The 144,179-nt window shown below is 47.7% G+C and overlaps 1 protein-coding gene and 1 long non-coding RNA gene across 2 annotated transcripts; both read left to right on the top strand.

Moving 5' to 3' along the window:
• Positions 1-22,599: 22,599 nt before the first annotated feature.
• Positions 22,600-63,335, top strand: LOC105487598 (thrombospondin 2). Its single transcript, XM_011751086.2, has 22 exons — positions 22,600-22,846; positions 26,048-26,121; positions 27,563-28,119; positions 30,540-30,624; positions 34,309-34,505; positions 35,599-35,739; positions 36,500-36,596; positions 38,397-38,567; positions 38,846-39,022; positions 42,591-42,764; positions 45,351-45,478; positions 45,553-45,705; positions 46,175-46,393; positions 48,918-49,025; positions 50,279-50,438; positions 52,407-52,525; positions 53,394-53,628; positions 55,339-55,566; positions 56,502-56,773; positions 57,440-57,537; positions 58,668-58,807; positions 61,586-63,335. The coding sequence occupies exons 2-22, from the start codon at positions 26,070-26,072 to the stop codon at positions 61,591-61,593; spliced, it is 3,519 nt and encodes a 1,172-aa protein (XP_011749388.1). The 5' UTR covers positions 22,600-22,846; positions 26,048-26,069; the 3' UTR covers positions 61,594-63,335.
• Positions 63,336-98,050: 34,715 nt separating this feature from the next.
• LOC139363107 (uncharacterized) lies at positions 98,051-104,086 on the top strand. Its single transcript, XR_011623008.1, has 3 exons — positions 98,051-98,107; positions 99,920-100,038; positions 103,721-104,086. It is a non-coding gene; the product is annotated as an uncharacterized lncRNA (long non-coding RNA).
• The last annotated feature ends 40,093 nt before the right edge of the window (positions 104,087-144,179 follow it).

Below are 144,179 nucleotides of genomic sequence, written 5' to 3' on the forward strand. Positions count from 1 at the left end.
GAGTAAAATACCTTATAAATGTTTAAATGGCCTAACAGGTTGCAGAAATGTACCTGAAGTTTTCACTGGATTTCCAGGATTATGGGTTTGACAAACCAGACATTGGTCATAACTACTTTAGCAACTGAGAACGGTCACCACCCACAAATATATCTGTACCTACATAGATATAGATCTATGTAATTTGGATTAGTTCATCTTTTCCATGATGAGTCATGGAGTGCAGAACTTTTAATAATGGAAAGTTTAAAAACTCAGCAAGGACTGGGCAGCTGCCCAGGCTCTCCATTAGTCCATGCTTAACATTGAATTTATATCTTCTTAAAGACAAATTTTCTTTCTCCAATTTAGGTGCTGTAATAGGCCATTGTTGCATTGCTGCAAAGAAATATCTAGGACTGGGTAATTTTTTTATAAAAGAGGTTTAATGGCTCACAGTTCAGGAGGCTGTACAGGAAGCATAGTGCCAGCATCTTATTCTGGGGAGGCCTCAGGAAGCTTACAGTCATGGCTGAAGGCAAGTGGGGAACAGGTGGTGGGAGACGACCAAGAGGAGGGGGATGTGCTACACACTTTTAAATGACCAGGTCTCATGAGAACTCACTTGCTATGATGTGGACAGCACCATGACATGAGGGTCCACTCTCATGACCCAAAAGTGTCCCACAAGGTCCCACCTCCAACATTGGGGATTACATTTCAACATGTGATTTTGGTGGGGACATATATTCAAACTATATTGTTCTGCCCCTGGGGCCCCTGAATCTCATGTTCTTCTCACATTGAAAAATAAAATCATGCCTTGCTAATAGTCCATTAAAGTCTTAACATATTACAGCATTAATTCAAAAGTCTTAAGTCCCAAGTTCTAGTCCAAGGTCTCATCCAGAGATGAGTCCCTTCCACCTATGAATGTGTAAAATTAAACAAGTTATTTACTCTCAAGATACACAGACATATAGGCATTTAGTAAACATTCCCATTCCTAAATGGATAAATCAGCCAAAAAAGAGGGACGATAGGCCCCATGCAAGTTCTGAAACCCAGCAGGGCAGTCATTAAATCTTAAAGCTCCAAATTAATCTCCTTTGACTCCATGTCTCACATCCAGGGCATGTTGGTACAAGGAATGGGCTCCCAAGGCCATGGAAAGGAATGGGCTTCCAAGGCCAAGTCCCTGTGCCTTTGTAGGGTTCAGCCCCTGCAGCTTCTCTCACAGGTTGTTGAGTGCCTGTGGCTTTTCCATGCCCAGCATGCAAGTTGCTGGTGGATCTACCTTTCTGGGGTCTAGAGGGCAGTGGCCCCTTTCCCACAGCTCCACTAGGCAGTGCCCCAGTGAGAATTCTGTGTGGGGACTCCAACCCCACGTATCCCCCCTGCACTCTCCTAATTGGGGGTTCTCTGTGAGGCTCTGCCCCTGCAGCAGTCTTCTTCCTGGACACCCGGGATTTTATATACATCCTTTGAAATCTAGGCTGAGAATGCCAAGCCTGATTTACTCTTGCACTCTGTGCACTTACGTGCTGAACACCACGTGGAAGCTTCCAAGGCTTATAGCTTGTTCCATCTGAAGATGAGAACTGAGCTGTATCTGGGCCCCTTTAAGCTGAGGCTGGAGCTGGAGTGGCTGGGATGTGAAGAGCAGCTTCCTGTGGGGATGCATGGCGGTGGCTCCCTGGGACCTTGAAACCAATCAGTCATCCTAGGCCTCAGGGCCTGTGATAGGAGGCACTGCCTGAGAGATCTCTAAAATGTCACAGAGGCCTTTATTCCATTGTCTCGGCTCCTTTTTAGTTATGCAAATATATCTAGCAAGTGGTTGCCCCATAGTTTGCTTGAATTCCTCTCTTTACAAAGCTTTTTTTTTTTTTTTTCTCTGACATATGATCAGGCTACAAATTTTCCAAATATTTATACTCTACTTCCATTTTATTTTTATTTTTATTTATTTATTATTATTATTTTTGAGACAGAGTCTTGCTCTGTCACCCAGGCTGGAGTGCAGTGGTGTGATCTTGGCTCACCGCAAGCTCTGCCTCCCAGGTTCACCCCATTCTCCTGCCTCAGCCTCACGAGCAGCTGGGACTATAGGCGTCCGCCACCACGCCTGGCTAATTTTTTGTATTTTTAGTAGAGACAGGGTTTCACTATGCTAGCCAGGATGGTCTTGATCTCCTGACCTTGTTATCCACCCGCCTTGGCCTCCCAAAGTGCTGAGATTACAGGCATGAGCCACCGCGCCCAGCTGCTCTGCTTCCATTTTAAATGTAAGTTCCTGCTTCAGGTCATTTCTTTGTTCCTGCATAGGCTTAGGCTGTAGAAGGCATAGCGTGTTCTGAGATCAGGCTATTAGAAGCAGCCAGGCCATATCTTGAAAGCTTTGCTACTTAGAAATTTCCTCCACCAGATACCCTAGGTCATCACTCTCAAGTTCAAACTTCCACAGATCCTTGGACATGAACAGAATGTAACCAGGTTCTTTGCTAGAGAATAACAAGGGTGATCCTTGCTCTAGTTCACAATACGTTCCTCACTTCCATCTGAGGCCTCATCAGACTGGCCTTCATTGTCCATATCACTATCACCACTTTGATCACAGCAATTTAGTCAGTCTCTAAGAAATTTCAAACTGTCTCTCATCTTCCTGTCTCCTTCCGAGCACTCCAAACTCTTCCAATTTCTTCCAGTTCCAAAGCTCCTTCCACATTTTCAGGTATCTTTATAGCAATGCCCCACTCCTCAGCACCAATTTTCCATGTTAGGCACTTCTTGCATTGCTAAAGAAATATGCGAGACTGGGTAATTACAAGAAAAGAAGTTTAATTGGCTCATGGTTCTTCAGGCTGTATAGGAAGTATAGCACCAGCATCTGCTTCTGGGATGGTCTCAGAAAGTTTACCGTCATGGTAGAAGCCTTTGGGGGAGCAGGGGTTTCACATGGTAGGAGCAGGAGCAAGGGGTGGGGGAGGTGCTACACACTTAAATGACCAGATCTCGTGAGACTCACTATGGTGAGGAAAGCATCAAGCCGTGAAGAATCTGCCCCCATGACCCAAACACCTCCCACAAGGCCCCACCTCCAACACTGGCAATTAGATTTCAACATGAGATTTGGGCGGGGACAAATTGCCAAACTGTGTCAGGTGCATAGTGCTGTTTATTTAATGAGTTGTCTTACGTAATTTGACTTGGACCATGGAAGTCATTCAAATTGCATATCTTAACAATTTCAGTACTGGCTGATGTAGCATAAAAATCTAGCAAACTATTTCCTTGGTATTTAATTACTTTTTGTCCTGCTTGGGTTAATAGTTTTATAAACCAGTCACTCTTTTCATTAGAGTTCTGGGAATTAGAAATTCTTACCCAGTCTAAGCAATTATGAGTCTAAAGTAAGTTATCAGAAACTTGTATTTAAGAGTGCTTGTTAACATCCTTTCCATCCTTTCCATGAATTCCTTTGAATCTTACTTGCTAAAGAGCTTTCAGAAAATGCATCAGAATTAAGCAATTAACTGTGAAGAAGACTTAATATGGTCATAGTTAAAAATGCAGCTGACAAAAAAATCGGGTGATTTCTGTGGCCTGTAATAATCATAATTGTGACTAATAATATCTGCACAACATATCAGAATTTTAGGAATCTCCTATAATTTTGGGACACATATTAACATATCCATAAAACATATAATTTTTTGTGTGTATTGATCTGGTGCCCTAAAACCTTGCTAAACTCATTATTTTCAGTAGGCTTTTTTGGATAGGTTATTAGATTTTCTACATAGATGATCATGGTGTCTTCAAATAAAGACACAGTTTTACTTCTACCTTTCCAACCTGGATGTTCTTTTTTTCTTGCCTGTTTCACTGGCTAAAACTTCCAGCATGATGTTGAATAGAACTGATAGGAGCAGACATTTATGTCTGGTTCCGCACATAAACGTTCTGCATTTATATCTTTGTTTTGCCAACCAACCAAAGTTCTATTTGGGTGTATGCTATATCTTCAATGCATGTACTTAACCTTGTAAACATATGAAGCACTGTTATAAAAACTGTTTTAATGTCATTTTATGCTCATTCTAAAATCTGTGTTAATTCTGGGGCAGTTTCACTGGACTGAATTTTCTTCTCATTTTACATTCTGTATTCCAACATCATTGCATACTTGGTAATCTATGATTAGAAAACAAGATATTGTGAGTTTTGCAATGTGGAATGCTGGATTTTTTTAACCTCTATACATATTCTTGTATTTTATTTTAGGGTTCATCTAAACTAAGAACAATTTAAGCTTTTCAGGATTAAACTTAGAATTAATCCTTTCAGGATTAAACTTAGAATTCAGACTTTTATTACCAAGTATTATATTAGATAGAAGATTTTTATAGGTTCCCCTTTTCACACTGAGAAAGTTCCCCATATTTTTGGTTTCTTTCTAGCTGACAGACTTTCTTTGAGTGCAAGTCTGCTGGTGTTGAATCCTTTCCACTTTTGCATGTCTGAAAAAGTCTGTGATTTGCTTTTGTTTTTGAAAAATATTTTTGCTGGGTATAGAATTCTAGGCTGAAATGTTTTTAAAAAATTCTCCGTGCTTTCAAGATGGGATTCTATTGTCTTCTTATTTACTTTGATAGTTTCGTAGAGAAAAGTCTTGTCTTAGCTTTGTTCTTTCGTACAGGATGCATTTTTTCTCTGATTCCTTTTAAGATTTTCTCTTTACCACTCATTGTAGACAATTCAGTTATTATGTACGTTGGTGTAGTTTTCTTAATTTTACTTATGGTTAGGGTTGATTCAGCTTCATCAATATGTTGCATAATGCTCAACAAACTGTGGACATTTTTTGCATTATTGTTTTCTTGTCCCCTTTCTTTTGCAACTCCAATGACATGTATATGTCTGCTTGAAGTTGTCCTGTAGCTTGTTAATGCTCTGTTTATTTTTCTTAAATGCTTTGTTCTCCCTGTGTTTTCTTATGGATAGTGGCTGTTGCTAGGTTTCTAAGTTCACTAAACTTTCTGCAATGTCTAATCTACACACATGTATTTTTCGTCTTACACATTGTAGTTTTCATCTCTAGAAGTTCTATTTGGGTGTATGCTATATCTTCAGTGCATGTACTTAACCTTTTAAACATATGAAATACAGTTATAAAAACTGTTTTAATGTCATTTTATGCTAATTCTAAAATCTGTGTTAATTCTGGGGCAGTTTCACTGAACTGAATTTTCTTCTCATTTTACATTCCATATTCCAACATCATTGCATATTTGGTAATCTATGATTAGAAAACAAGATATTGTGAGTTTTGCGATGTGGAATGCCGGATTTTTTAACCTCTATACATATTCTTGTATTTTATTTTAGGGTTCATCTAAACTACTAAAGAACAGTATAATCCTTTCAGGTCTTGCTTTTAAGATTCATGAGGTGGAATAAGTGCAGTATAATATAGTTTAGGGCCAATTATTCCTCATGACAGGCAAGAGCTTTCCAAGTACTTTCCTCAGTCCTATGAAACAAAGCTTTTCACTCAGGCCAGTGAGGCAGGGATGACTCCAGTGCTGTGTGATCATGGGGCACCCTCTCCCACGGGGCGTGGTTTCCGCACAGGAATGCCCTGATGCTTCAGATCTCTGCAATTCTCTCTGCTTAGCTCTGTCTTCTAAAGACCTCTCTCCTGTGAGTCCTCACTTCTCCATGTCCCCAGGCTCTCACTTTTGTTGGCTCAATGCAGGGAGCCCACTGGGATTTCCCTGTCGCCTTCCTCCTGTGGGGCCTGGAGACAATCTCCAGGAGAAAATCCAGGTGATCACAGGGCCCAGCTCACTTGTTCCTCATCCCAATGGCTTCACTCCACTTAGTTGTACATATGTAGTATCTGGAAATTTGCTTCTTTACATATTTTGTTGAATATATTTTATACAGTCTTTTTTTTGGGGGAGGACGCTTCAGGTGGAAGGGCAAATCTCATTGCTGCTATTTAATCTTCCCTGGATGTAAAAGAGACCCTCCTATTTGTTGGTTTTTCTATTAGTGATTGGCCTTGGTGGAAGAATGATACTTTGTCAGGCACTATCTTGTGCGTAAAGAAGAAATAGTTCTAAAAAACAAGAATGAAAGGACAAAATGTTTTTGGTATGTGTTTTTCTAGTCCACTCTGGACTCAGAGGAGTTGGGATGTATAACCAAGTGGCTTCACTATACGTTCTACCTCTTAGGAATTGCCTAGCAGTGACTTTTTATCCCAGCCTGGAAATATGGGATGGAATTTTGCACAGATTTAGGAGGAATAAATCTATTAAGAAAATGTTTTTTTCTGCCTTATACAGTGTTATAAAGTTGAATGGGCTAATGATTATAAAGCACTTTGAAAGTCGTTGAGTTGAACTCTGAAATATTTGAAGGGATTTATCCTGAGCCAAATATGAGTGAGCACGGCCCATGACACAGTCTTCAGGAGGTCCTGAGAACATGTGCCCAAGGTGGTCGGGGTGCAACTTGGTTTTATACATCTTAGAGAGGCATGAGACATCAATAAAATACATTTAAGAAATACATTGGTTAGGTCCAGAAAGGTCGAACAACTCAAAGGTGGGGCTTCCAGACTACAAGTGAATTAAAAATTTTCTGGTTGACAATTGGTTGAGTTTGTCTAAAGACCTGGGATAGATAGGGAATGTTCGGGTTAAGATAAAGATTGTGGAGATCAAAATCCTTTTGAAGTCTTATAGTGACTGCCCTTAGAGACAATAGGTGGCAAATGTTTCCTATTCATATCTTAGTTAATCTCTTTAGAATTAGGAGAGTCTGGAAGAAAAAGATCCAGCTATGTTAATAGAGATTCTTTACAGATGCAAATTTTCCCCCACAAAGAACAGCTTTGCAGGGCCATTTCAGAATATGACAAAGAAACATGTTTTGGGGTAAAATATTTGGATTTTCTTCTTTGTCTCATAATGTTACGCCAGAGTCAGATTGAAAGTAAAATTCATGAGAGGGCATGACTCCCCAGTCCCCTTAGATAGGAATTTGGGCAAGATAAAAACACCAGAGTTTAGCCCCCAGTTTCTTGTACGGACAAGTCTAATGCAAGTGAGATGTAGGTTGGTAAAGTCAGGTATTATTTTATTATTTGATATACACATTCACCTGCATTGTTCTACAATTTCCTATGAGACCTCGGCACATCATTCTGAGGAAGAGACACTGGACTGCTTCTGGGACAGCAGAGATAAAACAGGGTTTAGAGATACTGAATCCCTTGTCTCAGGGCACATGGTCTGTAATGTTTGAATGAGGAACTGACTCATAGAGTTTGCTTCCAGTTTCATCTCTCTTACAACCACAGCAGTTTCCAAATTTTAACTTCTTTTCTAAGTTCAGCTACTTATTCTGGGATTTCTCTGTGCTGTCAACTCCCACATCACGAGCAGAAGGCTTTTTCCAACTTCTGCTCCAGCTGACGTACTCTTGTCCAGCTTACTTCCCACTTATTATAGTAAACAGGGGCCAGAGCCCCACCTGCCTCTGTCATTGCAAAACAACTGAGCTGGAACATGCATGAACAAATCTTGGAATTCACTTATTTTGTTAAATTTTATCTCTACTTTTATGGCAGGCAATGAAATGAACTTTACTCTCGGCAATGACAGCAACAAGGGTGTGTGGCTCCAGGCAGGGTCTCGGCAATGATAGCAACAAGGATGTGTGGCTCCATGCAGGGGCTTGGCAATGACAGCAACAAGGGTGTGTGGCTCCATGCAGGGTCAGTATCCCACAACCCATCTCTTCCATCCTTGGTTCCTGCACCAGCAGTTCTTAGCCCCTGGTTTGAGGAGTTGAGCCTGGACTTACAGTGAGAAAGGCAGCAATATTCTGGCCTTCCAGGCTCATTTTGCAGAGGGCATTAAAATCCCTGGGTTTCTGTGATTTCTCTACAGTTAATGATCTACTGTACAGGTCAGATGCAAAGACCAGAATAAGAATGTCATGGGAAAAATCACTGCTGCTACTTATTCTATGCCAGGCACTATTCTAGGCCCTGGAAGAAAAGAGACTAAAAATCTATGTTCTCATGGAGCTTTTGTTCTAGGGCAGCAGTTCTTTATAAACTCCAAAATTCCAGGTACCTATAGGCAGTAACATTTAATCCAATTAGAGACACGGACCTTTCTGTAGTATAATTGAAATCCGTAGACCTTCTCCCCAGAGAAACATCCACGTATCCACACCTAAATTTTCATTAAATCTCAGCAGTTTTAGTTGTTCAAACATTGATTCTACCCTAAAAGCCTCTCAGCATTTAACTGCTCTTCTAAATGAGTGAAATAAAATATTTGATGACAATCTGAGAAATTTCCATCTTTTCCATTTTTTATATCTTCAAAAATTAGAAGCACACAAAATGCATGTGATAGGAAGCACTTTCAGAATCAAAGATTTAAACGAAGAGGGTTCCTTTTAAATCCCTCCTGCTTTGGCTCATTTTTTATCCCCCCTCCCTTCCCTGTAGCTTTAAGGCAGTTGCTGGAGGAGTGAGTGTGCTCTCCATGAGTGTCATTGCCTGGCTCATGGCTGACCTGTGCTCACTGGGAAACCCCACTCAACAGAGGCCATTCGTTTGCTTTCTCTTCTTTTAGCTTTTAATTTTTGCTCATGTAAGGTGTGAAGGTTAATTTTTTGTGTCAACTTGACTGGGCCATATGGTGCCCAGATATTTGGTTGAACGCTACTTCTGGGGTATCTGTAAGGATGCTCTGTATGAGATGAACCTTTGAATTGGAACACTGCGTAGAGCAGATGGTCCTCCCCAGTGTGGGTGGGCCTTGTCCAATCAGCTGAAGGCCTGAACAGAACAAAAAGGTTCACCCTCCTCCAAATAAGAGAACTCCTGCCTGATTGCCTTTGAGCTGAGACATCAGCCTTTTTCCTTCTTTGGGGCTGGAATCAAAGTATTGGTTCCTCCTAGGTATTGAGCCTGTCAGCCTCCAGACAAGAACTACATCACCAGCTCCCCTAGGTCAACAGTTTGCTGACTGCAGATCTTAGGGTCTTGTCAGCCTCCCTAATCATGTGATCTCATTCTTCACAATAGATCTCTTTCTCTCTCTCTACACACACATACACACACACACACACTCTCTCTCTCTCTCTCTTGGTTCTGTTTCTCTGGAGAGCCCTGGATAATACACAAGGTTTGCTAAGCACTTTTCAAAACCACCCAAAACTGAGTAGAAAATGAAAGACCTGAGGCCTCTTTATGAGGTCATACAGTTTAGGGAATCTTGCAAAATTTGGCCTTATCACTAACTTGCAATGACATTGAAAAGAAAGATGCTCTAAACTCTTTCCATGATTGCCTTTTGCAAAAGGTTAAGCTTGCTCAATATTGGGAGTCATATTTACCTCTGTCATGCCAGCTAGAGATTTTATAATCACTGAAATTCTTCTGCCCTTTTTGACTAAATAATAAATTCCACAATAATAAAGCGCGCACATGCACACAGCAAGTGAGTGGCGAGCACACAGGGGATGGCTGAGCATCCTCAACTTGGTCTCCATGCTCAAATTCCTGCCTAATTACAAAAATATTGTGCAAATGTCAGTCACATGAATCTGTTTGTGAAAACCCCATGGCCATGTGTGCATCCTCCCAGGACACCACACAGAGGGTGACTCAGGACCAACGTATTTCCCTGCAGAAGACAAATGTTGAGAAAACACCCCTGAAGTTATGCAAATGAGGACAGAATCCTGCTGAAACGCGACATGAATGTTCATGCTTCCTATCACATATGATGATAAGAAATAGACCCAACTGTGTCTAAAATCCATCCCCATTCCCAGATCTGGTTGGTGTGGCAGAACCTGGTTTTCTCTATATTATGGCCAATAGGATGACAGCCTTTAGGATTTGTAAACAGTAAAAGCACCGGGAATCTCTACCAAGTTAAACAACATGAACGCATGCAAGTGGACCCTTGTCGAAGACGTGATGCAAACCCTTTATTCTCACTGAACGAGGCTGCTGCTCTGCAGGTTCAACAGCAGATGAGACCTTATGAGTGTGAGCAGAGACGGCCCAGCCTGGGTTCTGCATGGAACAGAGATGGCTGCAGCCACCCCCAGAGGATCTCTCAGCCGACCCCTGTGTATGGGGAGTGACAGCACACTCCCTGCGCCACCCCCGGGGGACCTGGGACGCAGGAGCTCCCACGCCGGAGAGAAGGGTACTGGCTTGTTCGTAAGAGGAAGAGGCTGCCCCCTTACTAACAACCAGCATAAGATCCAGTCACAGGAAATGCCCCTCATCTCTCTTCATTCTGGCTTATTCTTCCATCCCTGTGTTTCCTGTATTCTCCCAATTCAAGAAACTTCTAGAAATGGGGCCACCCTAAGCCCAGCCCTCCCCTTCTGCAATGGGTCCATCCTGACCAGGCCAGAAGTAGGTCTGCAAACCCAGCCCCAACATCTCCCAGTACCGGAGCAACGCTTCTGCACACCCAAACTCCATGCACGAGCCCACCTTGGATTTTCTCTCTTGAACTTGGCGTCCTCACTAAGCCAGAACCCTTTTAGAACCTGTGCTGTCTCCCACAAGATCCTGGCCCTCAGCTGGGCCTGTTTCTCACTCCCTTCGTCAGAGGAGCAGGATTGCATTCCTGGTCTCTCCCCAAATGTTGCTGCCAGGGCCCAGGTGACCTCAAGATTTTACTGTGGCCTCAACGTCCTCCACTGCCCAGGAGACTTGCAGAATTAAAGAACCCAACACCAGGGTTTGCCTCCAGGAAGCCTGTATGCATTGGAGCCAGGTTGCCATGGGGCGTGGGCACCTGCCTTTCTGTCTCTAAGGCCAGGCCAATGTCTCCAGCTTCATCTGTTCAGTTTCAGCTGCTCCTCCTCTGCCCCTCCTCCCGGTCTCCTCCTTCCATGGCCTGTTTAGCTGAGGCCTCGTGTGTGGCCCCTGAGCCCACACTGTTATGAGACAACATCACAGAGTGATCACGGCTCAGAGACGGGAAGTGAGGAGCTGGGAGAGGCCCCGGTGGTGGAGAGACACTGCCCGGTGCCTGATGAGAACTCAGTCCTTCCCGAGGGCGCTGGCTGCTCCCCTGCTTCCCACAGAAGAACTCGACTTGAGACTCGCTCCCCTGTCCCTGCTGCTTTCCAACCCACTGTCTGCACTCGCGGGGCCACAGGCACCTGTCTGGATTCTAAGGCTTTTCCTTTGGGTGCCTTCACACTCTGCCCTGTATGCCATCCCGAGCCAGGATTGGCCCCTCCCCTCAGACAGGGGCTAATGTTATGTGTGTGGACGCTGCACCTAAAGGTCTGATTCCTGCCACTTCATAGACGGGGCTTTCCCCGCACTTCCTTCTTCAAGTGCTTTCTCTGCTTCTAGCTGGATCCTCTCCCGGAGCCTGATCTACTCTTGTGGCACTGACGTCTGCTTCTGTGGATGTTGCTATCGGTCAGCCCATCCTAACTGCAAAGCTCAGCCCATCCTAGTTGCAAAGCAGTCCCCCCCAACCCGCCTTTGTGCCAGCTTCAGGAGTAGGGCACATGAAGGGACCCCCGCACCCTCAGGAAACGCACTGGGGGATCTCGGGGACACATTTGAAAATGGGTTTCCAGCCCTCCTATTCCTCTGAGGCCCATGCTGTGTTTTCCGTGGCATGGTGGGCACTCAACCTGGCATCTTCGCTAGTATTTCTAAGAACTCCGAACACCACAGTGATATTTGGGGACAGGCATGGGGCAGGGCAGGGGCAGAGACTGGTGCAGGTCCAGCAGATGCCAGCGGGCTCTTCCACCCTTGGCCTGAGCACATTACTTAGCGTCTTTGATTCTCAGTTTCTGTAAAATGCGGCCAATGATGCTCACTGCTTGTGAGGATCAGAGGAGATGCATTGAATGGAGGGCACAGCCCATCCCTGGACCTGTGCTCCTGTACCCAACCCTGTGAAACAGTGTTCACGGCACAGGAACAGACCCTCTGCTCCCTCTGCCATCCTCAGAGCCCCTGCCCGGTTCTCTCCCACCAGGCTGAGCAGCTGCCTTCTGGGGCCCCCCAGGAGTGGGGGTTCTGAGCCTGTGACAGTGAAACTTCTGTGGCGCCAGCGACGCTCACGAGATTTCCAGTGGCAGAAGCCGTCCTTCTTAATTCCAGAAAGCAGGAGCTCAGCTCTTTTCCTTAGATTTGAGATTGACATCTCAGATAAAGAACTCTAAGAAGCAGCCTCGAAACTCATCATTGCATTGGATTCTCCCTCCACAAAAGCAGGGTGCTGAGTGCTACGTTCATAGCTGGCACCTGTTCAGGGTGCTATGTGCTACGTCCACAGCCGGCGCCTGCTCAGGGTGCTGTGTGCTACGTCCACAGCCGGCGCCTGCTCAGGGTGCTGTGTGCTACGTCCACAGCCGACGCCTGCTCAGGGTGCTGTGTGCTATGTCCACAGCCGGCACCTGCTCAGGGTGCTGAGTGCTACGTCCACAGCCGGCGCCTGCTCAGGGTGCTGAGTGCTACGTCCACAGCCGGCGCCTGCTCAGCGTGCTGTGTGCTGTGTTCACAGCTGGTTCATGCTCATTGACTAGCAGAGTCCCGGGTTTATGGTATTTAGTAAATTTATGATTGACTTAACAAATGAACAAAGATATTAGTTCATTCATTTCTGTGCGAAAACCAGAGTTTCTTCTCCTCTGACGGCATGTGGTGAGCACCAGTCAGATTCTGGTCGGATCAGTTTGGCTACTTTCCATCTCTCTCCGCTAAACATCAACACCAGGCTCACAGCCAAGAGTGGGCCCATCCCCGTCCACAGAGAGGCTCATGCCCTGAGTCAGTGTCCATTGCTGGCTCTGTGCTGCGCTCTGCTCCTGGTAGGGGATGCAGAGCAGCCAGGAGAGGAAGGTTGGGTGCTGTTCCCCGAGATTCTCTTCTAGAAGAGCTCATGCTGGTGGGCAAGAAGCCGGATGTGTGTGTTAGATGGCCAGCAAGTTGACCTCAGAGAGAGCCAGCTGACAGATGCTAAGGAAAAAGTGAAATGACCCAGAAAGGGACTGGGATGCAGAGTGGGGTATTTGGGGCCCCAGAGTGGTCAGAGAAGACCCTTGGAGGAGGATTTGGGCCTGGGGTCTGGGTGACTAAAGACCCAGCCTCTGAAGATGTGATGGGAGAAGGACAGTGAGCTCAAGGACAGCGTCTGAGGCACAGAAAGGCAGCCAGGAGGGAGGGGAAGCCTGGAAAGGCAGGACCAGACTGTGGTAGGAAGCTGTGAGAGTCGGCTCTTACTAAGTGCACTGGGAGGACCCTGGGGGTTTTTTCCGGGGGGGTCTCCGTTACACATGTCCCTGTGGTCACTATGTGGGGAGGGGCTGGCAGGAGGGTGTGTGCAGGGACGGAGGATTGGGATGCCTGGCACTAGTGAGCCACTGACCTGTCTCTGCTGTTAGGCTGGTACCTGTTCTGAGCTTCCTGTGGGACGTGGCCTCAGCTCCCTAGGAGAGGGCCCCAGGCTCATCCCCATTTTATTATGATTGTGCCGGCACAGAAGGTGGCTAGGTGGCTTCCTGAGGACCCTGAGTGAGGATGTCTGCTGACCAATCCCATGGCCAGGATCCAGAGGGAGAAGATGGTGGAAGCCTGGCTTTGCCATAGTGGCCTTGGGTGCAGGAGGCTTGGGGGGCCTGGTGGAAATCTGGGTTTGCAGTAGTGGCTGCAGGTGAAAGAGGCTCGGAGGGTCCTGGTGGAACCCTGGGTTTGCAATAGTGGCCGTGGGTGCAGGAGGCTCGAGGGGGCCTGGGTCAGGGCTGTGCTCTTGGGACTTGCAGATGGATTGGACCCCAGTTCCAGGGAGAAATAAGAATCAGAGGTGAAGCAGAGGTCTTGCCTTGTGATGAGGTGATCAGGACACTTGCTGGTTTGGAGGAGGTTGGGGTGGGGTGGCCTCCGTTCCTGGGGAGCGGGGAGGAGTTTTACATCAGATGGGCATATTTCAGTGGAAGCCGGATGGATGAGTCTAAAGCCTGGGCGATCCTTTGTTTGATGTGATGTTTAAACCCAGGGGCAGGAGACGTGTGAGGCCTCTGGAAAGAGGGCGTGGGGGAGGGGCAGACGGAGCCCAGGGCATGGGCCTCTGGCTGGAGCTGAACCACAGGTGTGGTAAGGGTGAGGGCTCCCCTCTCCCCCGGACACTCCTGCCCCTGACCATGGTTTCCGCTGTCCAGTTGTGCATGGACTGCGTCAGAAAGAGCAAATCCTGGTGTGGCTCTGTCCCTTTCACAGTGACACAGAGGGGTTGAAAAGCAAGCGGACACATTGAATGGGCAGAGGTCTGAGCTGAAGAAAAGAGCACGGGCTGGGGACCAGGGCCAGGCACACTCGTCACAGCCCTTCTGACTCAGAGGTTTTTATATCACCTCCCCTTGCACTTCTCTCTGGCCTGAACTTGCTTCCCAAGCACCCCAGGGTGATCTGGGGATACTTGCCGGATGGGCGCTGCTTGGAGCTTGTTAAAATTATCAAAAGAGCAAGCGGATGGACTTTCCCTGCACGACTTCTCCAGCTGAAATGCGCACACAGGACAGTGGGCCTGGCCCAAAGGCAGATTCTGACTCAGTAGGTGTAGGGTTGGGGAATCTGATGGTGGGTTTTGAACAAGCTCCCCTACTCTAAGATAACGCTTGGAGCAGCAAGACTTGAGTGACTGGAACTCACCAGGGCACTGTTATCCGGGCCACCACCCATTCTACAGAGGAGAAAGCAAAGGTTCCTGGCTCTGGCCTTGCCTTGCCGACCCTGGGATCCTCAGGACCAGGATCCTCCCGTGGAGAGGGGCCCAGAATTCCCAGGGCCAGGGCTGAGGCCAGTCCTTCCAGCTTTGATTCCACCCAAGCTGCACTGACTTGGAGCACACACAGGAAAAGGAACGGGGGACACGCTGTCAATTTATTTAAGGCTCCGTTTCCTCATCCATTTGTTCAGAAAATACTCATTGAGTACCTGTGGCACCTAACACGTCCCAGACACTGCAAACAGCACAGTACGCATGAGGTGTAAACAGGTCCCTGCCCTTTGGGGCTCCTATGTAGCCCGGCCTGCTGCCTAATTGAATTCCCACCAAGCCTCGTGGAACTCTGGTCATCGGCTGGTACTCTGTGTCTCGTGTGACTGCAGCCTCCTGCCTCACAGATGGCTGTTAAGGGGTGAGCAGGAATCTTCTGCTCATTTCTGTTGTGCATAAATTCTAATTATGTCCCAGAAACCACAGATTCCCTTTTCCAGGTGTTGTGCAAGCATTCCAAGGCAGTGGTAGGGCCTTCTAGGACATTTGCATGGCCTGCTTCTTCACCTGCCCGGCCATCACTCCTCTGGTAAACCCAGCATAGACCTGAGCCCATGTGCTCTACATCAGGGGGCCCAAGGGCTGTGTTCATGGCCCAGGCTTCCTGTGGGCACAGCCCACGCCCCCTCCCCCTGTCCCCTGCCCTGGAGTGGAGGTCATGCCTGGAGTGGAGGTCATGCCTGGAGTGGAGGTCATGCCTGGAGGGGAGGTCATCCCTGGGGTGGAGGTCATCCCTGGAGTGGAGGTCATCCCTGGGGTGGAGGTCATCCCTGGAGGGGAGGTCATCCCTGGAGTGGAGGTCATCCCTGGAGTGGAGGTCGTCCCTGGAGTGGAGGTCATCCCTGGGGTGGAGGTCATCCCTGGAGGGGAGGTCATCCCTGGGGTGGAGGTCATCCCTGGAGTGGAGGTCGTCCCTGGAGTGGAGGTCATCCCTGGATTGAAGGTCATGCCTGGAGAGGAGGTCATCCCTGGAGTGGAGGTCATGCCTGGAGAGGAGGTCATCCCTGGAGAGGAGGTCATCCCTGGAGGGGAGGTCATCCCTGGAGTGGAGGTCATCCCTGGAGTGAAGGTCATGCCTGGAGAGGAGGTCATGCCTGGAGAGGAGGTCATCCCTGGAGAGGAGGTCATCCCTGGAGTGAAGGTCATGCCTGGAGAGGAGGTCATCCCTGGAGAGGAGGTCATCCCTGGAGGGGAGGTCATCCCTGGAGAGGAGGTCATCCCTGGAGGGGAGGTCATCCCTGGAGTGGAGGTCGTCCCTGGAGTGGAGGTCATCCCTGGAGAGGAGGTCATCCCTGGAGTGGAGGTCATCCCTGGAGAGGAGGTCATCCCTGGAGTGGAGGTCATCCCTGGAGTGGAGGTCATCCCTGGAGTGAAGGTCATGCCTGGAGAGGAGGTCATGCCTGGAGAGGAGGTCATCCCTGGAGAGGAGGTCATCCCTGGAGTGAAGGTCATGCCTGGAGAGGAGGTCATCCCTGGAGAGGAGGTCATCCCTGGAGGGGAGGTTATCCCTGGAGAGGAGGTCATCCCTGGAGAGGAGGTCATCCCTGGGGTGGAGGTCATCCCTGGAGTGGAGGTCAGCCCTGGGGTGGAGGTCAGCCCTGGAGTGGAGGTCATCCCTGGAGTGAAGGTCATCCCTGGAGAGGAGGTCATTCCTGGAGTGGAAGTCAGCCCTGGAGTGGAAGTCATCCCTGGAGAGGAGGTCATCCCTGGAGTGGAAGTCAGCCCTGGAGTGGAAGTCATCCCTGGGGTGGAGGTCATGCCTGGAGTGGAGGTCATGCCTGGAGTAGAGGGAGGTCATCCCTGGAGTAGAGGGAGGTCATCCCTGGAGTAGAGGGAGGTCGTCCCTGGAGTAGAGAGAGGTCGTCCCTGGAGTAGAGGGAGGTTGTCCCTGGAGTGGAGGTCGTCCTTGGAGCGGAGGTGCCGGCGTTGCAGACGTTGAATGTCTCCCTCAGTTCCCCTCTTTGCCTCCCAGCCCCTGCATTAAGGTGCCTTCCATTTGGGGAGTTTGGTTTCCAGATTCTGGAAACTTTGATCTGGCCCAGTCTGGTGCCCCTGGAAGGTAAGCTTCCTCCTGTTCTGCATGGGCCATTTGGATGACTATCTTGGGCCGCCTTTTCCGCCTGCTGAGACGTTTTGCTCCTTCGTTATACACACGGACCTTGCCTCCAGGGCTGCCACAGATGCGAGTTCGCTTGCTGTCTCCTCTGCGGCACCGGTCACTGATGGCAATGCTCATGGCCAGGGCTGTGCACAGAGCCCACGATCCTCCTCATGCCGTTCTCAAATCACCGTCCTCTGTCTGCCTTCCCTCCTCCCTACGTTATCAGCACCACAGGCACCTGCTCCCTGGACTCAGAGTCTGTCTCTTATCACAGGGCTCAGAATGCTCTATCTCTTTTAGGGACTCCCACTGTAATGGGGGATTTTTGGGACTGCATGACCACTTTAGAAACATCTGGAATAATGGAAGTTTCAGGCAATGTATCTGCATGGATACTGCGTCTTTACAAACTGAAGGTCTGTGGCAAGTCTGCAGGTTTGATTTCTCCAGCAACAAGTGCTCACTTCATGGCTCTGTGTCATGCTTTGTAATTTTTATGATATTTCACGTTTTTTATTATTATTCTGTCTGTGCTGGTGATCTGTGATCAGTGACCTTCACTGTTAACTACCTTAATTGTTTTGGGCCATCAACAATTGCACCCATGTAAGATGGCGAACAAAATCGATGAGGATTGTGTGTGCTCTGACTTCCCTACCGACGGCCGGTCCATTTCTCTCCCTCTCTTTGGGCCTCCCTGTTCCCTGAGATGCAACAATATTGAAATTAAGCCAATTAATTTCCTACAATGGCCTCTAAGAGTTCAAGTGAAAGGAAGAGTTTTGATTTCTCACTGCAAATAAAAACTTATTAAGTTTAGAGAGGAAGGCGTATCAAAAGCTGAGACAGGCTGAAAGCTAGGCCTCTTGCACCGGTTAGCCAAGTTGCAAATACAAAGGCAAAGTTCTTAAAGGGAAAGTGCTCCTCCAGTGAACACACAATTGATAAGAGAGCAGAACAGCCTTATCGCTGATTGACAGGGAGAAAGTTTGAGTGTCCTGGAGAGAAAATCAAACCAGCCACAACATTCTCTGAAGCCAAAGCCTAATCTAAGCAAGGCTCTAACTCTCTCCAATTCTGTGAAGGCTGAGAGAGATGAGGAAGCTGCAGAAGAAAAGTTCGAAGCTGGCAGAGATTGGTTCATGAAGTTTAGGGAAGAAGTCGTCTCTGTAAGATAAAAATGTGAGGTGAATCAGCAAGTGCTGATGGAGAAGCTTCAGCAAGTGATGCAAAAGATCTAGCTAAAATCATTGTTGAGGTGGCTACACTCAACAGCCGATTTTCAATGAAGATGAAACAGTCTTCTCTTAGAAGAAGAGGCCATGTCTAGCTGTCATAGCTTCAGAGGAGAAGTCAATGCCTGGCTTCAAAAACTCAAAAGCCAGGCTGTCTCTTCTATGAGAGGCTAATGCAGCCAGTGACTTCAAGTTGAAGCCTGTGATCATTTACCAATCTGGAAATCTTCAGGCCCTTTAGCTATGCTAAATGTATTACTCTTGTGCTCTTTAAATGTAACAGCAAAGTCTAGATGACAGCAAATCTGTTCTCAGCATGGCTTACTAAATATTTCAAGCCCACTGTTGAGACCTACTGCTCAAAAAACTATCTATTTTAGAGTATTACTGCTCTTGGTCAATGCACCTAGTCACCCAAGAGCTCTGAGGGAGATGCTCAGTGAGACTAAGGTTGTTTTCATGCTTACTAACACAATATCCATTCTGCAGCCCATGGGTCAAGAGGTCATTTGGACTTCCAAGTCTTACTATTCAAGAAATACATTTCATGAGGCTATAGCTGCCATAGACAGTGATTCCTCTGATGAATCTGGGCAAAGTCAGCTGAAAACCTTCTGGAAAGGATTCACCGTTCTAGATGCCACTAGGACATTCATGAGTCCTGGGAGAGGGAAAAGTATCAACAGTGACAGGAGTTTGGAAGAAGCTGATTCCCATCAAGAGGGATGACTGTGAGGGTTCAAGGCTTCAGTGGAGGAAGTCACTGAAGATGTGACGAAATGAGGGAGAGAGGTGGCGTTAGAAGCTGGGCCTGAGGATGGGACTCTGAATTGCTGTACTCTCATGATAAAACTTGAATGGATCAGGAGTTATTTCTTGTGGATGAGCAAAGAAAATGATTTCTTCAGATGAAATGTACTCCCAGTGAAGATGTTGTGAAATGCTTCACTCCTAGGGAAGATGTTGAGATGGCAACAAATAATTTAGAATATTACATAAGCTTAGTTGAAAAAGCAGCAGCAGCGTTTCAGAGAATAGACACCAATTGTGAAACAGGTTCTTGTGTGGGTAAACTGCTATCAAAAAGCATGACCTGCTACAGAGAAACGTTTTATAAAAGAGTCAATAGATGCAGCAAACTTCATTGTGGTCTTACTTTAAGAACGTGCCACAGACACTCCAACCTTCAGCAACCACCACCCTGATCAGTAAGCAGCTGTCAGCATTGAGGCAAGACTCTCCACCAGCAAAATAGGACGACTCATTGAAGCCTCAGATGACCATTAGTAGTTTTGAGCAATGAAATGTTTTAGAATTAAGATATACACCATTGTTCTCCTAGACATAATGCTACTGCACCCTTAATAGACTATAGTGGAATGTAAACGTCCTTTTTATATGCACTGGGAAAGCATAAATCCACGCAACTGACTTTGTTGCAGAGGTGTGGAACCAAGCCTGCGGTATCTCCAAGGTGTGCCTGTGTTAGTTCCCTGGGCCTGCTGCAATGAAGTATCACAAACAACACATGTATTGTCCCGCGGCTCTGGAGTCCAGCAGTTTTAAGCGCAGCGGGTGGCAGGGCTGCACGTCCTTGGAATGCTCTGGCAGAAGCCCCTTCCCCATCTCCCACAGTTCTGGTGTTTCTGGCAGCCCTTGGTGACCTTGGCTCGTGTTTGCATCACCGCGTTCTCTGCTCCTTCATCAAGCGGTGCTTGTCCTGTGTCTCCATCTTCATATTCTCTATTCTTATTAGAACGCTAGCCATTAGATTTGGAGGTTGCCCTATGTCAGTTCGACGATGTCTACACTTGGTTTCATCCACAAACGCTGTGGTATTTCCAGTAAGCTCATTCACAGGTTCAGGGTGGAGGTGAACTTGCGGGGGGGCATGATTCCACCTGCTGCGTGTCTGTCCCTCGTCCTCCCGCGCTCACACGCGATGATGCTTGCCTCAGCATCGCTGGCTTTCCCGCCGAGGCCTCTGACTGCTTTTTGTTTCATCCTCACATCTCCCTTCCTGCTCACCCCCAGGGGGCCCAGGGAATATGCTGACCAGGCGCTGTCCCCTGTACTCCCCCTCTAGCCCCCTGCACAGTGGGGCTGCAAAGTCCCGCCTCACCCTGCCAGGCACCTCTCTGTGACTTCCACCACCTATGAAGCCCTTTCCATGCATCTGGGCCTGGGTGCTGCTCCAGGAACCTGCTGTTCTCTGCACCATGAACACCTACCCACTCTCTCTGCTTGACATACTTTCTCAACCGGGGACGCCCCATTCATGGGCCATGTTCCAGTCGGTTTACCTTCTGTCTCCTCTAAACAGACTTCCCTGATTATGGGCTGCTAGATTCTACAGAAGGAGGCCCGTCTCTGCACCCACCCATCGGCACATGGAGGGTCATTACCACATTCCTTCCTCCTCCCCAGTGAGTGTCACGGTCTTCACCGCATGCTCCCGAAGTGCTGAGCAGCAGAGCTGTGTGTCTTCACCTTTAATAAGGAAACATGCGTTCCGTGGACTGAGGAAGAGGGGAGGCTGTGGCACACGGATGCCACCCTCCACATTCTGGCCCCAGGAAAAACTGACCTGGAGGCAGAAAAACTCAAATCGATGAATGGATAATTATCCACTGAAAATTCTTTAAGGGGAACTGGGTTATACTTTTCTTGAATTTGAGATAACATTAACCTATTTAAACTACTTTTTAATTCAAATGATGACTTTGTCCCCAATAGCTTAAAAAAGCAAAATAACGTACCTTAAACATGACACATACACTCTTGGAGTCTAGTCTCTTGTCTGTGCGTGTGTCAGAAACTGATATTTACCAAGTGATAAACAAACAAGTGCCATTAGGAAAAACAGAGGTTTTCGCAAATGAAAGCTCCTTCCCTCTCCCACACCTGCTCACATATCCTCCCTGAAGACAGAGGTAAGAAAGCGAGGCTTGATCTCCATGATGCCTGCCGACCTCTGCGGTGCTGGACCTCTGTGGGGGAAGGCCAGGAGGCTTAAGAGATGCTCCCCTGCCACAGAGACAGTGAAAGCTGTGTCCATAGAAATTCTCTTTAATGTTCTCTAAGACTTGACAGGTCCATGGCCAGGCTGACAACTCCACACACACGTGAAGGAACCCAACAGGCAGGTGCCGACAGGAAGCAGGTGCAGGTGGCTCTGGGCAAAGCAGCACCTCCCCAGTCACCATTCACCCCACCTGGAACAAGTAGAACCTCCCCCATCCAAGGTCCACCCTAACCTGGGAGAAGCAGCAGCTCACCTGTCTGCCATTAACCCTGACCTGGGAGAAACAGCCCCTCCACCATCCACCTTTCACACTGTCCTGGAAGAAACAGCCCCTCCACCATCCACCTTTCACACTGTCCCGGAAGAAACAGCCCCTCCACCATCCACCCTTCACACTGTCCTGGGAGAAGTGGCACCTCCCCCATCCACTGTCCAGCCCAAATTGGGAGAAGCAGACCCTCCCCCACTTACCATCTACCCCAACCTAGGAGAAGCAGCAGCTCCCTTTCCACCATGTACCCTGACTTGGGAGAAGCAGACCCTCTCCCATGTACCATCAACCTCCGCCTTGGAACAGCAGCTCCCCTTTCCACCATCCACCCTGACCCGGGAGGAGCAGCCCCTCCCCATGCATGGTTCACCCTGACCTCTGAGAAGCGGCCCCTCCCACCCCCATGCAGAGTGCACCCTGATTGGCAGGTGTGGGAGGGGCGGGGGTTCGCTGCTGCCACTGCTTCTGGTTCTGAGTCCTTGCTCTGTGCGGCTGCACATCAGGCTGTTGCTGCGATGGGACCATGTGAAAGTGTGCACCGAGGGGACTTGGTCGGGTATTGCATGTCACTGGGAGACGTCCTTGTAGGGGATCTTCACTGAGCAGATGAAGCAGAATTTGGGTTAAAATGAATTTTCCCAAAGCTGCAGTACAGTTTTTCAGTCCTCTAACTGCCTGAGATAAATGTTGGCAACTTCCTTTGACATTACATTTCACTTTTGTCACATAATAAACTTGGTTATTGACCATAATAACTTTATTAATATACAGACTAATTATTGATACTCACCGATGTATTTTATGTGTTATTAAGAGTCAGTCATTTGGTTTAGAAAGACCAATATCACATTGAATAATTCGAAACATATTTAAGGCATAGAACTTGCATTTTTTTCTCTTAAGCAAAATGAGGAGTTCTAGCCAATCTTGCTAGTGTTATTTATAGCATCTTATTTCCTGAGAGAAGACAGGAAAAGTGAGTCCCTGCCTTCCCTCTCTCTCTGTCTGGCTCCTCCCAGGCCTGTCTGGCAGGGGCCGGGGTGCAGGAGGAGGAGGCGGCCTCCAGTGCAGAGGGGCTGGACTTGGACCCCTGCAGCAGGTACTCGGAGCAAATGGTGAGATCAGAAGGGGGATGATGTCATTCCTTCGAAGGAATGAATTAAACGTGCTTCCTCGTGTGTCTGATTGACAGCACCGCACAGGAGAAGCGGCATATAAAGCCGCACTGCCCGGGAGCCGCTCGGCCACGTCCACCGGAGCGTCCTGCACGGCGGGGCCGGTCTCTCGCTCCGGCAGAGCCTGAGCCTTTCTGACCCAGTCCGGAACACTGAAATCAGTCATCACTGCATCTTTTTAGCAAACCAGGTACGATTATTTCTTAAACTCAATTATTTCATCGTGCTCCAATTTTAAGAAATGAGAGCTCTTGAACTGTAAGAAGGGGAGAAGAAAAAAGAGCTATCGAGATTCTGAAGGTGGGTGGTGCGTCTATTAACACTAAACGGCAAGCCTTTCTTCACGTGGAGTTTTTACTGCCCACTGGAAGAGCAAGGCACGTGGCCGCCGCTAAGCTTTTCCTCCGGCTCCTTTCGCCGGCTGGCCCGGCGCCCCTTCCTCTCTGAGGGTTGTGGTTGTTGCTATTGTAATGCATGTACCTACCTGGGAACCCGGTAAAGGCTTTATGTTTTCACCTTCAGAATCAGAAGATTCCACATGAGAGTTTGTTATTGAGGAGGGAATTAGAAACCACTCCCGGAGTATCTGAAAAGTAACCGAGATTAGAGAGAGACTCTAATTGTTAACATTATTAGTAGATTAGAGAGAGACTCTGATCTCTGATGAACATTATTAGTGGATTAGAGAGAGACTCTGATCTCTGATGAACATTATTAGTAGATTAGAGAGAGACTCTGATTGTTAACTTTATTAGTAGATTAGAGAGAGACTCTGATCTCTGATTAACATTATTAGTAGATTAGAGAGAGACTCTGTTAACTTTATTAGTAGATTAGAGAGAGACTCTGATTGTTAACATTATTAGTAGATTAGAGAGAGACTCTGATTGTTAACTTTATTAGTAGATTAGAGAGAGACTCTGATCTCTGATTAACATTATTAGTGGATTAGAGAGAGACTCTGATTGTTAACATCATTATTAGTAGATGACAGAGAGACTGATTGTTTACATTATTCGTAGCTGAAAAGTGTTTTGAACCTAACTAGAGAATATTTGTGGTAAGTCTATGCAAAGTCCTGTGACTGCCGGGACACACAGCGACTTTTAACAGTTTTGCGGCAGTTTGCATATGAAAAGCCAGCTGGCGGGTTGCCTGGCTACCACTTAAGGAAGGTGGGTTTGGCCTCCCAGGGCTGGGGGCTGAGCACCCAGGAGTCTGCTGTTTCATCAGACTGCTCTTGGTGGGGGATGGCCGGTAAACAATTAGCTCTCTGCAAAGTTATCTTTTACTTTGATTGTTCAACTGAAAAGAGTTTTCAAAGACCTTTGCAAATTCAAACTGTGTTCTGCTGCAGAGAGGCCCTGACATCTTTCTTTTGGAAAGACACAAGCGTAAACGTGGGTGCGTGGCGTGCAGAGGCTGGGGCAGGGGTGAGCGGCACTGGCTCGTCTGTGGCTCCATCCCTGCCCGGTGTCCCTGGATGGGCTGAGGCCAGGCAGCCCGGCTGCTCATCCTTCCTGTGGCATGGAGCCTCACTGTCCTTTGACAATCCTCAGCGGCGGATGCTTTGTTAGACTCCTGCTCCTGTAAGAATCCACCTCAAGGCAGAGACAGTAGGATGTGGTTTTGTCAAAGGAGTTTACTTTACTTTTTCCAACCTGTCCTTATGAAGCTGGGCATCCAGAACTTTCGCGTTTGCCATCCTGTTCTTGGCTGGCCTCTGCAGGGCCAGCCCCACACAGCTGTCCTTAGGGGACTTCAATGTGTCCGGCAGTGTGGGCTAATAAGGTGGAGAGGTGGGAAGAGCCTGCCAAGGCCGTACCTGAGCTGCGTAATTCTAACACCTCTCTGTGGTGCTTACTGTGTGCAGGCATTGTTCTAAGCTCATGGTCAAGTGTTCACTCATGTCATTAAACCCTCTTAAGAGCTCCATAGAAAGGTCCTGTCAGCGCTACCATTATTACTGCGGCTGCCTCGGGCATTTAGAGTAGAAAGTGCCCCAGACCCAGAGGCACATTCTGCTCCTGTAACCCATGTCTGTGGCTTGCTTGGCTAAGTCAGCCCCTGGTAAAGATTCGTTTGCTGAATTCATCTCTCATAACAACCCGATGAGGTGGGCGTTTTATATGAGGCTATGTTTCTACAGATGAGGAAACTGAGACAGAGAGGTTAAGTAAGTTTTCCTAGGTTGCACAGCTGGTGTTCAGCATTGCTCAGCCCGGTGCTGGCCTCCGCCGGCCGCGGGCCGTGCTGCTTCCGGAGCCAGGACAGATGAAACAATCACCAAGGACCCGGGGGGTGGCACTGGGGGCAGCAGATGGGTTGCTGGGGGGGGGGCGGGGAGCAGATGAGTTGGGGGGTGGTTCAGGGAGCAGATGGGTGCGGGGTCTGGAGGTGCTGCCAAGCATTTCTTCTGGGGAACGTTTCTCTATTTCTGGAAGGTGAGGATTTCCAGGTTACCAAATGTTGTTTCTGGAGAGGGAGAGTCCTTGGATTAACAATGAGAAGTTAACAGCCTTTGCTATTCGAAATATGGGAAGAATTGGGGTCTCAGTCTTTGCTTCAACCTGGAGCAGGGTATGACCAATTGCTGGAAGGGACTTGGGGAGCCCCGGGACCCGCAGGCTCATGCTCCTTCGGGAGAGGAGAAGCTGAGACCCACAGGGTTAATCGTGCAGCAGGGCATTGGGCCATGTCTCCTGACTCCGGGTCCAGCCTCCACTGAGCTGTGCCAACTTAAAATCCCCAAGAATGGAAAAACAGGCCTGCAGGAAAATAAAAAGGCAGGGTCAAAATGATGGCTAAGTCAAGTGTTCTGTTTTTTTGTAAGTATAATTCACCAAATTAAGTTTATTTCTAACTTTTTTTACAGTTAGTATTTATTCTGTTTAATTAGGTTATGTGTAACTGTTTTTTTTCTGGATATTTACACAAAATGCTTTCACAGATTATTTTTGTCAGGCTGGATATTTTTCTAAATTCAAACTTTCCAGATCTAAGTCCTGTCTACGAGTCATATGAACAGAATTACTCCTGGCAAGCGCTGACCTTGCCCATCATCCATTTGCTCATCTGTAAAACGAGAACAATTAGAGCACCACTTACCTCCTCGGCTATTATGAAGACGAAATAATAGGAATATTTAGAACGTGACGAGCACAGTGCTTGCCGGTGAATGCCAGCCTAACAAATCTTAGTTATAGTTAGAAGAATCCTGCTTGAAAAGTAAATTTCCTCCTTAGCTCTTAGTTTCCCACAAATCCAGTTGGTGCTGAGTTTTATATGCAAACTGTTTTTCAATGGTCATGTGAGTCACTGGGCCAGTCTCCCTCATAGGCAGGGTTGCAGCTGTGGACTCATCACTAACAAGGGTTTCCTGTATCCCCAGGAGCTAAACTGCAGGAGGCAGGATGGTCTGGGGGCTGGTCCTGCTGGCTCTGTGGGTGTGGCCCAGCACACAAGGTGAGTGTCCTCAGAGCCCGTGGTCTCTTGGGCTTGTGAGATGTGGCTTAGCTGCAAGGCGAGAGACGACAAAATAAAGTGTGTAGTAGGACAATTTTACCCGTGAGGACCTTCTAGCTCCTTAATAGTAACTTACTTCAGAGCCAATATGACATGAGAGAATTTATCTTTGGAAAATTCAGGTGTTAGAGAAAAATGCCATTCCACTTAGAGTTGCACAGTTTATCCTTTTTTTTCTGTAGAGGATGTTCACAGCACTGCAAGCATTTGGTGTTTGTTGAATTATTTTTGCTCCACTTTCTTCCTCCTTTAAATATTTTCCCATGTGTTTACTTTTCTACAGTATGATTTTTAATGACCACGTAATATTTCATCACAGATGAAGTTTGATCTTTTTCAATCAATTCCCACTTAGATTGGTTTATTTTCATTAGCATAAACGGTGACACAAAAAATACTGACGTGGATAAATCTTAAGTAGCATTTGTGATTATGTCCTTTGGATAGGTTACAAAATTAGAATTGTTGAATCAAAGCTTTTAATTCTTGCCAAGTAACTCTATGGAAAGTGGTCCCATGCCCACTTCTATCAGCAACACTGTGTATTATACTGTTCTAATTTGCCAAATATTACATGAAAAGGAAGGCTTTGTTTAAACTTTCCGTTCAGTGTATTACTTCGAATTATTTAAACTGTTATGATTTTGGTGAGGTCTGATCACTTTTCTTGCCAATAGCTTAGGTGGTGAGTTAAAACCATTTGTTTCTATACTGGACACTGATCACTCTTTCAGATCCTTACCCACAGGGTGCATTAAGAGCTGGAGAATACATTTTTACAAAATAGCAACCTGCTAACGTAACGGGTTTTAGGCAGTTGATCTCAACAAGAAAGCAACATACGAGTGAGCCGCTTTCAGACACTTTATCAATAGCAAGGCTAAAGATCCATGTCTTTCCTAGTTTATTCATTCATTTATTTCCTGAGCAATCAACTGGTAGAGAGGACGGCTGCTTTTCAGCCTCAGATGTGAGACGGAAGAGCCAGACAGAGTCACTTGGGACATGTGCCAGAATGTCAGTCGAGGCCCGGATTCCCTCACCACGAAGGTCGGGCTATTCAAAGGGCCAGATGAAGGGACAGGGCGCTGCCTGGCCCCACCGATTTACCTTCTGGCACACGCTCCTCGGCCAGCCAGGGACAGAAGCTGACCCCACAGACCCGCAGCTGCGTTGGCACCACACTCTGAGTAGCAGCGCTGGCAGTGGCTTTTCATCAGAGAGGGCTCTAGCACTCCTATAAAAGAGGGAGAGAAGCTGTGGGATATTGGGAGGCCTCGTTAATTTCCTTACACGCGAGGTTCTGGTTTGTCACCCTGGGTCTGGCCAACCTCGCCCTCTTCCCCTACGTCACCCTTCTGCACTGCGGTTCCCTTTGCAGCTGGTCACCAGGACAAAGGCACGACCTTCGACCTTTTCAGTATCAGCAACATCAACCGCAAGACCATTGGCGCCAAGCAGTTCCGCGGGCCCGACCCCGGCGTGCCGGCTTACCGCTTCGTGCGCTTCGACTACATCCCGCCGGTGAACGCAGAGGACCTCAGCAAGATCACCAGGAGCATGCGGCAGAAGGAGGGCTTCTTCCTCACGGCCCAGCTCAAGCAGGACGGCAAGTCCAGGGGCACGCTGCTGGCTCTGGAGGGCCCCGGTCTCTCCCAGAGGCAGTTCGAGATCGTCTCCAATGGCCCTGCGGACACGCTGGACCTCATCTACTGGATCGACGGCACCCGGCACGTGGTCTCCCTGGAGGACGTGGGCCTGGCTGACTCGCAGTGGAAGAACGTCACCGTGCAGGTGGCTGGAGAGACCTACAGCCTGCACGTGGGCTGCGACCTCATAGACAGCTTCGCTCTGGACGAGCCCTTCTACGAGCACCTGCAGGCGGAAAAGAGCCGGATGTACGTGGCCAAAGGCTCAGCCAGAGAGAGTCACTTCAGGGTACGCTCTGCAGGGAGGCGGCCACGGTGAGGGAGGAAAGAGCTTTGCTGGGAACTGACCCGCGAGTGCGTCTGGTGATGCGATGCTTGAGCAGGCGGAGCCTGGCCTTAGAGAAGCACACTGCACCTCCACACACGTGCTCACATGCACACATGCACACACTGCAACCACAGGCATGTGCACACGTGCACATGCACCACACACCCATGAACACGCATGCACACAAACACATGAACACACATCCAAAGACATATGCACAAACACTGCATATGCACTCACACTCGCATGTGTATATACATCACACATGCACACACATGAACACACATCCAGAGACATATACACAAACACTGCATATGCACTCACACTTGTATATGTACATACATCACACATGCACACATTACACACACATGCGAACACACATGCACACAAACACACGAACACACATCCAGAGACATATACACAAACACTGCATATGCACTCACACTCGCATATGTATATACATCACACATGCACACACCACACACATATGTGAACACACATGCACACAAACACATGAACACACATCGAGACATATACACAAACACTGCATATGTACTCACACTCGCATATGTATATACATCACACATGTACACACACCACACAACACATGCACAGACACACACCTCACCACATACACATGCATGTGAACACACCCTCACATATGCATGCCCGTGTGCAAACACTGTACATGCGCATGCACATGCAGACCCATATAAACACCATTCACACACTCATGTGCATGCATGCACACCACAGACATGCATGTGAACACACACATGCACACACGTGCACACACCCTACATGGGCATACATGCACATACACAAATAAACACCATGCATACACTCACATTCACACAGATGTGTGCACGTGCCACACATGCACACACACACCACACACACATGTGAACATACTCTCACACATGCACATGTGCACACAACCATATATAGGCACTTATACAGACATGTGGACAAAACAGGTGTGCACACACCACACACAGTCATTCAATGCACACACATCATACACATGTGAACACACACATACATGTGCACAAAAGCACCATACACAGTCACACACATGCACACACCTCCACACATAAACACACCATACATACACTCACATTCACTCACATCCCACACACACACACAAAAACACATACAGATGCACACACAGAACCACAGATGTACAGACGCATGAACACACATGCACACACACTCATACACACGTATACACACACAAACTCCACATGTGAACTCATGCATACACATACGTCCACCATGCATATGTACACACACAGGCACACATGCACACACAGGCACACATGCACACACAACGCATGCAGAGCCACAGGCAGTTGTCAGCACATACATACTTTCACACATGCACTCACCCTTTCATGTGCAAACACCGCCCACAAGCGCGCACACACACACAATGCACGCCTTTCTAAGTCATGATTAATCAGAGAGGGCCGCCCCAGCTGTGCTTTCCTAACTGCACTAATAACCATCAGTTGTGATTGAGGGCTGGTTTGATGATCAGGGAATCAATCCTATTCCAATGTTTCTAGCAATCCCAGACTCTTTTGATCACGACCAAAACCACTCCTAAATGTTTGCTTTAGCAGCGAAATGATGGGAGAGCAAAGTAGCAGGTGCCCTTTTCCAAGGGAAAGGGCTACTGATTTATGAGGGAATGGTTTCATGTCCATTTTGGTGAAAATATGTTTGGAAATGAATCTTCCTTAAACTGCAGGTGTTTAGAATCACAACAGGGTGTGGTACTTTGCTCCCTCCCAGTCATGTAGGGCCTTGGAAATAAGTACATGCTTAAACTCAGTAATTTGAGTAAAAGGCCTAGAGATGCATAGCTTGTTTTTGAGTTAATCTCTCGTGGGTGCCCGGGAATTCCATACTATATAGGATTGGCCCAGCCCCACCGTAACTCAGCTGCGGGAGGCGCTCAGAGTCTGTGTCTCTGAGTAGACCAGTGGGCCTCTGTGAGCTCCTTTGCCCAATGCAGAAACTCGCTAATCATGGTGACTTGCAAGGAAAGAATGGCCTTGAACGTCCATGGGAACATGCCCAGAACACACAGCAGGCCACACCTCTCCAAGGGCCATCTCACTCATTTGTGAAACATTTCCTTCTAGGTAGATTTCTTACATTACACTTCCATTTCTTGTGTCATGCTCAAAAGCAAAATTTCAAAAGTCCTATATACAGAAAATCTGATTATAAAGAGACTGCAAATCTGCTACGTAGAAGGAAATACTTTCACTACTTGAAGATTACATCTTGTGTTTTTAGAATGTCAGTGAGCTTGGCATCAAACGTTGGATGTTTATCTGTTGCTCTATTTTTCTGCTTGTATGTATTTACAGGGTTTGCTTCAGAATGTCCACCTCGTGTTTGAAAACTCTGTGGAAGATATTCTAAGCAAGAAGGGTTGCCAGCAAGGCCAGGGAGGTAGGTGTGTTTTCAAAAATGCATTTGATTTATTGGCTTGGATGGGTTTCTATTGTGACATGATGTATGTGTGTGTGTGTATGTATGTGCATGCATGCTTGTAAAAATTCAAGTAAAAATATTTGGAACTACCACTATTCTCTTTGAGTGAGTTAGCTGGTCACCTTAGACATGTCGATATCTGAAAATAATAAATTGATTAAACAGTTAATTTTAAGCAGATTTTAATAATCCAAACAATTTTATTATAGAAGACGAAATATAAATAGCTGGTACTTTAATATGACTTTAAATATAGGCGACTTTTCCAGCATATTAATGTGCGATGCTTGTCTGCCTAAGGAAAGTCATAGATATTTGTTGAACTTGACTTATAGAAGTTTTTTGTTTGTTTGTTTTGTTTTTTGAGACAGAGTCTCGCTCTGTCCCCCAGGCTGGAGTGCAGTGGCACGATCTCGACTCACTGCAAGCTCCGCCTTCTGGGTTCACACCATTCTCCTGCCTCAGCCTCCCGAGTAGCTGGAACTACGGGCGCCTGCCACCATGCCTGGCTAATTTTTTGTATTTTTAGTAGAGACGGGATTTCAGTGTTAGCCAGGATGGTCTCGATCTCCTGACCTTGTGATCCACCGCCTCGGCCTCCCAAAGTGCTAGGATTACAGGCGTGAGCCACTGCTCCTGGCCTAGAAGTTTTCTTATACTGTTCATAGTTGTTATCTCCATCATATGATGGAAATCTATGCTACTTAAATCATTGACAGATGATCTCACCTTTTTTGTTAGTTACAGCTGTGAATGGTATTTCCAAGCATACTTTCCAATATTTTCTTGAGCATTTCATTCCGAAGGTTGCTACGACAGGTTCATTAAATGCCATACATCATTTAATCTTCAGAGTCACTACGTGAGATGCCTGCTTTCACTTTCTTCGTTTTACAAAGAGGAAGTCTGGCGCCCAAGGAGGTGCTGTGTGGCTGCCGTGTTCAGCTCCCCAGAGAGCAGGCAGCAGGGCTGCTGCCGGGGTCTGACAGCCTCAAAGCGGAGCTCACGTCTGCCACACGGGGTGGCTGTGTGCGCATGAAGGCCAGGCCATTTCAATTCCAAATTATGACAAGTGTAAATTGTTATGTCGTCAGGAAGATGTGGGATTTGGTATCTTTGATGCACAATGACTCTGTGATCCCATCGGCTACTTCAGAACCGGGGTGCGTAGCCCACTCCTCAGTTACACGTTGCAGGTCCTGATTGCTGTGCATGTCCTGTGGGGAAAGAGAACAGGGAGACATTTGATCATCAGTGCAGGGAGAAGGGTGTTCTAAGACCAACCCTCATCCCAGCTCCGACTTTCACCCCGCCATGACCCTCGCTGTGCCTGTGACCTGAGGGGTAATTTGCAGCACAGGCAGCGTTATCTTGGCTCCAGCACTCCGAGTGCCAGGGCCTCAGCTTCATGAGGCAGTGCTCTTCCCCGGGCTCCTGGGGTGCAGGTGGCTGTGGGGCTTTTGGGTACTTTTTGTTGCAATAATGTTTTCAGTCTGATATATTTATATGTATATATGCAGGTGTGTGTGTCTGTGTGTGTGTATTTTCACTAATATAGAAAAATATTGTTTTTATAAACAAAACATATATGCAAATATTATTTGTATGAAAGAAAATATACCCTTTGTGGTGTTCCTAATCACACGTTCGTACCATAATTTCACGTGGGTTCAGTTAAACTAGAGCACAGGTTATCTATGGCATGCTGAACTCGTTGTCATAATGGTTAGGGAGTAAAACTAACCTACTATGACAAACACGACTTACAACTCTATGTAAGCAAACACCGTGTGTGTGTGTGTGTGTGTGTGTGTGTGTGTGTTACCAGCATACGCCCTAGTAGGTGCAGTCTCCTTCAGCAGGTATTTCCTAGGCTCATAGGTACCAGTGAATAATCCCTGGAACTATTAAAAGCAAACCTTTAAAACTTATGGGAAACTCTTAGATCTTCCAAAAAAACAAAAAAACAAAAAAAACCCCAGACTTACAGAGAAATCTAGATCTGTTATCTCCAGATGTAGAATAAGTATGGATCTCTATACATGTATCTACCTACCATATGTGGCAATCAGCCCTGAGTTAGTCTACTCAAAGCCAGGTGGATGCCGACGTCCCATTTGGAGATCTTTGCCAGCGAAGACTTCTTCTTCACTGGTTATGTCAGATTTGAGGAAAATGGGTCTTTATAGAAATAGCTACTTCATGGAGTGGTGCTTGGTAATGACACTCCCTTCTTCACTGTTTGTTAAAAGTGAGAGTAACCTTGTGAAGAGGCTGAGCCATTATTATTTTACAACTGAGAATATTGGCAGAAGCCTGGAGAAATACAAGCTAGTTGGAAGGTTTTACTACAAAGTAAAACTACATTCCTGTCAGAGCCGGAGCAGAAGCAAAGATATATGTGGTCTTTTGTTTAACTTTTAAAGGAATGAAAAGCAAATACCCTAGGTTAGCTAAAGATCAGTGTGCTGGGTAAAATCCACTCAGGGTGGTTTCTCTCTCTCTGCTTATACATTGATATTGACCTGATTGTACATGGTTATGGGCATGATGAATCTGAGGGGAAGCTTCTGAGCTTAATGTGAATTGCAGCACAGTTTATAACCAAGTGACAAAAACTCGATCACGGAATGCCTGACAGTGCTGTAAAATGTGTAAGTCATTCCTCAATAATGGACTGTCTGAGAGAAGTCAGGCATTTCAAAGACGGGATCCTCACCCCTAAGAGGGAGCAGAGTCCTAGATGGGGGTGAGGTGAGCTCCGGCGTAGAGCCTGGGCCCCTACTGCGTCCGTGCAGGCCCCACTGAACCTGAGAACGGGACCTGCCTCCGACCCCAACTTGCCTTGGGTCAATTTGTAAATTACGTGCCATACCCATCCAGGTCCCACGATATAGGGTTTCAGACGGAGCGGTGGGAAGGTAGGAAGGTGGAAGTGGGGGGAAGGTGGGAAGTTGGGAAGGTAGGAGTGGTGGAAACGTGGGAAGGTGGGAGCGGTGGGAAGGTGGGAGCGGGGGGAAGTGGGAAGGTAGGAGTAGTGGGAAGGTGGGAAGGTGGGAAGGTGGGAAGAAGGGAGCGGGGGGAAGGTGGGAAGATGGGAAGGTGGGAAGGTGGGAGTGGGGGGGAAGGTGGGAAGGTGGGAAGGCCGGGACCAGCAAGGCACAGTCTCGAGGGGACCGGCTGTTTCAGCAAGAGGATGAGTGAATTTTCTTTAAAGCAGAGCAAGGAGCCATAAGAAAGGGTGTTTGGGGATGAAAATAAAAAAGGATGAAGAGTCTAGAGGAGCTGTCAGAACTTGTAGGGGATGTGTTGTTCAAGAAGCAGATTTGTGGTCGGAAGCTTTGGAAAGAGGGGACCTGGGTCTGAGTGACATGCGTGGCTGCTCCTGCTTCTGCGTTTGGACTGTGTGGGCCTGTCCTATACTTCTGTGTCTCCCCACTCCTAAGCTAACCACGGCTCTGCTCCTTCTGTGACGCGTGGCAGTGTGGGAAACAGCCGCTGTCCCCTGTCCCTGCTGTTCCTGGTGTCACCCAGCACCAGGCCTCTCTGGGAACCAGGGCAGGTCATCCTCCCTGTGGTTCCGGCCCCTGCTGCTGGCCACGTCCTCCGTGACGCTCACGGCCCTTCTGTGCTTCCCCTCAGCTGAGATCAACGCCATCAGTGAGAACACGGAGACACTGCGCCTGGGTCCGCATGTCACCACCGAGTACGTGGGCCCCAGCTCGGAGAGGAGGCCTGAGGTGTGCGAACGCTCCTGCGAGGAGCTGGGGAACATGGTCCAGGAGCTTTCCGGGCTCCACGTCCTCGTGAACCAGCTCAGCGAGAACCTCAAGAGAGTGGTGGGTGCCCGCGCGGGGCTGCAGGGGTCACAGGGCACGGGCAGCTCCGCCACTGGCCCATCTCGGCGGATCTCAACACTCCTTGGCCTGGCAGTGCCTGGTGCTCGATTAAAAACCTACAGTTCTCAGGGGAGGCGTCTGCTGGGACCCTTGCTCAATATTCAGCCTTGTTAGAGGGAAGTTGGGTAGATCTAGGGAAGTATTCCCAAGGAAAACAGTCCTGGGCACAGTCTCCAAAGTACATTCTTAATTTGGGGAAATTTACCTCCTCGGTAAATCTGTAGGTACGAGTGTACACACACACATACACACACACCTGCAGAGGAAAATACTTTTATTTAAAGGACTGCATGTTGGAGTAGCTGAAGAAGCAGGATGAGAAGTCCCTGTGAGGCTGGCAGGAGTGAAATGGGTTTTAGCAGCACAGCGTGGCCAGGAAGAGTGAGGGATGCCTGCGGGGCTCAGGACGGGCAGCTCGCAGTTTAGAGAAAGGGACTGAACATAATGAGGTTCTCTGGGCCACGGTGCCCCACGATGTCCACATGGCTAACCAGGCTGCAGTGATGCTGACTTGTACCTAGAGGACACGAAGTAAATGATGCCAGGAGATGGAACCCGGGGCAAGGAGGGCCGCGAGGGCAGGAGCCCAAGTCAGGGAGGGTGGCGAGGGCAGGAGCCTGGGGCAGGGAAGGCGGCGAGGGCAAGAGGTTGGCTGTATCCCTGCCTGTCCTTATGGCTGCTGCCTGGGGACCTTGTTCCCACCCGCAGTCCCACCTTGGGTTCCCATTTGAAGGAGTCCCAGCATTGCTCTGCACTGACCCCGGTGTGATGTGAGCCGCGCAGTTTCCCCTCCCCTGGAAGGCAGGTGGATGGGTCGCAGCAGAAGCCCAGGCAGTGACAAGCTGTGGCACTGGCTCAGAAAGCTCCCTGAGGATGGAGGGCAGCTTCTGGGACTTCCTCCCAGGGATAAGTCAAGTCCTACTAGACTTTAGAGCTTTTTAATGAAGGAGGAACTTTGTTTTTCATCCACAAGCATGATGACTAAATATGTAGTTTTCTTGTCTGTACTTAAATATTTCACTTGATTTTCCAGTCGAACGATAACCAGTTTCTCTGGGAGCTCATTGGTGGCCCTCCTAAGACAAGGAACATGTCAGCTTGCTGGCAGGATGGCCGGTTCTTTGCGGAAAATGAGACGTGGGTGGTGGACAGCTGCACTACGTGTACCTGCAAGGTGAGGCCCCAGAACACGGCTCTGGGGGGAGGAGGCCACCACTGGACACTCGGCGGAGCTTGACTGCCTGGAAATGCCAGCATTCAGTGTGGATGTATAAAACCTGTTCAGCTGTGTGAGGAAATCCGAGTGTAAGAACCACAGACGGGCCAGGAACCATATTTATGACTCAAATCAACCTTTTTGTTTGCACATAAAGAACCAGAGCCCAGATTGCGGGGAGCGACCTGGCCAGCATCACCAGTGGGTTAGAAACAGGAGGAACAGAGAAGACAGACATGGCCCTAGACTCTGCATTTAATTCCATTCGGTTCTGACAGAGCCTGAGGCTCAGCAGAAACATTTGGGGGAAATACAAGCCACTGCCTGAAGTCTTATAGACAGACAATTTAGCTTTTAGTGTTACTCTATTTCTGTAACAATGGCCTCAGAGTTGCCCTAGATAACGGGAGTTCCTGCTGCCTGTCTTTTCTTCCCTCCTTCCAGGAAACGTGGGGCTCTCTATTGCTTCCTTGCTGCTCAGTGAAGGGAGAAAGGAACGGAATGGATGCAAAGAGCCATCTGGGGGCCCTGTTGTTGTCAGGCTCTGAGCACTAATGGGAGAAAAAGATGCCCTTATTTTCACATCTCTGTTTGTAACGTACGGTCCATAGGATGGAAAACATTCAGCCATTCTGTCGACTCCTTCTAGTCTCAGCCCTTGTACCAATGTCCCCTGCTTTTAAATGAGTGTTTCATGCATGCCTTTCTTCACTTGTAGAAATTTAAAACCATTTGCCACCAAATCACCTGCCCGCCCGCGACCTGCGCCAGCCCGTCCTTCGTGGAAGGCGAATGCTGCCCCTCCTGCCTCCACTGTGAGTATCGCCAGCCGGCGAGCGCATCCTGCATTTTTAGGACGTCCATGCTTGTTTGTTTATTGATTCATTGGTTGGTTTTGGCGGAGAAGAGTGAGGTTCAGCCCCATGAGGACAGGTGAGGGAATCAGGGGGCCACCCTAGGCCACTGGTCGTCCGCTGAGGACTGACTCGTGGCCAGAAAGGAGTGTGGAAGCCCTGGGAACGTGGGGGTGGGAAGGCCTGTCCTGATGCTTCTCAGACGAGGAAGCTGAGCCCAGGGGTCATGCAGGTGAGCCCAGAACAGGCCTTGATGGGGCCCCAGCTCAGTCAGAGAACACACGTAGATCTGTGACTGTGTTACGGCGGCGAGTGATGACTGTACACACACTCCTGGATAAGAACCATAGGAAATCAGACAAACAAAAACCAAAGACTGTTACCCGAGGAATATGTTCTAAGTGATAGAAATACGTTCCAAGGAACAGAACCTGAGACAGAGAGGAACCACGCGTGGACACCCTGGGGGTCCCGGGCCACCCTGGAAACTCAGTGCACGTTCAGAGACTGAGTTGACCCCAACGCTGCCCTCGGGTCTCTGTGCTGCCTCCCACCCCTGCCCCAAGTTCCCTTCCCAAGTTGGCTCTGCTGACCCCACCCAGAGCTCCTGAGCCATCCATGGCTCCCCAGTGCCTTGCTATCCAGGCAAGGTGCTTCAGGTCCACCCCGCAAGTTGCTGCTGCACTAAGAGCAGGCAACGCTTCTCCCAAACTAAAAGTCACCATCCCCCAAACATTCCCAGAATGTTCCTGTGGCCCCAGAGCTCTGTCATCCTCAGGACACCTTAACTCTGATGCGGACAGAGAATGAAGGGACTCAGAGCTCACGCTCTGCCACTCTGTGATTTTGAATATAATGGGATTTTTCTGAGTTTCAGATTTATTGCCTGTAAAATGCAGAAAATGTATCCACTATATGGTTAGTTTTATAATGAAAATCAACAATTCAGTACGCATAAAAGTGCCTGTTAGGTATTCACAAAGCCAGATTGCTCCTGGCACAGCATAAAAATATAATCTTGATAATTAAATGGCCCACATTAGACTAGAAGGAGATATCTTATGTTACCAAGAGCATCATAACCAGGAAAAGATCGCCTTGACCATTTTTCTTTTCTTTTCTTTCCCTGCTTTCTGGAACGCTGAGTCATGGCACATTCATTGGGTTTCTCTCCTTACAGGAATGATTTCTTGCATCAGGTTGCTCTTTCTTTCCATTTGGGGGCTGTGATTACCTGTGAGGAATTTCTTTACAGGGAATCTCCTTTTTATTAGCTTGTTTCAGTTTACTTGGAAATAAGTGACCTGTAATTTTCACCAATAATTGAAATGTTTCACTACATTATGTAAATCAGTGAACAGAGGTTAAATGGAAATACATTAAGTCTTTATAACTTTAATGAAACCTCAGGTAGAAAAGATTCAGCACTGTCTTTGGCAAGCTATTTTATGAAATCGATTAGAAGACTTTCCTGGACACACACGGATTTAGCTCCCCGCGGCACCCAACAGTAGACCCAGAAATGCATTTCTGCTCTTCCCTTGAAAGGCAGCCCCTGAAGTCCTGTGCTGGTCACAGACTTGGGTCCCACAGAGCCACAGCCCAGCCACCGGGACGTCCACCTGCCCCAGCCAGGCAGTGGCTCCTCAGACTCCTGGATGCATGAACTGCGGCCCCACGCCAGCTGCCCTGTGCCTGTTCTGTTCTGTGGCACGTCTGCAAGGCAGGGCCTGATTCCACTGTGTTTGCTTCCTCTGGCAGCGGTGGACGGTGAGGAGGGCTGGTCTCCGTGGGCAGAGTGGACCGAGTGCTCGGTGACGTGTGGCTCTGGGACGCAGCAGAGAGGCCGGTCCTGTGACGTCACCAGCAACACCTGCTTGGGGCCCTCCATCCAGACACGGGCTTGCAGCCTGAGCAAGTGTGACACCCGCAGTGAGTGTTGGGCGTGTGACACCCGCATGCCTGTGGGGGTGGGGCTGGGCTTCCCTCAGCCTTTGAGACCTTTGCAAGGGACAAAGCTGTCCTCAGGAGGCGCTGGGCCTTTGCAAGGATTCTGGCCAGGCGAGGCTTTTCCTCCCGGCTGATGGGAGGGATTCTCCTTCCCTCTCCTCAGCAGCTGTGAGATGCTCCTCAGTTAATAAGGCACATGGTTTATAGGCAAACGCCCCTCTACGCGGCACAGCCTGATCTCTCTGTGCTTCTTGTGTTAGTCCGGCAGGATGGCGGCTGGAGCCACTGGTCACCTTGGTCTTCATGCTCTGTGACCTGTGGAGTCGGCAACATCACACGCATTCGTCTCTGCAACTCCCCAGTGCCCCAGATGGGGGGCAAGAATTGTAAAGGGAGTGGTCGGGAGACCAAAGCCTGCCAGGGTGCCCCATGCCCAAGTAAGTGTGGTGAAGACGGGGCCCTGGGTAGGTGGGTTCGCAGGCGGCTCACAGTGATCCGGGGTGCCAGGGTCTGTTCCAGTCCAGTCCAGCTGAGCTGCAAAGGGGGCTGCTATCCCAGGCCTGGCTCAGTACTGGACCCATCCTTTGTGATTAATTCTGCTCACCTGTGCTCAACGCCAACCTCCTCTGAGATAGTCCCGTTTCATCCTGGTTCAGAAGAGACTGTAATTAAAAGAAGAATGAGCCAGCACTGCAGCTCTGTCATGGGAGTGAGTGTGGATGGGGAGTGAGTGTGGATGGAAGTGAGTGAGTGTGGACGGGGGACTGAGTGTGGACAGGGAGGGAGTGTGGATGGAGGAGTGAGTGTGGATGGGGTGTGAGTGTGGATGGGGAGTGAATGTGGATGGAGAGTGAGTGTGGACGGGGAAGTGAGTGTGGATGGAGAGTGGGTGTGGATGGAGAGTGAGTGTGGACGGGGAAGTGAGTGTGGACAGGGGAGTGAGTGTGGATGGAGAGTGAGTGTGGATGGGGGAATGAGTGTGGATGGGGGAGTGAGTGTGGATGGGGAGTGAGTGTGGATGGGGGAGGGAGTGTGGATGGGGAGTGACTGTGGATGGGGAGTGAGTGTGGATGGGGGAGGGAGTGTGGATGGGGAGTGAGTGTGGATGGGGAGTGAGTGTGGACGGGGAAGTGAGTGTGGACGGAAGTGAGTGTGGACAGGGGAGTGAGTGTGGATGGGGGAGTGAGTGTGGATGGGGAGTGAGTGTGGATGGGGGAGTGAGTGTGGATGGGGGAGTGAGCGTGGATGGGGAGTGAGTGTGGATGGAGAGTGAGTGTGGATGGGGGAGTGAGTGTGGACGGGGGAGTGAGTGTGGATGGGGAGTGAGTGTGGATGGAGAGTTAGTGTGGACGAGGAAGTGAGTGTGGATGGAGAGTGAGTGTGGACGGGGAGTGAGTGTGGATGGGGAGTGAGTGTGGATGGGGAGTGAGTGTGGATGGGGGAGGGAGTGTGGATGGGGAGTGACTGTGGATGGGGAGTGAGTGTGGATGGGGGAGGGAGTGTGGATGGGGAGTGAGTGTGGATGGGGAGTGAGTGTGGACGGGGAAGTGAGTGTGGACGGAAGTGAGTGTGGACAGGGGAGTGAGTGTGGATGGGGGAGTGAGTGTGGATGGGGAGTGAGTGTGGATGGGGGAGTGAGTGTGGATGGGGGAGTGAGCATGGATGGGGAGTGAGTGTGGATGGGGGAGTGAGTATGGACGGGGAAGTGAGTGTGGATGGAAGTGAGTGTGGACAGGGGAGTGAGTGTGGACGGGGGAGTGAGTGTGGATGGGGAGTGAGTGTGGATGGGGGAGTGTGGATGGAGGAGTGAGTGTGGATGGGGAGTGAGTGTGGATGGGGGAGTGAGTGTGGATGGGGGAGTGAGTGTGGACGGGGAGTGAATGTGGACGGGGAGTGAGTGTGGATGGGGAGTGAGTGTGGACGGGGAAGTGAGTGTGGATGGAAGTGAGTGTGGACAGGCGAGTGAGTGTGGATGGGGGAGTGAGTGTGGATGGGGAGTGAGTGTGGATGGGGGAGTGAGTGTGGACGGGGAGTGAGTGTGGATGGGGGAGTGAGTGTGGATGGAAGTGAGTGTGGACAGGGGAGTGAGTGTGGATGGGGGACTGAGTGTGGACGGGGGAGTGAGTGTGGGTGGGGGAGTGAGTGTGGATGGGGGAGTGAGTGTGGACGGGGAGTGAGTGTGGACGGGGGACTGAGTGTGGACGGGGAGTGAGTGTGGACAGGGGAGTGAGTGTGGACAGGGAGGGAGTGTGGACGGGGAGGGAGTGTGGATGGGGGAGTGAGTGTGGACGGGGGAGTGAGTGTGGATGGGGTGTGAGTGTGGATGGGGGAGTGAGTGTGGATGGGGGAGTGAGTGTGGGTGGGGGAGTGAGTGTGGATGGGGGAGTGAGTGTGGATGGGGAGTGAGTGTGGATGGGGGAGTGAGTGTGGACGGGGAGTGAGTGTGGACAGGGGAGTGAGTGTGGACAGGGAGGGAGTGAGTGTGGACAGGGAGGGAGTGTGGATGGGGAGGGAGTGTGGACGGGGGAGTGAGTGTGGACGGGGGAGTGAGTGTGGACGGGGGACTGAGTGTGGACGGGGAGTGAGTGTGGACGGGGGAGGGAGTGTGGATGGGGAGGGAGTGTGGACGGGGAGTGAGTGTGGACGGGGGAGTGAGTGTGGACGGGGGAGGGAGTGTGGATGGGGGAGGGAGTGTGGATGGGGAGGGAGTGTGGATGGGGAGGGAGTGTGGATGGGGAGGGAGTGTGGACGGGGGAGTGAGTGTGGATGGGGAGGGAGTGTGGATGGGGGAGGGAGTGTGGATGGGGAGGGAGTGTGGATGGGGAGTGAGTGTGGACGGGGGAGTGAGTGTGGACGGGGAGTGAGTGTGGACGGGGAGTGATTGTGGATGGGGGAGGGAGTGTGGATGGGGAGGGAGTGTGGACGGGGAGTGAGTGTGGACGGGGGAGTGAGTGTGGACGGGGGAGGGAGTGTGGATGGGGAGGGAGTGTGGATGGGGAGGGAGTGTGGACGGGGAAGTGAGTGTGGATGGGGAGGGAGTGTGGATGGGGGAGGGAGTGTGGATGGGGAGGGAGTGTGGATGGGGAGTCAGTGTGGACGGGGGAGTGAGTGTGGACGGGGAGTGAGTGTGGACGGGGAGTGATTGTGGATGGGGGAGGGAGTGTGGATGGGGAGGGAGTGTGGACGGGGAGTGAGTGTGGATGGGAGAGAGTGTGGATGGGAAGTGAGTGTGGACAGGTAAGGAGTGTAGATGGGAGTGAGTGTGGACAGAGGATACCGCAGATGCACAGAACTGTGTCTCTCTGAAATAGCCTTTCCCTGCGCCTGTGCAGACTGGGGTGAGGTGGGAGTTACAGAGCACTTGGTCCAAAGCATCAAGGGCTTCCCCAGGGAGACCTGGCTCAGGAAGTGCATGGACATGCTGAGAACAAAAGGGTGTGCAGGGATTGCTTTCAGCGGTGCTCACGCCTCGTGGATACTGCTTATGAGAACATCGAGTGTCACACCAGGCTTCTGAGTTGAGGTCACCCTCCATGACAGAGGGACACCTTGGCGAGGAGTTCTGAGCTTCTCAGTGTAAATGGTGGTGTGGGGCCGGGCACGGTGGCTCACGCCTGTAATTCCAGCACCGTGGGAGGCTGAGGCAGGAGGATTGCTTGAGGCCAGGAGTTTGAGAGCAGCCTGGGCAACATAGCGAGACCCTCTCTATTAAAAAAATTCTTTTATTAAAAAGAGGAGGTGGTATGATTTGTCTTCTGGAGGCCAAGAGATTGCAGCAAAACCACTGGAAACGCTGTCATCTGCACCACTCCTGGAATACACCGTTGCAGCAGGCTTAGTGGTGCGATCACGCTCTGACCTGTAGTCAGCCAACCTGGGGAGAAACCAGTTTGTGAGGCTGTATAGGGAACACCACGTCCCACCTGCTTTTCCCTCTCACTCAGCCAGCTCGTGTTCTCCACCCCGGGCCTTGCTCTGAGCTCTCCACGTTGGTTTTCCCCACAGTCGATGGCCGCTGGAGCCCCTGGTCCCCGTGGTCGGCCTGCACTGTCACCTGTGCGGGTGGGATCCGGGAGCGCACCCGGGTCTGCAACAGCCCTGAGCCTCAGTACGGAGGGAAGGCCTGCGTGGGGGACGTGCAGGAACGCCAGATGTGCAACAAGAGGAGCTGCCCCGTGGGTGAGTGAGGGGTGGCAGTGGGGGCACTGAAACCGGCTTCCGTTCTGATGATAAATGCAAACGCTTTGGGAAACTAGATGAAAAACACAGAAAAGAAAAATCCATTTTAGTTGCACACGAGAAGATAACTGCTTTTCACATCTGTATTTCAGTCCTCCTGTATTTCTAATGTAAAAACAGAAAAGATGCCACGTGGCGTGACCTGTGGAATGCAGGTAGTTGTGTGGTGTAGAATGTGGTGTGTGAGTAATTGTGTGGCGTGGCCTGTGGAATGTGGGTAGTTATGTGGTGTGGCCTGTGGAATGTGGGTAGTTGTGTAGTGTGGAATGCAGTGTGTGGGTAATTGTGTGGTGTGGACAGTGGAATGTGAGTAGTTGTGCGGTGTGGCCTGTGGAATGCAGGTAGTTGTGTGGTGTGGAATGCGGTGTGTGAGTAATTGTGTGGAGTGGCCTGTGGAATGTGGGTAGTTGTGCGGTGTGGCCTGTGGAATGTGGGTAGTTGTATGGTGTGGTCTGTGGAATGTGGGTAGTTGTGTAGTGTGGAATGTGGTGTGTGGGTAGTTGTGTGGTGTGGACTGTGGAATGTGGGTAGTTGTGTGGTGTGGTATGTGGTGTGTGGGTAGTTGTGTGACGTGGAATGTGGTGTGTGGGTAGTTGTGTGGTGTGGAATGTGGTATGTGGGTAATTGTGTGGCATGGCCTGTGGCATGTGGGTAGTTGTGTGGTGTGGCCTGTAGAATATGGGTAGTCGTGTGGTGTGGAATGTGGTGTGTGGGTAATTGTGTGGCATGGTCTGTGGAATGTGGGTAGTTGTATGGTGTGGCCTGTAGAATATGGGTAGTCGTGTGGTGTGGAATGTGGTGTGTGGGTAGTTGTGTGGTGTGGCCTGTGGAATGTGGGTAGTTGTGTGGTGTGGCCTGTGGAATGTGGGTAGTTGTGTGGCCTGTGGAAAGTGGGTAGTTGTGTGGTGTAGACTGTGGCATTTGGGTAGTTGTGTGGCTGGGAACATAGCATGTAGATAGTTATGTGGTATGGAACATGGTGTGTGGGTAGTTGCATGGTATGGAATGTGGCACATGGATAGTTGTGTGGTCTGGGATGTGGCATCTGGATAGTTGTATGGTCTGGAACATGGCATGTAGGTAGTTGTTCAGTGTAGAACATGGCACATGGGTAGTTGTGTGGTCTGGAATGTGGTATGTAGGTAGTTCTATGGTCTGGAACATGGCACGTAGGTTGTTCAGTGTGTAATGTGGCATGTGGGTAGTTATGTGGTGTGAAACACGGCATGTAAACTGTGATATGATCCGGAGCGGGGCATGTGGGTTGTGAAACATGGCATGTGGGTAGCTGTGCAGTGTGGAACGTGGCACATGGATAGATGTGTGGTCTGGAATGTAATATGTAGTTGTGTAGTGTGAAACGTGACATGTGAGTAGCTGTGTGTTGTGAAACGTGGTGTGTAGGTAATTGCGTGGTGTGGAACATGGTGTGTGGGTCGCGGTGTGGTGTGAAATGTGACACATGGTAGTTGTGTGGTCTGGAATGTGGCATGTAGGTAGTTGTGCGGTGTGGAAGGTGGCATGTGGGTAGATGTGTGGTCCGGAATGTGGCACATAGGTAGTTGGGTGGTGTGGAAGGTGGCGTGTGGGTAGTTGTGCGGTGTGGAAGGTGGCACGTGGGTAGATGTGTGGTCCGGAATGTGGCACGTAGGTGGTTGGGTGGTGTGGAAGGTGGCGTGTGGGTAGCTGTGTGGTCCGGAATGTGGCACGTAGGTGGTTGGGTGGTGTGGAAGGTGGCGTGTGGGTAGCTGTGTGGTCCGGAATGTGGCACGTAGGTGGTTGGGTGGTGTGGAAGGTGGCGTGTGGGTAGCTGTGTGGTCCGGAATGTGGCACGTAGGTGGTTGTGCGGTGTGGAAGGTGGCGTGTGGGTAGATGTGTGGTCTGGAATGTGGCACGTAGGTGGTTGGGTGGTGTGGAAGGTGGCGTGTGGGTAGCTGTGTGGTCCGGAATGTGGCACGTAGGTGGTTGGGTGGTGTGGAAGGTGGCGTGTGGGTAGATGTGCGGTGTGGAAGGTGGCACGTGGGTAGATGTGTGGTCCAGAATGTGGCACGTAGGTGGTTGGGTGGTGTGGAAGGTGGCGTGTGGGTAGCTGTGTGGTCCGGAATGTGGCATGTAGGTGGTTGTGCGGTGTGGAAGGTGGCACGTGGGTAGCTGTGTGGTCCGGAATGTGGCACGTAGGTGGTTGTGCGGTGTGGAAGGTGGCGTGTGGGTAGATGTGTGGTCCGGAATGTGGCACGTAGGTGGTTGGGTGGTGTGGAAGGTGGCGTGTGGGTAGCTGTGTGGTGTGGCCCGTGGCGTGTGGTCACAGTGTGCATGTGCTTCTGTAACCCACTGCACTGTGCCCAGCTGAGCAATGCATTCTTGGAAATGGCGCCCCTAGATGCTCATCCAGAATCACACCGCAGTATTCCTGACTACACAGTTTGATGACAAGGACATCCAGAGTGTTTGACAGCACGCAGGGCGGCCTTCCCTCTGTGCTGTGCAGGGTGCGTGGTTAACTCTGCTGCACCTTCTCCCACCCAGATGGCTGTTTATCCAACCCCTGCTTCCCGGGAGCCCAGTGCAGCAGCTTCCCCGACGGGTCCTGGTCCTGCGGCTCCTGCCCCGTGGGCTTCTTGGGTAATGGCACCCACTGTGAGGACCTGGACGAGGTGGGTGACCCCGCCCTGGGCTGTGGGCGCCCTGGAGGTCGGGAGTGGCCTCTCACGTCTGCTTGTCCCCACAGTGTGCCCTGGTCCCCGACATCTGCTTCTCCACCAGCAAGGTGCCTCGCTGTGTCAACACTCAGCCCGGCTTCCACTGCCTGCCCTGCCCACCCCGATACAGAGGGAGCCAGCCCACTGGGGTTGGCCTGGAGGCAGCCAAGACGGAAAAGCAAGTACGCAAGGCCGGCCTTCCTTGTGTGTTGTGGAGGCTTTGGAAAAATCAAATGAGTTCGCAAAAGAAGCAGGAGAAAGGAGAGGAAGGGGTGGTGTGGCCCAGGAGAGACATGGGAGGGGCTGGCCCGGGGAAGCTGAGCACCGACACGGCTTGGCGGCTCCTCTCAGCACGGGGTGAAGGGCTGAGTGCTCAGGTGAGGCCTGTGAAGGTCAGGCCACAACCTCTCAGCTATTAGCGGCATCCCTTGGTGAGCTGCAGCCGAGGCTCAGAAACGATGACTGAGTCACTCACAGAGCCTCAGGAACAAACAGCACCTGCAGTGCACGTCCAGAAAGCCCTTCCCACGTCAGGACTTGGGTCTGCTTGGGACGGGGCCTGCTGGGGGCCACGGTGCCCGACCTCCTGCCTCGATGCCTCCAGAGCCATCATCCTGCCTGTCACTAACCACACAGCCCTTCTCCCCTTAGGTGTGTGAGCCCGAAAACCCATGTAAGGACAAGACACACAACTGCCACAAGCACGCAGAGTGCATCTACCTGGGCCACTTCAGCGACCCCATGTACAAGTGCGAGTGCCAGACAGGCTACGCGGGCGACGGGCTCATCTGCGGGGAGGACTCGGACCTGGACGGCTGGCCCAACCTCAACCTGGTCTGCGCCACCAACGCCACCTACCACTGCATCAAGGTGAGGCGCGGGGCTCGCAGGGCACCCAGGGCCATGGCGGTCGGCCCTCCTCCTGGTGCCAGGGACGCTACGTCGAGGAGGGGAGCACAGCGAATTTCGAAGCCTGGTGAATTTGGAGGGAGCGTCTCCAAGGCCTCTTGCCTGATCACCAGGTTGAATGCGTCCCCCCGGTCCCCTTTCTGGGGGTCCTTACTAGACACATCCACACTCTGGCGCTGCCCGCTGCTGGGCACCAGAGAACAGCAGGCACCTTGGCCCATATTTGCAGCTGTGTGCATCGCATCACCCGAAAGTGTGAGTAGAGGGAGGACGCCGCCAGCTCCACGCTCAGCTCCAGGCTGTGCCGAGGCCATTGTGTCTCAGGCAGGTCTGGCCAGGCTTGGTCACTTGGGAAGAGTTAGGACGTGGTTTTCTTCCCAAAGCCCAGGCGTGTTGCGGTATAAGGAGCAGCTCAGCTGGCTGGGAGAAGGAGCTCCTTCGGGGCCCATCACAGGCTGGACCGCTTTCCTGTGGCCACCGGAACGAACACCACGGTCCAGGAGGCTCAGAACAACAAAAATCTGTTACCTCGCAGCTCTGGAGGCCAGAAACACGACGTCATGGTGCTAGCGGGGCCATGCTCCCTCTGCTTCTCCTAGCTTCTCTGGCTCAGCCGTCGCTGGGCTTCTGGGGCTGGTGGCTGCATCACCCTGACCTCTGGTCTGTCTTCATACCACTTTCTCCAGTGCCTTTCTCTCCCGAAGCTTCCTCTGCCTCTCTCTGATAAGAACACCTGTGCTTGTGTTTAGGGCCCACCCAGATAATCCAGGATGAGCCTCTCTGTTCAAAGTCCTTAACCTAATTGCACTTGTTACCATATAAGATGAAATTCACTTCAGCCGTATCAGGTGACATTCCCAGGCTCCAGACATTACGACGTGGACATCCACAGTGGGGACCACTACTCAGTCCACCGCACAGGGTGCCCCAAAATGTGTTACTGCAGTTTTATGCCTTAAGAAAGTCAGACATGGAAATGCCACAAACTGACACAAAATACCACTTGAAAATATAACTATATTCATTTTTATTTAACATTTAATCACACTTGTGAATTTGTGTTAATTTTCCCTTTCAGTCCCTCTTGACTAAAGATGGCAAATACTGACTGAAATTTCTCTTTCAGTCCCTCTTGACTAAAGATGGCAAATACTGACTGAAAATACTGAAACAAAATATGAATATGTTTTAAAATCCATGAGGCACTGATCCCAACCTATGTTACACCCCTTGCCTACCCAGCCTACACTTCCTGAAACCCCTGATTTCAGAAAGTCAGCTGTAGCTGAGACCATGCTGCTGGAAGATATCCCGATTATTCTTTCCATTGTTGTGGAATTTTAGATGGAAATTTAATAATTTTGAAAATGGTACATAATTTACAAAGTTACGTGTGTGTGTGTGTGTGTGTGTGTGTATGGGACTGCCCAGAGTGTGCTGCCAGAAATGTTTTGAATAATTTTATCTATTTTAACTGCACAAAAATATATAAATATATATACACACACACACACACACACACACACTCACACACACACTCACACACACAAAATAATTTAAAAGAGAGACTTGACAAGGGACCCCGTGCCTGTTCCCATATTCACCTGACACACAGGTGCTGGATCCTCCCCATTGCCAGGGGCCCCCATCTGGGATCCATGTCCTCCATGACAAGCAACATGCTGTCCTTTCTTGATCTGTGAGTGCTGAAACTCTGGGGTCCAGGACAAGACTCCACATTCTGTTTTCTGATTCAATGAGTGATGCACTTTGAGCCACGGGGAGGAGACACCCGTTGGGGCTCTTGTACACGTGTTCAGGAAACTGAAACAGATGCTCTACTCTCTACCTTTTCCTAGATTTCCAGTTCCCTCGAGTTGTTAGTGTCTGTACAACTCAGCTTTAAATTATGGTATAATTGGGCTGAAATGAAATGAGTTTTTTGCCCTATTACATGCATTACCCACTCATCGTGAAGAGCTGAGTTAGCAGATAATTTCAAGTTCTCAGCCCTGGTTTCTGAACATATCACATACATATTTGAAAGACTGTTTTCTTTGAGATATTTTGGCTGGTGAGGGTTAAATGTTTATAAGCTTTGGCATTTTGATTTATGAGCTGAAGTCTGTGGGAAGGAAAGCGCCACTAAAGCCTCTTTTCTCTCCCATGTTCTTTCAGAGCAATACCTTGTCATTCTCTTCTTGTTTCTGCCGTTGTTTGGCAACCTCACTGGGATCCTGGGCTCCGAACACTAGTTTCTTTTGTCTCCCTCATGAGTAGTGGTGACGTAATTTCCAGGGCAGGAGTTGAGAAGAAATCCATGTGCCTCTGGCCTCTTGGCTCCTCTCTTAGCTCCCACTCGAGATCGAGGACAGACGGGGGACGCTTCCTTCCTCAGAGCCAAGCTGGTTTCATTTCACCTGCATTCCTGAAAGAGGCGCTTTCCTGAATGTTTTTCCAAGTATTCTTCCTTCTCTAATTGCAGGATAACTGCCCCCATCTGCCGAATTCTGGGCAGGAAGACTTTGACAAGGACGGGATTGGCGATGCCTGTGATGATGACGACGACAATGATGGTGTGACCGATGAGAAGGTAGGATCGGCTCGTGCCGCGTACCTGTCCTGGGTTCCAGGAGCAGTGAGGTCCGCAGGAGGCCGCTTTATACCAAACAGCCCTTATCAACGTAACTGCCATTGTCTTGCAAGCGTTTGTGCATAAGCAGTTCCCAAAGGTCACTGTAAAGTCAGTCACTTGCAAAAGCGGATTACCTCAGTGCATGGGACTGCCCAGAGTGTGCTGCCGGAAATGTTTTGAATAATTTTTCTATTTTAACTGCACAAAAATAGAAGACCTCCTGTCCTTCTGTGGAGGAGCCAGTGATGGGCAAGGCTGACACCACCACGAGTGACAGACTTGCCTTTATGGCAACCTTTAAAATATTATCATTTTTCTGAGAAAATTGCTGCAAACACAAATGGTTTAACGTATTTGCACACAAAGCAGCTCTAGCAAGAATAGATTACGTTTTTACTCACTGCTTTCTTACATCTGACTTTGATGGAGACATCGACTCACTAATCCATTCATTTATTTGATATTTACATCTCTCCTCACCATGAAGTGTATGTTATACTGTTTTTGCCTCAGCAATCTCCGAATTTTCAACAGAAATGATGATAAAATTATTTTATATTGAAAAAGTGTTTGGCGAGGGCTAACTGGCTTTTTTTTTGTTTTGACGGAGTTTCAATTTTGTCACCCAGGCTGGAGTACAATGGCATGATCTTGGTTCACTGCAATCTCCATCTTCTGAGTTCAAGCGATTCTCCTGCCTCATCTCCCGAGTAGCTGGGATTACAGGCGCACACCACCACGCCTGGCTAATTTTTGTATTTTTAGTAGAGATGGGGTTTCACCATGTTGGCCAGGCTGGTCTCGAACTCCTGACCTCAGGTGATCCGCCTGCCTCAGCCTCCCAAAGTGCTGGGATTAAAGGTGTGAGCCACCTCGCCTGGCCCTAACTGGCTTTTTGAAGTGCTGGGATTAAAGGCGTGAGCCACTGAGCCCAGCCCTGGTCTCGAACTCCTGACCTCAGGTGACCTGCCCGCCTCAGCTTCCCATTGTGCTGGGATTAAAGGTGTGAGCCCCCGCGCCCGGCCCTAACTGACTTTTTGGTGTGCTGGGATTACAGGTGTGAGCCACTGTCCAGCCCTAACTGGCTTTTGTGTTTGTTTGATTTCTATATTGATTTTCATCAGTTTTTAGTACATAACTTATAAGTGCTAAACGGCTTGACACACATTCCTATGATCTTCGTTAAAGTCTTCCCTTTCTTGTTTTTCCAGGACAACTGCCAGCTCCTCTTCAATCCCCGCCAGGCTGACTACGACAAGGATGAGGTTGGGGACCGCTGTGACAACTGTCCTTACGTGCACAACCCCGCCCAGATCGACACAGACAACAACGGAGAGGGTGACGCCTGCTCCGTGGACATTGACGGGGACGGTGAGTGCTTCTGCTCCTTCCAACACATGCAGTTTTTTTTTTTTTTTTTTTTTTTTTGAGACGGAGTTTCACTGTTGTTGCCCAGGCTGGAGTGCAATGGCACCATCTTGGCTCACTGCGATCTCCACCTTCTGGGTTCGAGCGATTCTCCTGTTTCAGCCTCCTGAGTAGCTGGGATCATAGGCACGCACCACCACACTCAACTAATTTGGTAATTTTAGGAGAGATGGGGTTTCACCATGTTGGCCAGGCTGGTCTCAGACTCCTGACCTCAAGTGATCTGCCTGCCTTGGCCTCCCAAAGTGCCGGGATGACAGGCGTGAGCCACTGCACCCGGCCCAATGCATGCGTTTTAAGGGTCACAGTTGGAGGCATTTGCAAGCTTCATGTTTTATTCTGAATTTTGATAAGCTCCTCTCATTTTTACACTACTATAAGATTAAATGATTCGTTCAGTTATTCCCATAGGGGCCCATGCTTATTCTGCCTTGCCTTTTCCTGAGGGTCGGGGACACCGGCCACAGGACCGCCCTAGAGAAAGCTATGCATTTGGTATCCTCCTCTCTCTGACCCCCGCCTCGCAGTCCTGGGCCTCATGCTTCTTCATGGCATCTTTTCTAAAGTTCACCCTTCATTCAAAAATTCCAAGAAGCCATTACATGTTTTCATCAAACTGAGCTTCCAGGAGCCGTGGGTCTCTCCTGTGCCCCCATCCTGGGACATCTGTCTCTGCGCCCTTATTTCTAAATATGTATTGGAAAGCTCCTCCCACAGGGCTCAGTTAGAATAACGTGGGTGTATTGTGGCTACCTCTGCCACTGCTCCCGGCTGATGCTTTACCTGGAGAGCTTTGCTGGTCTCGGTAAGCGAGCTCTGCAACCCAGTGCCACAGTCACCGCACGGCAAGCGAGCTCTGCAACCCAGTGCCACTGTCACCGCACGGCCGCTCCTTCTCTCGGGGGCCTGGAGACCAGGCGAGCGCTTCTGTAGAACCAGCGAGAGCTTGGGGCAGGCTCACGTCCACGCCGAGGTTTGACCCCAGCTCCTCCACACTGGGCCTCATGGGGTCCTCTTCCCAGCCCGGCGCCAGCCACACCCCTTCTGAGCCACCCCAACCTGCTGTTCGGTCTCACGGCAGGGTTCTCAATCTAATCTTTTCCCCTGATTTCTGCCTCCACCCTCTTCTCGGTCTCGGGAATGTGGTGGGTTGCTGTCTAAGGGCTCGTGGTGGCCAGGGGGCTCCTCGGCTCTCATCCAGGGTGGCGTCTGTGATGTGCTGGATGCAGATCTCAAGCTCCCAGTCCCTTCCGTTTTTATTTTTTAGGGGCTCCTTACTTCCCTTCTCCAGACCTCACCTGACCAAAGCAAGGCGAGCATCTCAGCTCAGTTCTGGCTCTTCCTGTGGACTCGCTGCCGTGTCACGTTTTGCTCTGTCATTTGTGACACTGTCGCTGATGGGATTGTTTAGTTCAATGCTAGTTATATTTTTATAACTTCAGTATCAATGCAACTCATCATTTTCAGATTTCTTAAAATAAGATATGACATCGAAAAACCCTGCCACTGTCTGCCATTGTTTTTTCCTACTCATGTGCATGGATGATAAGCTCCTAGGAACTCAACGCGTACTTTCTGAGTGGGTATTAGGGAGAAAGAAGCAATTTAGCAAGCTCAGATTTACACGGCGACAGCACATTCAGCTGCCCCTCCTGCAACATTGCCCAGAAGTCTCCAAAAGTTGGTTCTATTTCAAATGAAAGGAATTTGAGTTGTAATGAAATACGTCGTATGTTCTTCTAAAATCTAATAGTCTTTATATTTTACTATATTCTTAGGCTTCTTTTTATTATCATTAAATAAAAGTGTGGCTGTAAGCAATTTCACGTGATAGGAACCCAGTGAGCTTCTCCTAAACTCACCTGTCCTTGTGGTTTGTTTTTGTTTTTTTCCCCCTTTGAACACCAACAGATGTCTTCAATGAACGAGACAATTGTCCCTACGTCTACAACACTGACCAGAGGGACACGGACGGTGACGGTGTGGGGGATCACTGTGACAACTGCCCCCTGGTGCACAACCCCGACCAGGTGAGGGCAACCGTGAACAGGCAGGGTTGGTGGGGTTGGGGGTCCTCATCAGAGGGACTTGGATGGTGACAGTATGGGGGGTCACTGTGACAACTGCCCCCGGTGCACAACCCTGACCAGGTGAGGGCAGCTGTGGGCAGGCGGGCTTGGGGGTCCTCATCAGAGGGACTTGGATGGTGACGGTGTGGGGGGTCACTGTGACAACTGCCCCCTGGTGCACAACCCCGACCAGTTGAGGGCAGCCGTGGACGGGCGAGTCTCAGGTCCTCATCAGTCCCCTCCACGGGGCCTTGGCAGTCTTCCATGACAGGATAACATGGAGTTTTCAATGATTTCAATCGAACACATTTACTCAACTCAAATCGCAGCACAATTCTTGTATCTCAGTGGCCATAGGCCAAATGAATAAATGCCTTCGCCTCATCAGCTGGAGCGAGGTTGCATCTTCACAGAATTCTCTCCCCATTTTCCTGATGCCAACTAGAAATTGGCTTTATTCCCAGGTTTGCGTTTGAAAGAGACAAGGGAAGACAATCATCTTGATGCAGCCCATAGGACATATTCTAGCAAATGATGTAAAAAAAAGACATAATTACTTGGTAGTTCGTGCTTTTCTAGTGAAGAAGCACAACGTCTTCCTTTAGTGAAGTGAATTACTGTGAAGAGGTGGCAGAGGGTGGAGAGATTCCTGGCCCCAGTGCTGGTCCTGACGTCAGGGTCGGTGTGACCTTAGACCAGCTGCCCTTGCATGACCCGGGGCTTGTGCTGCAGGACGAGGAGGCGGCTCTCAGGCTTGCGTCCTGCTGGTTCCTCTCCACCTCCTCAAATTGGCACTCCTCTGCTGTTTCCCTCACGCCCCATCCCCTAGACTGACATGGACAACGACCTCGTCGGGGACCAGTGTGACAACAACGAGGACATAGATGACGACGGCCACCAGAACAACCAGGACAACTGCCCCTACATCTCCAACGCCAACCAGGCCGACCACGACAACGACGGCCAAGGCGACGCCTGCGATCACGATGATGACAACGATGGCGTCCCCGACGACAGGGACAACTGCCGGCTTGTGTTCAACCCAGACCAGGAGGACTTGGACGGTGGGTGCTCTCCCAGCTCATCGGGTGTGGAGGAAAACGGCTTCTGAGCAACCCACTAGGGCAGAGACATGTATACACAGAGATCAGCTTAAATCTGCTGCTGGAAAAAAGGCAGTTACTTTGGACCTCTTAAAGCTATGGGTCCACGCAATATGAGTTTCCTCTGCCCTGACACTCAGCACATTCTTGACTGTGTGTACCCTTCAGCAGGTGTGCTGCCTCAAGTGTGTGTGCGCGTTGGGAGGAGGAGAAATCCCTGCCCCCATGTCACTGCTAGATCATTGATGATCTCCTAGAAACAAAGCCAGTTATAAACATAGGATGAATTGGAGATTTGGCATATGGGGCCAGGCAGAGGACAGGGAGGATTTTTTTAAGAGCATTTTTTTAAGAGCAAAACAAACAAAAGTGGCACGAGTGTGAAGCGTGAGAGGAAGAGCTGCTTTGCTCAGGGGTGAGCATAAATAGGTAGCCCATAGGCACGGGGGGTGCTGAGGAAGGAGCTGGATGGGCTGCAGTCCTCAAAGTCAGAGTCCCTGAGTAATAAACAAGGGCACAGCTGTGCTCTGGGGATTCCTGGGTGGCTGTGAGAAAGTGGTCCTCACTCGGAGTTGGGCTCTGGCTGACACAGGCTCTTTTTGGAAGCTGTGTCCTTGACAGATGGATATAAGGACTTGAGGGGCGTCTGAGACAGCATGACTCAGAAGTACGTGGGCGACGCTGGGATCAGAAGGGCAGCTCCCGGGTTCTCCCTGAGCAGCATGAAGGGATGCAGTGAGCACAGGAAGCCTCATCTGGACTCCGTGCTCTGGTGGGCAGGGGCTTGCTCCCCAGGCAGCCTTTCCACAGAGAGGGCCTGGGATGGAGAGAAGCTGACAGGGAGAGCAGCATTTCAGCATTTCAGAGTGCCCTGATAGCAACTACGTGCCTGCCACACGGTAGGTGGAGTATGTTCTTGAACAGAACGGAAACTAGTTGAAGAATATGATGAGATATTCAATCCAACTTACCTTTCCTCCTAAAACAGCAGGCCATGTGAAAGCTAATTCAGTACGTTGCTATCTGCCTGTCAGGTTATCGTCATTGCCATAGGCTGACTGGACACATGTGGCAAATTTGTGGTCCCCCCTGTTTGCACCAGGCCCACCTCATCCCCACTCCCCACTATGCCACAACCCTGTTGAAAACTTGACAAGGACCTCCTAAACAGCAGAAGTCCATGTCTCCCTAGGAAAAACCATTTTAGTGTGAGTTCCGCTTTGATGCCCAATAGACTATAAAAGGCAGGGATGACTAAGAAAAGTAATAACAGACGTTCAGAAAACTATCCAAAAAGAAAGCTGGAAATGCAGGTTGATATTACTTGACAGCCATTCAGGTTTTATACCCTCAGCGTTGAGTTTGGAACACGGTGAGAAATGGCTTTATGTGAATTTGCTGTGCTGGCCTTTGCTGTGTATTTATCACAAAAATGTTGTGAAAAGAGTTGAGGCTCCTCACAGCAGTGAAGTCAAATGTTTTGGAGATTGCAGAGCATGAATCCACAAAACACTGCAAAGCACTCAGTCTTAGATGTTCGGGGAATGACACACTCATGTTTCTCAGACATAGAAAAGCAAATGGCAAACCACCAACTTTGCTTCTTTGTTTCGTGTGTGTGTGTTTTAGTTATTTTTATTTTTTATTTTTTGGCTTGTTCTTTGTGCATAGGTGATGGACGGGGTGATATTTGTAAAGATGATTTTGACAATGACAACGTCCCAGATATTGATGATGTGTGTCCTGAAAACAATGCCATCAGTGAGACAGACTTCAGGAACTTCCAGATGGTCCCCTTGGATCCCAAAGGGACCACCCAAATTGATCCCAACTGGGTCATTCGCCATCAAGGCAAGGAGCTGGTTCAGACGGCCAACTCGGACCCTGGCATCGCTGTAGGTGAGTCTCTGAGTCACGGCGGTGGTGCAATTGCTCTGGGGGAGGCACCCACAGAGGATGCAGACTGTGCTTTAAGATCATGCAGGTGGGATGCCGTGTGGTCCTTCCGGAAGCCCCCAGCCTTCCATGGTCTGTGAAACTGTCTGCCTAGATAAGCTTGACAGGCACATGCACCTGCCGCTCTGAAGTCTCTGAAATGTCAGTAAACCATTTCATTTTATAGACTTGGTCTATGAAATGGGACCTCATAACCCCCTCAGAACTCTTGTAAGTTGACTCTTAAATCCCTTCAATTCCAATAATCTCATGGTAAAAGAGCCCACTGGGTATGAAGAGGGGAGCCCGCCCCGCCCGCTGGGCATCCATTCTCAGATGGTCACAGGGCCAAGGATTGCCTGAAACCTGTTTCTTTTTTTCTTTTCTTTTTCTCTCTCTCTTTCTTTCTTTCTTTCCTTTCTTTCTTTCTTTCTTTCTTTCTTTCTTTCTTTCTTTCTTTCTTTCTTTCTTTCTTTCTTTCTTTCTTTCTTTCTTTCTTTCTCTTTCTTTCTTTCTTTCTTTCTTTCCTTCCTTCCTTTCTTTCTTTCTGAAATCTGTTTTTTTCTTTTCTTTTTCTCTTTCTTTCTTTCTTCTTTTTTTTTTTTTGAGATGGAGTCTTGCTCTTGTCGCCCAGGCTGGAGTATAGTGGTACAATCTCAGCTCACTGCAACCTTTGTTCCCGGGTTCAAGTGATTCTCCATTACAGGTGCCCACCACCATGCCCGGCTAATTTTTGTATTTTTAGTAGAGACGAGGTTTTGCCATGACTGGTCTCAAACTCTTGACCTCAGGTGTTCTGCCCGCCTCAGCCTCTCAAAGTGCTGGGATTACAGGCATGAGCCACCGCTCCCGGCCACCTGAAAGGTGTTTCTAACAAAACCTTATGGCATTGCATCCAGGTTTTGACGAGTTTGGGTCCGTGGACTTCAGTGGCACGTTCTATGTAAACACTGACCGGGATGACGACTATGCCGGCTTCGTCTTTGGGTACCAGTCAAGCAGCCGCTTCTACGTGGTGATGTGGAAGCAGGTGACGCAGACCTACTGGGAGGACCAGCCGACGCGGGCCTATGGCTACTCTGGCGTGTCCCTCAAGGTGGTGAACTCCACCACGGGGACGGGCGAGCACCTGAGGAACGCGCTGTGGCACACGGGGAACACACCGGGGCAGGTGAGGATGGCCGGCCGGGCCCGTGCATCTCCTGTGTGCCACTGTGGCTGCGGGTGTTTCAGCAGGACTAGCCCAACCCCGAGACCCCAATTTTGTTTTTATCAATTTTAACTCCAGGCACAGTTATTTTAATAATCTTACTTTATTATAGACACTGTGCCTGGGGTTACAACTCAACACATTTGATTATTACCCGTTAAACACAGTTGCTAATCCCCTTACAAATTAAACCTCTTTTACCTTCCTCTGGAGAACAGGAGTGAGCACAGGACATAATGATCAGATATAATATGAAAAACATTTTTTAAAATTGGAGATAGGTAGAACTGAATATCAAAACTTTAAGTATTTTGCCCAACATCCCGTATCAAGGAAAGAGAAGATCCAGACATGAACCCAGGAATCTAGGGTCAGGTGCCTGGGCTCTTCAATCCAGGAATCTGAGGGTCAGGTGCCTGGGCTGTCAGCCCTGAGTCACACTGTCTGTCCATGGGCTTCAATCTACAGTAGAGATTTGGATGATAAACACATCAGAGAGAGATGGAGCACCATGAGCCTTAAATGTGAACTTTCAGAGTCATGTTTTTGCTTCCTGCTTGGTGTTACGGGGCTGTGGTTAAGGTCCTGGGTGCCCATGGCACTCAAGAGTGCTGTGTTCTCCCTCAGGTGCGAACCTTATGGCATGACCCCAAGAACATTGGCTGGAAGGACTACACAGCCTACAGGTGGCACCTGACTCACAGGCCCAAGACTGGCTACATCAGGTGAGGGCAGGTCAGCACAGCTGCATTTCTTCCAAGGGGCTTCCCATCGGATGGCACATTATATAATGTTTGAACATTAGTAGACAAATAAGCTCAAGTGAATTCTAACTTTTTGTTTTACTCTAGATTTTTCAGCATTAACTGCCTTCTCTTTTCTATCCTGCATCTCTACTAAATATTACATAGTTTTAAAAAACGGTTGAAAAGGAGAACATACAATCTGCTTTGTTTTTAAAATGACTTTTGGGATGATAACCGTATTTTCTCCTAATGAATAGCCCAGGCAGGGGAGAACACCTGCAATTAGAATAACTGCATCTTTACAGAATTAGCATGTGCTTTATTGGAGACTAGATTTGTACCTGTTTCTGATGATGTAGATGGCTGAATTTAAAACACGGTTGTATGAAGTTTTGACACGGTTAGCCCAACAGAATCTTTTCCCTTGGCTTAACAGCTTTCGTAATTGATTTTTATTGAAACAAAATGTGGTCAATTTAAAATCAAGGTATTTTCGTTTTTGTTTCTTCAAAGTTAATAAGCACCAAGATCAGGCCAGACTCTGTACAGATGCCAGGAGTGTGTGAGTCCCTGGCAATAGTGGGCAGATCTGTGTGGGTGAAGTGCAGGCTCATGGCCTGGCTGGAACGTCTCCCTAGAGGGCCTCCCATTTATTCACACTTACGCCCCATCCTCCCGTTGGGGGCTTGGTGTATCTGGTCCTGCTCCCACACAGCTTCCACAGTGGGGAGGAAAGTCAGTGAGCTCATGATTTTAGCACATGGTGAAGTAGGGAGAGTCCAGTGTGGCTTCCCAGGAAGTGGGAAGTTTCCTCCTCACCCCACCAAAGGCAGAGTCTCCTCTAAAGCCCTTGCCCGGGTAACTGTAAGTGAACTCACAGATTGTGACAATGGTGTGGTTGCAAGAAGGGAGGTGTGCCCTGGATCAGTGCTGCACCAGGGGTGGCTGGAGCTCCAAAGGAGAAAGCCAGTGATGCCCCCTGGGGCACTGAAGCCCTGGGCAGGGTATCCACAGCTCGTGTCGGGAGCCGACCTGCCACCACTGGTGAATGCTTCATGGAGTTCATGTTTTCTTTCTTTCCTCTTCTTCTTTTTACAAACCATTTTTAGAGTCTTAGTGCATGAAGGAAAACAGGTCATGGCAGACTCAGGACCTATCTATGACCAAACCTACGCTGGCGGGCGGCTGGGTCTATTTGTCTTCTCTCAAGAAATGGTCTATTTCTCAGACCTCAAGTACGAATGCAGAGGTGAGTGTGAGTGCTTCAGGTTAGTGGGGAAGGCATGTGGCACCCAGAAAGGGAAAGTGCACTTTTCCACTTACAAAAGCTGTACATCAGGGCAATAAACCTAATGCACGATACCACATGAGACCCTCGCACATTCCAAGCAGCCATTTCATTTGGTCAGCTTGGATTGTTGTTTGTGGTAATTGCATTTGGATGCCTCTGGTAGAACACTTTCCAATTATTTACAGGTCCCACCCATCCTCATTGTGCCATATCCTAGAGTTTCCTAGATTTCCTCCACCTTCCAGGCTCCTGACGCCATTTTAGATTGGTACCCTTGAATTAGCAATGGCAGGCAGGCAGGAAGGAAGGAAGGAAAGAAGGAAGGGGTTTCTCTATAGTTATCTCACTACAAGTATATTTGAATCAAAATATTATAGACCTGGAAGATAACTTGAATCCCATCTGCTCTAATTCCATGACTTCACGTGCACATTACCCTTCCACAGATGCGGGAAATAAGGCTCAGGCTGCTTCTCAAAAATTACACATTGAAAATCATGTGTTTGGCTGGGGGCAGTGGCTCATGCCTGTAATCCTAGCCCTTTGGGAGGCCAAGGCAGGTGGATTCCCTGAAGTCAGCAGTTCAAGACCAGTCTGGCCAACAGGGCAAAACCCTGCTGGGGTTGATTTCTCTGTTTGTTCTGTGGAAGTTTTCTTCTTATGTTAGGATGACTTTCAAGGCATCTCATTTCCTCCCATCCATCCATATCATTCATCCACCCACCCATATATCTCATCCATCCACCCATCCATCCATCCATCCATCCACCCATCCGCCCATCCATCTCATCCATTCACCCAACCATTCACCTCATCCATCCATCCATTCATTCATCCATCCACCCACCCACACACCCACCCATCTCATCCATCCATCCATCCATCCATCCATCCACCCATCTCATCCATCCATCCATCCATCTATCCATCCATCCATCCATCCATCCACCCATCCACCTATCCATGTAATCCATCCACCCACCCACCCACCCACTCATCCATCTCATCCATCCATCTACCCACCCATCCACACAACCATTTCATCCACCCCCACCCACTCATTATCCCATCCATCCTTCCATCTCATCCACTCACCCACCTACTCACCCATCCATCCACCCACATATCCATCCATCTCATCCATCCATCCATCCATCCATCCATCCATCCATCCATCCATCTCATCCATTTACCCACCCACTCATCATCCATCCATCCAGCCACCACTCATCCATCTATCTTATCCATCCATCCATCTCAGTCACCCACCCACCCACTCACTCATTCATCTCATCCATCCACCCACCCATCTATCTCATCCATCCATCCATCCATCTCATCTACCAACCCATTCATCCATCCATCCATCCACCCACCCACCCATCCATCCATCCATCTCATTCACCCACCCACCTATCTCATCCATCCATCCATCCACCTATCTCATCCATCCATGTCATCCATCCATCCATTCATCTCATCCATCTCATCCATCCATCCATCCATCCATTCATCTCATCCATCTCATCCATCCATCCATCCATCCATCCATCCATCCATTCATCCACCCATCCGCCCATCCATCTCATCCATTCACCCAACCATCCATCTCATCCATCCATCCATTCATTCATCCATCCACCCAACCCACACACCCACCCATCTCATCCATCCATCCATCCATCCATCCATTCACCCAACCACCCATCCACCTATCCATCTAATCCATCCACCCATCCACCTCATCCATCCATCCATCCACCCACTCACCCATCCACCTCATCCATCCATCCACCCACCCACCCATCCACCCATCCATTTCATCAACCCCCACCCACTCATCTATCCCATCCATCCATCCATCCATCTCATCCACTCACCCACCTACTCATCCATCCAGCCAGCCACCTATCCATCCATCCATCCATCCATCCATCCATCCATCCATCCCATCCACCCACCTATCTCATCCATCCATCCATCCATCCATCCATCTCATCCATCCATCTCATCCATCCATCCACCCATCCACCCATCCATTTCATCCACCCCCACCCACTCATCTATCCCATCTCATCCACTCATCTATTTCATCCACTCGCCCACCTACTCATCCATCCATGCACCCACCTATCCATCCATCCATCCATCTCAGCCACCCACCCATCCATCCATCCATCCATCCATCCATCCATCCATCCATCCATCTATCTCAGCCACCCACCCATCCACTCATCCATCCACCAATCTAGCCACCCATCCATCTAATCCCCCACCCACCTATCTATCCCATCCATCCATCCATCCATCTCATCCACCCACCCATCTCATCCATCCATCCACCTATCTCATCCATCCATCTCATCCATCCATCTCATCCATCCATCCATCCATCCATCCACCCATCTCATCCATCCACCCATCCATCCATCTCATCCAGCCACCCACCCACCTCATCATCCATCCACCCATCCATCCACCCACCCATTTCATCCATCCATCCATACATTTCATCCATCCATCCATCCATCTCATTCACCCACCCACCCATCTCATCCATCCACCCATCCATCCACCCATCCATTTCATCCATCCACCCATCCATCCATCCATCCATATGGTAGCTCTCATTTTTAATTAAAGTAGTTATATTTCAGGTTCTAGGTGAAACAAAATAAAACACTACCCATGGCCCAGTCATCCTAACTCTGTTTATTGCTTTTTTTCTTTTTGTAGATGTTTAAACAAGATTTGCTGCATTTCCGGCAATGACCCATGTATGCCATGGTCCCCAGACACCTCAGTTCATCGTGGTCCTTGCGGCTTCTCTCTCCAGCAGCACCTCCTGTCCTTTGACCTTAACTCTGATGTTTCCTCACGTCTTGCCAGCAAACCCAAACCCAAGTGCCTTCAGAGGATAAATATCAGTGGAACTTAGAGATGAACATCTAACCCACTAGAGGAAACCAGTTTGGTGATATACGAGACTTTATGTGGAGTGAAAATTGGGCATGCCATTACATTGCTTTTTCTTGTTTGTTTAAAAAGAATGACGTTTACATATAAAATGTAATTACTTATTGTATTTATGTGTATATGGAGTTGAAGGGAATATTGTGCATAAGCCATTATGATAAATTAAGCATGAAAAATATTGCTGAACTACTTTTGGTGCTTAAAGTTGTCACTATTCTTGAATTAGAGCTGCTCTACAATGACACACAAATCCCATTAAATCAATTATAAAGAAGGTTCAATTCAAATTTGAAGTAATGTTATAATAAGGAGAGATTAGAAGACAACAGGCATAGCAAATGACATAAGCTACCAATTAACTAATTGGAACATGTAAAATAGTTATAAAAATAAACGAACTCTCCTCTTGTCCTACCATGAAAGCCCTCATGTGCAGTAGAGATGCAGTTTCATCAAAGAACAAATATCCTTGCAAAATGGGTGTGACGCGGTTCCAGATGTGGATTTGGCAAAACCTCATTTAAGTAAAAGGTTAGCAGAACAAAGTGCTGCGCTTCAGCTGCTGCTTGTGCCGCTGTGGTGTCGGGGAGGCTCCTGCCTGAGCCTCCTTCCCCAGCTTTGCTGCCTGAGAGGAGGCAGAGCAGACGCACAGGCCAGAAAAGGCACATCTAACTCGTATCTAGGCTTCGGTAACTGCAGACAAGTTGCTTTTACCTAATTTGATAATACATTTCATTAAGGTTCCAGTTATAAATGTTTTGTTAATATTTATTAAATGAATATAGAATGCAGCTCCATTTACCAATAACTTATTTTAAATATGCCTAGTAACACATATGTAGCATAATTTCTAGAAACAAACATCTAACAAGTATATAATCCTGTGAAAATATGAGGCTTTATAATATTAGGTTGTCATGATGAAGCATGCTAGAAGCTGTAACAGAATAAATAGAGAATAATGAGGAGTTTATGACGGAACCTTAATATATAATGTTGCCAGTGATTTTAGTTCAATATTTGTTACTGTTATCTATCTGCTGTATATGGAATTCTTTTAATTCAAATGCTGAAAACGAATCAGTATTTAGTCTTGCCAGGCACACCCAGTAATCAGTCATGTGTAATATGCACAAGTTTGTTTTTGTTTTTTGTTTGTTGGTTTGTTTTTTTTTTTTTTTTTGCTTTAAGTTGCATGATCTTTCTGCAGGAAATAGTCGCTCATCCCACTCCACGTAAGGGGTTTAGTAAGAGAAGTCTGTCTATCTGATAGGGGGCAAATCTTTTTCCCCTTTCTGTTAATAGTCATCACATTTCTATGCCAAATGGGAACGATCCATAACTTTAGTCTTAATGTACACATTGCATTTTGATAAAATTATTTTTGTTGTTTCCTTTGAGGTTGATCGTTGTATTGTTGTTTTGCTGCACTTTTTACTTTTTTGTGTGGAGCTGTATTCCCGAGACCAACGAAGCGTTGGGAGACTTCATTAAATGTAGCGACTGTCAACAGCGTGCAGGTTTTCTGTTTCCGTGTTGTGGGGTCAACCGTACAATGGTGTGGGAATGATGATGATGTGAATATTTAGAATGTACCATATTTTTTGTAAGTTATTTATGTTTTTCTAAACAAATTTATCCTATAGGTTGATGAAACGTCATGTGTTTTGCCAAAGACTGTAAATATTTATTTATGTGTTCACATGGTCAAAATTTCACCACTGAAACCCTACACTTAGCTAGAACCTCATTTTTAAAGATTAACAACAGGAAATAAATTGTAAAAAAGGTTTTCTATACATGATCTCTCTCCCTTTTTTAAAAAGAATTAGCAGGGTTTCTACTGGGGGGAAAGGGGTAAAAGGAATTGGCATTTTGCCTCCTCTAATGTAAGCAGGCCTGCGGTGTGATCACGGGCTATCTCCTCACAAGTCACAGGTTAAAATGCAGGCTGAAGGGCCTGGTGGAGAAGGAAGCCCTGCTTGACACAGGTCTCTGTTCTGCTGAGCCTCCCAGCGCGGTGTGGGATACAACCATTTAGCAATTCATCTCTCCTGCCTCTGCTCATTGTCAAACGAGGGAACAGAACTTTGTAGGGAATTTGGCAAACATGATTGAAATGATTCAGAAAAAGGCAACAGCACAAGGGACCCTCTCCCTAATACTAAATGTTCTTCCCTCTTGACTCATTCTTCTGAGTCAGGCGGAGGGAAGTAGCAGACCCCAGAGGAAGGGCCCATTTCCAACCATAGCACTGTCTAAAAACGGGCCAATCAGGCTCACCAGCTGGAGGAGGCAAGGGCAGCAGCACAGGATGCTGGGGTTTCTTTAGCAGTTCCAGCTGTTCTTGTTGGGATTTCTGAGTAGTATGGAGCCAGACACAGGAAAGACACAGAGAAGAAAAACAGGGAGAGAGGGAGAGAGGGCATCCAGAGAGAAAGGGGAAGAGAGGGAGGGACTGGGGAGAGAAAAAGAGACAAAGAGACAGAGGGGGAGTGTGGGGGAGGGAGGAAAAGAGAGCGAGATGAATAAAAACAAGTATATTTGGCTGAAACACGCTGGAGTGAGTCAGACAGTGAAGCAATAAGATATAGGAAAGGCCATCTGAGGCAACAGGCTGTGAACTGAAGGCCCTGGCTTTGAGTTGTGAAATGGGTGAGTTTCATTTCATCAATATGGAGGAAAGAGCTAGATCTACATGTGTAAATGAAAAGTTTAGAAACAAAATGATGGCAGTGATAGTGGCTGGTCTATGGACAGCTATTGGAGGAAGCTCAATGCACATTTTACTCATGAAACAAAAAATACATAAACTGTATTGAATAAGGATGCTTAGAAGTCAGGCATTAAATTAGATACATTTCTCGTGCATTCAGGTTTTGTTGTCATTTATCAAAAAGTTGAGGTTTGCTGACAGCCATATTCCCTGTCGATGGCCTTAGACACATCAGAATGGTTGTCTCCAGGGATTAATCTCTGGTGCCTTTGTGAGCTGACCTGGGAGGAAGGTGTCCCTGGACCTCAATGACTCCGTGCGAGGGCCTGCTCTGTGCCCCTCCATCTCCCTTCTGCGAGCGGCTGCCAGCGCAGCACCCGAGCTCCGCACCTTCCACCGCGGACAGGGAGGGCCATCGTTCTAGACGCTGCTGCTCACAGGGAAAAAGTTCAGCCCAGGCCCACGCTCTGAGAGTCGACTGCACCAGGCTCAACCAGCTCGCCCTCAGGGCAGGCACAGGCCTTGGTCCTGTGGAACGAGTCGGTGGGTGAAATAACACATCTTCATTCCCAAGTACCCAAGCTTGGGATCTGTGATTGCCGGGAGGAGAGAGGCCCTTCAAACCGTGACCAGCTCACTGGCTGCTGCGTGTCCCAGCTGTCGGCTACATGGCGGGAAGGGGCTCCTTCCATCATTCCTGGAGGACCAAAATCTTAGGCCAGCTTTGCTCAGCCTGAGTTTCACAAAGTGATGCTTTTGACCATGGAGCAAGTAGTGCCTAGGCCTTGAGGAACGCAGGTGTGGGGTGATCCAGGAGCTGCCACTCAGCTCCATGGCCACAGCCCCGTGGGCTGCCAATACCCAAATGGGAGGGCCCTGCTGAGGGCTGAGATCACCCAGACGAGGCCCTTAGCCCAGGGCAGGTACTGCACTGGTGCTTCCCACCCTCTTACGAAGCTCCTTCTGGAGCCACCAGCCCGGGGACCCAGGTGAGGGGCTGAAGCAAGCCTGGACACCCCTGCTTCGCCCGGGTGTCAGCCCTGTGCCCAGCGGAGTGAGCTGCGGGTCCAGAGCAGCTTGCGGCCCACGCAACCGGCGTTAGTTTTGGGGACCGCGTGGGCATTTGTGCCGAGAGGTCTCGGCCCCCAGCTCCCCCCGCCCCGTGCAGTCCCACAGGGGCCCCCGATTCACCCTTCCCCAGCCCTCGCTCAGGGGCCCGGCCCCTCTGGCTCCCCCGAGTCTGCGCTTGGCATCTCACGGGTAGGGTGGGCGTGGAGCCACGGCTGTCCCTGCCGCGTGGCCCACCCAGGACACCCGCCGACCCTGCAGCCGTGGCAGGACCTCCTGCCAGCTTCTCAGTTCCTGTCTCGGTCATTTTCAGGCCCTTGAAGACTTTTGCCACTTTTCAGACACTTTTTACCACATAATGGCTTTTTCAACCCCAAAGCACAGCAGATGCAGGATGGGAAGTGATCTTCAACTTTCTGGCTTTCAGCGGACACCCCAGACGCGCGTGGACTGCAGGGCTTGGGTCGGCGCGTCCCTGGGAAGCTGAGTGCGTTCAGTCCGGGCGAGCCCCGCCCGTGCGCCTCCCCCGGAGCCCGAGGCCCCGCCGAGCGCATGCCCAGCCCTCCCTGCGCGCCTGCGCCCTCCCTGCTCTCTCTCCTGGGCCCTGACTGTGGTTGAGTGACAGCTTCACTGCAGGGAAACCAGGAACCTTCAAAAGGTCGATTCTGCAAACAAAATGGTGTAGAGAGAGGAAGAAAGTATTAGTGCAACAAAACTCAACTGCGCTTCGCTTTACGTACGATTTATTTACTTTTAAAATATTTATTATTTTTTCTGTTTTTAGATTTATTTTTCTACTGAAAAATTGTTTAGTTATCTTGAGGTGGGACAGAATTCTTCATATGACTTTTCCCATTTAAAAATGTAATTATTTTAAAATATGGCTTTAGGAATAAATTACAGTTGTTAAAATGGAGATATGCATTATTTATATTTATGTATTGATTACTGAATGGTATATATGCAAGCAACATACAAGTGACTAACATGCATCATGAATACACAAACCTCCCTTGTCTCAGGCCATACTTATTCTGAATTTTTAAAAAGTAGAAAATTTGACAAACTTTCAGAGAACAAGATCAACACACAGAAATCAGTTGTGCGTCTGTATACCAGACAGAAACAATTTAAAACGGAAGTTAAAAATACAATACCATTTGCAATAACATACAAAACAATAAAATACCTCGTAATAAATCTAACTTGGGAGGCGAAGACTTGTACTATGAAAACAGAAAAACAATGCCAAATAAATTAAAGGAAACCTATATAAATGGAAAGATACCCTCTGTGTATAGTTTGGAAGATTTAATTCTAATTGATTACAATATCTGTAGTATTCTTGGGTTATATGTGATATTTTGATATCTGTATAAAATGCGTAATGATAAAGTCAGGGTAATCAGGATACCCATGACCTCATACATTTTTGTATTCTTTGTGTTGAGAACATTACGATTCTTCCAGCTATTTTGATATGTACAATAAACTATTAAGTTTAATTTTCCTACTATACTGCATGTGATAGCTCATTCCTTCTGACTGTATTTTTGTACTCCTTAACCAGCTCCCCTTCATCTTCCTCTCCACCATTCCACCCGAGCAACTGGCATCCACCATCCTGCTCTCAACATCCACAAGACCCACTTTTTTAGCTCCCACATATGAATGAGAACATGTAATATTTGTTTTTCTGTGTCGTGCTTATTTTACATAACAAAATGATCTTCATATGTATCCATCTTGCTGCAAATGACAGGATTTAATTCCTTTTTATGGCTGACTAGTATTCCATTGTGTAGATATACAACATTTTCTTTGTCCATTCACCTATTGATGAACACTTAGGTTGATTCCATGTCTCGACTGTTTAGTGAGTAGTGTTGTAAAAAACATGAGAGGGCCGATGTCTTTTTGATATACTGATTTCCTTTCCGTCGGATGGATATCCAGCAGTAAGATTGCTGGACCATACCAAACGTAGTTCTAGTTTAGTTTTTTGAGGAACCTCCATACTGTTTTCTCTAGTGGGTGTACTACTTTACATCCCTACCAACAGTGTATGAGTGTTCCTCTTTTTCCACCTTCTCATATCAGCATTTGCTATTTTTTGTCTTGGTGATAATTCTAAATAGGGTCAGATAATATCTTCTTGTGGTTTTGAATTGCATTTCCATAATGACTAGTGATGTTGAGCCTTTTTTCATATATGTGTTGGCCATTTCTTTTGAGAAATGTCTATTAGGTCTTTTGCCCAGCTTTTAATTGGGTTGTTTGAGTTTCTCATATATTCTGGTTACCAATCCCTTGTTGGATGGGTAGTTTGCAAATATTTTCTCCCATTCTGTGGGTTGTCTCTTCACTTTGTTGATTGTTTCCTTTGCTGTGTAGAAGCTTTCTGGTTTGATATATATATTATTTTTCTATTTTTGTTATAGTTGTCTGTAATGTTGAGGTCTTACCAAAAAATCTTTACCCAGATCAATGTCCTGGAATTTTTTCTCCCTATTATTTTTTAGTAGTAGTTCTATCGTTTTGGGTCTTCCATTGAAGTCTTTAATCCATTTCGATTTGATGTATGTATATGGTAAAAGAGGGGGGGTCCCGATTCATTTTTCTGCATGTCTAACTTTCCCGGCAGTATTTATCAAAGAGACTGTCCATTCCCCAATGTATGTTCCTGGTGTCTTTGCCAAAAATAGTTGGCTATAAATGCGTGGATTTATTTCTGAATTCATCATTTTATTCCATTGGTCCACACGTCTGTTTTAGTGTTGGTACCGTGCTGTTCTGGTTGTAATAAACACAAGAGGGCCGATTTCCTTTTTCCATTTTTCCTTGTTGACTGTGATATTAAATGTGGGTGTGTCATATATGGACTTTCTTGTGCTGAAGTACATTCCTTCTATACCTTATTTGTTGAGAATTTTTTAAAAATCAAGAATGGATGTTGAATTTTATTAAATACCTTTCAACATCTATTGAAATGATCATATGGTTTTTGTCCTCAATTCTGTTGATATGCTATGTTACATCTGCTACTATATAGATTTGTAGCAACATTTGAAATCAGGCAGTGTGATGTCTTCAGCTTTGTTCTTTTTTCTCAGGATGGCTTTAGCTATTTGGAGTTTTTTGTGGTTTCCTACACTTTTAGGAATGCTTTTTTATGTTTCTGTGAAGAATATCATTGGTATTTTGCTAGAGATTACATTGAATCTATTGATCACTTTGGGTGATTTACAGTATTCATTCTTCTAATCCATGAGCATAGGATATCTTTCCATTTGTGTCTGTGTACCCCCTTCTATCTCTTTCATCAGTGTTTTATAGTTTTCCTTGTAGAGATCTTTTACTTCCTTGCTTAAATGTATTCCTAGGTATGTTTTTTGTAGCTATTGTAAATGAGATTGCTTTCTTGATTTCCTTTTTAGATTGATCTCTGTTAATGTATATAAATGCTACTGATTTTTGTATGGTCATTTTTTATTCTGAAACTCTATTGAGTTAATTTATTGGCTCTGATTTTGTGTGTGTGTGTGTGTGTGTGTGTGTTGTCTGTGTAGTCTTTAGGTTTTTCTAACTATAAGACTGTGTCATCTGCAAACAAGGATAATGTGATGTCTTCCTTTTCCAACGTGGATACTCTTGCTTGCTTTCTCTTGTCTAATTGCTCTGGCCAGGGCTTTGGGTACTATATTGAATAAAAGCAGTGAAAATGGGCATCCTTGCCTTGTTCCAGATCTTAGTGAAAAGGTTTTCCATTTTTCCTTGTTCAGTATGATATTAAATGTGGGTGTGTCATATATGGACTTTCTTGTGTTGAAGTACATTCCTTCTATACCTTATTTGTTGAGAGTTTTTTAAAAATCAAGAATGGATGTTGAATTTTATTAAATACCTTTCAACATCTATTGCAATGATCATATGGTTTTTGTCCTCAATTCTGTTGATGTGCTATGTCATGCATATTGATTTGCACATGTTGAACCATCCTTACATCCCTGTAATGAATCCCACTTTATTACAGTGAATGATCTATTTAATGTGGTGTTAAATTCAGTTTGCTAGTGTTTTGTTGAGAAGTTTTGCATCCATGTGTATTAGGGTTATTGGCCTATAGTTTGTGTGTGTGTGTGTGTGTGTGTGTATGTGTGTGTCCTTGTCTGATCTGGCAACAGGATAATGCTGGCCTTACGGAATGAGTTTGAAAGCATTTCCTCCTTTTCAATTTTTTGAAATAGTTTGAGTAGAACTGGTATTACTTCCTATTTAAGTGTTTGACAGAATTCAGCAGTGAATCCATCAGGTCTTGAGGGCTTTTTCTTTTGATGGGAGATTTTTCATTAGTGCTTTAATGTTGTTACTTATTATTGGTGATTTCTTGATGGTTCAATATTTGTGGGTTTTATGTGTGTAGAAATTTATTCATTTCTTACCATTGTTTTCCAATTTGTTGGCATGTAGTTGCTTAGTTTCTAATTATCTTTAGAATTTCTGTGGAATCAATTGTTATATTTCCGTTTTTATCTCTGCTTTTATTTATTTGGGTTTTCTCTCTTTTTCACTCGGTCTGGCTAAGAGTGTCAAATTGTGTATCTTTTCAAAGCACTAACATTTTGTTTTGTTGATATTTTGTATTATTTTAGTTTTAATTTTATTTATTTCTCTTCTGTACTTCATTACATCTTTCTTTCTATTAATTTTGCTTTTAGTTTATTCTTACTTTTCTAGTTCCTGCAGTGCATTGTTAAGTTGTTTATTTGAAGTCTTTCTACTTTTCTGATATAGACATTTATCACTGTGAAGTTCCCTCTTAAAAATATCCCATAGCTTTTGATGTGGGTGTATTTCCATTTTTGTTTGTTTTAATACATTTTGTAATTTCTTTCTTAATTTCTTTATTGATCCATTAGTCATCATGAGCATGTTGTTTAATGTCCACATATTGTACAGTTTTGAAAGTTCCTCTTGTTATTGATTTCCAGTTTTATTCCATGTGGTCAGAAAAGATACTTGATATGATTTCAACTGTTTTAAATTTCCTGAGACTTGTTTTATTGCCTAACATGTGGTCCATCCTGAAGAATGTTCCATGTGCTCAGGAGAAGAATATAAGTTCTTCAGCAGTTGGATAAAATATTCTGTAAATGTCTGTTGGGTCCATTTGATCTAGAGTGTAATTTAACTCCAATGTTTCTTCATCGGTTTTCTGCCTGGATGATTTTTCCCCTGTTGAAAGTGGGGTGTTGAACTATCCAACTATTGTTGTGTTGCGATCTATGTCTCCCTGTAGTTCTATTGGTATTTGCTTTATATATTTGCATGCTGTGGTGTTGAGTGCTTATTTATTTATTGCCTCTGGCTGAATTGATAAATTCCCTTTATCATAATTTTCTTTGACTCTTTCTACAGTTTTTGACTTAAGATCTATTTTATCTGATATGAGTACAGTTACTCCTGCTCTTTTTTGGTTTGCATTTGCATGAAATATCTTTTTTTATTTTTTCACTCTCAGTCTATGTGTGAATTTATAGATATAATGAGTTTCTTGTAGGCAGCACATAGCTGATTCTTCTTTTGAAAAAAAAGTCATTCAGCCACTCTATGTCTTTGAAATGGATAATTATTCCATTTACATTCAATGTTATTATTCATAGGTAAGGACTTTCAACTACCATTTTGTTACTTGTTTTCTAGTTCTTTTGTAACCCTTCTCTTCCTTTCTTCTGCTTTTTTCTGCCTTCTTTTGTGGTTAAGTGGTTTCTTCTGGTTGTATGTTTTAATTCATTGCATTTTATTTTTAGTGTACCGATTATAGGCTTTGGCTTTGTGGTTACCATGATTCTTACAAAAAGCATTATATAATTTTAAGTAGTTATTTAAAATTGATACCAACTTAACTTTATCACAAATGAAATAAATAACCAGGAAAACCTGTATACATTAACTCCCTTCTCCCACCACATTTTAAATCTTGATGTCACAATTTGTATTTTTAATATTGTCAATTTCTTAAATATTGTTGTACTCGTTTTTACTTCAATTGCTTTCCCTTTTAGTCTTCTTAGTAAATACACAAATAGTTTACACACCACGATTGCCATATTAGTGTAGCAATCACATTAGCATTATTTTCTTTCAGTTTTAAGAACCCCCTCTAGCATCTCCTATAGAACATGTTTGGTAGCAACACATTTTCTCAGCTTTTGTTTTTCTGGTCAAGTTTTTATCTCACCTTTATTTTTAAAGGGCATATTTGCTGGGTTTAGTATTCCTGGTGGGCAGTATTTTTTCTTCAGCACTCTGAATATATTGTCCCATTCCCTTCCTACCTGTAAAGTTTCTGCTGAAAACTCTGCTGCTAGACATATTGGATCTTCCTTATATGCCATTTCCTACTCTTCTCTCACACTTCTCTCACTTTCAAGAGCTTACCTTTGTTTTTGACCTTGGAGTGTACTTGTAGCATGTTTTGGGGTATTTTTAATTTGGTGGAAACTGACTGGTGACTTTTGACCTTCCTATACCTGGATATTCATATCTTTCTCCAGATTTGGAAAGTTTTCTATTATTATTAATAAGTAATAATGATAATTATTATTTTAAGACAGGATCTCACTGTTGACTAGGCTGGAGTGCAGTGGAGAGATCCTGGCTTACTGCAGCCTTACTCTCCCAGGTTCAAGGGATCTTTCCACCTCAGCTTCCCGAATAGCTGGAAGTACAGGCATAAGCCGTCATGCCTGACTAATTTTTTAAAAAGTGATTGGAGACATAAGAACTCACTTGTGTTGTCTAAGGTGGTCTCAAACTCCCGGGCTTAAGTGATTTTCCTGCCTTGGCCTCGCAAAGTCTTGGTATTATAGGGATGAGTGACTGCACCCAACCTTATATTTCTGCATAAGGTTTCTACCCCTTTTTGTTTTTCAGTTTTCTCTTTATCTTCAATAACCTGAATATTTGATTTTTGCCTGTCATCCTATAGAAACTCTAAAGCTTTCTTCATTCCATTTCACCTTTTTCATCTCTTTTCTTTCCTTTTTTTCCCCTCAGTTAGTCTTCAAGCTCACTGATTCTTTCTTCTCTTTGGTCAATTTCTGTTATTGATACTCTTTATTTCATTTCTCATATTATTCATTGTTCTTCACAGGATTTCTGTTTGATTATTTTTCTAAAATTTATATCAATCTCTCTGTTAACTTTCTCTGATAAATTTCTGAATTGATTCTTTGTATTTTCTTGAAGTTCATTGAACTTTCTTAAAACAGCTATTTTTACTTAATTGTCTGATAGATTACATATCTCTATCATTTTAGGGTTGATCTCTGGCACCTTGATCTGTCTATTTGGTGAAGTCACATTTTTCTGAGTGTCATTGATGCTTATGGATATGTGGTAATGTCAGCACATTGAAAGATTACATATTTATTTTAGTCTTCACAGTCTGGCTTTGTTTGTGCCTGTCCTTCTTCTAAGTAGAAAAAGTATATTCTAAGTAGATTGACTGTTGAATTCCCTGAGCCTGTGACCACTGCAACCATATTTGCACTAGAAGACACTCTAAGTCTAGGCTTGCTACAAGTCTTGTAAAGACTCTGAGGTTGACATGGCTTTCCACCTGAGATTAATTTGGGGAAGACCCAGGGAAGGTACTTGGGCTGTGTGGGAATGCCGGCCAGGAAGCTGAGTCCAGAAGACTGTGTCAATGGCCCAGATGGATGTGCCACCAAACAGGTCTCTGCACAGTTGGGCTGGGTTCCCAAGTGCAGCAAGAGTGGCTGAAATTGAGACTGGGTCCCCTAGAAATCTGCTGTTGAAAGAAGGCTTATGGATCTTTCACATTGGCTCAGGTGGGTATATATCTCTCAGGGAGTTCTTGCACAGATAAAATCATTCCATAACTGTAGCAGAAGGGGCTGGAGCTTGGAATGGGCCCCTTTGGAATCTGCTGTGGCACAGAGGCTGGAGAGCCTGATCTTGGTTTAGAGTGATGCATGTTGCCTAGCAAGTTCCTGCATCAATGAGGTAGTTCATCAACTATAGCAGGAGGGTCCAGAACTGAGCCTGGGCCCCCTGAGGATCTTCTGTGGAATGCAGGCTGGAGATCCTGGTCTCACTGGCTCAGAGGGGTGCACATTTCCCTGCAGATCTTAGTATAGATGGGATAGATCTCTGATTGTATCAGAAGGGGCCAAGCTGAGACGGGGTCCCCTGAGGATCTGCTGTGGCATGCAGGCTGGAGAGCCCGGTCTCACTGACTCAAAAGGGTGCAAATATCCCTGCATGTCTCAGTATAGATGGGATAGTTCTCTGATTATAGCAGAAGGGGCCAGAGCTGAGACTGGGTCACCTAAGGATCTGCTGTGGGAGACAGGTTGGCAATCCTATCAGGCAGTCTCAGACACCTGGGCTGCCATAGATGAGTGAATCTCTCTCTGGGTCCTTGTGCAAGCAGCTCTGAGCTGGCACCTCAACTGGGGGACACTGGGACCGAACCACAGGGAAACTGTCAGGTTCACCACTGAGACTGATGTTAGCAGGCAGATGAGCCCTTCTGCCAAGGCCCTAGTGTGTGTGATTCCTTCCAGATCCCTTGGCAGGTGGTTTGGATTGCAGCCTCAAGCCCAAAATGGGGCTGTAGCCAAACCCCTTGGAAGACTGAGTCATTTCTGGGTTTGAGCCTGGGAGCAAGCTCAGCAGACCAGCCACCCGAGCGTGGGTCTAAACTCTTAAAATGACCCTCCACAGTGTTGGGCTTCAAACTTCTACCCGAATCCTGAAGCTCCAGCAGAGACGTGACCGTGGATGCATAATTCTTATTGTGGTGGGAGGATATGAGCTAGTTACCTTCTATTTTGCCTTATTGGTGACATTACCTACTTAATATTGTAAAGATGGTAATATTGCCCCACAGTAATCCACAGATTCAGTACAATTGCTATCAAAATTCTGATGGTTGGGTGGTTTTTGGCAGTATTAGAAAAAATTATACTCAGATTCATATGTAATTACAGTGTCTTCTAAAAATTCAAAACAAGATTGAAAAAGAAGAACAAAGTTGGAGAATTTATACTTCTTGATTTCAAAACTTACTACAAAGCTACAGTAATCAAATAGTGTAGCATGGACATACAGATAAACATAGAGACCAATGGAGCATAACTGAGAGTCCAGAAAGAAACATACATATGTATAGTGAATTGATTTCAACAGAGTCTTAAGACCATTGAATGAGGAAGGAGCAGGCTCTTCCACAAGTGGCCCTGGGACAACTGGATCTCTACATACCAAAGAAAGAAATGGTTCCTACCTCACATTATATACACAAATCAACTTAGAAATGTATTGGTGACCTACTGTAAGGGCTAACACTATAAAACTCTTAGATAAAAACATAGGGGTAAATTTTCAAGACCTTAGATTTAGCAATGGATTCTCAGATATGCCACTGAAAGCATGAGCAACAACAAACAAAACTAGATAAATTGGTCTCTATTCAAATAAAATTAAAAACTTTTGTGTAATCTCATAAGCAAACTATTTACTTTTGAAAGTAAAACGATGTATGACTGAATGGGAAGAATATTTGCAAATTATATGTTTTATAAGTGTCTAGTGTCTCAACAACGAAAAGACAAAGAACTCAACTCAAAAATAGTCAGTGGATTTGAATAGACATTTCCCCAAAGAAGTTATACAAATGGCCAAAAATCACATGAAAAAACTCTCGACCTCATCAGTCATTAGAGAAATGAAAATGGAAACCATATTGGGGTGCCACCTGCCACTCACTGGGATGGTGATAATAATAATTAAAAAGGGGAGTATTTGTGAGAAATTGGAACCCCCATGTACCACTGCTGGTGGGAATGTAAAATGGTGCAGATGCCTTGGAAAACAGCTTCACATTTCCTCAGAAAGTTAATCTTCAGGAAAGATTAACTTTGATCCAAAAGTTTCACTCTTAGGGATATATAGCCAAAATAATCGAAAATAGATCTACAAACATAGTTCCATACCTGAATGTCCATAGCAGCATTATTCACAGTAGCCCAAACATGTAAACAACCCAAATGTTCATCCATGGATAAACGGCTAAGCACAACATGGCGTGGACATACAGCCGCATTTTCCTCATCTGTAAAAAGTAATTTAATACTGATACACCTACAGCATGGATAATCCCCTAAAACACTGTGCAAAGTGAAAGAAGTCAAACACAAAGGTCACAATAGATATAATTCTGTTTATATGAAATATACAGAAAATGTAAATCCGTAGAGACAGAATGCTGATTGGTATTTGCTGGGGCTGGGGGCAGGGGAAAATGACGGTGACTGCTAATCGGGTACAAGATTTTCTTCTGAGGTGATGAATATGCTTGGTGATAGTTTAACAACATTGTGAATGTACTAAGTGCCATTGAATTGCATACTTTAAAACTGTTACTTTCATATTATGTGAATTTCACCTTAACAAGAAAAAAGAGGCCAGTGTGGTAACTCATGCCTGTAATCCCAGCACTTTGGAGACCCAAGTTGGGTGGATCTCCTGAGGTCAGGAGTTTGAGACCAGCCTGTCAAACATGGTGAAATACCGTCTCTACTAAATATACAAAAAATTAACCGGGCCTGGTGGCAGACGCCTGTAATCTCAGCTACTCAGGAGGCTGAGGCAGGATAATTGCTTGAACCTGGGAGGTGGAGGTTGCAGTGAGCCAAGATCGCACCAGTGCACTCCAGCCTGGGCGACAGAGTGAGACTCCATCTCAAAAAAAAAAAAGAAAAGGAAAGAAAAAGAAAGAAAGAAAAAAACAGGAAGCAATCGTAACTACAGTAAACACTCAGCAAATGAAACTGTCAGACTAATAAACTGACCTTAAGACATGTTTTTCTCTTTGATTGAGAAAAGGCCTAAGCCTTTAGGCCTAAACATTTATCATCTTACACATATAAAATAAACAGTTTCTGAGAATCTAGTGTACAGAGCAGTGACTACATCTCACACTAATGTATAACGTATTGAATACTTAAAATTTGCTGAGAGTAGATCTTATATTCTCACCACATGCATGCACACACATGCAATAACTATGTGAGGCGATGAACACGTTAAGCAGCTGGACTAGGGTCAGCATCTCACAATGTATACGTATATCGAAACATCACATTGTACACCTTGAATGCAAACAATTTTCATTTACCAATGGATATGATTTGGATCTGTGTCCCCACCCAAATCTCATGTCAAGTTGTAATCCTCAGTGCTGGAGGTGGGGCCTGGTGAGAGGTGAATGGGTCATGGGGGTGGAGCCCTCATGAATGGGTTAGTGCCATCCCCTGGGTGCTGTTTTTGTGATAGTGAGTTCTCATGAGATCTGGTTGTTTAAAAGTGTGTGACACCTCCGCTTTCCCTCCTTCCTCCTGCTCCAGCCACGTACAATGCGCTGGCTTCCCCTTCGCCTTCTGTCATAATTGGAAGCTTCCTGAGGTCTCCCCAGAAGCTGAGTAGCATCATGCTTCCTGCATAGCCTACAGAACCGTGAGCCAATGCAACCTCTTCTTTATAAACTACCCAGTCTCAAGCATTTCTTTATAGCAGTGCGAGATCAGCCTCATACACCAACTATCCCTCAATATAGCTGAGAAACCAAGGTAAGTGTGTGGACCACGGCAGACCTGGCTGTGAGGAGTCCGAGTCTCCCTGCTCCCCTAGGTCCAACTGCTCTCACGCCTGCTGCTCTCCGGTGGTGATGCAGACATGGAGGGAAGGATACATTCTGGAGTGGGGCATCCATGTGTGATATCAGCTCCACCACACCAGCCACACTGTAACTTATGTTCACTGAGCCTCGCTGCTCCCATCTCTAAGATGGGAACACACTGTCTGCCTCCCTGAGTTTCCGCGAGGCCAAATGAGGCTGTATATTTAACGCACGCTTGTGCACAGTACAGAGTTTTCCACACGTGTATGTTCTTTCCCCTCCACTCAGGTTTTGTGCATAGACAAGTTTTGAGAGACAGAGGAGAAGCAGTGGCGGGAGGTCTGTGCTGGAGGCAGAGGAGTGCAGGTGGCTGTCTGGGTCTGCCTCTGTTTGCGAAGGAAGTGCTAGGAAAGTAGCTAAGGAGAAAATTGTAGGCTGAGGATCTTCACTCTGAGTGATGTTGGGCCTCCTGTGGCCTCCCCTTAATTGTCCCAGGGCCCCCTCTGCTAGGCCTTCTGCAGTTCCCATCGGGGGTCTGCGCCGTGTGACTAAAGGTATCGACTCGTCCCATTCTCACGGAGATTCTCCACCTGCCGCCAGGCTCCCCGAATGCTCCATACTGGATTATTATATATACAGGGCCTTTTGTTTTTCTGGCTGGTGGTTCCATTGCTTTCGTTGTTTCTTGAAGGGGTCATGATCTTAACATTTCTACAAGCTGTTGTATTGGACAGAGTGTTTCTTGACATACCATAGTGCTTCGTGTGTGTGCACATGCCTGTGTGTGCATGTGTGTGTACGTATATTCAGTGACTGAAGGCTGTGTGTCCAGCCCTGAGATAGATGCTACATGCCCACTACATTTTCAAATCATTCCTGTGTTCACTACCTGTTTCTGGGTCTCCCATGAGGAAGCTGGGGCTCAGAATCATGGAGCCCCTGTCTGAGGTCCCCCAGCCCGTGCCCGGCTGTGGCAGCACAGGGATTCTGGACCTTGCCGTGGGCACTGTGTTGTGTGTCTCATCCAACAGCGCAGACCAGACAGTGCTGAGGACGTTCTGCCGGAGAGCAAGCTCGGGGGCATCTGGAGTTTTCTTATGAAGAATTCCATTGTCTCGCCAGTTTGGATTTTGGGAAGCCTTTCTCTCCTGCCAGAGTAATCATGCTTTCTTTCGATGAAGAATGAGGGTGTGAACTTCCAAGCTGGCCTTTGGGATGGATGGTGTTGGCCGGGGCTCCCGGGCTGTGTCCAGAGGGCTGTTTGATGACTTCTCCATCTGCCCCCGTCTCCTTCCTGGCCTCTCAGGAGTGGGGTGGGGCTTCGTGGCTTCATTGGAGGAGAACGTGCTTGCCTCACCTGGAATCCTGGCATGTCTAAACGTTAATGCATCTTACACCACCCAAAGCTTAGCTCAGTTCAAGAGTCGTCTGGGTAGGTAATGATCACACAACCTCTGTGTACCTGGGGGGGCTGGTGGCACGAGGGTAGGACTCCTGCCCGAGGTAGGGTTGTGTAAATCCCAGCATGTCCGCTGCCTGGCTTTCGGGTACCTCCGTGTTCTCATGCGTGGCGTGGGGATGCCCATTTCGGCACCCGGCTCACCGTTTTGATGCCAGAATGACGGGACGTGGGTGAAGCTCTTTGCAGATTCCCTGACACATAACATGTAGTCAGCGAAATTTAATTATTATTTGTTATTTGCAGGGAAGTGTGTTACTGACCTCATCTTTGAGGAAATGTGAAGCTTTTTGGGAGTGTGTATCGTGTTGAGGCTGGCAAGCACAGGGGGCCATGTCCCTCAGGCTGCCTCAGCCATTGACTGCCTGTGTAGTTCCTGGGAAAGTCACTAGCCTCCCCTGAGCTTCAGTTTCCTCATCCGCGATACGACAGAAATAACATATTCCTCATGGGGCTATTGTAAGAATTAACCTAAATTAATGCAATAGAAGAATCAAAATGGCTCGTTTGAGGTGTTTTGGAGTAACTGTTAGATGAATAATAAAACAATGGCTAGCGGGAGCTAGAAGGTGGGCAGAGGGGTTTAGGGGAGGGAGCTGTGCATAGAGCCCCCCTTGGAGAGGGCGACGGAGAGTGGGGGCAGGAAAGCGCCTATCCATGGGAGAGTTGCATTGAGGACACAAGGCAGGGTCCAGCTATGGGGAGTTGGAAAAATGCTTCCCAGAGAAATGGGAACCGACACAGAGTCACGTGTGCCGGGAGCTTGGCCCCTACTCAGGCTGGCCCCTAACCCAGTCCATCAACCCTGGACAGAGCCTGGGATCTCAGCCTGCAGGTACTGAGCAGGGGAAGATGCTTCCCTCAGAAGAAGTGATGGGACAGGAGGAAGAGATGGCAGCACTGACCAGGCTATCTGTGGGGACTTCGACCCCTGGAGTCCCCTCTCAACAGCGTTGGGAGGCAGGTCTGGTGCAGCCTGCACCAGGGCAGCTCTGAGGGTGGAGATGAGCAATATTTACCAGACCCCCAAGACGGCCGCATGGGAAGCAGAGGCCACACGCTTGGTCTCACAGCTTTGCAGTTGCATAGGGTCAGCACACTCATGGGGAATGCAGAAAGGATCTGTGGGATCTTGAAGGGGAAAACTGTCTCCTTGAGACATGTCGCAGCCCAATGTCTGCACCCCTGAGGCTAAGAGGAAAAGAGCAGAGGACACATGTTCCCGACGTGGCGTGAAAGCAAAGGTCTTGGTTGTAATTCTGGAACACGGGTGTCTCCGAGGAATACTCAGGAATATTCACCTGCCCTAAAGCACTTCCCTCAAAGAGGGAGCAGACATGCAAAGGTGATTGACCGTTCATCGACAGAACCTTCTGTGCTTACATGCTTTCAACATGTGCGTTTACCTCAGCATCAACAAAGCTACCACAGAGAAAAAGCACATTGATTCTGCCCCAGATCAAAAGATGTCAACAGCAGAATACATGGTCATTTTCATCTTGACCATCACATTGTCGTGTTTCTGTGTGTGTGTGTGTGTGCGCGCGCACGCACGCACGAGTACTTGTGAAGGTTCATGTAAACCTGCTTATGAGGAAAACTGTAGACTCAGATTAAAAGCATCTTTGTACATCACATGTATTCCAGAAATACATACAATCATTGCTCACCAATAAAAACTTAAGCTGGGTATGGTGGTTCACATGGTGGCACTTTGGGAGGCCAAGGCATGAGGATTGCTTGAGTCCAGCAGTTTTAGACCAGGATGGGCTATGTAGGGAGACCCTGTGTCTACACAAAATTTAAAAAATAATTAGCCGGGCATGGTGGTGAGCACCTGCAGTCCCAGCTGCTTGAGAGGCTGAAGCAGGAGGATTGCTTGAGCCTGAGAGGTCAAGGCTTCAGTGAGCCATGATTGCACCCCTGCATTCCAGTCTGTGTGACACAGAGAGACCCTATTTCCTAAAAACAAAATTAAAAATTTTTAATAGAATTTCTAAAATAATTAAAAGCAAGCAAGAAGAGTAAGGAGCAAAGATCGCCAGATGCTCAGTTTTCTTGTGAAACCACCTTGCATAGACGGTGTATATCAGTTGTAGGCTGCTTATTCACAAGTGGAACTCACAAACAGCCTTTTATACTGTAGCCTCTTTATTTTTTTTTTTTAACTTTTATTTTAGGTTCAGGGATACAAGTGCAGATTCGTGTAGATGAATTGTATGTCACATGGGTTTGATGTACTGATTACTTAGTCACCCAGATAATGGGCACAGCACCTGATACGTAGTTTTTGGATTCTCACCCTTCCCTTCAAGTAGGCTTCAGTGTGTGTTGTTCACCTCTATGGGTCCATGTGTTCTCATCATTTAACTCCCACTTACAAGTGAGAACCTCTGGTATTTGGTTTTCCGTTCCTGTGTTAGTTTGCTATGGAGAGTGGCCTCCATCTCCATCACGCTGCTGCAGAAGACGTGCCCTTGTACTTCACTACGGCTGCATCGTATTCCATGGTGTGTGCACGTTTTCTTTAGCGTCGTATTCTATGGTGTGTGTGCACCACATTTTCTTTAGCGTCGTATTCCATGGTGTGTGTGTGCATAGTTTCTTTAGTGTCATATTCTATGGTGTCTATGCACCATATTTTCTTTATCCAGTCCACCAGTGACGGGCATTTAGGTTGACTCTGCGTTTGCTATTGTGAACAGTACTGCAATGAACACATGGGTGCATGTGTCTTTCTGGTAGAATGATTTCTATTCCTTTGGGTATATACCCAGTAATGGGATTGCTGGGTTGAATGGCTAAGTTCTTTGAGAAATCACCAAATTGCTTTCCATACTGTCTGAACTAAGTTACATTCCCACCTGTGGTATGTACATGTCCTCTTCTCTCTGCAACTGTACCAGCACCTGTTATTTTTTGGCTTTTAAATAATAGCCATCCTGCCTCCTGTGAGTCAACTCAAGATACATTAAAGGCTTAAATGTAAAACCTAAAGCTATAAAAACCCTGGAATATAACCAAGGAAACGCCATTCTGGACAAAGGCCCTGGCGAAGATTTCATGACAAAGATGCCAAGAGCAATTCCAACAAAAACAAAAATTGACAAATGGGACCTAATTAAACTGAAGCGCTTCTGCACGACGAAACAAACTATCAACAAAGTAGACAGACAACCTACAGAACAGGAGAAAATTTTTGCAAACCACGTCCGATAAAGGTCTAATCTTCAGAATCTATAAAAAACTTAAACTTATAATCTAAAAGTAACCTCATTAAAAAGTGGGCAAAGGACATGAACGGACACTTTTCAAAAAAAGACATACATATGGCCAACAAACACGAAGAAAAGCTCCACATCGCTGATCATTAGAGAAATGCAAATCAAAACCACAATGAGGTACCATAACCTCTTTATAACAAAAACTTTCATTACACTTTCAGCAGGAATAAAACTAGGCCGCGGGTGTTTGGAAAGGATACATTTCAGGCCTCGGTAGCCTGCATGGCACTTTCCCTTTGCCTTAAGCAGTCAGGCATCTTGAGGCCCCTGTCTCTTGCCGGACTCAGGCAGAGGTGGGAGGAGCACAGACAGGAGCCTCTAAGCAGGAGCAAAAGGTGGGACCCTTGGAGAATTTGCTCAGGATAAACCAGTGTGGGGCAGATGAGCTCAACCATCACAGAGGCAACTCCCATGCAATAATCTCTGAATGGGACGCTGAAGAGTTTAAGAAACACCCAAATCTTAATGTGTCCTGGGTGTAACTTTCCAATGGAATGCACTTTCAAAACTTAAATGTGCTCCATTGTAGCCGACTTGGGAAAAAAAAAAAAAAGAAAAAACAACAACAAAACTGTGTTACTGGAAAAAGGATTGCCTGCCCTAGGGCTGAGGGCTGGGGGGAGGTGGAGAGTGAAGGTCTGAGCCCAGCTGCAGGGGAGAGGCCTTTCCAGAAGGCCCATAAGCATCCACGTGGGAGCGCTCTCTGGGGCTTGGATGATCATGGTTTCATGTTGATGAAAGTATGATAATTATAGCCTTGATAATAATACAATTAGTTTCCTTGTGTTGATTCTCTAACCACCAAGAAAACTTTCATTGGGGTTTGTCTTAGAGCAGAGCATTGGACCTGAGCTTGGGGCCAAGTCATTTATTTTGGAGGTGACCCCAGGAAGCTGGACTCAGGGAGCAGGGAACCTACAAGAGAGATTTAAAGTGTACATTATTGAGTTGGTTACTGCTGTGGACAACTGAAGCTCAATTTTCCCAGGATCCTATTGAGAAACCGGGAAGAAATGTTCCTCTGAAGGAGTCTGGGGTGTTTATTCATCAGCTCACCTTCCACCCCCTCACCCTCCGTGCCTTTAATTGCCCATAGTTCTGGGCTGCATCCACCTGTAGGCTTAGAAAATGTGAGAAACACAGTGTTTACTTGAGGTAGGACGCCGTCAAGAGAGATCGGAATGTCCATGGTCACTGTAGCTCATGCCAGAGCTGGTCGAAGAAGACACAGTCCAGGGAACTAAGAGGGTCTGCGATAGGCAGACTCTCCTGGAAAGTGAGACAGCGCTGATGGGGGCTCCAACCTGGCTTAGGGCAGGGCACATTTGCGCGTCTACATCCTGGTTTCCAAGCAGTTCTCCTCCAAGAGTGGCTGGTGCTCAGCAAAGGCCTCTGAGTGGACATCTAAGACTTCAGTGATGCTGAGTGTTTTCTGGTCTCTCAGCTGTGTTTCTCCCACTTTCATCCAAAAGAGCTTGAATCTAACGTACCTAACTTAGAAGAGTCTTCTGAGAGGTTCACCATTTTGAATTCAAGAAGGCATCTCATATCATGGATTGGGATTCCCTGGAAAGCATGGAATCTGTTTTGGCAAAAAGATTGCCCAGTTATTGGAAGGGGCTCTGCATGATTTGTTGAGGAACACTGACCACCAGAATAAGGGAACAGGAATTGATTACAGGCAGCAAGAATGACGTTGGAATGGGTGTCTGTGCAGCCCCTGCCACCTTTCCAGCTGTGCACAGCTCCTTTTGAGTCTGTGCTCCTCTCCTCTCCTCTCCTCTCCTTTGGAGCAGTGTCCTTCTTGCAATTCTTAAGCATTTCTTCTTTGGCAGACTCCACAGGTTCACCACTGGGATGAGCCGTGGGAGAGATCTCTTTACCTCCTGCTTCTCTTCGCATAGAAGTCAACAAAAGTGAGATCTGAGGAGAGATTGTTCTGCCTGGCACCTTAAGAGAAGGCGTTTCCAGGGACTGCTGAGCACAGATGCTGAGAACTGGAGTTGTAGAAAAAGGGGTTAGAGGAGAGGTTAGGGAGGTCTGTGTGCACCACCTGCCCTGAAGAAGGTTCATTACGAAAGACGGAGGAAATACAGAGTGGGCTTGGGGAAGCCAAGGCATAAAGCCCAAGATACAGGAAGATGGGGAGATGGGAAGAGGAGTGGGCAGAGGAGAATTCAAAGGAGTAGAAGGTGGAAAGAGGGAGAGAAACACTCCTCTGATTCTGAGAGCATGATCAAGGGGTTTGGTCACCAGAGTTCGGTTTTAGGAAAAACAGACATGTCATCTTCTGAAGCTGCTGGTAAGGAGAGAATTGGGGTACAAGGGGAGAGGGAAGTCATTGAAAGCAAGAAGCAGGCACTGGAAGGACATTCCAGATGCACCAAGAGCAGTGACTTCAGTCCGCTCCGGGCACATCTTCCAGGCGAGAAAAAGAGGCGCCCCAACGTGCAGCCATGATTATCACCTCCCAGGGTTAGGTGGAGCCATGATTATATCCTCCTAGGAGTACAGCAGGCCATGATTCTCTCCTCCTAAGATTACACAGATCATGATTATCCCCCCCAGGATCACACAGGGCCATGATTATCTCCCCCGCAGAATCACACGGGGTCATGATTATCTCCCCGCCAGGTCCACACGGGGTCATGATTATCCCCCCCAGGATCACACGGGGTCATGATTATCTCCCCCCAGGTCCACACGGGGTCATGATTATCCCCCCCAGGATCACACAGGGCCATGATTATCTCCCCCAGGATCACACGGGGCCATGATTATCTCCCCCCAGGATCACACGGGGTCATGATTATCTCCCCCAGGATCACACGGCGTCATGATTATCTCCCCCCAGGATCACACGAGACCATGATTATCACCTCCCAGGATCACACGGGGTCATGATTATCTCCTCCCAGGATCACACGGGGCCATGATTATCCCCTCCCAGGATCACACGGGGTCATGATTATCTCCCCCTCAGGATCACACGGCGTCATGATTATCAAAATATATTCCAGATGAAATGAAATTATATTTGAAGCATCAGTCAAATACAAAAATAAAGTGACCTATCTCACTACCTTGTGTTCTTACTTAACTCTGACAACAAATGAGCTGGTGCAGTCAGTGGAATTACCGTCTTCTGTAAGCAAAGGCCCTAAGAGGAGGCGTAGAGGCTGAGTGAACCATGTAAGGTCTTAAAGCAAGTTTTTGAGGGGCCAGGATCCCTAACTTCTGTCCCTGACTCTTAGGTAGCTGCTACAATCTTTTCCTTAAAATACCTTTCATGCACAAATGAAAGCGAATGTTTGTACAAGGCAGGCACTATTATGTAATGAGAGGCACAGTATTGGAACACATGCTCTAGGTCTGTGTGACTCTAAACCATTCAGCTCTCTGGAAACTCAGTTTTCTCATCTGTGCAGCAGGTCTGCAGAGGCAGGGTGAGAATTTCAGGAGACTCACAATGGGTGACTAGTGAGATGGCTTTTCTGTCCTGCCTTCAGTGAATTCCTCTTGGGATGCTCACAGTTCCACACTGACTGTTATCAGGGCCATGTTGGGGTTTCAGAGACCATACCTACTGTTTTATGGCCAGAATTAGAGATTTTTGAGTTACTTTAGGTCCATTTTAGTTGTAGCCACTTTGTGTAGCTTTTTCTGAGTTTGGGTTTCTCTTACAGTTTAATAAGCCGCAAGTTTTACACATTTTAATAACATTAAGTTATGCAGTATTAAACTTTTCATAATGTTCTGCTTTTTTTTTTTTTTTTTTTTTTAGTTTTAAAATTGAAATAGTCTTCAACATTTTAAATCCAGAATTCTTATTCAGGAAAAGCTCCAAAGCCAGAAATAGCTTTACATTTTCTGCCAACACATGACATAAAAATATTTCTTTGAAAAAAAATAGCAAATCATTTGTGGTTCTCTTAATGGCTAGTAAGAATATGTCTAGCTTTTACTTGATTATGAAATGGAAAATTGCAACACTTACCTTAAATAAGTAATATGACTTTTGTCAGACACTAAGATCCCAAATTTCCCAGAAAAGCTCAATAACGATGACCCAAGGCAGGAAGAACTCAGATTCCTACGGTCGGGCTGCCTTTGGCTGCACACATGGCTCCCACAGGCATGTCTGGCGCGGTGCTGAGGTCCACTGATAGGGGAGAGGGAACTGCCCGGGGGAAGGGCCAGGAGACACAGGGCTTTGTTTGGGACTGGTGCAAATCAGGGCCTGGGAGACACTGGGCAGGACCAGAGCATTCACGTCTCAGCTTCAGGGCTTGGGAAGCTGGAGATGCTCAGCCTGTCCTAGGAAGCCTCGCTGTGTGTGTGGGAGGGTGGGGTTGAGTATTATGAAGGTGGATGAATCCTACAGTAAGGGAGTCATTGCTTGTGGCCTGAGAAAATATTTTAAAGTCAAATAATCATGAGAATCCATTAATTCATCACTCAACCCTTCTGCCATATTTTGTTCATGCCTGTGGCATCCCAGAGGATGCAGGCTAAGGCCCTGCCTGGTGGCTCTGAGGCTCACAGGTCCTTAGGAGCTAGGATGCGAATAGAGCAGGGACGAATTCAGGGCTCAGGATTTGGTACTTTCTCCAGAAACTTTTTTACAGAGAAGCCTCCCAACATCTGGCAAACATCGACAACATTCGACAACACAAGGGAAGGTCGCGGGGGCGTGGTGCTCGGGCTGGGGGGCGCCACGGGTCCCACAGAGCTGCTTTTATTAACAATAAGGAATTTCATGCCCCCGTCTGCCCATGAGAAGCAGAATACTGTCTGATGTGCTGAGTATCCCACACATATTCTGATCCTCTTAACTCATCATTTGCTTAACAAAGCACAGAAAATGAAAGGAGTAAATAAATTCCACCTTGCAAAACAGTACAATTTTGCAGTTTACAAAGTGTTGCGGTGAAGCTAAGGGATCCCAAATCAACTCCTACACCCCTGCGTTCCCTAGCTTGCCCTCGTTCTGCAGCTCCTGCAGGCCCATCCTCACCCAGACCCCAGGCCTAACCTCATCCCACTTGGCTCTCTGATGATCCCACAGCTTTGTGTCTGATTGGCTGCTCCAGGGCCCAGGGAGCAAAGTTTCCCTCTGACTTCACCTTTGGGGCCCGGATGCTGTGACCAGTGGTGTTTCCCCAACAGCCAACACAGCGGCAGGTGGTTTTCCTGGAGAGTAGAGCCCTGTCCTGGATGCCCTTCCCTGTCTGGAGTCCAGAGTTCCCCTGCAATTCAGTGTGGAGTCTTTCCCTGGTCCTGGACTCTGCTCAGCGCCCCAGAGATTCATCTGCACCCAGAGATGCCTGGAAGTCCCCCGAGGAGACCCGTGCTGGTCTCACAGCTTTGCACTCAGGAAATGGCCAAGCCCATGGACAGGGAGGCCGGGTGTCCATCCCCTTCACTGCACTGTCAAAGGAACCTGGAGCTTTGGGGCATGAAGGCTCCTCTCCAGGACGAGGGTTCTTCAGCACAGAGCAAGGTTTGGAAACCACATCCTCCGTCACAACAAAAATATCCCATGGAAATCCTTCTGGCAAAAACATGGATAAACGTAAGCATACAGCACAAAACAAGTACTAGACAAAGTTCCAAATTTCCTGAATCCTTATTTCTTCCTGCTTTAACTGTCAAGTCTTCCTCTAACTCTTGGCTTTTACGTATACATTATATTGTCTAAATATGCACATATTCTCTTTAATATATTACATTAAACTGTCATCACTATTTTCCTGTAAACAAACTAAATCATAGGAGCAAAATACTTCTGTCTACTTTTGATCTCAAGTACGCGACACTTTCTTTCAGATAACTGCAGATTTTATGCCAGATACAGATGTTTTTACAAGTCATCTGAGATTTTCTTAAATGTTGTTTTTCTTTCAAATGAGCTATGCTTTGGTATAAAAGAGAGGTCTTTGTAAAATGTTCGTAGGCGAATGTATTTTCAGCAGCATGCACTGATATAAATTGTTTCCTGTCCCCCTCTACCCACACACAAGTGCACACTCATTTACACACACAAGAGAAACAACATCTACACAGAATTCATGAACTAGCACACGCGAGTTCACAAACTTGCCAGTTTTCAGATAGGAAACTCTCTGAAGAGTGGACTAAAATGTCTACATTTTGAACGACAGAAATCCCGTGAGTCAACGGGAGGGGCAGGGCAGAACTGCTCACGGAGATGTGGAAAGGGACTCATGTATCCCAGCTGTTGAAAGCAAGACCCCAGAAACCTAATGGCTTCTCTGGCCCCTAAAATGTTTTCCAGACTGGAGCAGTCACCAGTGACACATTTCCAAAGAGGAACCCCTGGTCTGCGCCTACTTACGTCGAGACTTGTTTTTGTAAAACAGATGCGACTGCTGGTATTCAGATTTTGATAAATTGAAAAATCCCCTCGTTTCCTCTGCAATTGCTCATGCAGGTGAATGTACAAAATGTAGACAAGGAACAAAGAATGAGGAAAACAGGTAGTGGATGGCACAAAAGCAATATTCACGCAAAAGCAGTGTGCATACCGCTATGTGTTTTCATTCACACGTCATACTTTCTCGTTTTTATCACGATGAAGCACTGGGAGTTCCAATATCATTGGTGGAAAAATTATATATATAATTTATACATTTCTATCACTTACTATTTTATCTTCAGAATGGGACAAAAGGGCTGTTACTGGCCTGGCGAGGTGGCTCATGCCCATAATCCCAGCACTTTGGGAGGCCAAGGTGGGTGGATCACCTGAGGTCAGGAGTTCGAGACTGACTTGACCAACATGGCAAAACCCCATCTCTACTAAAAATACCAAAATTAGCTGGACATGATGGCACATGCCTGTATTCCCAGCGACTCGGGAGGCTGAGGCAGGAGAATCACTTGAACTCAGGAGGTGTATGTTGCAGTGAGCCATGCCTGGGTGACAGAGCAAAACTCTGTCTCAAAGAAAAAAAAGGCCGTTACTAAGATGAATTATATGAATACTGGGGACAACTGGGATGAGCTTACATATTTCAGTTTAGTTTTTTCCAACAAAACTCATCTTATAATTTCCAGGCAATTTTGCTTCAGCAAATGCACACAGATATTTACACACTGTGCTGTGTGAAAGGAAAATAAATATTGGAACCCTAAAATCACTAAAATCACTAAGCCACAGGGAAAAGTCAAGCTGGGAACTGCTTAGGGCAACCTGCTCCCATTCTACCCCTTAAAAAGATAGCTATACTACGATATAAAGCTCCACACCTTCCCTCACAAGGAATTTCCTGTAGACAAAGGACAGACGGAAGTCAAACTCACCCCCGTTCACTGAGATAAATGCACGCCTGATTCCTCCTTTGGAGAAGCTAATCAGAAACTCAGAAGAATGCAACCATTTGTCTCTTACCTGCCTATGACCTCAAAGCCTTTCCCCGCTTCAACTTGTCCTGCCTCTCCCAACAGAGTGAATGTATGTCTTAACGAATGCACACCTTACATATACTGATGGATGTCTCAGGTCTCCCTAAAATGTATAAAACCAAGCTGTCACCCGACCTCCCTGGGCACACGTCGTCAGGACTTCCTGAGGCTGTGTCACAAGCACGCATCCCTAACTCTGGCAAAATAAACTTCCTCAATTGACTAAGACCTGTCTCAGATATGTGGGGTTTGCAACTGAAATTAGGTTTGCAGGTCTGCCCTTCACTGGACAGAAATTCATCAAGAATAAGACCCATATACACACAGTTGTTGAGAGTGATACCCCCTCCAGTCACCTTGAGGAGACAACCTGGCTGTAATGGGACCTGTGCTGCGGTGTTCACTGTGCCGCAGTGTTCACACGTGTGCTGGACGGCGGAGGTCCTGGAAGGGGGCCAGGGACGATTCAGAGCGCTGTGGTCTCCTTAACTTCTGATTCTTAAAACCAAGACATGTTTCCTGAAAGAGGCTCTTCAAGGCTGTTACGGCGTGACGCATACCAACATGTTCCATAAAGCAAGTGGAAAGACCAGCATTCTCATGGTGGTCTCTGAGTCAGAGGGTGCATGTGTGCTAGAAATGGTTGATGTTGAAACACAGACGCTGCATGTAACACACGCTCTTTTTGGTTGTGAAGTCTGAAACTTCCCTGAGAGGCGAGCAGATGGAGGAGAAGGGCTGGGGAGCAGATTCACCCTCCAGTGTCTTTACTGACAGGGTGGAGCACGGGGCACTGGCCCGTTCCCGATGCCTGGGCAGTGCATTTCTCTGAGTTGCTGCGGTGGGCTGGAAGAAGGCTCCAGCACCTTTAGTGCTTCCCGGTCCCTGCAGGTCAGCTCATTGGATGCTGGTGACGGGGCCGTCGAACGGAACACAACAATTGGGATATTGTTCAGCGACTGTCCTGGCAATACCTGGTGACAGAAAATAAAATATTTCAACAGTCACCTCTGCTCAGTGACAGGTCATCCATGTCACCATGACACAGGCTTCCACCAGTCACGTGTGGGATAAAGTGAAGGCCTCCAAGGTCAGCAATAAATGCACCCAATTCTGTGGGCTGTATGTGTCCGGGCAGAGATGTCCGAGCATGGTGCAGCTACTGGAAAGAGCCCCAGGAGGCAGCCGCCACCTTCGTAGTCCACATTTGGAAGACCTGCAGGTCGGGAAGAGCACAGAGCAGCCGTACTCACAGACCAGGGACCACCGCATCAGCACACGGAGCTCAGTCAGCCCGATGCCACCTTGAGCTTCCATGCGGGCAGACAGACCCCACCGCGGGGTGTCATGGGATATGCACTCGGCCAAGGGCTGCCGAAGCCAGGGCAACGATGTGGAATGAGCTCTGAAACGAGTGGAGTGGAAGTGGCATTTCACTCTCAGCTGCTGGCATGATGCTGTCCTCGCCAGGACTCAGGGACTGATGACTTGCAGGCACCCGGGAGCTGATGCTCTGCCCAGCACGCCCTGCCCACGCCTCAGCTGCCATCGTGTCTCTTTGCCTCGGTGATGAGTGCAGTGCCTGCCTTTCTGTGTAAGCTACGCTGAAGCGCCCAGGAGGATTTCCGTGAGAGGAAAATACGCAAAACCCCACTGATGTCTGTTCCTGGTGATCTAGAATGGAAAAGGCTCACTGTTCCAAGAGGTTGCAGAAGTTTTTCTATCACCTTAATTGATATGTGTCTAGTGTAACATTTCAATGGCCAAAAGGTACAGGAAACGTTGCACTTTCTTCAGTCTAGCCCAACAATGTTTCACGTGCTACCGTGAAACAGAACTTCTGTGAAAGGGCTCCTGGCTGGGCGCGGTGGCTCTCGCCTATAATCCCACACTTTGGGAGGCTGAGGAGGCTGGATCACCTGAGGACAGGGGTTCAAGACCAGCCTGACCAACAGGGTGAAACCTGGTCTCTACTAAAAATACAAAAATTAGCCAGGTGTGGTGGTGTGTGCCTGTTATCCCAGCTACTCAGGAGCCTGAGACAGGAGAATTGTTTGAACCTGGGAGGTGGAGGTTGCAGTGAGCTGAGAGGGCACCACTGCACTCAAGCCTGGGTGACACAGTGAGACTCCATCTCCCAAAAAAAAAAAAAAAAAAAAAAACCACCTCTGTGAAAGGACTCCTAAGCAGGTGCTCAAGGAAAACAAGCTCGCCCCTTACCGGGCAGCTGCCAAGTGAGTCAGCAACTCGCACCATTTTCTGAGCCTCTGGTTTAAAAGCTGAGGTTCACCGTGAATTATGACATCACCAGACTCCATGTGGCTTTGATATATATAAGTAAAAGTCTCAAAATGTGAGCTTCCTTGTTGTCGTGCTTTGCTGCCGCTGGGGACCCTTGTGGGTAGCACTGCAGGGAACAGCTGCAAATCCGCTGCTCACCTGTTTCCAGACTGAGGGCCCGAGATCCACCCAGCAACCCAGATGGAGTCTCCAGACTGAGGTCCCAAGATCCACCCAGCACCCCAGATGGAGAGTCTGCAGACTGAGGGCCCGAGATCCACCCAGCACCCCAGATGGACAGTCTCCAGACTGAGGTCCTGAGATCCACCCAGCACCCCAGATGGAGAGCTGTCAGTCTTCCTCCGGCATTCTCCCTCCCTCCCCTCCCATCCAGCCAGTCTCCAAGGCCTCCTGGGACACCTGGGCTCAGTTTCCTTCCCTCCAACCCCATGGCCGCTCTGCAGCTTGGGCCAGAGCCAGTGGGCTTTCTGCTCCCAGGCCCACTTCCCTCCATTCTCCAGCAGCAGAGGGAGGAATCTTCTAAAAGCAAAGCTCTGAGTATGCTTCTCACCTCCTCAAAACCCTTCAAAACCCTTCCTTCAAAACCTCATGTGACTCAGCGAGCACCACAGCGGCCGACACCCCACAGCACCTCCCAGCTGTCCCTTGCTGTTGCTGGAGGCAACCTCACCAGCAGGCCTCTTTCATCTCCCTGAGCATCCAGAGACCCCCGTTGCCCCACGCTGTCTGCTCTGGATGGTGGAGGCTCTTCCCTCCGCAGAGCTCTCCTCTGTGTGGACGTCGGGCAGCTGTGGGAGGGACCAGCTACGTGCTGTCCATGGCTGGTGGCCTTCTTGTGGGGACAGGGATGGGAGACAGGGGGACGGGGGGTGGGGGGACAGGGACAGGGGGATGGAGGGGCAGAGGGACAGGTGGACAGCCTGCCTGCAGCTTCGTGGTCATTGGCAGGGTTTACATTTGCTCAATTCTTTTTACTTTTTAAATCTTTTTTAAGCGCATGGCTGTGTTGGGCTCACAATTATTTGAATAAACGATCGTTTAATTAGTTTAGTTTTATCCAGTTGTTAACTCTCAGTAGATATGTGATCTGATCCAAGCTTATCCAAGGAGAAGTTGCTCTTTGTTACTGTGTTAACGGTACTTCTTCTACTTATAAATAGATTAATCCAGTAAAATGTAGAGCGTTTAGAGAGAGAGCTGAAACTAAGGTCTGCTGAGTGTTGAACTTGAATACACTCTTATTTGGTGGCTGCTTTTAAACAACTCTAGAAATTTAATAAATTGGTCTGGATAAAAGGTTGCTTCCTGGTTCTAAGGAGCTGTCCCTCTTTGGATCAACATTTAAACTCACAGTAAGATGAATACTTCCGGTCATTTGAAGTTGAGCTGAGATTCTCTTCTGGATAAGCACGATCACCAGGTTGCGATGGCTTTTCTCTGCTCTTCGTTCTGCTCACGTTTTGCCACATTGGAGAGTTTGTTCTTGTAACTGTCCGTGAGTCACTTGTCTGCTTTCAGAGGTTTTAGCTAAATTTCTCTTTGTAAAATCATTCTAGCAAATTTATTATGCAAATGGCATAAGGGATTCGCTTTGCTTTTTTTGTATTTTAAATTGTTCTGTCATCTTTCTCTTACAGTACATCTCCTGTAGCACCTAAATACATTTCTATCTCCTGTACCTTTTGTTGTGAATACATGCTTTGGTCTGAATATGTATAATTGCTAAGCTTTGTTGATTTGGGACTAGTTTGTGTTCAGAGTGGCGCAGTCGATGCGAAGTCTCCCGGGTGTGAGCAGGTGCCACGCAGAGGCTGCGATGGACGTCCCCGGACCCTCTCTCCAGGACGCCCACCTTGTCAGGCTCACCCCCGCTGCACCTGAGCTTCTGTCTGTGGAGGTGGCTGAGACGGCTGGCGGGTGGCGTGTGTGTGGTCACGGTCCTGTTCAGTTAGGCTGTCTGTTCCTAACTTCTGCCACATCCTCCTTTGGCTTTTCATTTCATGAGGGTTGTTGAGGGGGGAATGTTCTGCGGCCCATTTCTTTCCACCTCAGAGCTACCCCTGGACCTGACGTTTTCGTGTAAATGCTGGTGCTCACTCTGCGGCCGTCATGGGGTTTGCTGAAGATGGTGGCGTGTGGCTGGGTCAGCAGCAGCCTGTGGGGGCTTCGGGGTTTGCTGGTTGTGGAGTGGTCTCCTCTGAGGAAGTGAAGCTCTGCCCTCAGTCCCAGCTGCTGCTGGCGGCACTCGGGCCTGTGGCTCCACTCATTTTGTTGAGTTCATGGCGAGGCGTAGTGGGGTAGCTGACCCCAGCGTGGGTCTTAGCTATCATGCTCAGAACACACTAAAGTCACTTTCACAGTTTGTTTTTGTTTTAGCTGTAGTTTTTCATGGCTTAGTTGGGTTTTAACTTTTGTGTATAATCTGAAACACGATTTACACTGGGCTTTATTACTTTGGGCTAAGCCCATGGTCATGGTGGCTGGCATGAAATTTACCAACCCTAAGGAAAACTACTGTAGCTTCTCACACTTCTGCTTACCACCGCATCTCTATCTCCGCTGTTTCCCGCAGGGCTGTGGCTGAGTTGGGAGCTAGGAGCTGCTCCTGAGTGAGCCTAAGGCCCACTGCTTTGGGTCCTCTGCGAACCTAGAGGCCTTCATGCAGGAACGCAGGTACCTGGATATGTGGTCTTGCAAAGAACTCGCGAGGAGGCCGAGACCAGGCTGTGTGCTGACCGCGTTGCACGAAGCCAGGCTTGGTCAGTGCCAGGCTTCAGAGATGTCAACGTGTACTCAGAGGAGAAATTGCTGAGCTTCAGTTCTGTGTGAGTATCCTGGACTTTCTTGTTTTGAGATGGAGTCTTACTCTGTCGCCCAGGCTGGAGTGCAGTAGCACAATCTAGGCTCACTGCAAGCTCTGCCTTCGTATCCTGGACTTTCTTAGTAATTGTAGTAAGAAACAAAACAAGTTTTAGTCCAAAAAGCCTACTTTTAAGTATTTTTTCTGGCAAAGCAGGCTGTGGTCTGTAGGGGCCCAGCTCTGATGTCACAGCAGGTGACACAGGTCAAAAGCAGCCTCCTTGGAATGGAGTCAGCATGCTCGGGCCACCTCCCTGCCACCTCGCTTGGCCTGGCATCACCATGGCACACAGTGAGGGACCTTCTGATCCTGGTGGCAAGGGCCTTGTCTCCAGCCTGCCCCTGTGGCCAGCCCTGGGCACCTCTTTTATCTCAGGTTTCCAGTGCATTGAAACAGTCTCTGACACCACCCTGGAGAGAGAAGAAGCCACGCTGGAGTGACCTGCCCTCTCAGACCACAGGGGTGGACATCGCAGTGGCTGTGGCAGCCTCAGGTGGACACCTCCCCTTCACTCCACGTGCTCCCCATGGCCTCTCTCTGGCACTATGAATAGCACTGACCCCACAAGTGGGGAGGGTCCCTGCGAGTACAGGGGCCCCTCCCCACCATCAAGCATGGACAGCCAGTCCGGTACAGCCCCATTAGTAAGAGGCTTGGGAATAAAGGGTGGTACTAGGGGGTGGGGGGCTGAGGGTCTCTGACCTCTGTGGGGTCACAGTGGGTGTCACAGTGATTGTCACGTCCAGCTGGGCCTGCCGGCTGTGGGACCCCCTAAGGCATCACGAGGTTGCTAGTTTTGGCAACGGAGAGGAGAATTTGTGGAAATGGGGTGCCGTAGAAGAAAAGTAGACTGGGCTTGGTCCTCGCAAAGGAATCGTTGACTGTTCCTGGTAGAATTTTAACCCTTATATTTGAGAGAGGGAGCAAGGAAAGATAAAATCTCCTAACTGCTCAGGCGACTGTGTGGATAGCCTGCTAGGGTTGGTTTTTCGATCTCAAACGTCCCTGAGGGAGTTGGGGGGATGGTGTTGATAGGGCCCCAGCTGCTGGCATGAGCTGGTTATCCTGATCCCTCGTTAGAAGCTGTTTCTGTTGAATGATATCCCAGAGCTATTAATTCTGAGAGCTTGAAAACCACTTATGTAATGTCTTCAGAATAATATTAAGGGTTGGTCTCCACAGGAGAAATCTGGGCCACAGTTAAACAGGATCCCACCCTGTTTCCAGGGAGCATTTGCCTCTTAGTATTTGCTAAGAAGAAATAATAGTTTATAGCTTGAAAAAAAATAAGGATGGCGAGCGAGACCAATGGGATGTTTCAGCTTTTCCGTGATTCTCTGAAACTTTTCCTCGTCAGTTCCCCGTGAATCCCGGGAAACTTTCCTGAGAAAATAAAATTAATTCACAAGATAGACACATAAAATTAACGCATAAATTAACACATATGGAGATATTTATGAAGCTTAGAGAAAACTTTATTGCCTGAGGCACGTGCTCCAGAAATGTGGTGTGGAATAAACAGAAGGACAGAATGACGTCTGAAAGGCTGCCTCCACGTTTAACAACTGGCCTTTGACGATGGACGACCTTCCAGAATCTAAATTCTCCTGGTATTAATTAATAGGAAGAGTTAATAAGACAATATAGGAGATCATAAAGCCAAATTTTGCTCATTGGAGCATGATAAAATGTTTTGCTCATTGTAGCAGTAAATAAAAGGTGTAGCATCAGAAGGAGTTCAGAGCTGGGTTTAGATGAAAGAAAATGTCATCAATCGCATGTCCCAAAATAAAGCCTTTCAAGCCAATTATGTAATTGTCTTGTAGAGAGTTAATGTTTATTCATCCATATTTTATGCATTCTTTATTAATTTTATTTATTTATTTATTATTATTATTTTTTTTTTTTTGAGACGGAGTCTCGCTCTGTCGCCCAGGCTGGAGTGCAGTGGCCGGATCTCAGCTCATGGCAAGCTCCGCCTCCCGGGTTTAGGCTACTCTCCTGCCTCAGCCTCCCGAGTAGCTGGGACTACAGGCGCCCGCCACCTCACCCAGCTAATTTTTTGTATTTTTTTGGTAGAGACGGGGTTTCACCGTGTTAGCCAGGATGGTCTCGATCTCCTGACCTCGTGATCCGCCCGTCTCGGCCTCCCCAAGTGCTGGGATTACAGGCTTGAGCCACCGCGCCCAGCCATTAAATTTATTTTTATGGGATAACAGATAAGATAAATAGTGCTTTTCAGATGTCCTCACTCTTGTTTCTCATCACACACCATTGTAATAGCTGTAATCATCTTAGCACATTTCCTCTGGAAAGACAGAAAGGATGAGCTCACCTTAAAACACTCATTTCCCAAATGGCATGTTTTTACCCTCTGTGGTTTGGATCGGGTTGTTGGGAGGAGGTAGTTCTTATAGGTGAGTGTCAAGGACAGGAATGTCAATATCAGGAATATCTGTTAGCCACATAGAAATAATTTTCATCACTTTCACATATATTATTTTATGACATCAGTACTTTCTGTTAATTTTATCAGGTAGCAAAGTCTATTTTATCATCAAATATAGGAGGTGATTAAATAGGGTGCACCCTTCTACCTGGGATGCTCAGTGGAGGCTCAGCATTCACCCAGACCCACAGGATTTATGAGGTGATGCGGGATGTCAGGCTGGCTGCCTTCACATCTGGGCTCTTCCTCAGCCTGATCCACCCCACATCTCACTGAAGCCACAGAACACAAGACACCAGGCTACGGACTCATCAGCTGGAGGTTAATCTAGTGAGAAACACCATCTGTGGCCACTGACTAGAGCAGAATTCAAAGATCTTCTGCAAGGGATTGCTCTTTAGAATTTGTCTAAATGCTGCAGAGCCCATTCCTGTTTGACATGACAGGTCCATCAGCTTCAAGGCACTTAGATCTGGGAGAGGGACCTAAACCTCAGCAGAGGCAGAGGGAACTTGGGACAAAATGTTAGAAATGTTAGCGATGCTGCTTTTATCTCTCCTGATTTGCTGCTATTAGGAAAGGGCTTTCTATTTTGCAGGCACAAGTTAAAAATCACTACCAACCTTTTTTCAATAAAATTCAAAATTCTTTTTCACTGTTTCCATAGACTTTACCAAGCCACTTTGTGAGACTGACAACAAGTAATAGCTTTTAAAATAGTTTTGGCTCTGATGTGGTTTGGCTTTGTGTCCCCACCCAAATCTCATCTTAAATTGTATTCCCATAATTCCCATGTGTTGCGGGAGGGACCCAGTGGGAGGTAACTGCATCGTAGGAGTGGTTCCCCCTGTACCGTTCTTCTGCTAGTGAGTAAGGCTCACAAGATCTGACGGATTTATCAAGGGTTCCCACCTTTGCATCTTCCTCATTTTCTCTTGCCGCTGCCACGTAAGAAGTGCCTTTCACCTCTCACCATGATTCTGAGGCCTCCCCAGCCATGTGGAACCGTTAATCCAATTAAACCTCTTTTTCTTTGCAGTCTTGGGTATGTTTTTATCAGCAGCGTGAAAACAGACTAATACAGTAAATTGGTACCAGTAGAGTGGGGCGTTACTGAAAAGATACTCAAAAATGTGGAAGGGACTTTGGAACTGGGTAATAGGCAGAGGTTAACAGAAGAAAACAGAAAAATGTGGAACAGTTTGGAATTTCCTGGACACTTGTTGAATGGCTTTGACAAAAATACGGATAATGATATGGACAGTGAAATCCAGGTTGAGGAGGTCTCAGGTGGAGACGAGGAACTTGTTGGGAACTGGAGCAAAGGTGACTTTTGCTATGTTTTAGCAAAGAGACTGGTGGCATTATGCCCCTGCCTGAGAGATTTCTGGAACTTTGAACTTGAGAGAGCTGATGTAGGGTATCTGGGAGAAGAAATTTCTAAGCAGCAAAGCATTCAAGAGGTGACTTGGGTGCTTTTAAAGGCATTCAGTTTTAAAAGGGAAACAGAGCATAAAAGTCCAGAAAATGTGCAGCCTGACAATGTGATAGAAAAGAAAACCCATTTTCTGAGGAGAAATTAAAGCCAGCTGTGATATCTGCATAAATAACCAGGTGCTGAATGTCAATCTCCAAGACAATGGGAAAAATGTCTTCAGGGCATATCAGAGACCTTTGAGGCAGCCTCTTCCATCAGAGACCCAGAGGTCTAAGAGAAAAAAATAGTTTTGTGGGCCCTGAGCTGTGTGCAGCCTAGGGACTTGGTGCCCTGTGTCCCAGCCGCTCCAGCTGTGGCTGAAAGGGGCCAATGTATAGCTCGGGCTGTGGCTTCAGAGGTGGAAGCCCCAAGACTTGGCAGCTTCCATGTGGTGTTGAGCTTGCAGGTGCACAGAAGTCAAGAATTGAGGTTTGGGAACCTCTGCCTAGATTTCAGAAGATGTATGGAAATGCCTGGATGCCCAGGCAAAAGTTTGCTGTAGGGGCAGGACCCTCACGGAGAACCTCTGCCAGGGCAGTGCAGAACGGAAATGTGGGGTCAGAGCCCCCCACACAGAGTCCCTACTGGAGCACTGCCTAGTGGAGCTGTGAGAAGAGGGCCAAAGTCCTCCAGACCCCAGAAGTGTAGATCCACTGACAGTTGCACCGTGAGCCTGGAAAACCCACAGTCACTCAATGTCAGCCCGTGAAAGCAGCCCAGAGGGAGACTGTACCCTGCAGAGCCACAGGGGCAGAGCTGCCCAAGACCATGGGAACCCACCTCTTGCATCAGCATGACCTGGATGTGAAACCCGGAGTCAAAGGAGATCATTTTGGAACTTTAAAATTTGACTGTCCCACTGGATTTCAGATTTGCATGGGCCCTGAGCCCCTTTGTTTTGGTCAATTTCTCCCCTTTGGAACTGCTGTATTTACCCCAACTGTATCTAGGAAGGAACTAGCTTGCTTTGGATTTTACAGGCTCATAGGTGGAAGGGACTTGCCATGTCTCATGTGAGACTTTGGACGGTGGATTTTGGATTAATGCTAAAATGACTTAAGACTTTGGGGGACTGACTGTTGGGAAGGCATGATTGGTTTTGAAATGTGAGGACATGAGATTTGGAGGGGCCAGGTGCAGAATGATATGGTTTGGCTCTGTGTCCCCACCCAAATCTCATCTTGAATTAAACTCCCATAATTTCCACATGTTGTGGGAGGGATCTGGTGGGAGATAATTTGAATCATGGGGGCGGTTTCCCCCTTACTGTTCTCGTTATAGTGAATGAGTCTCATGAGATCTGATAGTTTTATCAGGGGTTTCCGCTTTTGCTTCTTTCTAGTTTTTCTTTTGCCGCTGCCGTGTAAGAAGTGTCTTTCACCTCCTGCCATGACTATGAGATCTCCCCAGCTGTGTGGAACTGTTAAGTGCAATTAAACCTCTTTTTCTTCCTGGTCCCAGGTATGTCTTTATCAGCAGCATGAAAACAGACGAACACAGGTCCTAATAGAAAGCATGTGCTGTTTTAATCCAGTTGACAAAGGCACACCCTGGGCGTTTCACAGGACTGAAGCATTAGGACCTGTGCAGTGTGTGTTTATTTGTTGTTACCCTGGCACCGGCACAGGGGAGAGGATAATCCACTTTCACCCACAACCTTCCCAAGGCTCCCCCACTGAGTGCCAGCAATGGACGTAGCTAAGCCCCAACCTCTCTGCCCAGGGAACCAGCCATCGGCACCCACCAGGCTCCAGGGCCTCTCGGCAGGAGGCCCTTCAAGTTGAAGGAGTGACGTGTCCTGTCCCTGCTTCAGTGGAAGTCAGATTAAAATGTATACCAGAAGGACACAGAATATCTACCTGGGACAAGAGACCCCAAAAGAGAATGAAAAACCAAAACCAAAACAAAAGGAACCTGTGTTATTGGGTATTTAGAGTTGACCGCACGGCTTTTGCTGGCCTGTGTCTCATGCTTGGGAGCACTCGGCTCTGTGGACGTGACAGCTTGAGGTGTGACCCAGGTCTTATTACTGCTGGGTGTTAGGAAGCAGTGATCGTTTCCTCCAAAAACAAAGACTTCCTCTAATTTCTTCCCATGTGTGAGGTGGAAATCCAATGTCTGTATTTCCTATCAGTTACAGAAAAATTACTATTTTTAGATTCTGGCTAAATCTTTACCAACAATGTAAAGAAGGGTCATTTGGACTTATTCTTGTTTAGAAACCAAAAATCTACCCAAATAACTGATTTCCAAATTACATGGGTCTGGTAGTTTTGTCTTGGTTTGCTTTAAGAGGGTAATTTCTCCGTATCCTTCAAGAAGTCTGATATACAGTAGGTGATTAATAAATGTTTGTTGAATAAATGAATGAATGAGACTGTGACATATACTGTTAGAGACATTGTGTTGTGTCAGTATCAATGATATTTATGATACAAGACAAGGCATTTTACTTCCGCCTTTAGAGATGCGGAAGTAAAATTTATGATACAAGACAAGGCATTTTACTTCCGCCTTTAGAGATGCAGAACATACAATTTATTGTATGTTACCATCATATTTATAAAGCCCCTTTCCACCTCTGTGTAGGGTAACTCAATGCTCTTTATCAAGAGCAATCTGTGAATTTTGAAGAAACAGCAGACATCAGAAGAAGGAAATCTCCATCTAAAGATAAAATCACCTAGAAATTGCCTAGCGCATGATGAAAACTCATGCTTTGCTTGCTGGCTATAAGTATTTCTCTTGGGGTGGTTGTACATGTTACTTTCTGGCTTCCCACCCGCTAGGATGCATGCCACACTGAACTTAAATTCCGTGACTAACTGCCATGCACAGATGTCCTGGAGACAAATACACACCAGAAAATATGCCGAGTATCATAGTCACACGAAACATTATAGAACTAGCAAATATTTGCTGCTTTTGGCTGGGTTGGAAATTATCTTCTGTGAGATAAATCTTTTGGCTAAAATATGATTTTTAAAGATTCTCAAATGTTTGAGTCTTCATTTCTGCATTAATTAAATTAAGATGGAGCCAGCGTCTCAGAGAAAGCTCACATGCTCTTAACTCATGAGGTTGCTCTGAAGTATCTCATTCTGTTTACACTCATCCTCCTGCGTGGCAAGGAAGAGAAAGAGCCAATAAATAAATGAAATAAACGAAAAGTCCTTCAGCTTCAGGCCCAGAACGGAGGTCTCAAGCTTGGTAGAAAATGGACTGACCAAGAAACAAGCCGTGGTGTCTGAGCACACGGACGCCTACAAATGAGAGGTCTGTTCTTTCCCACTGGTCCACAGGGGCCCCAAAGTCTCGCATTTAGACTTTAGGCTCTTTCATCTTTGTTAAACATATATTGATGTATTGGTCTTCGAGTTTTATTTTGCTTTCTATGAAGACAGTGCCTGTAACCATCTGTTGTACGTAATAGAATGCCACAGTGACTAAAATACGCAAAAAGAACAAGACCCAGAAAGGTGAAATCAAAAATCCTTGTTGTAGTAGCCACTAAGAAGAAGTCCGACGTCTATCTCTCATTTGCATTGACCCATTTGTGTATTTATGAACTCATTTGCCTGACAGGTACTGCACGTTTCCTGTGCGCCTTCAAAGCTGTTTCATCTCATTTCCCTTCCTCTCCGATTTGATTGAGGGGCTCTTCCGAGCCTTCGGCACCGGACTCAGTTCTTGTTGAAACACCGCCCGCCACTCTCAGCAGTCCCTGTGTTGAATGGTGGAGCAGCCAAAGTGGGTTCTCAGAGCCCGCTGCACCCCTCTGCAGACCCCACCTGCCAGCTCCCTCCTCTTGGCCCTCAGAGGCCAGGCCTGGCCTGCTCCAGCGCAGTGACCCCAAAGCCTCTTTCCTGCAACGGAACACCTCCAATTACCCCTTGTCCTGTGTGTTCCTTTCTCCTGAAGTTTGCCCTCTCCCACAGCATAAGCAAGCTCCAGCCTCTCCTGCTTCTGAAACCTCTCCTGGACCCTGCAGCCTCCTCCCTCTGACCCTGTCCCTGCCATGCTGCTTCTGGCAGCTCCTCCAGGCTTCCGCTTGGTCACGCTTTCCAGATGTTCCCCTGACTTCTGCCCACATGGGGCTGAGGCTTCACTGGAGCTCGGGGATGCCCTGCAGAGATTCCTGCTGCTCCCTCTCAGGCCTGGGCACCTCCCATGACTCCAGGGACAGAGCTCCTCCTGCCTCCCAGACAACTCGCTCTTCCCTGTGCGGGCTTGGTGCCCTGCAGTTGGTTCTTCTTTGTACCCTGCTGGCCTCGTTGCAGCGAGCTTCTCTCTTCAGCCTCTGCTGTGCACGGTGAGTGGCTGTGGGCACAGGATGCCCACAGGCAGATGCATCTCAAGCCAATGCCAAACCGCCCTCTCCCCTGGGAATAAGCCCATCTTCCCACACCTTATTCCCACCCACCACCGTCAACCGGGGGGTGTCAGTCACCCCAGCCTCCACCAGGCCCCACATCCTGATGACTTCATTTTGAAAACTTATTTTTAAAGTTTTCATATTTAAATATTAAACTGATAACTTTGTAATTAGGGATAAAATTCAAAACCGTAAAGAAAGAAAAATTAAATTATCCCAATTTTACCACCCAGAAATCACTGATGCCAGTGTTCAATGAGTGTTATCACAAACCTCTCCATGAATGGGAAAGAATAAAAGAAGGAAAAGCACATTTAAAAATGTGATTATACCATAAATGCTAAAGTATAACGAAGCACAGAATTTAATTTTAAATGAATTTGACCAACAAAACAGAGAACTGGACGATAAGTGAAGGAGAATCAGAGTTCAGACACATTTTCAGTTACGAAAGAAATAATAGCTCCTAAAAATACAGCTCTGAAGTTCGTCAAAATGTTAACAAAACTGTGAAGAAGATGGAACTTTTTAAAGCCAGCGGTTCAGGTTTGGGTCCCACTAAGGGCCACTGGTTCTGAATGAGAAAATCAGCATCTGTGAACGTTCTTTTATCCCCTCTCTTCCCTGAGCTCCGGTTGTGTACACGTCTCCAGCGCATTTCCCATGATCAACATTTTTTATCTTCGTTCCACATTTAAACAGATTCAGTTGTTTTTCTGTAGTTCAGTCTATTTTGGTGCACTTCCTGTTTCTGACCGCTTCATTCAGGTGGTTCTCATTCGTGGCGGGATCACACCAGCAAGAAGGATGTTAAAGGACAACTCCTCGGGGCCGTCCTACACTGAAACCGCCTGAGTGCTGCAGTCTCTGTGCTTTCAGAAAATCACGGTGGGCACACAATTTTAGACTAAGACTTTGATCGCATGCGAGTTACTGTCCACGAATCCAGGGCCAGCCTGGTGACTGTCTTCCTTTAAAGCACCTGGCTGGGTACCTAAAATGTTCCATTAAAAAAAAAAATTCAATAACTTCATCAGAACAGGCCTTGATATAGACAGATCTCCATTTCTTTGGTTGTTTGAGTGAGTTTTTGCTCTGCAGGCTCAATTCTTTAGAATTTAGTTCTGAAATCACCCTATTGTTGAATATTCGTTTCCTAGCCATCTGCTGCTGTCTTTCTTTCTCTGCAACCTTGGTGGGTCTGATGAGCAGAGAGAGTGTGGGCAGCAAAGCCGCCAGGAAAGCCCAGAGCAGCAGAGCAGGGATGGAAGGTGGTGGCGGGGGGAAGGGGGGGGGATGTGGAGCAAGGGGCTGGAGCGGCAGTAAGGAAACATAGGGGAAACCTAAGGGCATGTTTATCATTGACAAGAGTAGTGGGGAAGTAGAGCAGAGCTTGAAACATTTATACATAAGTTTATAGCTGATGGAGAAAGGAAGAGAATTCCCAGTGTCACATCCCTGAAGGCTATTCAAAATGGAACCTCATATCACATCTGAGACAGTAAATGTTCACCATGGAATAGAATTTGAAACAAAAAAGTACAAGTAGCTTCCCTGCAGCACACCCACTGGATGTCTGACCATGTACCAAGTGTTCTGCAACATTTACGTTATTTAAACTCCGCAGTACTTCCATTGCTTTTCCTTTACAGATGGGGAAACTGAGTCACCAAGGAGGTGATTAGCACGCAGAAGGTCACATTGCTGGTAACTGGAAGGGCCTGGATTTGACCACAGGTGTTTTATGACAACTCCAAAGACAAAAAATCAATACAGATAGTTTCAACAAAAAGAAAATAAACAATCTATTTATACTATTCATCATTGATAAAATGAAAGGTTTTGAGAAAAACAAAGCAATGAGAAGAATCTGAGACAGAAATATAGAGGTTCTGCCTTGCACTCACCTGGGGCTGTGGAGTGAGATGAGACAGGACCAGAGCCCCTATCAGCTGTGTGACCTTAGGGAACCTCTGTAATGATTAAAGTCATGCAAGTAATAACTCCACTAACACCCAGAGGGTACTTGCCAGGTGCCAGGCCCCAGGCTGTGGACTTTAGTCATACCATTGTTACCCCACTTTCTCCCCAGTTACTAAACATGCCAACCTCACGGGTTAATTGAGAGAAGTGTGTGGGTATTCCTGGTCAAACACTCAACCTAGGGCCGGCTGCTACCAGCGTTCCACTCCAATGACTGCAGGGACGTGTTTTATATCCATAAAACCAAAAGGGGAGGCTCGTGTTTGAGTTAGTCACAAAATGTACACGTCCATGTCCCGCTGTCTCCAGCGGTGGAGATTCGGAAGCCTCTAAACACACCCGCCCTCAGGTGACATGGAGACGTGGGTCTCCCCATCTGGAGGTGTGGACAGATCCCACGGTTGGGTAGAGACGCTTGGGATGGAGGAGGAGCTGGGCCTGGTGTTAGAGCAGCTGGGGTTCTGCAAGCGTTGCCACTGTCCAGGGAGAAGATGTGGAGAAAACCGAGGCCTGTGGTGAGCAGGAATTGGGAGGGGCAGGGTGCTCAGAGGACATCCCTGCTTAATGGAAGCCACAGGATTTGCCGGGAATAAACAGGAAGTAAAAACCATACCCCCTTCTAACAGGGTGTGTGTGCTGCTGAGAGAACATCTGTGTCATTCCCCAGCACAATTTGGAAGTGATCATTGAAGTCTTTTTCACCTTTCACAGCATCAGACAACACTGAATTATTAAGGTGATGGGGGTTCCAGATGGTTCTATGAGACATAATGTGATTCAACCAAAATGGAGGCCCACTCTTCACCTCAGCAGGTGAGTGCAGATGAGAGAATCGCAGGCTTGGCCTTGGGGCTGGTCACGGAGGATCCTGTGGTCTACACCCCAGTTTCAGCGGCTCCTGAAGTAAAACTGTGCTTGAGGAGAGCCCAACTGTCTTTGGGGAAGCACAGTGGAACTCTGGAGGCCGGATGCTGGCTGTCGCCTTCTAGGAGTGGAGAGGTGGATAATAGAAGCTTAAGGGCATTTTAAGGTCAAAGGTCTTATTTTTTAACTTAAGGTTTTGCTTTGTATTGATTTTGGACGGAAGAGTCCTGGAAAAATTAATTGCCAAGGGTCACTTGGAAGAGAGTGGGTGCCGTGACGTCGGTGGGGTCACCCAGTGTCAGACTGGCGAGCATTTCGAGTTGCCCGTCAGCGTTGTGCCTCAAGCTCCTGGTGTTCCCGGAGGCTGTGCCCTGGAGGCCTGTTGCAGAGGCCATGAGGCACATTCTCCTGCTGTGAGGTCAGCCCGGGCAAGGCAGGCGTGGCAGCCTGCACCACGAGGGCAGGGAAACGTGGAGAGGGAGGTTGGTTTCATGTTACAAAATGCGGGATGAGTTGGTCTGGCCAAATTATACTTTTAGGTTCAGGCCTGTACTTTATATTTTAAAAGCTCAAATTATTTTATAATCTCCTGAAAATACATCATCTTGCCATTTGCTTTCAATACTGCACTGTGACCTTTTATAATCTTTCAAAAACATGTTCTCCCCTTGGATAAATGAGGAAATAAACAGGATTCAGTGAAGACCAACTACTGAATTTTTTTTTTTTTTTTTGAGACGGAGTCTCGCTCTGTCGCCCAGGCTGGAGTGCAGTGGCCAGATCCCGCCTCACTGCAAGCTCCGCCTCCCGGGTTCCCACCATTCTCCTGCCTCAGCCTCCCCAGTAGCTGGGACTACAGGCGCCACCACCTCGCCTGGCTAGTTTTTTTAAATTTTTTTTTGTATTTTTTAGTAGAGACGGGGTTTCACTGGGTTAGCCAGGATGGTCTCGATTTCCTGACCTCGTGATCCTCCCGTCTTGGCCTCCCAAAGTGCTGGGATTACAGGCTTGAGCCACCGCTCTTGGCCTGAATTATTTTTAAATATCTTGTTTATAAAATGTTAGTCCTGAGAGGATTTAAGAGTTGCTTGGCTCTTGAAGCCAGCGGAGACCTCTGCGTGCATTGCTTCATTTGTGGGGGAGGACTCTAGCCCCACATGGCAGATGAATAAACTGTGTCCCGGAGGAATTAAGCAAATTGCTGAGGATGGTACCACAGTGAATGCCCGTAAGCTTCTATTGTCCTAATCTCCACTCTCAGGCTCCTAGAAGGTGGCCATGTGTCTGCCCGGCCTCCTCACACCTGCCTACCCCTTACCTCGCTACGGGACCTGGTGTTCACCCTGCCCTTCTAACACAGTCTCTACAGCCTTGTCAAGGTGTAGCCCACTGACGGGCAGCATCAGTGCCATCTGGAAGCTTTTATACGAAAAAAACCCCAAAACCCAGGGCCTCACAAACCCCAAAACTCTTTGCCTCCCAGAAGTTTTTTCAAAAACCCCAAACCCGGTACCTCCCAGAAAAACCCCCAAACCCGGTGCCTCTCAGACCTTCGGAGTCTGACTCCACCTGCAGGATGTTTGCGTGACCTGTAGGCAAACTAACATTTGGAAAGTATCGTCCAAGAACATGAGGAACCTCTCAGTCACCAAACACAGCAGTGTTTTCTGAAGCCGTCTCCTCGTCATTTTTTGTTTTGTTTTGTGTTTGAGATGGAGTCTCGCACTGTTGCCCAGGCTGGAGTGCAGTGGCATGATCTCGACTCACTGCAACCTCCGTCCCCCAGGTTTAAGAGATTCTCCTGCCTAAGCCTCCCCAGTAGCTGAGATTACAGGTGCCCGCCACCACGCCTGGCTAATTTTTGTATTTTTAGTAGAGATGGGGTTTCGCCATTTTGGCCAGGCTGGTCTCGAACTCCCGACCTCAAGTGATTCATCCGCCTCTGCTTCCCAAAGTGCTGGGATTGCAGGTGTGAGCCACCGCGCCCGGCCTCTCCTTATCTGTCGTTTGCAGGACGGGCCTGGGAGTGGCCACCACGTGTCTAAGTTGTCACCTCCTGAAACTCCCCATTCTTTCTGGTCTACTTTTCTCAGTGTGCTGCTGCACCGCACGCTCTGTTGTTAAACATCTACTTATTCCTCCTCTCCAATTCTATTTTTTCCTATATTTTCTATTATTTTCAATTAATAATAATAAAATCAAAAGCTTCCACAATTGTCTAAGGGCAGTTAACTCCTAAACCACTGCCTCTTACTCTGCTGCCTGTCCCAGCTGCCCACAAGACATCTCAGCCTGGAGGCTGTTGGCAGCACAGGCTCAGCATTTCCCACATGGAAAGACCCCGTTCCAGTTCCATCGCCTGCTCGAAACAGAAAGACCCTGTTCCCATTCCATCGCCTTCCTGCCTGAAGTCACCGAGCTTCCTAACCCCCGATTCTGCGGAAGGGCTCCCGCACGCTGGCCTGGAAACGCAGTCTTGTTCCCTGCGTTCGCTTGAGTCCTTGGCTTGGTCCCTTGTAGGGGCGTTTTCTCCATGAGCCTGAGTATAAACCTCTGCAGGAAGCCGCTTCTCAGCCCCCACCCGGATCACATCTCTGTAACTCTCTGTGTTTCCATTCTGTCTGTTTAACATGAGCACAGAAATAGGTATTTGACCCTCATTTGATGCTCAAAGAAGAATATATTACTGGAAACCTTGTCAAATGCTAAGTATTTTCAACTTTCACTCCTGGTGTACTGTGAGATGTTTCTGTCTCTGCTGCCTCCGCCTAGTTCACATGTTTCTGTGTGGCTCCGTGCATCCCCCAGGCTGCTCACTGGGGCCCACCGTGCAGAGGTTGATTCTGTTGCAGCAGATCACAGAGGACAGGGATCGGGCGCCCCTCATCCTCACACATCTTCAGTTCTCACCATGGAGTCCCACGTACCATGGACCGCTCTGGAAATTCAGCACCCAGTGGTGTCTGTAGATAGAGCCTTCTCCGAGCTGGGCCGTTTCAGGCTCTGCAGTCACAGCAGGGAGCAAAGTAGAGGGGTCTTTGTCCTCATGTAGATGAAATCTAGTGAGGGGGGATGTGGCAAACATGCACGTACAGTTGATAAATCTAAAAGTAAAAAACTCCATGAAGAAAGTCGAATGTGGTGACTTGCTGGAGGCTGAAGGCGGCCGGGGCCGTGGCAGAGGCTGCAAGGAGAAGGCGTCTGAGTGAACACCAAGCGCTGGGGAGAAGCCAGGAGAGGACAAGAGGAGGATGGTGAACCAGAGAGGGCAGGGCCTTGAGAGGGAGTGGACAGAGGAGGGCAGGAAGAGCAATGGGGGAGGGAAGGGTAAGGGAGGAGGGCAGGAAGAACAATGGTGGGGAGGGAAGGGCGAGGGCAGGCCTCAGGGTGGGAGCTGAAGCGTGCTCAGGAACCAAATTAGGAAGACCTGCCTGGAGGTGCCAGGGGGACCTGACCCAGAGCACATTGGCCTCTGAGCAGTTCTTACTACGAGTCAAAGGAACACTCGCTTCCTCAGGCTGAGTGCCAGCCCTCGGTCAGTCGCCCCGGATTTGATTGCGCCGGGAGCACCTGAATTTGGAGACTGGCCCCTCACCACTGTTTTCTCAGTCCTCCGAGAGTGGCTGACGTGGGAGGATGTTCGGTGAGGGCTTTCTGGACACAGCAGGTGTGGGACAGTGTGGACTGTGGGGCAGGAGGGGAGGGGGGCAGGGAAGCCAGGTGCAGGCACGCAGGGCTGAGATGCGCTGGGACACACACACCCAAGTGTGTGCAGATGTGTTTAAACTCAATCCGCACCAGGGTCTACGTGCTCCTCCCCCACGTCTCCCGTCTCTAACACTTCTTGTGTTCATGAAAACCAGCTCCTGGAACCTCCGGAGCTGCTGAGGCGCAGCCTGCTTCCAGACAGTGCCATATAGACATTCCCCGTGTGCCCACAGTGTTCTCTTAGTGACCTGTGACGCCTGTCACACAGCATCCTCGCACTTACCAGCCGCAGAGCAGCGGGGGCTGGACTTGGCTTGTTTCGGCCCTAGGTAGAATATCCTCCTGTTACCTGCTGCCCAGAGCCCAGGTTCTGTCCTGGGTGTGGCTGCGACTCTGTCATGGTGAGCGGGGACTGAAGATGGGTGTGACTTGAGAGAGGTGGAAAGTTCACCGGGAAATCCACCCATCACATCATCAGGTCACTCCCGTCCAGGCTGCACAGGCCTGTCCGCAGTGCTCCTCTGAAAGGGACGCTCCCGGTGGTCTGTGTCCCCTTCCCCCCGAGCTCTCTCCTCATCTGCACCCTTTTCTCTCCTCCCCACGTCCCGTCTCTCGGGTTCTCCCTCTCTGTTTCTTGAACAGCTCTCTTCTTGCCTTTTCCATTAACCTTTTACAAAATCCTCCCCTCCCTTTCCCCGTACTTTATCCATCCATGGCATGGAACTGCAGAATGGTGGCTATTCTGTATTTTTCAACAAAGTTTGAAGAGGCAGCTTTTTAATTTAAAATGAAATGATTCGGTGTTTTATCTTTCTCAAGGCAGAGAAAAAGCTGCATTCAGTGGTGTTTGGTAAGACATTTCTCATGACTCAGCCCCCACCCTCCACCGTGCTCTGGGGGTCTGTGGGGGTCTGGAGAGCGCACATCTCCCCATCTGAGAGCCGCAGGGCACCAGAATCTACAGGGAAAGCGCTTTCCAGCCCAGGATGTGTACTTACTTCTGCACATTTTTGCTGTCTCTGGGAGACAGGCCTAATGATCCACTCGGTAGACGCTGGCCAGCCAGTACGCTGTAGAGATAGGATATTGTCCTCAGTGGACTGAGCGTTCCCGGCCAGCGTCCTGGGAATGCAGCCCCAGTGGAAATTCCTGTGGGAATTGTCCACCCTTTTCTCTCTCTCCTTATTTTATTTAGCATTGTTTGCTTACCCTTTAACTATTTAAGACTAGATGATGACAAAATTTTGATAAATTCAAGGTATACTTTGCCAATGGTGCAAGCAAAACTGCACTCACCACCCTCAGTGCCCCGAATTTCTACATTTTTGCCCAGCTAATAATAGTTTTGAGAAAATTTAGATATCTCGGTTCTCCCATTTCCTTTCTCAGACTTTTATAATTCACTTAAGCATTCCTTTTAATAGGCCGCTTTTCAAATATTCTTCTGATAAGCAGAGCTCCCTGCGGCCCCGGGTCAGCAGGCAAGTCCCTCGCAGCGGGACCCGCGCCTGCCTGGCGCCGTCGCTGCCCTGGGCACACACAGCAATTTCACTGTGGGCTTTCTGTCCTGGCGCGGCTGTTGCTTTGGACTTAGTTTTTGCTTAAACTTTCAATTTTCTACTTGCCTATGGTAACGTATCATTATTCACCACCTTATGATTTCTAGTTTGTTCAAATTTGGTGTGGAGGTAGACTCAATTTTGACGCTGCGTGTTGGGCCCTGCGGGGACAGGATTGCACCCTCAGAACACCGCCTGCCCCGTGCAAGGCTGGGTGCCTGCAGGCGCCCTGCCGCCCATGGAGACAATGCAGTCCCTGGAGCATCCAGGCCGCCCCGTCCAGAGCCTTTGATCAGTTCCTGGGTCAGACCAGGAAATGCTATGACGTGGCTAGAAAGCCATGGAGTGAAGCTGAGCTCCCTTCAGAAGGGAAAGCTGGGAAGAAAAGTGACAGGCAGCTGGGAAAGGGCTTGGGAAAAGCCATGTCCTAAGTGCAGAGAAGCAGCCACCTGAGAACCAGCCTGAGGCTGGGCGGTCTCCCTGGCACGGGTGGTCTCCCTGGCAAGACCAGGCCTGGGAGTTCTTCAACAGCCCCACGGGGAGCCAGTGCCAGCCGTGCTGAAGCGGGACCAGGGGATAGTGAGCACCCCATGATGCCATTGTGGTGGGAGACACACCCCAACCCCACACCGTGGCCTCATCTGCTGACAGTCAAGGCTCCAGCCGGAGATGCGGCAGGGCCTGCTGGCGGTACAGAACCGCTGGGGTGTGGCCCGGATCCCAAGGCCACCGCCCCACACTGGGCCTCCTCTCTGGGGCTCTTCCTCATCAGCTACCTCGTCCGGCCCTGTTACTAGCTGAAAGTGAAGAGGATTAATCTACATGGATCTGCGGATCTGCCTTAATATCATGCAAGGAAACACTCCTAAGTCAGGTGTCAGAACTATTCCTAGATTTACCTCTGGGGATGTGGAGCGTGGCTGATCGACGTCATCCTTTTCGTGAAGGATGGAGCTGCCCAAATTCTGGCCCTCCTGCTTTTCAGCCCTGCTAACATGGGGTTGCACTCACGGGGTGATTCCATCGTCATCCCCATTCCCTGTCTTCTTAGGGCTGCCTGTGTGCTTGTACTGCACTGAGACGCCACACATCAATGTTGCTTCGTCCCCCACGCTCGCGTGCACAGGTGAGGAGTGAAGGTGCCGGTGGCCACACAGTGCGCCCAGCCATTGCCTTGTGTCAGGGAACCCGGGGCCGGGCACGGTGCATGCCCAGGGATTCCACCCAGCTCTTAGGAAGCCCGTCTGCCGGGGCCACCGTGGAGCTCAGCCTCCGTCCAGTGTGTGGTCTTGGACATGCCACTCCACAGTCTCACAGCAGTTCCATCATCAAGGGATGCTGAGTGACGATGGCACCCCAGGCGTGTGTCTTTCTAGAAGGGAATGAGCATGTCCGCATAATGTCCGCGGTGCGCTCTCAGGAAGCATTGCGGGGCGCTCTGCCGCCTTGCCTGGAAGCACATCTGTGAGCCTTGGCTGGGCTGGGCTGCTGTCCTGCCGTCGTTTGCCCTGTCCTCCCTGGACCCAGCTCTCATGCTCAATCCCCTGAGATGTCCAGAGCAGGGCTGTTTCTGCTTATTGCAGCCCCTCTTTCTGATTCCTGGGCCTTGTTGTGATGAACTGAAATAGATGATCCAACCTCGAAACCTCTGCAGTCTTCCTGACCAATCAACTAGACGCTAGAGCTCCAATCCAGATAATATCTGTTCTCTTCCTCTACTTCACCATTCTGGCACTATTTTCTTCTCTAACATCTTATAGGAGGCAAAGTTACAAACAAAAATATGTCCACCAAGAACTCTCTCAGTGTCCCTGTTTCTCACCTTTCTTGTGGGACTCACCTGCCATCTGCACCAGCCACCACGTGAGCGGAGGCTGAGGTGTTTCTGCCTTACGGTAAAATCCTGTGGTGTGTGCAATGCAGGGATTTCTCAAAGTCACCGTCACCCTGGAAACTGCAGATCAATCACTCCATCCCTTACAGGGCATGGACAGAAAGCAAGCTGTCTAAAGCCAGGCAAAGCGGAAAGCTCTAGAGACAGACCAGGAGACAAGGCACCTAGATGCACCCGCTACTCAAGTTGCTGGCTAAGAGGATGCCTGGTAGCAGGAAAAGGGAATCGTCGTCTCTGTGTCGCTAAGGGCTCATCTTCATGATCTCTAAACCTTCCCTATTCAAATTTGCAGGGAGACAGAAACAGGTTTGTAGGCACAATTTCCAGCTCTTTGCTGCCCAGATGTAGCTCTAAGGCCTACCCAGGACAGTGTGTGCATAAGATGTTCTGGTGGCAAAGCCGCGGGACACAGGGTAATGCTCTGTGATGAAGACATTGCTAGAGCATGACCTGCAGCCATGGGTGCCGGAGCCACTGAAAACAGCACACTTGCTGCGGGTGGGGGAGCCAACGCGCTCAGCGGATAAGAAGACGGATTTCAGTTTTATTTATTTATTTTTTTGAGACTGAGTCCCGCTCTGTCGCTGGGGCTGGAGTGCAGTGGCTGGATCTCAGCTCACTACAAGCTCTGCCTCCCGGGTTTACGCCATTCTCCTGCCTCAGCCTCCCGAGTAGCTGGGACTATAGGCGCCCGCCACCTCGCTGGGCTAGTTTTCTGTATTTTTTAGTAGAGACGGGGTTTCACCGTGTTAGCCAGGATGGTCTCGATCTCCTGACCTCGTGATCCGCCCGTCTCGGCCTCCCAAAGTGCTGGGATTACAGGCTTGAGCCACCGCGCCTGGCCAGATTTCACTTTTATATCGATCCGGTGGGGGAGCTGACGCACTCAGTGGATAAGGAGAAGACGGATTTCAGTTTTACACTGATTCCTATCTCCCGCTGACTGTGAAAGGCTTTCCATGCCATGGAGAGCATCCCCACAGCCCAGAGACCCAGAAGAGATGTGGAGGGGCTTCACCAGACAGTGCCTGGCAAGGTGAGTGATGACGACTACCTTTGGGGGCCACAGGGGGTTGGTCCCTAACACACGGTGGCCAGGCTCTCGTGCACCCTAAGCCATCACCCTTTCAATGGCCTCAATGCAAGTTCCTGCCTAATTCAAGGATGAAATGCGGGAGGAGGTTTTGACCCACCAGCGCTGCGTCAGAGCAAGGGGAGCATCTGCATAGAGATGTCAGTTCCCAGGAGGCAGACTTGGCAAGCTTTACAGTCTAGGACTAAAAGCCACACACAAACAAGGAATATGCAGTCAGGAGTTTTAAAAGAAAAATGTTTATATCCAAAGACACAAGTAAAATAAGACACTCTGACTCTTCAGCCCCCTAAATTTCATTCTACAGTTGGAAATATGCAAAGTAAACCTGGCTTATTTTATACAAAATTTATTTTCTGTGAACTTTGGGTACAATCCCACTACCGAAGGCATTCCACTGGACCTGGATTGAGTCCGTCTCTATCTCTTAAGTATTAACCTAAGAAATTGTGGATACACTCCACACCTAACAGAATCAACCAAGAGAAGGGGCTTTGGTGACAAAAAGGGAGCTCACAATGAGGACAGCTGCATTCAGCACCCACAGATCTTTGGCCAGCCTGAGCACTGCCTCTGGGCATAGCAGGAAAACGCTGGCAGGTTGCAGAGCCCAGCCATCCACCCCATCACCATGGACGGCCCCATATGTAGGCAGATGTGAGAAGGGCAGATCAGAACTCACCCACAAACTCTTCATGGCATGAATATTGGAAAAGGTACTTCTAATTCTGTGAGAGAAAAAAGTTCTAGAATCCTGCTAAGTTAACATGTGCTGATAATATGCAAGTGACTGCTGAACTCATACCGCCTGTGTATATAAAACATGGAAAAGTAAATCATCATCATCAACATAACTCAGAATGCTTACTTCCAAAATGTGAGCACTACTCATTTCTGTTAATATAAGGCCATCATAAGCAGATAATTCATTTTTGGTATTTTTTTAAAAATAAAGATTTAAACTAAGATTTCTCTCATGATTTAAACCAGGGGTTCCCAATCCCAGGAGCATGACTAGTACCGGTCAGTAGCTTGTGAGGAACCAGGCCGCAGAGCAGGGGGTGAGCAGCAGGTGAGCAAAGCTTCACTTGTATTGACAGCCACTCCCCATGGCTCCCATTACCCCCTGAGCTCTGCCTCCTGTTTACAGCCGCTCCCCATGGTTCAAGTTACCCCTTGAGCTCCACTTGCTGTCAGATCAGTGGCAGCATCAGATTCTCCCAGGAGCTCAAACCCTATTGTGAACTGTGCATGTGAGGGATCTAGGTTACGTGCTCCTCATGAGAATCTAAGGCCTGATGATCTGTCACTGTTGCTCATCACCTTCAGATGAGACCATCTCATTGCAGGAAAACAAGCTCAGGGCTCCCACTGACTCTACATGATGGTGAGCTCTATCATTATTTCATTACATATTACAGTGTAATAATAATAGAAATAAAGTGCACAATAAATATAATGCACTTGGGCTGGGCGAGGTGGCTCATGCCTGTAATCCTAGCACTTTGGGAGGCAGGTCAGTCACTTGAGTTCAGGAGTTTGAGAACAGCCTGGCCAATATATGGTGAAACATTGTGCCTACTAAAAATATAAAAATTATGCAGATGTGGTGGCAGGCACCTGTAGTCCCAGCTGCTCGTGAGGCTGAGGCAGGAGAATCTCTTGAACCCGGAAGGCAGAGGTTGCAGTGAGCCGAGATCGTGACACTGCACTCCAGCCTGGGCAACAAGAGCAAAGCTCCTTCTCAAAAACAAACGAACAAATTAATTAATTAATGTAATGCACTTGAATCATCAAGAAACCACCCCCCACTGCCCCCACTACCCCCACTGCCAGTTGATGGAAAAATTGTCTTCCATGAAACTGGTCCCTGGTACCACAAAGGTTGGGGATTGCTGATTTAAACAACACATTAAAAAGGCAGACCCCACTTCTGGGGCCACTTCTGTTTCTGGAGGCAGCGTTCTTGGCTGGGTAAATGCAGCTTTCCCAAAGACAGCCGGGTCCTGATGCCTCTGAAGATATCAGCAAAACAGGAAAACTGAGCACTCAGCCCAGTTCCTGCTTCTCAGTGGGCAGTTTCTGCCCCTTAGAAGGCTGTTCCCACCTCTCAGTAGGCAGTTCCCACCCCCCAGCCAGCAGTTCCCACCCCTGGCCAGCAGTTCCCACTCCTCGGCCAGCAGTTCCCACTCCCCGGCCAGCAGTTCCCACTCCTCGGCCAGCAGTTCCCACTCCTTGGCCAGCAGTTCCCACCCCCTGGCCAGCAGTTCCCACCCCTCAGCAGGCAGTTCCCACACCCTGGCCAACAGTTCTCACCCCTTGGTCAGCAGTTGTCACCCCCCAACCAGTAGTTCCCACCCCTAAGCAGGCAGTTCCCACCCCCGGCCAGCAGTTCCCACTCCCTGGGCAGCAGCAGTTCCCATCCCTCAGCCAGCAGTTCTCACCCCCCGACCAGTAGTTCCCACCCCTCAGCAGGCAGTTCCCACCCCTTGGCCATCAGTTCTCACCCCCAGCCAGCAGTTCCCACCCCCAGCCAGCAGTTCCTACCCCTCAGCCAGCAGTTCCCATCTCCCGGCTAGCATTTCCCATCCCTCAGCCAGCAGTTCCCAACCCTCAGCAGGCAGTTCCTGCCCCTAGGCCGGCAGTTCCCACCCCCGGCCAGCATTTCCCACCCCTCAGCAGGCAGTTCCCACCCCTTGGCCAGCAGTTCCCATCCCTCAGCAGGCAGTTCCCACCCCTCAGCAAGCAGTTCCCACCCCTCAGCAAGCAGTTCCCACCCCTCGGCCAGCAGTTCCCACCCCTCAGCAAGCAGTTCCCACCCCTCAGCAAGCAGTTCCCACCCCTTGGCCAGCAGTTCCCACCCCTCAGCAGGCAGTTCCCACCCCTCAGCCAGCAGTTCCCACCCTCGGCCAATAGTTCCCACCCCTGGCCAGCAGTTCCCACCTCCAGTCAGCAGTTCCCACCTCTCAGTGCACAGTTCCTACCTATCAATGAGCAGTCCAGTGCCACATCTTATCCATAGGATACAGCCCTGTGAGGGTCAGGTCTTTGGCCCGGGGCACCCAGGCCTGAGCAGCATCTCCTCAGGGCAGCCTGTCCTGCAGTGAGAGACTCTTACAGACCCTGCCACTTGGTCATTTGGTTCTTCCATTTTCCTTCGTGACTCACAACAGCATGGGCACATGTGCAAGTGCCAGTGATCTCAGAACTCAGCCATGAGTCAGTAAAGTCCATCTAGTTTTCTCTTTTGGAACACATTATACCTTTCCTGCTTATGCCTTCAGGGGCTGTCGTCTGTGCTGCCGTGACTCAGGTTTGCCATTTCATGATTTTCCCCCTTTGTGAGAACCAGCCCCTCCCAGAAAGGAGCCTGGGAACTGCATGGCCTGAGGCAGGACCTCCCCAGGGCGGTGCCCCAGCCCCAGGTCCTCTGGGCTGAGGAGAACAACCAGGTCTATGGGTCTCTATACTGCTGGTGCCAAACAATAAGAAAAACCAACAAAACACTGACGTTGGTCCACAGACAACACCCGTGTCCATGTGGTGGGTGGGCTGGCTCCGTCAGAGGATAAGACAAGAAGTGGTTGGCACAGGGCCTGGAGATGGGGACGAGCCACGCGTGCAGGGGATGCTGCCTCTCCTCCATCCAACAACAAGCCTGCGTGTGCCCAGCCCCCTCCCATACATGCCTCGCTCCACATCCTTAGAATTGATCGATTGAAAATAAGACCTTGGAAGAATCCTTTGTGAAGCTGACACTGTACAAGCCAAGGCAGGTAATAAAGCATAGATACGGTGAGTGAGGGGCGGATGGCACGACACGTCAGAGGGTGACACCTGCAGTGGGGATGCCCTGAGAATAGAGAGAGGGCAGGTGGGGGGCTGGAGACGTGCTCCCGAGAGGGAGATGGGAGAGAGGGTGCTGCGTGGATCCCGAGGAAGGCTGCAGACAGGAGGAGGAAGGGGTCGCACGCATTAAACGCTGCCTAAAGGCCAGGAGAGATAAATACAGAAATGAATCACTGGATTCGGCCAGGCTGGGGTTGTTGACAACAGTGGGAAGAGCAGGTTTGGCGCCACGGTGTCCGCATTTGGGGTGGCGAGAATGTGAAGGAAGCCCTGGCCGTGGGGTCAGCTGCACAGGCCAGGAGCTTGATGATGGTGGCTGGCAGAAAGTGCAGTACAAAGTACTCTGTTTCATTTTGATTGTTTTAAAATGGGACAAATAACAGCATGTGTGTTTGCTGATGGGAAAAATCCAGGAGAAAAACAGTGAAGCTGAGGAGTGAGCAGAGCTGTGTTGGCGGAAAGCTGCGGGGGGTAGTAGGGGGTGGGTGGCGGGCAGGCCAGGCCACGAATTGGCTCTGCAGGGCAGGGATGTACGTCCTGGTCCCCGGTGTGGAAGGCAGGGTCCTGGGTACAGGGGCCAGGGCACCCGTGGACAGGGCACGGGGACGAGAGTGGGACTTCCTCTAGATCACCCCCACCTTGCAAGGGACCAGGAGAGAGCAAGGTTGGAGCTCAGCATGAGGGTGAGGCCCGAGCTGGTGCAGGTTAAGGAGAGGGAGAAGGCACCAGTGTTAGCCAGGAGATGGGCAGGAGACAGTGAGGGAGATGCAGGAGGCTGGCTGGGGGCATGATGCGGCCTGCTGGACTGTCTCTCTGGGTGGTTCTGAGCTTTTTACCAGTGATGACCAGTTGTGTAATTGCACACAGAGATGGAAGAGAATCCGATTTAGCCAAGCAAGTTCAACAAACAGAAATTCAAAAATGGTAAGATTGCAGGCAAGGTAGTGTTAAAAATGATTTGTCATGGAATTCAAATACGGTTAGGTGGGGAGATTGGACACCTGGAGGATAGGGGACTGACCCCCAAACAGTGATAGGATCAATGGGTTAGAGCTGGCAGCAGGGCCAACAGACTGTAGGAGCCCGTTTCCCAGAGGGTGAGTGGGGAGGACAGGAGGAGGTCACCAAAGTGCGGGTGCAGATGCTGAGCTGATGGGGGCTGTGCTGAGGATAAGGCAGTTCTGCAGTGGAGCCGAGGTGGCTGGAGGACACGGTGCCAGGCTGGGGGCCTGAGGCCAGACTTCGATAGAGATGGTGCGGACAGGGACGCCACCAGGAGATTAGGCAAATCCGCATTGGGTGGTCCCACGATTTCTTAGGATCTCCAGTTTATGGCTTTAGCAGAAAAGGAACTCCCTTCCCCTCACAATGAGCCTCACAGGGTCAGTGGGGAAGACGGGGGATCCCGAAGATAACATTTGCTACGAACTCAATTGCATTCGCCCTGGTTCCGATGCTGAAGCCCCAACATCCGCCCCGGTTCCGGTGTTGAAGCCCTAATCCCCGGTGACTGCATTTGGAGATCACCTTTCAGCACGTGCCCGGGGTAAGTGAGGTCACCAGGCTGGGGCCCTCATCTGCTGCGGGTCCTTCTAAGAAGCGGAAGAGGCACCAGGGTGAGTGAGCATCGAGGAAAGCCAGGCGGGCACGCAGCCAGGGGAGGCCATCTGCCGCCGGGAGGAGATCCTTCCCCAGGAACCAGCCCTGCCCACAACTCGACCCCCAGCTTCCAGCTGCCTGTGCTGGGTCCAAAGGCCCTTGTGTGGGTAAAACCGCCCAGCCTTCTGCATTTTGTTATGGCAGCTCCGGAAGACAAAGCCCGTTCTCCTCTATCCCTGACTTGAAGGTCCCTCGCTCAGATTCTCTAATCAGTTTGGATGATGAATTACTCACTCCCAACCTGGGATTCAGGCCACACTGTTCAGATGACCTGGGTTTGAAGGAAGGGATGTCCTCAAAGCCAGATGACCTGGGTGATGTGAGCATCGAGGGGGGGCTTCCCTGCCGTGAAACACAGCAGTGCCCTCCCTGCCCTTGTCGGTGGCGCCCTGCAGATGCACCTGCACCAGCTTCAGCACCAGCCGGGGCTGGATTTGCATCCCGCCTCTTCCCTTCTACTCTGACGTTTGAAATCATGGCTTTCTCCTCTCAATGGTAAACTCTGGAAAACAGAAGGGGCTGCGCGTTCGCCTGCTGCGAGGATCGCATGAGAGGAGTGGGAAGCTCCTGTCACATGCAGGGCCTGGAACTCGGCCAATTCTTGTTCCCCTGGGCCAGGATCAGTGGTGTGGCAAAGGGTCCAGCAACACAGGCTCCCCCGGAACCCGTGGCGAATTCTTGCCACATCGCTGTCCCATGAAAGGCAGTTGCTGCTGTGGCTGCTGAGCCGGCAGGTGTCTCCGTTCCACCAGGTCACCCCACCTAGGTCCCTGCTTCTCTGACATCCTTCCGGGCATGGTCCTCATTGGGTCAAAGCTGCCCGTCACAGCAGCAGGTCCAAATTCCAGTCCATGTGGAGATAGCATTGCTGACGATTCACTATTCATAACGCATTTTGCAGCATGAGACCAATGCCTCTTTCCACTTTTCTTTGCCCGCCCTTCCGAATGGCTGCCCAGTCTCAGTTCCTGCAATCACGATGCGTGAGCTCTGCTGCTGGGGCTCCCAGCCTGCTAGCACCCAGGCAGGGAGGAGAAGGAAGGGTCTCGCCACAAGGAAAGTGCGTCTTGGCAAGCATGTTTAGTCAATGTTATATTTCTGTTTCTTACACATTTTTTAAAGTCAGGGATTTGCTGGGCTGTGTCCAAGAACACAAGCGTATTCTTCACGAAACTGCCTTTCCTTGGAGTTGGGCTGGGATGTGTTCTCCTGTGGAAATGATGCCGTGGGGTGTTCTTACAAAAACCTCCGTGGCCAAGTGCAACTGGAGGCTCCTCCTCTCCAACAAGCAGTTGTGGAAGGTAGTGAAGGAAGAGGCAATGTTGTAACAACCAGCGGGCTGTGTTGTATTTGTTAAGGACATCGTGCATTGTGGGAGGCTGCACTGACCTGTGTGAAAACAGTCAACGGCCCATCGGGGAGACGGCACCAGTCGTGCGGAAGCGGGACCGGGGGATAGTGAGCGCCCCACGATGCCGTTCTGGTGGGAGAGATACCCCGACCCGTGGCCTCATCTGCTGACAGTCAAGGCTCCAGCCCAGAGATGCGGCAGGGCCTGCTGGCAGCACAGAACCACTGGGGTGTTGCCCGGATCCCAAGGCCATGGCCCCACGCTGGGCCTCTTCTCGGGCGCTCTTCTTCATCAGCTACCTCGTTGGGCCCTGCTACTAGCTGAAAGTGAAGGTGATTCATCTATGTGGATCTGCAGATCTGCCTTAATATCATGCAAGGAACTCATTCTTAAGTCAGATGTCAGAGCTGTTCCTACATTTAACTCTGGGGATGTGGAGCGTGGCTGATCAATGTTATCCTTTTCGTGAAGGACCGAGTTGCCCAAATCCTGGCCCTCCTGCTAGACTTTTATTTTAAAGAAAAATAAAATTAATGTTAACTTCTAAGCAGCTTCCAAGCTCTGGTAAGGTGATCCAACCCTAAATCCCCAGTAGTCACTGTTGGAATATAGTGAACCTCTCTCTTTGAAGCCTGGGTTGGCCTTGTGTCCCTCCCAGTGGACGGAATGCACTGTTTCTGGCAGAGGGGAGTCTCCCGTCTCAGCAGGTTTTCAAACACAGGCTAAGGACGTGTCAGAGATGCTTTGACAGCTTTAACAGTTCTAGTGAGCCCTGTGCCCAGACAGCCTGGAAAGTTCAGGGGTGCCTGTGCCTTTTTGGGTACAGTTTGAAGACTCTTATGAGCACCCACCAGGAATAAAGGGTCCTCAACATCATCCATAGCTTATGACTGGAAATCCCGAATACATCTACAAAATGGTGACACTGCTGAATAATCTGTCCCCCTGGGGAGTCGACACAAGGAAAAACCCAAGCCATCCTTTAGCAAGATGGTCAGCAGAACAATCGCTGAAGGCTGACACGGGGTTTGGAGTGTTATAAACCACACTCGGCTTCTAGGCTACCATTGTAACTGCCCCTCATCAGAATTCAAGTTTACTTCGTTTTGCATTGTTGAAGCCTATGCTTTTCTTCTTGTTTTGCAGCGGCCCCAGAGAGGGTCAGCGAGGGGCCTCCGCTGTCTGAGTCCGCTCCTGGCAACGCCTGCTCTCTGCACTCGGAGGCCTGGTCCCGGCAGCTGCCACGTTGCTCAGAAGTTTTGGCAGGGGGAGCCTGAAACCCCTGTCTGCTGGCGACACTCCCGGAGCTGCAGGAAATCTCTACATTTTATTTTTTTTTCTTAACAGACAAAAGTATTTGACTCCAGAATGATTTCCAGGAATTACAGTATGAGAACTTAGTCCTTGAGATTTTTATTTTGTTCTTAAAAAAAATGAAAATGAAATCAAAGCCGAGGACACCGGGTTGAGCAGACGGCACACTAGCACATTCCACTTTGCACCAAAACATGCGTGCTTCCTGCCCGGTCTACCCCAGACAGGGACCACAGGTTTCACAGCCTCTCCTCTGGAAGGACTTCAGGGCGGGAGGGAAGTACTGGGGTAGGAGGGGCAGGCAGAACCTGGAAACGGCGCCCCGTTCTTTCTTCTTTCCTTTCTTCTCGGAACTCTACTGCCAGAGGGCTTGGAGTGCTTCTTGGGGATCTGGCATCTGCTTCTCCTCTGTCCCTCATTCAGAGTTCTCACTGCACGAAAAGCAGGGGAAAGGCTCAAAAAGCCCTTCAGACTTGGAGCCACTCCACGGTGATGATTAAACCACCAAACAGAGGTGCTGGCAGGGCCATGTCAACAGGCACCTCTAGGAAATCTCACACAGCCCACACCGCTCCCCTCTCCTGCAAGGCAGTGACCCTCCGGTAAAAGGGTACAGCCTGTTGTGCCAGCTTTGCTCTTGGGATCATTGCAGTCTCTGGCTTTGTGACTCCAGCTGGGCTCCGTGCCCTCCGGGGCCTCTTTGTCCTTGTCAGGCCACTGGGGGCCACAGAGAACTCACTGGCGTCCTATGAATATTAAATGGGATTCTCTGTGGAGGAAGCTTCCATAAAGCAGAAAGGGGTCTCTGGTGTTGGCTATTAGTGTTATTTTCTTTTAAATCATCTGTGCTCCTTCAAAGACGACATAAGAAGCTTGTGCCTGGCGTTGCTGAAATCTCTGGCTGTAGGAATTAAAGCCTACGTGTCCTCCCAACGGGGTGGTGAGAACGTAAACGGTGAATAGTGCCAGCCACAGGGAGCACTGCAGAGAGTAACCAAGTGTGTAATAAACATGCTGCCTTATGTGTGTGAACGGCCAGGAGACCAATGCTCTTGCCTGAGTAACCTCTGCAAAGACACAGAAATAAACTATACAAAAAAGTTGGCTCTGAGTAGTCTAGAATCTTCCATCTCCGTGTTTTCTTGGTGGAAACTAAGCCTCAAAGAAAACCTGTGCTTCCGGTTGACAAGATCTCTAGTCTCCCAAGCCTGTCTGCCCCTGAGAATTGGTTATCTGTTGCTGCATAACCGTTCACCTCCAACCTTAGCAGATTAAACAACCCTTTCTCATCTCACACAGTTTCTGGGCTCCAAAGTTGGGGAGCAGCCTAGCTGGCTGACCGAGGCTCAGGGGGTCCCTTGGGTCTGCAGTTATCTGAAGACTGGATGGGACTGGAGGTCAGGCTTCCAAGTGCACTCCTGCGGCCATTGGAAGCTTCAGCTTCCCAAGTGAGTGATCCAGGAGGGCAAGGATTTGCCTGGCAGGAGGCTTCGGTCACTTGTGGGCTGGTCTCAGAAGCCCATTCCCCCACTTTTGCCGTATTCTGAGCAGACAGATCCCAGCATGAGGCGGGCAGGCTGGAGCAGGGAGAGCTGCAGTAGCCAGGACCTGGGAGGACTGTCTTGGACGCCGGCCGTCACTCCCAGATAGCCGTATGTGGCTGATTGCATCAAACAACCATGGCTTTCCTGCTTTGAGAATGTGAATCACAAGGCTGGTGAGGAGCCTCTGAAATGCACGAGGGAGGGGCGTGTGTACAGCATCCTGGGAGCCTGTTACCAGCAAAGGAAAATGAACCACTGATGCCAGATCATTCCCGACGGCAGATAGACGTGTGATTTCACCCATCGTAAAACAAAACAAAACAGATTCTCCCAACCGACGCTCTCAGTAAGCTACGTCCCCATTGCTCTGTACCCACTCCCATCAGCTGTCACCCCACCGTTTAGTCCACACCACTCTGTGGGGGCAGCACTCAGGTGATCCCGGCGGTGCCTCTCGGTCCCCTTCCATGGGCATGTCACCACACAGGGTGACTTGGACAGCGTCTTTAGCTCACGCCTTGCTCTTCACTTGGCCTCTAGGGTCCCGCTCTTTGGTTCTCAGCTGCCTCTGCTGATCCCTCTGTTCCCAGCTTCTGAATGTCGAAGAAACCAGACTCATTCCCTGATTCGCTCCTTTTCTCTGTCCACATGGCTTTAAACACTGTCCTCAGGCCACTGACTCCAGAATTCATACCTCTGGTTCAGACCACTCCCCTGACCCCAAAACTCACATAGGGTCTCCTCTTAGACCAACCTCTCCTCTCAGTAGTCATTGAGAATTCAAAATGTCCAAACTGAACTCTTGATCTCCTTCCCAATCCGTCCTCACCTGCAGCCACCCCACCTCAGGTGAGGGCAATGCCGTCCTTTCTGTTGCTTAGGCCGAAAACCTTGAAGGGCCCCTGGATTCTCCCTTATCTTACACATCACATGCAATCCGCCTAATTATCCTCCCAATGCATGTCCAGACACACCTCCTTCTCTCCTTGGTGATGCCCTGGTGGAGCCACCATCGCCTCTCACCTGGGTGAGTGCAGTGGCTCTCCCATGGCTTCCTCTCCTTCCTCTCCATGGGGAGTTCCTTCCATCATGAAGGCCGTGCCACCCTGGCTCCTCACTCCCCCTTGAACATACTCATCGGTGTTCCTGTCTGGAGGCCTCAGCACTGCTTTTCTCTCTTCCTGGAGCTCTGTCCGCTGGGATCACCACCTACCTGATTTCCCCATCTGTTCCTTGGTTTATACAAAAAGTACCTCCCAACAACGAAGCTCATGGTAAAGGCACTGCCTGCCCTGCTCACTCTGCACCCTGGACCGCTGGTCTTGCTCACTTTTTCTCTTTGTGGATGCATCTCTCACCATTCTCTAAAGAACTGGGTCATTTATGGCCTTTATATCTGTTTTTTGTAATCTCTCCCTTTTTGATTCATTAAAATATCAGTCCCTATGAGGGCAGGTTTTTTTTTTCCCTTTTTTCTTTTCCATTGTCATGTTCCCCGAACCTACCATAATGCCTGGCACATAGTAGGTGTTCGGTAAATATCCGGTGCATGAATTCCCTCAGGGATGAGGGAAGCATGATAGTTTGAGGGTGCTATAACAGGAGCCTACATGAATTAATTGTACTAGTTATTGCCTATTGTAGAGAGATTTCCATACTAAGTTGGCTCCTTTAAAAGTGCTTCAGTGAACTCTCTCCACATTTAACTTCATCCCGGGAGAGTGAGAGTCAAGGCACCAGACAGGCGGCGCTGAGAGTGAGCAGCGAGCGTACGGAGGAGCACTTCTGCTCTTGCTTAGCATGCGTTTTTAATGTCAACACCCTTTTATATTAAAAATATATTTCCCAGAAAGCTGGTAGAGACTGAAATCTCCCGAGCATCCGCAATGTATCAACTACCCGTTTGGAAGCCCTGAAGGAACAGCTTTCTGCCACCAGAAATGCAATCCCCTTGCGGTGGCCTGTTTCATCAGCAACCTCCAAACCAGCAAAGTGTGTTTTCCCATGACTTTCCCACAAGGTAAAATACACCATTTCCCCAGCGAGCCTACTGTTTCAATGGTCAGACTGTTCCCATGAGGATGCCAGCCTTTCCACGGCTACTCGCGCCGTTTCAGACATGGGGGATGCATTCGGAGAATGTTTTAGGCCTTCCCTTTTATAGAAAGCATGGTAAACCAAAAAGTTTTACTGTAAGTGTAATCCCTGATTATCATGGTACAACATTCAATTATAGGTTTTAATGGCTTTCTTTGTTGTGTATACATCCATACAAATTCCATTGAACATCGTGTTTGAAGATGATGTTTCCCACTAGGTAAAAGAACCAGGTATTTACCATGTTGACTTGTAAGTGATTCATAGAATACCACTGGACTCTATATATAGCTGCAATGTTTTACATTGTGGTGGCATCTAGGACTTCCACAACTCAATAGCAAAAACAAAAATAAAAGCACAGCAAAAAAAAAAAAAAAAAATTAAAAATGATTAAAGGGCTTGAACATACGTATCTCTAAAGATGACATGTAAATGGACAACAAGCATGCAAAAAGACACTCAACGTTATTAATAATCAGGGAAATTCAAATCAAAGTCACAATGAGTTATCACCTCGCACCTGTGAGGATGGCTAAAAAACCCACAAAACTAGAAAACAACAAGTGTGGGTTGATGATGTGGAGCAGCTGGACCCTTGTGCACTGTTGGTGGGGATGGAAAGTGATGGAGCTGCTCTGGGAGACAGTGGAGGTGCCTCAAAACTTTAAGAATAGAGTTCTCCAAGGATCCGGCAATCTCACTTCTGAGCATATATCCAAAGGCACTGACACGAAGACCTCAAAGGAGAGCTGCACTCTCTTGTTAGTTATAGCATTATTCATAATAGCCAAGGCATTGATGTAACTCCAATGCCCATTGATGAATGTATGGTAAAGACAATGTGGTATGTATGTAGAATGGAATATTATTCAGCCTTAAAGAAGAAGGATATCCTGCCATTTGCAACCACATGGATAAACCCCAAGGACGTTACTCTGAAATAGGATGGATATAGAAGGACAAATACTGCTTGATAGATACCACGTTGTAATGAATTTAAAACAATGAAACTTACAGAAGCAGAAAGCGGAAGGGTGGTTGCCAGAGGCTGGGAGGAGAGGGAAACAGGGAGGTGTTAATGAAAGATGAACAAGTCCTAGAGCTCTACAGTTCAGCACAGAGCATACAGTTAACAATATTGTATGATACACTCAAAGATCTGCTAGGAGGGTACAGCTCATGTTAAGTGTGCTTATTGCAAACATCATCATCATCATCATCATCATCACAGAGTGGGAAGAGACTTTTGAAAGTAATAGAAAGGCTTAGGGCATAGATTATGGTGATGGCTTCGTAGCTGCCTACTTCTCTCCAAACCCATCAAGCTGTATTTATTGAATATGCAGTTTTTATATGTCAACTACACCTCAGTAAAGCACTTTGGGGGAAGAAAACAATTGAGTTTACTGAAATTTATGAGTCTATTCACATGTTAATTCTGAAAATAATTTAACATTTTTATGAATGAAGTCCTCATTCTTGTGCTAGGTTTGTATCTGTGTCAGTATTCTGAGATTTTTCTTAATTACAGAAAACCTGTTTTTATAATTACATTTTCTTAGATCCAGTATTCAAATACTGACACATAAAGAATGGGACAGATATGAGCAATCTTCGTATGTGCCACCACTATTATTTAAATGCACAGGAATGATTCAAGATGTCGAAGGAACACAATAAAACACATTCGACCAGGTGATCTTCTCTGGACAAACTGCTTAAGGAAGCGTTCTAGCAAAATAATTACTTAAACATAAGAAAGATAAAAATCAACAACAGCCACATGGCTGTGCAATAAGCCATGAGGATGGCGGGTATGCATTACACCTGGAACGTGATCTGTGTAAACTAGAACAGGATTGAATGCTTTCCAAAATGAATTTCTTCAAAGGCAATGGACCCAAGACAAACGAAGGAAACTGTTTTCAATCACACCATTGCTAGGGAGAGGGATGATTGAAGGGAGCGATGCTAGAGAAAGGATGATTGAAGGAAGCGGTCTTCAAGCTCTTTGCTCATGAATGTAAAAGACTGCACATTTGTAAGTAAGTATCTAAATTTTTCTCCAAAGTTTAAGTAGTTGCAAACAATGTCATTGACATATCAAGTAAAACTGTCACACCAGTTTTATATACATACAGGGGCATTGAAATACCACGTCTGCTTTACACCAGAATCATCCACATGAAAAAATATCAGGAAAAGCTTTTTAACAGTCAAAATGTTAAATTATTACACGTTTCTTGAATTTGCAATCCCCTTCTATTTTCCTAATTATTATTTTTTAACCTTACACAATAAGTTTTAGAATAGAAACATTTAAGGAATCACTCTATCATACTCCTCTTCAACACAAATAGGTAATTAAGAAATATAACTTAAAATGATGTCATTAAGACTGCATATTTTTAAAGTTTCTGATTGTGTTATTACTATTGCTTTTAATGCTTAACTTGTTAAAACAACATAAAAATTACGTATTTTAAGAGTATTAAATATAAAAGCAAAACTTGATGAAAATGCATCCTTAATTATACAGGTAATTCTTGATCAGTTCATGTTACCTACTGCTGTAACTAGAAAAGACTGCAAATCAACTACCCTCTTATCATTCATTCTTGTGTGTGTAAATATTGACATATTTTGTTCAAATACTGAGTGGATTAGAATCAGAATGTGGTTATGGTGTTTATCCATCTGATGATGATGAAGTAGTTCCTGCTGGGAATGACTCTAAACATGAACAACATTTTGTTTATTTTATTTTATGTATTTATTTATTTTATTTTAAAGTCTGGGGTACATGCGCAGGACATGCAGGTTTGTTGCATAGGTAAATGTGTGCCATGGTGATTTGTTGGACCCATCAACCCATCACCTAGGTATTAAGCCCAGCATGCATTAGCTGTTTTTCCTGATGCTCTCCCTCCCTCCACACTCCCCAACAGACCCCAGTGTGTGTTGTTCCTCTCCCTGTGTCTATATGTCCATTTTCTAAAGAACTGTTGGAAGATTCTGGAGAACAACCAGAGTAGCCATAAATGGAAAATCCAGAGAGAAGGAAATTACGCAAGGCTGGATCCAACTTTCTCTTCCAGTTTGGTCAATTGTGGGTGCTTGGAGCACAGCAGCTGAGGGTAAGAAGATCAGAACTCTTGGCACCTCCCACAGCTGAGGAGGCAAATGCTGGAAAGTAGAGTGACCTCAGTGGCAGGACTTGCAGGACAATGTCCTGAAGAACAGAGACTCTCTCTACTAACTTTAATATCCTGGAGAAAAGAGACTCTCTCTACTAATTTTAATATCTTGGAGAACAGAGACTGTCTCTACTAATTTTAATATCCTGGAGAACAGAGACTCTCTCTACTAATTTTCTTTTGGAAGCTTATAACAATTCCTAAACTTCAAGGAATTAAAGAGAAAAAAACGTGCAAGAACTGGTATCTGAAACTCTGTAAATCTAAGGAGAGATTTCTTAAGGTGTTGAATGGAAAATATTGAGGTTTAATTTCCATCAAAAAGGACACTAGTTAATAGCCAAAGTAAATCTAGTCAATTTTGTACTTTCACCTGAGATCCCTGAATGACTATTTCCTAGGAGTAAAAGAAAATACAAATTATACCAATCATCAAAAAGGGCAAAGCAGAAGGGATTTCTATTATTCATGCTACTAAAGCATCTAGAACTGTGGGGAAATTGGCCCCACAGCCTTAAATAAAGGTAATTTGTGACTACTCAAAACTGCATAGAAAATTAGCTTTTCTCCGGAGCAAGATAATATTCTCCAAAGCTTCTATAATTTTTCATAAGATAGTGTCAATATTCAAACAAAAGTTACAAGCCATAGTAGAAAACAAATTTAAATTATAGTAAATGAGGGGAAAAAACCAAAATATGGACAAGAACAACAAACCCAGTAATCTAGATAAAAGAGTTATCAGAAAATGGCATTAAAATAATCAAAGTATGTATAAGAAAACTGGTGATATTATGAGGAATTACATGAGAGAACTGAAACCCATTAATTAATATCATAGAACTGAAAATTAACTGAAATCAATAACTGAAACCAATAGATAGATTTAATAGCAATGAGATGGAGTTGAAGAGAGTATTGATGAATTAGAAAACAGGCAAGAAGAAAATATCTGGAAGGAAACACAGAGTAAAAAAAAAGTTTGGAATGTATACAAAAATAAACTAGGAGAAATGGAGAAAAAGTCTAAACAGCATTAACTGCAGACCCAAAAAGAGAGGAGAGAAAAAAATGTGACAAAAACAATTAGAACTATTAGCCAAGTAGTTTCCAAAACTGCTAAATCCATCATTCCAAAGATCCAAGACATATAGGCAGACAGATAAATAAGTCACACCTACTCACATTAATGTAAAGCTTTTGAAAGCTAAAGTAAAAAAAAAAAAAATCTTTCTACCAGAGGAAAACCAAAAGGCTATGTGAGCAATAATAAGAATGGTAACTGACATTTAAGAAGAAGAAAAGAAGAATGGGTGTTTGAAGACACTGGAATGTGATATTTAAAATGCTGAAAGAAATAACTAACACTAAAAATATTCTTCAAAAACAAAAATAATAATTTTAGGTAAACAAATACTTAGAAAACTTTTAGCAGCACAGCTACACTACAAGAAAGACCAGAAAGTCTGTAGGAAGAAGGCAAATGATCCCACAGAAATGCCAGATAGGAAATAGAGCAAGTACAGAGTTAAAAAAAAAAAAAAAAGTGGATTCTATCAAATGGGAATAATACAGTTTTGATGATGTTAAGATCAAATACAGCTGGGTGTGGTGTTGTGCACCTATAATCCAAGCTGCTCGGGAGGCTGAGGCTGGAAGATCACTTGAGGACAGAAGTTCAAGACAAGCCCTGGTAACATACTGAAATTCCCATCTTTAAAAAAATAATAACATGAAACAAAAAGACCAAATGCAATGGAAACACATTTCAAATAGCAAAAACAAGAAGTGTTTGTGGTAGGTGGTTAGCATAGCTGTCTTCCAAAAAGCACAAACAGCAAAGAGGACTGATCATGCTAAAGTGTTCTAAGGTCCTTCATCATTTGGAAGTGGGAATGGTAATAATTAACAGCAGTGAGAAATAAATCAGGAATGGATGTGTTAATCTTTAGAATAGCCATTAAGAGAAGAGTGAAAACATAATTAGAATATAAACACTTGATTAATGCAAAAATAATTAAAGAAATAAGAAAAATGCATTGAAACCAGATGTCATACATTAAAAATGAAATATAAAAGAGTAGACTCACATCCAGATATATTGTAATGGTATGAAAGTATGGATGAACTTAGCTTGCCAGTTAACCAATAATATTGTTAAATTGGATTAAAATAACAAAATTTAACTATGTGTTCTTTACGGGAGACATACTTTATGTAAAAAAGGACACAGAAAAAGCAGGGAAATGTATCATCAAAGACAGAAAATTTCCAGCATTAGTAATTAAGGAAGTTTTTGTAATGAAAACAAAGAGTCATACATAGAAGACATACCAATTCTTAATCTAAATAAAATTTAGATTTTAATCTAATAAAATTTTAGTGCACCTAAAAAATAACCTCAAGATATATACAGCAAAAATGGGAAAAAGCCTGAAGGAGAAATAGATAAGCCCACAACCATGTTGGAATAATCCAGTATACTTCAGTAACAGAAAGGTAAAATAGACCAACTAAATATCAGTGGTAACACAGAAGAGATGAACAACTAGATTGACAAAATTGATCTAATAAGCAAACCCAGTGTTCTAGTCCATTCAGCAATTAAACTGCAATAGATTGGGTGGCTTATAAACAACAGAGACTTATTTCTCATTGTCTTGTGAACACAAAATATTTGAGACAAATCTCAGTCAATTTAGAAAATTTATGTTGCCAAGGTTACAGATGCACACATGACAAAGCCTGAGAAGTCCTGAGACGTGTGCCCAAGGTGGTGGGGGTACAGTTTGGTTTCCTACATTTTACGGAGACATGAGACATCAATCAATATGTTTAAGATGTACTTTCGTTTGGTCCAGTAAGAGAGGAAAACTCAAAGTGGGGGCTTCCAGGTTAGAGGTAGATAAGAGACAAAAGGTTGCATTTTTTGAGTCCTTGATGAGCCTTCCACTGAAGATACTATTTAGTCTGGCTCAGTGACTGCATTTTTGCATAAACAACAGGGGATAGGAAGCAATCAGGTGTGCATTTGTCTCAGGCGAGCCTCAGAAGGATAACTTTGAATAGAATGGGAGGTAGGTTTGCCCTAAGCAGTTCTCAGCTTGACTTTTCCCTTTAGCTTAGTGATTTGGGGATGCCAAGGTGTATTTTCCTTTCACAGTCTGGATGCTGGAAGTCTGAGATCAGAGTGCTAGCACGGTTGGCTTCTGATGGGGGCCCTCTTCCAGGATGCAGACAGCATTTTCTCACTGTGCCCTCACGGGGCAGAAAGAGGACTAGGTGCTCTCTTGTGCCTTTTAGCATCATCCGGCCCTGTTCACCTTTCCTTCCTCGCAATGCCCTCGTCCTTCAGTTTGCATGAGACTTTCATTGGTTCTTCCTCCTACATCTCCAGTCACTCCCTCTCAGTGCCTCATACCTGCTCACAGTCTTCGAATGGACCATAAGTAGCTGGCATTCTTTGAGGCTGACCCTCAGCTCTCTTCTTTAACTACACCTGTTCCTTCCAGGAAATCTCCAGGCTTCAATTTTAGGGATCATGAATCAAGCTGGCCCCCTCGTATTGTGCGCCCACAGCCTCTAAGATGGCATTTCTCCCCGTACAAGAAAATGCTGTGAGTCCAAAGGTAAATTCATGACTTTCTCCACCCAAACCTATGCAGCTCTATGTGAATGGCACTACCATCCATGACATTACCCAAGCCAAAAAATCTCACTTGACACCTTCCTCCCTGACACGATGCTACATTCAATCAACTACGAATTTCAGTTTTTCCTCCTAAGCATCTCTTCACTCCTCTTGTCCCTGCATCTCCACTCCCTCCCGGGGTCAGGGGGGAGCCACCTCTGACTTGTGCGTGGAGGCTGAAGTAACCTCCTCACTGGTCTCTTCGGGTCGACTTTTGCTTCCTATTGTTCATGTTTCAAATTGTATTCAAAATGATGTTTAACACATGCTGTTCAGGTCATTTCCCACAAGGTAACACAGCTCAACGTCTCTCCCTGAACAACATCCCTAAACAAATTCCAGCACTGCCTCAACCTGCCTCTTGGAGGCAATCCGGCACTGCAGCCCCCCTGTTCCTGGTCCTCAGCCCCTCAGACTTATGTCAGTTCCCTAAGTGATTTTATGCCACTCCAGCTACAGGATATTTGCACGTGCTGTTCTCTACCTAGCACTCTCTTCCCACTCTCTTCGTCCAGTTACTTACCTCTCAGCACTCACTTGTTAACCCAGCGATCATTTCTTCCTGTGTTGTTTCTCCAGCCTCCTGAGCTGGGCCTGGCTCCTGAGTTTATATTGCAGAGTCCTGATAAGTTAGCAACAATGAGGAAGGGGAGAACAACTGTCCCAAGAGATGGCTAACCACAAACAACCCACTTGCACGGCAGCCTGTTCCCAAATACCTCGCTGTGTACATAGTCCCAGCAGCACAATCCTGTCTGTACTTAGCCCCTCCAGCACGACCCTATAAAGCTTCCTTCCAGCCCCTGCCTCTCGGCAGACAGGCCCTTCTCTGCTGTGCTCTCTTGCAATGAATCTTTGAACTTTCTCTAATAAATCTGCCTTTTTTTTTTTTTTTACCCAGGTCTATCTTGGTAAATTCTTTTACCACCTGCAACACCAGCCACAGCCAGTCATACCCATGACATATATATTTCCCTGAGCACTGATGCCATTGTTTGACTAATGGCTCCTCACTCTCTCTCTCTCTCATTGGATTCTCCACGAAGGCAGAGATTATCTATGTACCTGCTCACAAGTTTATTCCAGAATGTAGTCTTGTATTCAGTTTTTTTATTTTATATATTTTTTAAATTATACTTTAAGTTCTAGGGTACATGTGCACATCACGCAGGTTTGTTACATAGGTATACATGTGCCATGTTGGTTTGTTGCACCCATCAACTCATCATTTACATTAGGTATTTTTTCTAATGCTATCCCTCCCCCAGCCCCCCACCCCTGGCAGGCCCCGGTGTGTGATGTTCCCCGCTCTATGTCCATGTGTTCTCATTGTTCAACTCCCACCTATGGTGTTTGGTTTTCTGTCCTTGTGATAGTTTGCTCAGAATGATGGTTTCCAGCTTCATCCATGTCCCTGTAAAGGACATGAACTCATCCTTTTTTATGGCTGCAGAGTATTCCATGTTCTTTGTAGATTCTGGATATTAGCCCTTTGTCAGATGGGTAGATTGCAAAGATTTCCTCCCATTCTGTAACAGCAAAGAAACTATCATCAGAGTGAACAGGTACTCAGTTTTTAGTACACACTCAGTGAATGTTTGTTAGATGAGTCAGCAGAAGGATCCTTTACGTTGTCTAGTGCGAAGTTCCTGCAATGGCCCACCCTCTTTCGCCTCAGTCTCCCATTCTGACTTCATCCTCTGTGGGCCTTCAGTTAGGAACTGCTCTAATATTAATACCTTCTAAACTGCAGACATTATGCAAGGTTAGCTTGGGGAGGATGATGCCTTACATATATTGACTCTTGGACCATCCGTCTCTTTGACTACTCGTCTGTATGTGCATTTATCAGCATCACAGCTTCAGATCCTCCGTTGGGTCCTAAGTGAGGCTGTGCCCGACTCTGCTTTTATGTGCCCGACTCTGCTTTTATGTCTTCTGGTTTTAGACAAAAAGGATCAAACTGTAAAATATCTGAAGAGATTTGCTCTGAGCCAAATGTGAGTGGCCATGGCCCATGACACTGCCCAGGAGATTCTGAGAACATGTGCTCAAGGTGGTCAGGCCACAAGTTGATTTTATACATGTTTAGGGAGGCATAAGGCATCAATACACGTGAAATGTACATTGGTTTGGTTGGGAAAGGTGGGATAACTGGAAGTAGGGCCTTCCAGGTTATAGGCGATTCAAAAGTTTTCTGATTGGCAATTGGTTGAAAGAGTTATTATCTAAACCTGGAATCAATATAAAAGAATGTCTAGGTTAAGATAAGGGGTTGTGGAAACCAAAGTTTTATCAAGAAGTTGAAGCTTTCAGGTAGCAGGCTTCGGAGAGAATAGATTGTAAATGTTTCTTATCAGACTTAAAGAGTTTGTTCTATCAGTAATTCCAAAAGAGAGGAGGGTATGATAAGGCACGCCAGACTCTCTTTTCCCTTGATGGCCTGAACTAGTTTGTCAAGTTAACTTCCGAATGGCCTTGGCCAGGAGGAGGGGTCCATTCGGATAGTTGAGGCTTAGAATTTTACTTTCGTTTTCCACATCCCTCTGGCTCTCAGCCTTCATCTTGGTGGGCCTCACTGCCTGAGCTGGTTGGGGGATGAAATGAGCGTCGAAAGACTGGGCTGGTTTTGAGAAAAACAACAGAAAGTGTCAGGCATTGCAGTGGACTGTCTGGAGGCTATGGAGAGGGGAAAGGACAAGGGGTAGGAACCGAGCTTCAAACTTGAGAACACGGAGGATCCAGAGCATGAGCCCTGAGTGTGTGGGGACACTGAGAAGGGGGAGGGGGTGTTAGTCCATTTTTATGCAGCTGATAAAGACATACTTGAGACTGGGAAGAACAAGAGGTTTAAATGGACTTATAGCTCCACATAGCTGGGGAGGCCTCTGAAGTGACGGGAGGTAAAAGGCACTTCTTACGTGGTGTCAGCAACAGAAAATGAGCCAGAGGCAAAAGTGGAAACCCTTGATAAACCCATCAGATCTTGTGAGACTTACTTATATCACGAGAATAGCATAGGAAAGACCAGCCCATGATTCAATTACCTCCTCCTTGGTCTCTCCCAAAACATGTGGGAGTTCTGGGAGATACAATTCAAGATGAGATTTGAATGGGGAGACAGCCAAACCATATCAGGGGGTCTGCTTGTGGGGAAAGCATAGGCATCTCTGATCACTGACACGCAGCCTCCGGAGCAGCCACAGATACAAGGCAGAACCTGCTGCCACATGCAGTTGGCGTGGAAAGAACACACGGATGTTACATTTAATAACTGCTGTGTTTCTGTGGAGGGTGAAGGCATGCAAGGCTCCAGCTTGTTTTGAAGACTTGATTTTAGAATCCCTTGACCAACCATTCCTTTTCTCTAAATCTGAAATCCTTTTCTTTCTGGATTGCATCCAAAGAGAAACTTGTGATGAATTTTACCGTGTGCTGTGCTGACTCCCAGCCACAAAGCACAGGCCGTTGCTGTAGCCACAAGTGCAGGTGGTGGCTGACGGGGAAATGAGGAAAGTCACTTGCTCCCACCGCAGGGAAAAATGCATCTTTGTTATTTCATTTCTGAAAGAAGAAAATTATTCCACTGTGCTTTGATGAAATAGATGATCCTTTCACTTTAAAGAGAATGAAATAAACAACTCTGAGGTTAGTTGCTTTAAAAAATCTGTTTACATATCAGGTTCTGCCAAAGACCTTGAAAAAGTGCATTGCTGGTGGTGGTGATGTTTCTCTCCTCCCCGCCTCCAAAACACATTGTATTCATTATACGGTCTGCATTCTGCCTGGGGTTAAGAATCCACAGGATTTTCTCTTGAGTCCAATTCAGAATGTATGTTTTAATTTTCAGAGAATTTATCTCCTGCCTGTGTGGAGGTTTGAGATGTGTAAACATCTCTCCAAATCACCACTACCGGCCTGTGACAGACACAGCCAGCGGTTATTCCAGGCATGTGGGAGACGGTTGCTGATCCCGCCTGGAAGTCACTGATACCAAAGGAGCATGTCTGTGTCGATGGGGAATCTACCATTCAGACTCATGTCTAGAAGCCATTTTTTGATTGTTTCTGTAACTCTGAAATACTTCAGAGATCATAATCCCCATAAAATAGGAGTTTGTGACGCTGGCTCCAATGGAGGTAGCTTAAGATTCATTTCTTTTTTATGTTCTGTGATCGTACATATCCCTTAAAATGGGATACGTTTTTTAGTTGCTGACTATTTAGTAATGGGCTCAGCAAGAGGGTCCCAAAAAAAAGAGCTTATTCAGCACATCATCTCGGTTCTGTGACTGCAGAGTCTCAGCCATGTGTTTTACAGTGTATTTATTAACCTATTAATAAATCATGTGTTAATTTAGGTTTTAAATTAATTAACATACGTTTATTCCAGAAAATGGAGATATAGCAGTGAACAAAACAGTCAAGTTCCTTGTTATTATGGAGTTTACTTTCAAGAGGAAAGGTGCATAGTAATGTGTATCAGAGGCTATGGTCGAAAAGACAGAAAAGTAGAGTCACAGAGAAGGGCATGTTACTGTGGACAGAGACTCCTATCGAGTGAAGACCTGAACTGCTGGAGCCGGTGCACTCAGCCCCCACAGGAGCTGCCCAGGCAGAGAGAGCAAGTGCACACCTGCCTGCGAGCTGCTTTGCAAAGGGGCAGAAGGTGGCCGAGTGAGATGCAGAAGTTTAAATACCACCCTATGGTCAGCTTGTGCCTTGGATAAGCTCTCTTGATAGGCAATCACAAGATTTGTCTTTTCTATTTTCTCTTGAAAACAAAGAAAATAAGTTCTAAACTGATATTTTAATAAAAACCAATTCCTGAAGCTAACTCTCTGTTCCTTCCTGAATACCTGGACCCATAGAGAAGGGAAGGCTGGGCTTATGTGTGCGGGCGAGCAGGGATGAGGCTGAGGAAGTTAGTAGGAAATGCTTTCTAGATCACTGGCCTCCTCTGCCTGGTGAATAGCAAGTGCTGGAAGAATTATTTGCAGAGATGCACAACATATGTTGTCTTTGACAGCATAACCTCTTGGTAAAGAATTCTGCATCTCAGCCATGGGGAAGCACCCACTGCGTCCAGATAAATCAGGAACAGCAGATGTGCACAGCTCTGTCATTTACTCTGCTTAAGGTGTTTTAATCCTGAAGAGGTAAGAAGAAATTAAGATAAAATCTAAGTCACCTGTATTAAAAGAATCAAAGCACCCTGGAAAATCGGGACATTTTCTCCTGGCAGCCCTCACTGCAGGGTGGGCCTGGGCGTCTTCTGTGCCTCCTGTCCTCTCTTCATGGTTTATTTCATTGTAAAGGGGACACCTGGCAACTGAAGTGTGTTTGCTCAAATCAGCTAACTGGATTCTACTTTTTCAAAATGTGAATTAAATAAAATGTAAACGAGGTAAACTCTTGTAAAAGGTTGTGAAATTGGTTTTCATTACACGACAGTATCAATATAATAAAAAAATAAATTCACTGTGTGTTCTTAAGATTTCAATTAAGGAAATTCTTATGAAAACGTAAGCAACTCTTGCCCCATACATTTCTGAGCTCCACTAAGAAGAAGAAAACTATTTATGCTTGATAGCTTCTCTTGTCTCTCCACAGTTCACAGCAGAACTCGTTGCAAAAATATTTTCCTAAACTAAAATGTAATTCAACAGAGAAGCTGCTTCACCTGTTATAGACAGGAGACAAGAAAATACTGAGTAGAAGAAAGCAGTTCCCCAGCAAAGGCCCCACCGTCAAGCCTGGAGACCCACAGCCCTAAGTGGGAAAAGGCTTTTCTGTTTTTGAGCCCAGAAAGTTGCCTTTTGGCCCACCTACCCCCCATTCTGTACCCATACAAACCCTGAACCCCAAGCTCCAGAAGCAGACGAGCAGGTGAGGAGCCAAGCAGACAGACAGCAGAACAAGGCAGCAAAGAAAGAGAGAAGAGGAGGAAGGTCTGAATGACGAGAGGAGTTCAGCTGGGGGCGGCTGGAGAGGACTGCAGCTGCTGGACAGCCAGACTCCAAGGGAAGATCAACTTCCCACTCCATCCTCCCTTCCAGCTCCCCATCCATCCCACTGAGAGCCACGTCCACCACTCAGTAAAACTCTCATTCGTCCTTCAAATTTGTGTGTGGCCCGATTCTTCCAGGATGCTGGGCAAGAGCTCGGGATACAGAAAGCTGTCACACTTGCAAAAGGCAGAGGGTCCATTGGGCTGATTAACATTTAAGCTGTCTGTGAATGGCAAGGCTAAAAGAACATTGTAACACTGGGACTGCAGGCACCCACCCGTAGACACTACTGCAGGGCTGGAGCCCAAAACACTTGCCTGGGTCTTGCACCTGCTGGTCTGCATGCTCCCACTCCAGTCCTGGGTCTTGCACCTGCTGGTCTGCATGCTCCCACTCCAGTCCTGGGTCTTGCACCTGCTGGTCTGCATGCTCCCACTCCAGTCCGGGGTTTGGACGGTGTGGCAATCGAACAGGCAAGCCACACCCTTGTCATACGTTATTTGAGGGGTATCAGGAGACTCCTATTTCACCCATAGACATTTATTTCAAGAGAAGCATTTCAGGAATACATGTACTTTATTAAAGATGTATACCTATTTTTAAAAATGGCTTTGTAATTAGCTTAGTTGGTATCTTCGGAAGCCTTAGAGTGAGAAAAAAAAATACTGCATGTTGGACTGGGAAAAGAGGGATGAGAACCTCACAATTCTATGAAAGAATTAGTAAATTAATTGCATTCAGTCCGTATTTACTGCCTTACCTGCTTCTGTTGTGGGTTTATACACGTGATGACAACTGACGTTTGGGTAGAAGCATCATCATCTCTGCTGGGATCAGCACCCATCCTGGTTTAGGCATCAGCTTCCTGTGGAACATGGACCCTTTGTTGCTGGGACAGGTGGCCCACCTCAAGGACTCTGAGAAGCAGGTGTGTGCTTTGGTGGGGTGGGAGTACCAAGGGGACGAGGAACAGGAGGAACTGCTGGCATTCTAAGCCATCAGATGAGGGAATGGAGGTACGAGATTTGCCATAAGCGATGTCCTGTCTAGGGAGCTGTGGCCAACTTGCTCAGGCTTCCTTGACCACCATCTGTCCAAATTAGGGCTGCTGCCCTCCTCTGCACCACAGCCTCCAGAACAGATCTAATTATAGCGCTTGGCATGCTCTAGTTCAGTTCACTTCAGAAACTTCCTTTTTACTTGCTTATTCTCAGTGCTTCTGCAAATGCATGACACATAATTGCTACAATGATCCCTTGGAGGGGAATACATGAATGCAGCCATCCCCATTGCTGGGGAAACAGTGACGCTGGGGATGTGCCCTTCTGGCCTTAGTTCGCAATTCAGGGCTGGGGCAGAGATAGAATCAGACCTTTGTCACACGTGTTGAGTTGTGCTGGTAACTGGTTTCTGAGCAAAGGCTCCCTGTGCGTGTTCCCGTATGATCTGTGCTCAGCCCCACATGTATGCCAATGCTGCTGGTGACCTTCCAAACCCATGACACCACCCCACCTTGGCCGGCTCACACTGTGGACGAGGAAGAGGCCCTGTGCCCTGGGGAGGGAGGCTCTGCTTGTCAGGAACAACTTGCATCTATCATGACTCTTGAGTTTGGACAAACTTCTGAAAGTAAACAATCCTGTCCTGAAGCAGGGTGAGTGGACGACCTAATTGGCCTCTGACCAGTCCCCACTTTAGTGCCTGTGACTTTGCTCATCCTGTTGGAGTGTCTTTGCGAATTACACAGAGGACCATCAACAGCCGATCCCAAGAGCAGATGTGAGTCGTCATGTTAATTCTGCATAGAGAAGGAAGAGCTCAGCTGAAAAGCATGTAAGTTTACTTTATTTATTTTTTTACGTAACCCAAGATTGGGTCAACATTGCAGTATTTCAAAAGTGAAAAACACCAGAATTATGATAGGGGTTGCTTGGAAAACCCTGATTCCTCTCCAGTATTCTCTTCTTATCATAACTCCATGGAGGGCATCTCTCTTCGTCACACAGGAGAAGCCATGGAAGGCTGGCACGCTGTCCGTGGGACAGGAGTCCGATGGGATGGTGTCCTGTGACAAAGCACTTTAACAAGACCTGAAGTGGTGTGGATTTTTCAGGGATGGAGAGAAAATGAATCCCTAACCTAAATGGCATTCTAGTGCCATCCATGCACACAGGACTGCACTGGCCAACCATCCATCCATCTGTTCCCGGAGCCATTTCCCCACTTGTGAACCATCTCACTGTGCAATCTTTATGCCAGGAAATATTCTCCCCACCTGTCGCCCATGGTAGTAAGGGATTCAGAGCTCCAATACAATGCCACTTTGGTTACTTTCTTCCCCCCAACCAGCCTGGAATCTGATGCTAACCTTAATTGAATAACAGAATCATAGCCCCTCAGGGCTGGACAAATTGATAGAGGAGAGCGATGCACAGAGAGTCCTTGGGATTAGTTACCCGATCAGATTCACCCTTAGAGAAAGTGATGACAATGTGAGCCCAAAACCAAAGGACACACAGTTTCACCCTTAATTTAGGGAGCATGTATATCAGGCACGTAGATTTCCAAACATCATTCCAAAATTTGCAGACAAGTTGCTTAGTCTTTCCTTGAAACCAGCATCAACTAAAGCCAAAATCGTGTGTGATCTTATCAGCTAGTATGCTGCATGAACGTTTAGAACAAGGAATCCAAGATCAGCAGTCATCCTTACCTATACAAAGTGTGCTTTGAACTTTTTCAGCATTCGGGTTTGACTTTAATCTTCTGATACTAACCACAGCCCTGTGGAGCGGCTGAGAACAGGGACTGCCCAGGAAGATGTGAATGTGAATTGTCGCCATCCTGGGGGCGAGCCCACAGGAGGTCCCTAGGACTGCCTGAGCCACCCCAGCAAGCGCACAGGAGTCTTGACTTCTGTACAACTTACTATGCTGGGCTAATAATCTTCTTTTTTTTCTTTTTTTCTATCTTTTTTTTTTTAAAGGAGTGATTGTAGATGCTAAGGCAGGGATTTAAGTCTTTTCAAATGGCAAGGTAAGAGCACACATACACACACCACATATGTGCACACACCTGAAAACGCACGTGGACACACAGCCAGGGGCTCAGAGCATGGCTCTGCCTCTCACGGAAGCACTTTAGAAAGTAACTTAAGGCTGGGCGCGGTGGCTCAAGCCTGTAATCCCAGCACTTTGGGAGGCCGAGGTGGGCGGATCACGAGGTCAGGAGATCGAGACCATCCTGGCTAACCCGGTGAAACCCCGTCTCTACTAAAAAATACAAAAAAAAAAAAAAAAAAAACTAGCCGGGCGAGGTGGCGGCGCCTGTAGTCCCAGCTGCTCGGGAGGCTGAGGCAGGAGAATGGCGTGAACCCGGGAGGCGGAGCTTGCAGTGAGCTGAGATCCGGCCACTGCACTCCAGCCTGGGCGACAGAGCGAGACTCCGTCTCAAAAAAAAAAAAAAAAAAGAAAGAAAATAACTTAAGATTCCTGCCCTCAGCTTTCTGTCCTGTAAAATGGGGATAAGACCCTCCCATTCCTGAGAAACTAGGTTTTGGCGAGTGGCAAATAAGTCGTCCACTACAGAGCACATGCGTGTACCTGGTATTATTGCCACTGAATGCAAGAAGCTGGGAGCTGAGGAAATCAGAATAGAACGTGGGGCTCCGGAGGCCCCGGGCCGGGATCAGCAAAGCTTTCAGGGGTTTGGCTGCGCTGCGATGGGAGAGCAGCTCCGTTCCAATGAAACTTTATCTAGAAACACTCGGCAGACTGGATTTGGCCCTGGGTCGTGGTTTTCTGAGGATTCTAGGCCAAGACAAGCCCAGCAGCTGCAGAGTTTGGGAGGACGTTGGAGTGCGGCCTCCATAGTGGTTCCTTCCCCTCCGCAGGTGCGCGCGGGCCCGGGGCGCAGAGCTGAGTCCGGTGCAGGAGGTGACGCGGTGGCTGAGTTCCAGGGGCCTGGGCTTGCGGCCTAGGAGAGGAGGCAGGAGAAGCCGGCCCAGGCGTCCTCGGCGGGGGAGAGCTCCGTGGAAAGGTCGTGCCGGGGCACCCGGCGTCCTGCCTTGAGGGTCCCCAGCAGGGCTGGAGCCTGGCGGTCAGGGATGAAGGAGGTGTCCGTGCGCAGCGCGGGTTGCCGGCTCCCAGCTCTGCAAGGCCGAGCTCAGGCCACTGTCCTGGAGGCCTTTTCCACGGCGCAGCAGAGGAGTCGGCCAGGACCACTCCGCAGGAGCCTTTTTAAAACTCCAGTCCACTGAAGGCCTCCACAGGAGCTGCTCAGCACCTGCCCCGGTTCCCCTGGCCCCGACCTCCTCGGCCTTACGTGCGGGGAACGCGGAGCACTGGGCATCTGGAGGGCCGGGGCATGGAGAGAGGCTGACCCAGCAAGGGGTGCTGGACTCACCACAGTGAACCCCAAAGATGCCCGCTGGCAGCTTCCAAGAAAATGCTTATGAAAAACCTGGCCTTGTCTCCACGCGTCAGCCTCGTCTCTGTCCTCCTCCCCAGCGAACCCTTCCTCCTTCAGGCGTGTTATTTCCAGACTCAGCCCGGTATCCAATGTGTAATTTAACCTTTGCCCTGCACCCCTCCCTGACATCAGGCTGAGCGGCCCTGCCTCTGAGCCACTAGGATGAACTGAGAAGGTATAAGCGAAATCTCCCAACAAGAATTTTTTCCGTAACAACAAATAGTATGTTCTCTGCATTGTTGTATTTTGTTTTCCATTTTCCAATGAGATTTTCCAGAAACAGCAAAAATTTTCTTCCAAAAATGGATTTTTTTTTAATTTGGCTGCTACATGGCTATATATATAGAGAGAGAGAGAGAGAGTGCATTAAATATTTTGGTACAGGCATGCAATGCTTAATAATCATATCATAGAAAATTAGGTATCCCTCCCTTCAAGCATTGTTACAAACAATTCAATTATACTCTCTTAGTTACTTTAAAATTTGCAATTAAACTAAATTATTATTGACTATAGTCCTCCTGTTATGCCTACAAGTACTAGATCTTATTCATTCTTTCTATGTTTTTTGTGCCCATTAACCATCCCCTCCTACCTCCTCATCCCACACAGCACTACCCTGCCAAGACTGGTAACCATTTTAAAATTTGCAATTAAACTAAATTATTATTGACTATAGTCCTCCTGTTATGCCTACAAGTACTAGATCTTATTCATTCTTTCTATGTTTTTTGTACCCATTAACCATCCCCTCCTACCTCCTCACCCCACACAGTTTTTTTGTTTTGTTTTGTTTTTGTTTTTGAAATGGAGTCTTGCTCCGTCACCCAGGCTGGAGTGCAGTGGTGCAATCTCGGCTCACTGTAAGCTCTGCCTCCCAGGTTCATGCCATTCTGCTGCATAAGTCTCCTGAGGAGCTGGGACTACAGGTGCCCACCACC

The sequence above is a fragment of the Macaca nemestrina genome, chromosome 5 (genome assembly GCF_043159975.1).
Source record: "Macaca nemestrina isolate mMacNem1 chromosome 5, mMacNem.hap1, whole genome shotgun sequence".
Taxonomy (NCBI): Eukaryota; Metazoa; Chordata; class Mammalia; order Primates; family Cercopithecidae; genus Macaca; species Macaca nemestrina.

Excerpts from the sequence above, each read along its gene's own strand:
- LOC105487598 (XM_011751086.2), top strand. The coding sequence starts at position 26,070 with ATGGTCTGGGGGCTGGTCCTGCTGGCTCTGTGGGTGTGGCCCAGCACA. Across the intron at positions 35,740-36,499 it reads GCACTACGTGTACCTGCAAG|AAATTTAAAACCATTTGCCA; the intron begins GTGAGGCCCCAG and ends CTTCACTTGTAG. Across the intron at positions 56,774-57,439 it reads CGGGGAACACACCGGGGCAG|GTGCGAACCTTATGGCATGA; the intron begins GTGAGGATGGCC and ends GTTCTCCCTCAG.